Below are 144,179 nucleotides of genomic sequence, written 5' to 3' on the forward strand. Positions count from 1 at the left end.
TTAAGTTTTTGGACAAAATTACTAAGAATTCTAAGTCTGGTTGCTGAAGTCCTTATTCACCAGAGGAGCGGTATGGACAGCAGAACTGAAGGCTCTATAACCATTGCACAGATATGACTTGTCATATATTTATGCATTTTTAACCCACTGTCCTCAGGAACTGACTCTGGCAGCATTGGCAAGGAAAGGTTTTTACTGGAAAGTGTTCACTGCAGGAAAATTGTTTCTCAACTCTCCATTGTTTCTCTGCTGCCACTACCATTGTCACCATTATTCAGCTCTTTCATTACACAACTGAATTTCCTTTCCCAATATCTGGAGGTGGTAATCAGGCAGTCATCTGTTTTTGTATAGTAGATTCTCTGACACCCAAGGAGATGATTATTGGATCAATCACAATACCAGAATATTTTAATTTACATCCCTTGGATTCACTAAGCATGTTCATTTTGGATGTGAGTGGCAGGAAAACTATCTTTCAGTGTCCACTTCTTTCAACTCCCTAAGGAGCTGACAAAAGTAACACTGAACCTCCAGCAGGAATTGTTCAGATTCATATTTTGAAAAGTCAGTTTCATTCTAGAGAAAAAGACTCTGAGATGTGGCATGGACAAATTGAAGTAAATTCTCAGATTACTTTTGATTTTATTATTGAAATGCATTTGTAATATCAGCTGCATAAAAATCAGGAAGTATGTTGAGAGGTTGTTCATAACAGTTCAATCTTTTATGAGGAACTGCACATTCATAATTTGGGGCTACCTAAAAAGCAAAAAATGAGTCCCTGCACACAGTCTGGCTGCTCTCCACTAAGCAGCCCTAGAGTTTCATCTGTGAGAAACTGGAACCAATTGAACATTCTGCTTATGCAATCTATGTTATTTAATGAGCTACTAACTCTGGAGTTATTTGATCTTTGACAGTTTAGGGGTGGGGATGGGAGGTAAAGTCGCATTCTCACTGGCAAAATCCACATTAATTTCAGAGTTTTTAACTGAGAGAAATGTGGGTCAAGACTATTGTACAGCAACACATTCACTAAATTGTGTAAGATTGCTGCTCCAGTTCTTACAGTAAAAACAAGTAAAGTTATATGAATTCAATTTTTAAATTGAATTTTTAAAAATTCAGCCTTTCACATTCTGAAATAGTCTGGAAAGGCTTGAAACCAAAACCTATACCTGAAATTGTGAAGTGTAAAATAAGTTTCCATGGACAAGACTTAATGAACAAGAGAACTTTCAGTTTTACTCCTTTAAAAGCCTTCAGGTCTGTTTGTCTGGCTTTTTCAGCACAAAATGAAAAAAATTCTGCTCATCTCGCCTTGAAACTGTTCCAGTGAGCTCAGGAGCAAGGCCAGAGGGGAACAGAATGTGTGCAGCTCTAGAATTACAGTTGTGAATTAGTCTTGCAGTTGTGAATTAAACTAGAAATATGTTATAAGAATACTTATATGCTATACTAAATACATATATTTGTATGCATTTTTTATGGACACCAATATTAATGACTGCAAAACTGGATTTATTTTTTCCTTAGCTCTGGGGTAAAACTCTTTCTGTAGACTCAGTAAATATATCTGTAAGAGTAATATTAATCTAGAACAGCTACAGCCATACAATGAGCTCACATCATGTCCCTGAGTGTTCAGCTGCCCAGCTGTCAGCATGCCCTGTCTGTAGGTTTGTGTTAGTGCAGCCCCCAGAACATCCACACCTCCTCCTTTGCTACCTAAGATGTATTACTGTTGTATAAATCAGTCAAAAGTATAAACTATGTTTATTAAAAAATCACTTTACATTTATCATGGTATGTAGTGGATGCTTTGAATGGAAGTTATATGAAACAAACAAAATTTGTCTCATCGGGTTATCTAGTTACATAGCAATCTGGGATAATTCATTGCAAGCAGAAAAGCAACATAATGGGGAAAGTTTTCTGTTTATTGGAAAAAAATCAAATTAGCAGCTTCAGAAATAGCCCTGAGTCAGACAGCTAGCTCTATTATTATGTTACTTAGAAGCTAATGTATTATGAACAAGTGCCAAATATTTCTGTGTAATGCAGAAGAGATTAAATGGAAGCTTCTATTTTTGAGATCCACTTTGTAGCATACATGTAATCAACAGAAAGTCCTAGATAACAACCAGTACACAGATAGCCCTGCTAATTATGAATAATTATGTAAATGGTTATAATCTCAGAATAGTATTATCTAAGGGATTAATACATACCAATCAACAGAAAAGTTTTGAAAATGAGTTTACCAAAAGTCAGTTATAAGCTTGTTTTTAAATGATGATGTAGGAGCATAACTCAGCTGTGTAGTTTTGTTTAAAGTCACATTCCTAGCCTGAGGAAGGAGGAAACTCCCTGAGAGGGCTGGACTGCACAAGTACATCAGATTTTGAATCTTCTCAGCTACCTTGCACAGTATTTAGTTGTCAGAGATGACAAAAGTTGTGAGTTTCTGAATATGCTTCTGTGCAATTCTTGGCCAGCTCAGTCTGGTTTTATACTTTCTGTATTATTTCTTTGCTGGAAAGGTCAGTGTGTAGGGTTGCAGAGTTGGATATGGTAAGAGTAGTTTCTTCAGTTAATGTACTGCAGTGGCAGCTCCAAAACGACTGTTCATGCAAATATTCTCATTTCTGAGACAAATGCCAAAAGTGATTTCAAAGATCTCTCTGTTCTAGGAAAGTTCAGATCTAGTTGACACTGTGCATAGCATTGTCAGCACGGGGGTTCAAACTGATCTGCTTTATTTTGAAAGAGGATTTAGGATGCAGTTCTTACTGTTTAGAAATGTTCAGGACTCAACAGAAGTGTCTAGAATAAGTTGCACAGGAATGGGTTTATTTAAAAAATTCTCATCCAGAGCAAGTAGATGGCCTAGTTTTGAGTGAGAAAAAGCTGCAGCAAGTGTTGATTCTCTCAAAACTGACCTCCTGTCTTTCTAATTCTGTGCTTGTGGAGCCCTGAAAGAAGACATCAGGGAATTTACAGTTTTAGCACGGATTTACAAGCTCTGAATATATTTGTGTTCTCTGGACAGCTATTCATTGTTCAGCTTTGGGTGTGTAAAAATGTTGCTGAATTTGCAGGTGATGGTTTAAGCTTTTGTGGGCAGCAGTAGTCACTACCTTGCAGAGTGCCAAGAGCCCACTCAAGTCCCGAGCCCTCTCCTGCAGCTGCACATGGCTCTGTGTGTGGAAGAGGATCCCGCCCTGCCAAGCTCTCTAATGAAAATCAGAACGGGCTGTGGCCACCGCAGGATGCAATAATTAGGGCCCTGGGAGAAGGAGGGATACACTTCACAGCTTCCCAGCAGAGCAGCAAGAGTGGTGGCACATTGCTGATTTGAAGAGAACCCCGAAGGCAATTACTGCTGCCTCATTAAAAGGATTAAAAACACCTTCTCTTAAGACTTAAAACCTTTTCTATGTTGACTCTGCAGGCTTTCTGAAAGTGGTTGAACAAGAAATCAAGTAGTGTTTTGGTTTAGCTTTTGTAAGAGTACTATTTTCAAAGGCCTTCTAAATCAGAACAAAACCTGTTTTTTCAATAGGTATTGTTGTTAATTCTAAAGTAAAATGTCCAGAGACACCTTGTTCCTATTGGCTATCAAATGTTTGCATGGTATTAAAAAAAAAAAAAAAAGACAAAAACTAGTAAGCTGGAGCGAGTTCAATTGCAAAGCCTTTGAAAGAATCTTTTTGCAAGATGTATTAAATTTACTGGAAATTTTTTTCCCTTATGCTACCAAACAAGTTATTCTTCATGACTTAAATTCTGAAACTTACTTTCACTTGGATCAATTCAGTTTTGGTTTTAATGATGAAGTAGCTTCAGTTTAGCTCCAAGTTTTGAAATTCAAAATACAATATATTAAATGATGTGGTAGTAGCAAATACAATATGATAATTAGGCTGTTGCTAAACATTTTGATAGATGAAAGTTGTGTACTTTTCCTTCTACTACACAGTCTTGGTGTTAGGTATGTTTTCCCTCAATATGCAGTTTCACCATTTTCCCATTTGCGTAATCACTACCTCATTTGAATGAAACTTCAAAATTGCATAATTCTGTCTCATAATTCTGTAAAAGCCAACATTCATTTGAATTTGAAATTCGTACTAGATGGTTGGATAAAGTTTATATTTATAAACAGTTCTGTCCATGAGTAGGAAATCCTCATGTGGTCACTGTGGGGATGAGATTTTGGAGTATTTCAGGAGTGTGCCAGCATTTATCCACAGCAGCCTAGTGGGAGCTAAGTGGTGTGTGATAGGGAAAGACCATGCCTTGAAGGAGCCTGAGAGCTAACACAAAATTAATGCTGTGAGAAGTGGTAACAGGCAGAACAGGAGGTTCTGAGGAAAGTTCAAGTTTCCTCACTGAAAAATGATGCACAGAAAATTTTTATAGCCATTTCAAGTGTTTAGGGAAATAGGGTGTTATTTACTGCCCCAAGTTTAGGGGGATTTTTTGCTTCCTCTCTGAACGGAGAGTATGTAGTGTATGTTTTTCTTGAGCTATTCTCACACTGTACCTACATATTTCCCCTTTGTTTGGGGCCCCAGGAAGTGTGTGTGTCTCCCAGGAAGGCCCTATGCCCATCCCAGCACATCTGCAAGAGGGTGTGCTGGTCCTTTTTGTGCACTAATAGTATCTGACATGGAATCCTCCAGGGGATTCCCGATGGGTGACATGCTCCCTTAGCTGCCCTGTTATCTTAACACAGTGACTGAGCCTTATCACTGCTGTCACTGAGCAGCTACTGCCTGCCAGGCCAAGCAGGACCGTCTGGGAGAAAGAACTCTGCAGAAACATTCCAGTGATTTGATTAGAGACTTGCAGGGACCCTACAGCAATGTTCTGTGTTCAGGCAGTGAAGCACTCATTGTGTATGGGTGTTTGCATCTGAACTTGTTTCCTCTTCTTTTAAACACACTTTGTTATTTTAAGTTCAAACTGGTTGTGACATTGATTCCTCTCTGGTGGCAGCTCTGCTCTTTACCAACAGGAAATATGTTTCTTGTGTGGTTGTTATTCACCAGCATGATTTCCTTCTCAAGAGGACTGTACACACTAAACATATTCTCTAGATGTGTCTTCTGTCATCAGTCCTGTGCTTGAATTGTTCTTTATCGTGTCTTATGTAACTGATGGGACTTTTCAGATTGTTTCTGAGCCAAGTTTAGAACTCCATATATTGTGGAAGCCACACTTGGTGAAATATGGCTTTCTCCAGTGGTAATGCTTGGCTAAGTAGTGTTACTCTTACATGGATTAAATTTACATAACATCTTGTCTTCCAAGGTTTTTTCATTCATTTGGTGACAAGGCACAGTAGTTAATAGATCAAACCACAGCTACACTGAGGATGGAATTTCAGTCTCTCAAATGCTAAGACAACAGCTGTGCTCCCATGGGACAATGTAGATCACATAGCCCTGGATAAAGTTTTTTTCATTTAAGTGGTTTTGGCTAGAAATATGCTTCCAAGGCTGATTAAACCCAGGCACTGAACATCTTTGGGAACTCTTGCAAATTATCTTAAATGCAAAAACTCTTCTTACTGTTGGAATTACATCTGGATACCAGCTTCAGTCCAAGAAAACCCAGACAGTACCAAATAATTATTTTGAGGAGGAAAAAATTATATTTTTAAAGTAAAGGTGTCTCAAACATTTGGTTTCTCAAGACAGACATATGGCAAAGATTTTTATGGAATATGCTGTGGACTTTAGTAATCCCAACATAGAAAATATTCTGACATTGCCATGGTAGAGAAAAGCAGAGAAAATATGCTCAGAGGTCCTAAGAAAATCACATCTGTTTGGTTGTTTCAGGACCTGATCCAGCAAAGATTGCAAACCATTCTGGAAATCAGAACTTTGGGTTTTACAGCCAAATTAATCTGATATTCTTAGTTTTTATCTAAGCCTAGGGGTCCTAGTGGTAGAGCTGATTTTCTGGTGGTATCAGCATTTTCATATTTAATTAGTGTGCAAGTGTGTGCCTAAATCTGCCATCGTTTTTTTAACATGAATTCTTTGCTTTCTCCCCCTAGTTTCTGTGTGGTAATGAAAACACTGCTAGATGGTCTAACCTCCAGTTATTTTTCCTTAGTGACAGCTGGAAAATATGCTCTCCAAGAAGTACTAGGCATAACAATAACCCCAAAAGAGCTCCAGCTAAAAGGAATGTAGAAGTTTACAGCTCCAAGCATGTTTTCAAGTACAATCTAAGTAGGAGGCTACCAACTTGCTTTTTTTGTGAAGTAAATTTCCATAGCAGGAGGAGGATGTCTGAGCAGATTGAAAATGTCTGAAAATATGTAAAAGAAAATACAGGCTACAGAGAGAAAGAAAATAGACTGGTTTTAGGTCTGTCCAAGCAAACTAAGGCAGACCAGGCCATAGATTCAGGGACTGGCCCTTGATGATCCTTGCTGCTTAATTGTTGTGGCCTGAGCCCAGAGTGAAGGGATGGCTGGGAATTCCATTTTTTCCTACTTGGACAGATAAGAACCTCTGAAGTCGCCAGGAATTTTGTTTAATTTCTGTTCCTTAAAGATTAATTTAAAATTACTGGGTCATTTACTGTTCTTATTTTGTTTACAGGCTACAAGTGCTTATCTAAACTGAAAAGCTAAAATAAGCCCTCTTCTCTTGTCTCCCTCAGGATTAAAGGCACCAAGAATTAATGGCCAGGATAAGATATTTTGCTCTAAAAGATTAAGCTCTTTTTCCTACTAAAGCACCTGTATAAATGCAGACAAATCCAGAATCAACAGACAATATAAATGTTATATGATGTGACTCAGCAAAAGTACAGGTATCAGATCATAGGTGAATACTTTAATTCTGGCTACTTTTTGTCTGTCATGTAAACAAGTGTCATTATTAGCAAAGTCAGAAATTGTCTGCTTTTCCCTTTTTTACTGTTTCAGTAAAAAAGTATTTTATTTATATTTTCAGTTCAGTTGTGAGTAGCTGTAAAAATTATTCATGTGTGAAAGTGTGGGTATGTGTATGCTACAATCCTGTTACTTTTATTCTGTAGCACTGGCAGACCTTAAGTATAGTCAGTACCTTGTTCCTTTGCAACTCAGTCCATTATCTAAGTTCCAAAGTGAAACATTTCAAAGAGGTTATAAATTATTCTCTGGGACTAAATATGAATGAAAATTATTTAAACACTGAGGTTTGGCATGGATGCCTTTTGCTCTAAGCACTCTTCCTTTGATTGCATTTCAATGTGAAGCTATTGGGGAAAAAATTATAGGACAGATTCTGTTACTTTATTTAAAAGATACAGCATTTGAAACCAGATTTGATAATTTAGAAGCAAGCAATAGCTGAAATTTGAAAGGAGTGGTGTTATCTGATTCTGACTACAGTTTTGCAACAGATCTAAAATAACTAGAAGCTTTCATGGAAATACATTGGGAACCTGAGTACATAACCCCCTTAAACTAATGGGCTAGGGTCCTCAAGGGAGGAGGGGGGGTCTGGAAGAGTGAACTGTAATCCAGTTTTTATAGATTTGTGTACTGCAGCTCTCTCTGTAGTGTCAGAATTCCTTCCTGGAAGCTGCTGCTTTTCTGTCAGCCAGAGAGTGGCACAAGTCTGGCTTCAAAATAAAATGTGTGCCTAAATCTTGCTCCCCCAATGGAATAAAGGTGGAATATTTTGAGCAACACCACCCATGAGTATAGAGGAGGGAAGAATCCTCTCTGTGACATCTCTTCCATATATTAGTACAACACTGGACATTTTTGTACTGACATGCTCAGTATCTGATTTCAGTAACCGATATGAAATTCAAGTAGAAGAGAAGGGAGCAGCCATCTGTGTGTCTATGGGCCAGCAGGCTTGTCAGCCTCTTACCCTGGAGAGTTCTGAGGGAAGTCCTTGGTAGCAAACCCAAAAACAAGACTAGAAACCCTCCCTCTTTCATCATTGCCTGTTTTAGCTTAAGTGCTGCTGCAAAGGAGATCGAGGAATTTGGATTCCTCACGTACTTTCAGGTTACAAAATTAATTTGATACCTTCTCCTGCCTTTGACACCAGATAGGGTCTGAAAAGGGCTTCACCATCTGTGTTTGTGTTGGCTTGGTTTTTGCATGTCTGGTGAGTTAGTCCCACAAGTATTTCTCTGTGGATAGTACTTAAGATCCTTAGCTGATGCATTTTTGCATGTTCCATTGTGTTTTCACGTGGCAAATGCACTGAAAGCCTTTAGCAAGTCCCAGATATTTCCATCCCTTGTTTTAGGGAAGCATCAAACAGGATGGCAAAACTCTCCAGTCTATTTGACTTTGCTGAGCATTCTTTGAACTTAGTAGTAACTCCTCACAGCATTTGTGGACAGATAAAGATGCTCTAGAAGCATCTGTGCCCTACATGGAATTTCAGATTTCTATCTCTATATTGCATTTTAACTTTTAACAGACATGTAACATAAACAGTTTTCCTGGTTACAAAACTACTTTCTCCTGAAGTCTCTGGGACATGCTTCTACTCTGATAAAGCCACCTTTTACCCCTTTTATGTGGTAAACATGCCTGGCAAATGGGGAGGCAGGAGATTCATTGCATGCAAAATGGTTGCAATGACTGAGAGAAGGGAGATGAGTTTTGTCAGAGAGAAGTTTTGAGGAAGCAAGAAATTTGTGCATGGGATCTTAGTAGTGAAGGAGTTTTCTTCACTAAACACCCAGTGGCACTTCAGGGTGAGACTTCTGTCTAGGAGAGTAATGGATATTCTCAGCCTTCAAGGACAAGAACCAGGCAGATACAAGTTGGTAAGTGCATTTAAGAAATGGAAATAAAAAAATATAAATATTTAATATACATTTTTAATCACCAAAATACGTTCTAGTACTAAAATGGACAATAAGTTTACTTTCTGCATGTTTCAAGTTCCTAAGGACATAAATTTAGAAGGAAGGATTCAGGTGGGAATCTCACACTACTTTGCTGTATGCTTGAATATATCGAAAATTAATATAGTTTCCTGACCTGCTGTTGAGTTCTCACAGGTCAACTTCATACTGATTTCTATGAAATCTAGAAGTTAGATTTGTATGTGTACAAGCTGCAGACATAAATAAACTCTGTTTGTTTAGACAGCATCAAGTGGCTTTCCCAAGAAATGTAAAGATGAAATGTCTTTCCAGGAATTTCCTGTTAAATAGTAGCCTCTCTATGAATTCAAACTTTCAGAGCTGGTACCCTGTTGAATAGGGCTATATTGTTATGGGGACAAAACTGTGGGCAACTGAAGTAGCTTTAAAATGTAAATGTAACTTTTCTTTGAGAAATCTCTCTCTCAAAGATATCAGATTTATGTGTTGCAAAAATACAACTACAACAATTAAGTTACATTTATGGGAGGGAAAGGAAAAATAAAATTGGAACCATATGTTTAGAACTAAGTTATTACTTCTTTCACAAATGGTTTGTTGTACAGCTTTTTCAGAATTGTCCTAGATAAGTATTTTGTTGATGACAAGTTGGAATTAAATTAGGATAATACACCCTGCGTTATTAAAAAAAGAAGTAAAATAAACAAAAGTATCCTTCTGGCTAAAGGTTAGTTGTCACCTTAAAGAATTTTAGGTTTAGGTTATTAAAGCACTCAATAATGATTGGCTGCCCCTGGGAGATATTTGTAATATTTTATTCCATGTAAACATATGGATTCAATTTAGTCAAAGAACATTGTGAGTGAAAGCTGACCTCTCTCCAATGCACTGCAATAGGTGTCTGGAGGTTTGAATACTTCGTTTGCATTACTCTTATGAGATAAAAATTACCATCAATCCAACTAATTGAGATCCAGTAAGCGCCCTTTAATACTAAGAATCATAAGAAAAAATTGAAAATTAAATTCAAGTTCACGTGCAGAATGCTGCTTCAGTGTCATAATCATAGGATTTGCAAGAGAGATATACAAAACCTTTTCAGGAATCACTTTGCAAAGATACGGCAATAAAATAATTTCTAATTCAGAGTAGTGGAAGCTTTCACTATGAATTGACTTTTGGGTTTTGCCATTTGATATCAAAACAGAAATATATTAAGTTGCTTTGCTACCCATTCATAAATGTCTGATTTATTTTCTTCAAGAGTAAATGAATTTGGACATTTATGACCAAGCCAAGAAAGTACCAACAATCTCCTTTTGAGGTACCAAATACCACCTCAAACATCAACACTGTCATGAATCCATGAAGGAAAACATCCCTTGATAATCATAACATTTATGGTTTTATCTATGAGCATCAGTAACCATGAAGGATATCAATATTGTTGATTAGTTAGTGAACAAATTTGATTCCTGAGATATAGCTGTAATTTCAAAGTGATGTCCCTTCTTGATTGAATTTAAGTTTCATGGTCAAGCAATATTTATTTGGCAATAAGAGGCTGTTTCCATGTGTAATAAAAGCCTTTGGGGCAGCAAGGAGGTGGGTGGGGAGAGCTTGAACTGAGTATATGCACTCCAGTCTGCATTCACCTACTCTGGCTTTCAGCATAAATTTTCTATCCTGACTCCTTGCAATTTTGCAGTACTTGGTGTTAAGGAAATCAAATAATTGCATTTCAATTTGTAGAATTACCACATGCCAGTATCTTACAAGTTATAAAGATTAACTCAGTAAATTTTCCACTTGTGGAAAGTGTTACCTCAGGTTTGATTAAGCACTGTTACATCCTTGTAAGGTGTGCAGTTCCTCCTGTGCAGCTGCTTCAGCTTGGGGCACAAATCCTGCAGGCTCTTGCCTACTTGCCCTGGGTTTTTGAACTGCATTTTTGACATTAATCAGTTGTCAAAACATAAATGTCCATTGTCATTGTGATGATTCGGGATATTTCACTTCTACTCTGGCTTCCCATTTAGAAGGCACAGATACTCTATATGTTCTCTGTTAGACCAAAATATTTTTTTAATAATTTGAAGCAGTATATGTTTCACAATCTTTCTAAATACTAAATGCTATAGGTGTGGTCCTAAGGCCCTATCTCAGAGAGCCAGAGGGATCCTATAAGATCAGCTGATGGATCAGGCCAACCACTGACATATTTGCTCAGATGTGCTGTCTGACTTTCACTTCAAAATTCCAACATTAGGGGAATTGTAGAATATTTGCTAACTGGCAAGAAAGAGAAAATATAAAAATGCTCAGAAATCAAACAGTAAATATTAATGCAAAGGGCTCCATATTGGGGTTTTTACAATGTCCTTAAAAATTTTATGATATAGCAATATGGATGTGCAGAACATGTGTACAATATCCACTCCTTGTGCATCAACTGTCTGAATATCCCTTACTGTGAGTCTTATGAGGGGTTTTCCTTGAGATTTTGATTACAAAAGTTATCAGTCCAGATTCTGAAGCATAGAAATACATTCACTTTTTGACCGTCCCTCTGCAATTTTCCATGGCTTGATAGAAAACACAGCCATCAAAGCAAGTGGAAAGGTTGTTCTTGGCCTCCTTCCCAGTTTGTAGTAGGTGAAGGTCCATGAAACTTTCCTATCCAGATCCTTGGGGGAGATGTGGGTGCATACATGGACTATATAAACCATAATAAATCACTTACTTTAAACATAGTTGGTCCTTTTTCTTGGCATCTAAATGACTGAGATTGTGCTGTATTTATTTTGTCTCTTCCTAAATGTTGTATTGAAAAGGAACAGATTCTTCCCTGCCCATTTCCTCCTATGAATTCATTTCAGTATTTTTATTTCTAAGCCTTTTTCAGGTTATTCAGAGGTATAATGGGCTGTTTCCAAAGTAGTGTAACCATTTTTTCACTGATTTTCCCGTTATATGGCATAGAAGATGTACCAATCATATTGATCAGCATCCATAGCAGAAGTCTGGGGTATAACATATGCCACTAACATTTTATTCCCCAAAAGTTAAGGGTAGAAAATAAGAATGCAAACAAGCACTAAATATAAGCTAAAGGAAACAACACCAACTGCTATAATAGTGAGATTTGAATGTGACAACTGCCTGACAATACCATGGCAGAAAACTCTGCAACCTTATTGGTGACAAAATCAGGGAGCTGGTTGTTCTTGAACCACTGCACAAAATGGTGGAAATTACAACCTTTCTGATGTTTCCTTAAGGTCAAATGGAAAAAGAGCAAACGGTCAGAGATTCTTTGCAAGTCAAGTCATTTCCAGCTATAGTCTTGCTTCCCTGTATTTTGTAAAGGTACTCGAATTCCTCAGTTCAGGGGATTGCCCGAGTCATGCAAGTACTTGTTATGGAAAGACAACACTTCTGTTTACAGTGCTTTGACTTTCAACAAAGGTCAGTTGCTTCTACCAAGCTGTACCTTTTCATACAAAGAGTTTGCAAGAGTTCTGTGAGTTTTGTGACTGTAAACTTGTAATCTTGGTGCTCTGCCAAAGGCTGGGAATCTTATATGTGATCTTAAACTCTGTGCAGAACCTTGCAAAAATCAAACATAAAGAATTTTGTTGCCCACAGATAGACTGAGGAGCTCACTGGATTAGTTCTCACTTCCTTCTCACTACACAAGCCACTGTCATTTTCAGGTCTTATGGAACTTCCTAATTGTTGCACTCCCTCCCTGACAGTGAATAAAACAGTATTTAGCACATGATGTCTGAATAGCTCAGTGTCTAATTTCAAATGTTTTTCACTGCCATTTTTGTGCCTCGGTTTTTTCAGCAGCTTAAATGAGGTCAAAGACTTTGTGGCTTTTGTACAATGCAGGCTAATATATCTGAGTAATCTAGTCATCAATTTGATAAGGGATTTAGGAGAGGTCTTCAGTCCCCATTTTATCTCCAGGTGTCCACTGGTTAAAAAAAACAACCCAAAACAAAGAAACCCACAAAACTGTTTGAAAGCTCTATTTCTGCCTGAGTGCTCATTTTAGCAGGCTCCTGATTTATTTATTGTGTTTGACCTGGCTGGCTGCTGGAGCTATGGAGATGCTCCGAGTGCTGTAGGAAATCAACTGGAGAAAATGTCAGGCATTCTGCTCATCTCAGACAGATGCAGGTGCAGGATTACACAGGGATCTGTGCAGTGTTTTCTTGGGATGGAGCAGTGTTTGCTCCAGCCACTTGCTCATGTGAGGCTGGTGCCTCTGTTGGCACGTGCCTCTTTAGAACTGTGCTTTGCCAGGTTTGCTGGGAGCAGGGGAAAGTTTGGTTCACTTGTTTTTTGTCAATATTAACCCAGAGAAACCTGATCTTTGCACCAACTTTCTTTTGGAAGCACAGAATCCTCGATTATCCTCTATCCTCTTATGTATTTTTGAGGTGACGTAATCCCTGTGCTGTTATTTTTCTATAAATGAGTAGCACTTTGAAAGAATCATGGTTTCTAAAAGTGGGTTAAGGTATCACTTTAAGATCTTTGCAAGATCTCTCTGTTTGGAGGTTTAAATTTAGAAACCTGTGCTGTCATTAAAAAAAAAAAAAAAAAAAAGTTGCTTTTCATCTGCTTTCCCTCTGGCTCCCAGGAGCCAGTCTCGATGTAGCAGACACTGCATTGCTATTTCCTTTTCAAATCTAGGGCAGCTAAGCTGTGACACTTTTCAAAGTCCCAATGTCCTTGTTAATATTTCTTTGTGCTGTGAGTGAAGGTAAAGATTACGCAGGAAGTGTCCTAGTTTCCAGTTCCTAATTCCAGCAGAAAAACTTTAGAAAACAGAAGTTTGACAGCTTCTGGTATTGATATATATTAAATGATGTATATTGTGGTGTGTAAAAGCTTTGTGCAATACAGAGCAGATGAAATGCAAAAGTATGACAGTTTATGATCCACTTTTAAAATATTTTATGGCTACCTTTGAAGGAGTTTCAAATCTTTACAGTTGTTTAGCTGAGATGCAACTCTGGTATGGGAGCACTTCTTAATGGCTCTCTAGCACCAGAAAGACATTTTCATACTGGAGTTAATTCAGGAAAAGGCTACTGAGATAACCAGGGGATTGAAGTACATGGTACACAAGGAGAGGCTGAGAAAATTTGGTTATTTGAGCCAGGAGGAAGTTCTTTTCATCTGTTTTATAGGAAAAGTGCAGAGAGTGAATCTTCCCAGGGGTGCAGAGCTATAGGATGAGAGACAAAGCATGTAAACTGCATCACAGTACGTTTCAGTTACACAGGAAATGTTTTCATTGTGAAAATGCTCAAACACTGGAACAAATAACCAGAGAAGTCATGGGATATTTGTCCTTGGAGAACTGGACAGGATAAAGCCCAGTTCCACCAGATCTAATTGCACCTGCTTTGAAAAGGGAATTGGGCCCAAGCTGTTTTCTTTCTATGACTGAGCAAAGCATTTGGTGCAGGTTTTGTCATATAAGGCAGCATATCTTTCATATAAAAGCTTAAATATTTTTAGAGTTGCTGTGAAAAGGGACCAGCTCTGGCCACACTTTCTTGTCCTCTGCTTTCTCTGTACTAATGCAGAATTAACAGAAATTGGACAAATAATACAGGAACAATTGACAGGCTAATACCATAATGCCTCTGCAAAGGGTTTGACCTGGCCAGCAGAGCGTGTTAAAACCCTATTTGTGTGTGACTTTTGGTCCATGGTGAGGAATAGTGGGGTCATCAGTGGCAGTGTTTTGAATTCAGCAGAGGAAAGCCCCAATGAGATTTGAGTTTTTAACCACCAATGATAGGAATGTGTGCCTCACACAGAAATTCTACTTTCAGCTGTTTTATATTACCCCGTAAAAATTGCTCAGAAATATAAATATGCACATACACACTTCTTTTGCTAAATTTAATCTCAACACTGTTTTAAACTGTGTCTGCAGCAGAGACTTAATTCAAAAAAAAAGAAAGTGAATACAAAGGAAATTAAATTCTACATTCTGATCCCTGTGCTCCTAGTTTTATCCACTCACCAGTCAAAATCAGTTATTTCCTCTACTGCTGTGAGAAGCAAAGCTGGGATACTGATGGTCCTTCCCCACTGACTGCATTATGTTTTCAACTCATGCTAGAGGGGAAAAGATTTTGTGAGAGTCTATACCATTATAGCTTTTGCTTTCTGAAATGAAAGATTAATGGCTCCTACTTCCTTCCTATAAAGCACTCCTTTTAATTCTTCTCTGGTATAAGAATTTTCTTCACCTTTTCTACCACTTGGCAGTAGGCAAAGTTTTGCATAGTATCTGTAAGACTTCTGGAGAATCAGAAAATCACACTAAAGTTTATTTGAAGAAAACTGAGTGGCTTCTGTAAGAATGATTGATTATGCATAGTGGGGACACTTCTGCTATGGGACAAATACTGTTTTCCTACATGTTCACTGACCTTGGTGGGACTGCCAGTGTGGCACTGAATTCCTTAGGTGAAGACATGACTGAATATTGATGTCATGCATAAGTGCTGTATATATAAAAGGCTAGATTTTAACACCTGTACTGTAATTATTCTCTGTCCTTATCTGTGAAACTTAGGAAGTCAGTATGGAGTATAAACAAAAGGAGGAAGAAAGGGTTATCATTTCTGAGTAAAGCAGGTATTTAGAAGATGGCAGTAGTATTAAAAATGAGAGTACAAGTAATATATCCCTTTGAAGGGGTAGCATCTATTTGGCATGCTGCAGGTTTTTGGTTTTAAAACTAACATCTCTCAGAGTACTGGCAGCTAGGGAAAAAGACTGGGAACTAATCAGGCAGTCGTGGGGGGTTTGTCTTTCTTCAGCACAATTTCAAAATAGAGATGAACACATCACTGAGTTCCATAAACCAAATACCCCTCCATGCAATCCTAGTAAATCAGCAGAATTGCATCATGATCTAGTTACCTCTGCAATTTGGACTACATGACATTGAGTTCAAGGTGCTCATATATCAGGGGAATAGATATGTCACCCTTGGAAGATACTGGCATGTCAACTAGTTTGCTTCAGGGTCATAAGTTGACGTGGAACACTATTTGGAAGGCCTTCCTTTGGGAAACTCCCTCCTGAGTATGTGAGTTCAAAAGGAAATATTAATAAATGCATATACTAGAGAGGGCAGGACATATTCTGCAGCTCTGCAAAATGAGAACTAAAGGGAGATCTATCAGTTCCTGAGAAAGGATGTATTGGGAAGAACCCTAATGTTATCTGGCATTTTTTAGGCATCATGTAACTACCCCTTCTTTGAAGCAAACTGTACTGATATTCTGGAACAAAGACTGAGGAGAAGGAATGCTGAAATAAACAGTTTTATAGTTCTGAAGGTAAAATGTACAGATAAGATGGTAAGTGGGATGGACAGAGCTTTTGCTGTGATTTGGGACAATTTAGCTTATAGCATGATGCAGCTTGGGGGTGTGGCCATCTGACACACAAGAGATCCCAATGCCAGGTTCTCTCTGTTCCTACCCTATGTTGCTGTTGAAAGCAAAGTGGAGGAAGAAAGCAAGTGGAGTTCCACCATCTTTTAACCAGTCTGTTCCTTAGGGTCAACCAAACCAATGGGTGAGACTGCTGTGTGTGACCTCTCCCTGATACATAAAGTGGAATTGCAATTCCTGTGCAAACTTCCATCCCTGTGCATCTGCATAACATTTCTGTGTGTCCTTGGGCTTTGACCCACCCATACTTTGCATACTGACCTTTTACACAAGCTGAGTATAAAGAAATTAAAGTAGGCTGTGCATTCAGCTTTTCTAGCCCTAGCATGGGTCAAGATCAGTTTAATGGCTGCAGCATGCTAAGATCAGGTTCTCTGAGGGGAGTGCAAGGCCAGCAGGGGAAAAACGGTGGAAAACATAACACAGCAATTGAAGCAGAGTTGGCATATATATTTCAAGAGAAATTCAAGGTGCTCTGGCAACATCTGGAAGTTCTAAAATGCCTGAAAAATAAATCTAAGTAAACTCCAGGCTTTAAGCTTCCTCTGCAGTGGCTTGTAGAGGTACAGTGTGTTAAAGATAGCAAGCATTCTCATCATTCTCATTTTTATCCTGTGTGTATCACATTATACAGCTGTCTGCAGTTGGTGATATGAGTAGAATATATTGAATACATTTATTTATGAAGCATTTTATGTTAACATGTTCAATCTCATCACTAACTTTTAGTTTATATTGCCTTCATATTTGCTAGAAAGCATTTAATATCCAGATTGATAAATATTGCTCTTCTTAAATCCTGATTCACAACACAATATCTTGATGGTGTAATAACCTAGATTAGGACCGGATATTTACTCTGCTGCTCTTTACAGTTAAATGAGTTTGAGGAGATCCTACCCTCTTTCACCTGCTGCTTAAATTGTCAGCTTTCTCACCACTGTCCAGTTTCTTGCAAAGCAGTGAGGGTCGGATGTTTTTGTATTGTATTTGTGACAGTAAGTGATCAGATGGCACAACTGCTTAAACTCCAATCCAGTCCAGAGGCTGGACTTGTTTGGTTTCAATGTGCATGGAGTGTATGTTTGCTGGTAATCATTGTCATACCACTGAAATATCCAATATTAGTTGTACTAAGCATAGAACTATAGCTAATATAACTTGCAAATTACTATACAGTGTAACAGCTCAGCCTTTCTTAATGACCTAGCCTTGCCAGGGCTAAATCGTCACTAATGATGTAATTTTTGCTAATGAAGCTTCAAAAACACCTAGCCAAATAGTGCAAGATCTTACATAAATAATAGGGAATAATCTGAGGTAGCTAGCAGTTCATTTTGGTGTGGCAGGAGCTTGATGGAGTGCTGACAAATGGGTTGCAAAATTGACAGGCAATGTTTCCAGAAAATGTAAAGTGGTGACATTGTTTTCCATTGTGGATTTGACTCAGAAGATTGGAACTTGACTTCTGGCCTTCATATCCAACACTTGTTGGCAGCAGATCACTGTGTAAATAAACCTATTTAGTTATTTTATTATGTGGTTAGTTTCCCAGATCATGTCAAAGTACACAAAATACATTTTAAAATTAAATTACCTTTTATCTTAAACATTTTTACGGTTATTATTTTTATATTCTTCAGTTTGACATGTAAAATGTGGAAATATGCTTTTGATATTGTTGAATTTGGATTAAACAAAGCCTTGTACTTTCTGTGGGAAACAATGGGAAAGGTTATCTGTATCATAACACAGCTGAATATTTCTGCTTTGTACGATGCTGTGAGATTAGGTGTTCCTGCATGGCAGACTTGAATCTATCCTGGCTTACAGTTTGAACCCTTGACACCCCCTGCCCCTTGAGAAAAGAATGATGGAAAAATACAGGAGACAGGAAAATCAGCACTATGAGAAGTGATTCAGAGATTTTGATGAGAGATGGGCAAGTTCACTTGTAGGCATTTTTTGTACTCTGGATTGTAATACAAGCATTGGCAATCATAAATTTCTAGTATAGAGCAATGTATTAATTACAGGATATGGGATGTTCACATATTACTTGACTACTGAGAGAGAGAAGGATGTTGATTATAAAAAATCAATACAGATGATTAAATAAAGAAGATATCAAGGAATATAACGCTCACAAAGTCTTTGTCAGGATAGATGTTGCCCTCAAGCTCCCTTGAAGGCTTTAGAGAGGATATCTTTTGTTCCTGTTTGGGAAAACTTTGACTTATATTTAAAGATTTATGTTATGGTCATGGTGTGTGGGAATAATGTGTTGGTATGACACACATGTTCTTTGAAACATCACGGAGCTGCTATCCAAGAAATTACTCATTTGTATTGTGAGCTGTTCCATTGCTCCACAATGGAATCAGAAAGCTCTGGATCTGTTAAAATGGAGAATCTATTCATTAGACTGGGGAATGATTATACTTACCAAAATCTTATCTTCCTGTGTGAGCTATATAAAAACATTCCCTCCATTCCCCATGTGATTAATTTGCAGTTGTGCTGTGTATTTTATGTCTCTAATAATGAAATTATTTCAGATCTTACTGTGGATGAAATTAGATTGTGGTCACTGGAAAGGAGACCACATTCAGGTTATATGAAGTCCAAAACCTTATTATTTAATAGTTTGTAAGTTCTTCAGTTGTGTTTTTAAGGGTGTTCCTTTCCTGTTTAAATTATGCCCTGGGCAAGAGGTGCAGATGTTTCACTGCTCTTCCTCAAGAGATTAATCTAATACAGATTTGCATCACCTTGAACACAGGTCTTAGATCAGGCATTCTCTCTATTCTGTCCTGTACCATGTCTTGCTTCAGTTTAGAAAGTCCCTTCTGACCATGTAGATTCTCATACCCAATTCTCCAAACTGGAACTTGCCATGTTAAGGTTAGTCAGGTAAAGTGAATACCTGGATGTTGATGATAAATTTCAATTCCTGCTGTGATGTCCAGATATATGTGTTAATGGTCCTTTCTATTTCTTTACAAGTTCTCTTTGTTTCCCTTCTATTTATTCAGGCTCTTCAGTAAAATGCTGAGGGAAAGAGAAGAAAAATAGAATGGATTATGCAGTAACTGAGCAAGTTAATTCATAGCCACTTAAATGCATAGCTTTAAATTATATTATTCCCTTTCTTATCCTTTATTTCATTCCTGTAGAGAATTAAATGTATGTGCATAGTTAATCGATTAAATTACAGGTAGCAATCTCTTTCTAGCTGAAAAATTCAAAGGCTTGAGCAATTAGTCTGCCTGTTAGGCTCAAATCACTGAAGCTATGGAGACACTAACACAGACTTTGTTAGAAATTCTCCTGAAAATGGAAGAGGTTTGAAGCAGTCACCTCACCCATGTTTTGTGAAGGAATATAATACAATGCAATTTTTCCTGAGGACTGTCAACAAGTACCAGGGGAGTTCCTTGAAGATCTGATGCCTGGCATATTGTACCTGCATTGATGGAGGACAAACAGGGTCAGTGCCCAAAAGTACTGAGGAAAATTGAAAAATAGCTTAAAACTTTCAGCTCTCCTCTACCAATTATTGAAACCTATGGGAGATTTTTCAGGAATTTTAGTTCGGAATGCTGGCAGATATGTACAAAAGAATTAGGGCAGCAGTTTCCACTCCCTCCATGAAATTGTAAATAGAATGCAGAATATCCATGCAGCTTTTTCTCTACCAATGCACTACCATGAGAGGGACAAAACTATTAATTTTAAATGCACTGTATTATTTAGCCTGGGAGATCCAGCTGGCTATAGCTCAGCTCTTCATGCTCAGTCCCCAAATCTTTCTGCTCATCCAGTACGTAGACAGTGAGGGGCTGTGCTCCCACAGCACAAACTGGATACAAATCTTTCCATAATTCTAATAGCATGGGAATTTGGGATCTGTCATAAGTTGCATAATCTTTTATAAATTACATACATTCTTCATGCATGTAACTGTTTATACAGAAGCATGAGGCATATGAGGGTCTGCTTCTTTGGAAGATGAAACTCAGGCTAAGACACTCAGGGAATGGCAAGGCCTCACAGTTTCTTCATGAGGTCAGAGATACACCAGAAATAATATCCTAATCTTTTCCCAAACCAGAGAGAGATCTTCCTGCTAAAATGGGTCTTTCTTAAGGAAGGTCTCTCAGACACCAAGCATGAAAATTACTCCTTTTCAGCAGAGTAATGCAACAAAAGCAGCAGATACTCTTCTGTGCCTCTGGATAGGAAGTAATGAAGAGGAAATGGTAGAACCCAGAGGAAACAGAAGCCTTATCTTAGTAAAAAACACCAGTTAGTTTTCTGTGTAAGAGGTGTTATATGGCTGATGTGGGCACCTCATGAAAAATGGAGAGTGTGTAAGTGAATCTGTGTGTAAGCCAGTGGTGATGCCGGGGGATTCTTCTATTTGAACTTGTACCTGTCAAATGTGAAATGTTTTTCAAAATCACACTGAAGATTGATTCTTAGTACTATAATTCAGGACTTCTCAAGAAATATAGTAGGTCAGGAAGAAAAAAAACAAAACAAAACTTGTATTTCTAAGATTCTGTATCTGTGCTTCATAGTAAATGAACACATGTGAACACTCTGATACCTCCTTCTGCTGATGCCTATCTTGCTAAAATTGGGATTTTCTTCCTAGACAGTGACTTGGAGAGCATGATCCCTTTCTTAGATCATCTGCTTCTGTTCTGCATATTGCACCAAGCAAACAAATCATGCTCCTTCTCACATCCATTCACAGCCCCTCTGTTAATATCTGTCAACTCTCAGTGGTCCTGAATAGTTAAATCCTTTTCCCAATAACCTCAAAACAGTAGGATTGATGCCTTTTTAGTTCCTTAACTGAAATGTTCATGTTTTCCTTATGCCTCTCCTCATGCTTCGAATGAGAGCTTTTGCAAACCTACAAAACTGCTGGGGTTTTTTTGTCATACCTACAAAACAAAAGATGAATATCAGGATGTCACATAGGATGTGCTACTTGCTATATTGCTTGCTTTTGTGGTCCTGTCACTTTCTTTTGTCTGTGTTTTCTTTTCACTCTCCCATCTTATACAAAAGTATGTGTGGGACAGAGTGTCCTCCTACCTTAATATTCATTGAACAACAGGCACACTGAAGCCCTAGCTTGTGATTACAATTCATAGGCATGGTGTATTTAAAAAACAAAGTAAAAACCCCAAACAAAACAAATAAACACATTAAACAACTTATATAATTTAGGCTGGTGCAAAACTGGAATTGATACTGTTAAGGCTATATAAAGAGATGTATGATTAAAGACATCTGAAAATCCAATTGCATGTTTTTACCTAATACATTTTCATGTCTTTTAATTTAAAAAAGCATCCAGTTGCAGTTGGTATAGTAGAAAGAATTAAATTCAGTCTCCCATCACAAAAATTGAGCTGTGTGGCCTTAGTATGTACATCTTAGTCAGAGGGTTTGCTTGTAAATAACTTCTGTGATATCAGAAGGGCAAGTATCCATCAGCATTCTAATGTCCTGGTTGCTCAAAAGGGTTACTCCATGAATTATGGTCATGAGGAGTTGGATTTTTTATAGTCCTTTTGCAGGTACTGCAAGGAGTGCAAATCAAACATATCAGTCCTTTTTTTATGCACAAGTGAAGACAAAAATTGCAATTGGGAAGTGCAGTGGCTATTCCAGCTTCCCCCAGGCCAACACAGAATCTGCTGATGGAAATAGAGACATAGGATTTCATGTCATATTTTGCTTTTCTTGTTAGTTATCTGAATTTGGGGTATCCTAGAATATGGAAGATTGGTAATGTTTTATTAAATATGTGCAAAAGGAGATGCATCAGAGATTCCCATGTTATGCTTGTCTAGATGAAACTTGGTTTTTTAGACTGCTTAAATAGTGTAATGCATACATTACTCATAGTTTATGGTGTAGATAACATAATCCTTTTGATGTAGGAGATAACATCTGTCAGATGTCCAAAACAGCAAATGATATTTTTTTAGCCTTATAACTTGTCTGTATGAGTAATAATGTGTATTACACCACTTGGTCTAAGCTAGTCTCTGCTGGTGAACCAAAAAAACCCCATCATACAAGAACTAATTTAAAAGGCAGAGAAACCAGCATTTCTTTGCCTACTGGCTGAAATTAGTTAGTTGTTTAGTGTTTTAACTACATTAAGTCAGATCACATCTTTACATCTTGATGTCACTGCAACAGCAGTTCAAAACTCAAGATAAAATCCTGAAAAACTGGGAATGGCTTAGAGAAGGGTCTCAGACCAAGAATTGGTTGTATTTTCCTCCATCAGTACAAGAGATGCAATTGCTAACCTCCGTGCTAATTTGTATTGATAATGTGCAGAGACTTACCTCCTTCCTAGGATACAGTCCTGTCACACTGTTACCTCTTCTCAGTAAATGGATTTTGGGGACACTATTTTAAATATGGTTATGGGCTTGACACACACAAGTTCAGGCTGCTGGGACCATGTATTTAATGGTACTGACATAAACAGGTACCTCCCCACCACCCTATTCCTATTTGTGTTGGTTTTAGTTTATACTGTATAAAACCATGTTGGAAAAGGTTTTGCATAGTAAGAAGAGTTTTGTTACGGTTTCACTGAACAGTGTGTTATAACAAAGTTACAGAACTAGAAAGCTACAAAGATAAATGAAATTTAAAATAGTTTGTGAGGATTTATGATAAGCATGTACACAGTTCAGAAGGCCTCTGGCACTAATAAGCCCCAGTGTCTATCCTCTAACTAGATTAAATTCATTTCCATTAGAATTCAGCAGATGCAGCAGACAGGGGTTGTTTTTCATTCCCAAGGGGTGCCTTCTCCTTGATGGAAACTCCAGATACCCTTTTCCTTTTCAATGTCTGATTGGCAGACAGCAATTGGGAAAGTGACAATAAAACTGAGAGCTTATGGTAAACACCAGTTAAAAAAGGAGGAAAAAGTTGAAGTGGACATGACTTAAAGTAGTTTTTTAATAGAATTCACAACTAAAAAGAAAGATTTGAAACTGTGAAAAACACAATGCCCAATTAAAAATTTTGAATCTGCGTAGTGGAATAAAACAACTGCAAAGAAAGCAGCCATTGTAAAAGGATACTAAATTGTCAAAATCAAATCAGAAAGGAGGAGAGGTTGTAGATTCAGTAATTGGAATCAAGTAGTTCATTCCTCTTTTCCAGGAATATGCTGAAATTTCTCTCTGCCTCAAAAAAACCTCTACAACAAAACCCCAAAACTTTGGGTGCAGCCATGTAGGAACTCTACAGTCAACAGCGATAAGAAATTTGATCAGGTAAAACAGTTGGATTTTCTGAATGAACTCTAACTCCTTGCTAAAAGCAGTTTTACAGATGCTTTGATGTGCAGCTGGAGAAGATTCTGCTGTGGTTAGTTACCAGGATAGGTCAGATTCCAGACCTTCCCATTGTAATACTCTCCAAAGAACCATTTCTTGGAAGCTCATGGATGAAGTTTATTCATTGTGAAAATTATTGTATTTAAAGCAATGGCTGAAGGGACATTTTGTTGAAACTATTGGAGTCACTTTGTTGGAGATTTGTCCCTGAATAGTGTAGTTTAGAATATATACAGAGAGAATTTATTTTATTGCCATTTATTTTATGGCAGTACATTTCCCTATCATTCATCCAAACTTTCTGAATGTGTAGGATGGTCAACAGCAAGAAGAGCTCTGCAGCAAGAAATCCCATGTCCTGGGGCTTAAGCTCTTCTAAACAAACCAGGGATTTTTGCACTAGCACTCTTTCAGAATTTTTAAGGAAGCATATGTTACAATAATAAAATAAGAAATAGGAAGATTGAGACTGCAGATCTCTGCTTGATATGACACAGCTTCAGTGGCATATTATTCAAATGAAGAAGATGGTGTTAGTGCAGGTTTCCCAGGTACTGTATACAAGGCTAAGCAGGCAGACAGGGCTGTAGCATTTTATCATGTCTTCAAGTGCCTCCCTGGGGTGTGCCTGCTGGAATCCAATCCTGTCTGCAGGATCCCTGTGGTAACAAATGCACTGTGCAGTGCTTCTCCTTATCCCCACTGGGCCAGCCAGGACAAAATTTGCACCGTAATTATGGAAAAGGATGTGTGCTTCGCTGTGCAGATGTTCAAATTATGTACTTGCTTTCTTCCATTTAGAGAGAAATAAACTTTTTAGCAGTATCACAGTGAACACAGGCACGGATTGCAAAGGATTTCTGTTTAATATCTTATTGAATGTTGTTACCATGTCACCAAAAATACTTTGGAAGATGATATCTTTATGCAGCTGACAAGCTATAAATTTTCTCTCAGGCAGCTCTGCAAATGTGTGATCTTCCCAAGAGCTTTTCATTTTAAGCAAATGTGAAAAATAATCAAAAGAAGTATGGATTTATTTATAACTACCAAAGAGATTTTAATTCAATTTTGGGCTTACTTTGGTATAAATACCTAATCTTTAATGAATCAAGTCTAATAAATTTACAAAAGCTTTTCACCTTAGCCAGGGAACTGTCCTTCCCATACAACTGAGACAAAAAAAAAAAACCCAAAACAAACCAAAAAAACCCCTAAACCTCAAACCAACAAGGAATAACAGGAATTAAAACCCCAATATTTTCAGTAGGGAACACTATGGTGACATTATTGATGGTTAGTGTCACCATTCTAATTAGGATGCTGAACCTTTTCTTGTCATATTACATTTTTTAATCATGTTGTTGCAAAACAGACTGTTTTAATTATTTTTCCCTTTTTCTTACAACACTGTTAAAATAGCCTTGTTTAATAAAAAGAAGCCTGTACCTCAAAATCTTTCATGTGCAGCATCAGCAATCTATAGGGAGGCTGGAAACAGAGGTGCCACAATGGTAAATGATATGATGGAAGGAAAAAAGATGTGTACAATACGAATTAGGCATTTATATCAAAGAACATTATAATGCCTCGAGCTTTCTCTGTACTCAGGTGTGAAAAACAGAATGTTATCTCTTGTAATTTTCCCCCTTCTCTGGTAAATCAGAAGTGTCAGGGATAATGCATGTAATCAGATTTGAGACCAACAGCTTTGTCAGAGCTTCAACCACTCCAATTTTACAATCCTTACTACACTCTGTGGTGCCTGCTTGGAGTATCTCCCAGTAAAATTAATAGGAATGTTGAATGATAAAGGATACCTGACAATAAATATCCTTATTTTGCACTATTCCTAAAACACCTAACGTAAGGTGTTATATTTATACAACATATGATTTGCTGATGTATTTCTGGTGCTAAGTCTTCATTGACATTGATAATGTTTATAAAACCTATTTTAAACAGAAACAAGAATGGGAATAAAGTTGACCCTTACTGTACTGTATGATCTTGCTGCATTTGTACTTTGGTGACCATAAGAATTCTGCTGAAAAATTGCTAGCAACAGGAAAATTCAAAACTCTCCAATCACCCATCAGTGAAAGCTGAATGCAAACCTTTCTCCTTTGTCCAGCTTCCCCATGGTGGTGCTCCCATTCTTACTGATTCATGCAGAAAATGAAAACCAGGAGACTTTTTGTCTCTGTTTGTATGGATAGAGGAAGAAATGAGGAAAAAAAAGAGTGGAAGCATGACCATTTTCTTTGGAGGTGTTCTCAAAATGCTCCTTTTCTGGCAAATGTTTTGCCTGTGCTCAGTCACGGGCCTGAGTACAGTCAATGAGTAAAGGCTGAAGAGGAGAACAATGAAACATTTATGTGTGCTGAGAGAGCTGGAACCAGTAGGAGCTGGTAGACGTGGCAGGATCTGAGCAAGGTGTTAATCATGTGCCTTGGGAGGCTGGTTGCAAGTACAGAAATGGGGATTAGTGTGTGTTTTCTCATCAGAAAACTTGAAGAGAAGCCATCAGCCTCTGTCAGAGGTATTTCACAAAAGCAAAAATGGGATTTGGAAGCAAGGAAAGTGATGCCACTTTCTTTTTCTCTCCAGTATGTTTATGGCATATTTAATAAACAGGCTTATGACAAAGACATACCTAAATCCTATACAGGTCTCTCATTTTAGGAAGGCTTAAAATGTTGGCTCTTAGCCTGAGCAATGAACAACAGTATAATGAAACAACCTTTAACCATTTAGAGAAAAACTACCTTTTATGTGCTTGGTATGGGACTATACCTCAGCAAATTAACTTATTTATGCCAGCTACAGGTGTTTCCATACACTGTTTGCTGTTTGTTTCTGTATTAAACTAAAGATGTGTTGAGTCTGGACTTTTTATATAATGTTTGTATAATGTTTAGCTTGCACCTGATTATTTGCATATAGAGATCATCTGTCAAAGTAATTAACATGTGGTAATAGTCCCAGATTTAAAAAAAAACACAGCAAAAAATATCCACCAAACAAAACAACCTGCTTAATGGATGACTTATTACTTTCTATTGTTTCTAATTACATATGACTGGCTAGTATTGTTGTTCTTCATGGCATGATGCAAGACTAATTTCTTCCATCCAGCCATAACCTCCTAAGAATCTTACCAAAAGAAAATCCTCAAAAAAACCCTGTTCAGTCTTACAGACATGGAAATTTCAAAAATGGAAAAGTTATTACATATGTTTTTCACTATTTTAAAATCTTTTTTTTTTTTATGGTGTATTTGGCCTAATGAATTAACCTGTAGTTATGGACTGATTTCAACATAGTATCATGTGACCACAGAATTTCTCCAATGCTATTTAGTGCTATATAATTACACATCTGATTTTTTACTCAGAAGAATTTAAATGAAAACTGCGTATTTACATAGTAAGACCTGGATTATTCAGATTTTAATTGGTTTTAAAGGCTTTTAAATTTAGTTATCTGGAATCTAAAATAGGTCAGGGCTGATTGGAATTTTATTTTGTCTAATGACTGGCTATGGATTTTTGCAAAATAACTTGATGGTCTTCAGCCTCTCCTTAGATTCTTACTGATCTTCAGGAGGGCTGGCTCTTTCTGTGGCTAAGAGTGTACTCCTGCTGCCTTGAAAGTGAGAGCTTGTTTTAAAACAATATTTAGATTTATTATGTCAGCCATACTGGCACACAGTCACTTGCTTCCCTTTAAAACTAAGGTAGTAATTGCCTAGAAATAAGTTGAGCAGAAATATTTCTGTGGAGCTCAATGACCTTAGCTTGTATGTCAGGACCATCAAATCCAACAAGTCTAACATAACATGAGCTTCCAAATGAAACGTTTATTATTTAAAATACTAAGATTGTGATTCTATTTGCCTTCTGAAACTTTAGGTCTTCTCAAAGTTCTGTTTGTTCCCTATTTTAGGGGAAACCAAATTCAAGGGAATTGCTTGAATACTGCAGATGTTAAAGGCAGCCTTGCTGGAAAAAATCCCCAAGACTTTTGTCACGTGAAGTATTTATCAATAAAAGTAATGGTGACAATCCTGTGCATGCCCAAGGCTGTGCAGGTCAAGAGTGGGATATCACACATTTCAGAGATGATCATTACCTTCCTACAAACTAGGTTTAGTTCAACAGTTTATACCAAAATTGCTTTTTTTGTGGAGTTCTTGTTAGCTCAGCATTTTATTACTATGCAAAATGTGTAGATCAAGCACACGTGTGAAACAGGTATTGATGTTTCTCCGTAAAAATAAGTTTCTTTTTTAATTAACTGTTTTAAGTAGCCATGCTTTCTTATGCAAGTTTGTTCTTTCACTTTCTTGCTGCCAGAAGGTCCCTAAATAAGCTGTTTGGGAATACTGATGTTTAACAGCCAGGGCAGTGAAGAATATAAATTAATATTCCCAAATTCATCCCACAGAATGAAGAGATCAGAAGAGATTTTAGATGTCCTTTTGTAATATGTGTAATCACTAATTTTTAATTAGTGTATTGTTACCTTTGGGTACTTCAATTAGGCAAGTCTCAAAAATAAGTGTGTTTTGTTGGACACTCTGTACTCAGTTTTCTTAATGGCTCCAATGTTCTTATTTTGACATATAATAAAAAAGTAGTTAGAATAGGACACTGGGTAAAAATGAATTCATTACTTTTAGAGACTTTGAAAAGCTGTAAGTAGAAAAATCACTTAAGCATGTGTATTTTTCCTCGCTTCAGTGTTGTTACAGACAAGCTTAGAAATGAGTTTATGTTTGGGTGCTTTGCTTAGGGTGTAGGCATTTAGCTCCCAGGACTGAGTGTTACTCTGACTGATGAGAAGCAGTGTTTCTGCCTAAGAAATCAAATCCAGAAACAAAATTTATCCTCTGATAATCATGTTTCATCTCAAGAGAAAGCTGCTATGTGTTGCTCATACTTTCTTCATTCGTGAAACAAAATTGGATTCAATATAAGCATAAAATAATCACCAATGACTTTTCACATAAAAAGTCATGTATCCTATAATAATGTATGAACTTAGTAAAATACTGCAGTAACTTGCATATAAGTAGTGTGAACCAGTTTATCCCTTTTACTAAATGGATGTGAAATAATGGAGCTTTTAAGAATGAGGATACTGTCTGAAATTTAAAGGAGAGAAATAGTATTTTATTAGGTAAAATGAAATTAAGATTTACAGACATTATTGTCAAATAAGGAAACACAGTAAGGCCATTCAACTGTGGGACAACATACCCCTATAACTCCAAGGATAGTAGCATTATATACTTCCACACTGACAGTAAATGTTTACATTTCTAGTAAACAATGCACACAAAAGTAATGTCAATAAATTAGAGAACTTCATGTTAAAACCACTGACTTCAGTTTGAAATTATTCTATTAACAGATGCTGCTAATTTAATGGCTTCCCCATTGGCAGCCTTTATTACTCAGCATTTAGAAGGGTCTCAGATGGAGTGCTCTGCCCAGTTGCCAGACCTATGGTCAAAAATAATGCAAGAAGTAATTACAGAGTATGCAGAGAACAAAACCAAGAATGATCAGAGGCCTTGCAGTGGTGATCTATAGATGGAAAGGAATTGATGTAATGGACTGAAGAGGAAAGTATACAAAAACAGGGAAGTTAAAAAAAGTGTTTCAGTGTTCATAGAAATGTTTCAAGAATGAGCTGAAATTATAATGAGAGATTTGAATAATATCTTTATATTTAATAGGAGAACCAATGTAATGGTAAGGACAGACAAACATCAGAAGAGGTTTAAACATTTCTGCTGTTGAGGACTTTTATGAGCTGCTTAAACAAACACCTGGTAGGAACAACAAAGGCATAGCTGATCCTACCTTGCAGCAGGAACATGGAGTAGATGATGCATCTTTGAGCCCTTTTAGGCCTCATTTCCTACAGTGATGAAGCTGTACCACCTTGCCACGGGGTCTGTTCCAGCCATCCCTCACTACTAACTCATGATCCTGTAGGCTAACAACGCCCCAGTTTGAGGGAGGAATGAGTCTCAAAGACTCTGAAGTTCCTGGAACTTCCTTGCAAAACATAATGATGCATAGTGGAGGAAAACTGAGATAAGTGGTGGTGCTGCTGGTGACTCTGGTGTGCTGGAAGAGCTGGAAGCTGTGAGCTGGGCGAGGGAGCAGTGGGATAAGCCCAGCAGCTGTGTTCCCTCTGCAGTCACAGGCAGAAGTGAGCTGTGGAGCCACCGGGGGCTGAGGCAGGTGGGAGAGCTGGAGGATTGCAGGGGGAATGAACGTGGCAATGAATTGGGAGGTTCCTGTGGCAAGGTCAGAGAAGAAAATCCCTTTAGAAACAGTTTGATTACTTTCACTGCTCAATAAACTAGTTTTACTCAGGGAAAAGCAAGTGTTTGTTTGTATGCTGTTGTTGAATAGTGGCCAACCAGCAATGCATCGATCTGATACAGGACTGTGAGACTGCCAACTTGTCTTTTTTTAGCAAAAGTGTGTTTCCAGGATCAAAGTGTTAACCACAGAGATACTTTGTACAAAACCACACAGATTACCGGAACTGATAAGTATCCTGGTTCTCATCTCTAAAAATACAAACTGCTACTATTATAGCTGCTTTTTTCCTTGTTCTCTATGGTACCTTTTTTCGAAGCTTCCACTGGTGAATAGACCTCCATATGTTTAAAAATACATCAAATGATTAGCCCTACTCTGTACTAAAATTGAAGGTGAGGAAAAAAACTTTAATATTGAAAATATGTTGCTTCAGGATTGTGTCCTTTCTATCCAGGACAAGAATATTTTACTTAATCATATCTCTTTAAGTATTCAATGTCAGCCCAACTATGAGTTGGCAGTCATGGCCATGTGTATCACCCGTCATGAATTCTTGAAGCAAAAGTCTTAATAACCACTGCATCACTACAAGGTGTGCAGGGAGAAATTGTGTGCAAAGAAGTTAAGCTCCTGTAGTTGGCCATCCTTTTGACAATAAATAAATGATATTATCTATACTCGGGAGGATTCTTAAAGAGTGCATTTGGTACATATTGCACTGCATGACTATAGTGATGTATTTCTGAGAATCTGCCTTAAAATTAATCACAAAATTCTCTGAATAGGAGACTTGGCAGATTCAACATAGGAATGTAATACAAAAAGAAGTGCTTTACTGGTCATCAAAAGGAATGAGGAGGATTTTGAGAACCATCTGGATAATCAATTAAACTGGCCAAGAAAATGTTTCAGTCATTCAAAAAATGGAAAAAAGATAGCAAATACATATTTTTAAATATTTTACTGAAAACAAAATAAACAGTGTCTCTCCTCTGGCAAACCTCTGAATAGCTTCAGTAGATGAGCATGGTCCTAATCCAACAAAGCAGATGCAAGCACAATGGTAATTACATTTATTTCATCCAATTTATGTGCTGAAAGTTACATTTGTATTTAGGGCATTGCTGCATGGGGACCTAACCTGAATTAGGCGAAGTCTTTGAATACAGAGACTGGAGGAGGGGTTTTTAGCAGTCCATTAGAACCATCAGAATGCCCCGGTGCTGGACGTTCCCGGTCTCTCTGCGAGAGGCCCCTTTCATTTTTTAGAACACAATCCCGAGCCCTCGTGACAGTCCCCGCGTGGCGCCAGGCGCGGAGCGTGCGGATGCCGCGCGGCCCGACCCTCGCTGCCGGCGCAGGGGCGCTCCCGCCCGGGCACGGCGGGGCTCGGGGCTGAGAGGGGCTGAGAGGGGCCGGCGCGGCCGCGGGGCGGCCCAGGTGAGAGCGGGGCTCCGCGCCGGGCCGGGCCGGGCTCGGCAGCGCTCGGGGCTCCGCGCCGGGCCGGGCTCCGCGCCGGGCCGGGCTCGGCAGCGCTCGGGGCAGCGCGCAGCGCAGCGCGGCCTTTGTTCCCGGCCGCGCGCGGGGCGGCGCGGTGCGCGTGCGCGGGAGGGGGGGCGCTGGCGGGAGCGCGCCCGTGGAGCGCGCGCGCGCGGAGGCGGCGGCAGGATCGCTCGGGCGCAGCCGGCGCGTGCCCGCGGCGCGGGGAGCGAGCGAGGGAGGCGGGGAGCGCGCGGTGGGCTCAGGCCGCGCACGGAGCGTCTCGGCCGGAGCGGCGCAGCGCAGTCGGCCCGCACGGAGCCGCCATCGGGGGAGCCAAGGCCGCCTCAGCGGGTCCCGCCCTGCCCGGCGCCCACAGGTGAGCGCCGTGGGGAGCGCGAGGGGAGGCGGGAGCGGCTCGCCCGGCGCGGCCCTCAGCCCCCGCCGGGGCTCCGCCGCCGCCCGCCGGAGGCCCCGACGCGGTGGCGGGGCGGCCTCGGGACAAGGCCCCGGCGCGGCCTAAGCGCGGCCCGGGCGGGCGGTGCTGTGCGGCGGCCGCGGCTCGGGGGAGCGGGGCGCGGCGGGGCCTGCGGGGAGCGGCGGCCCGAGCCCTTCCGCCGGGCCATTGTGTGCAGGCGGAGGCGGCGGCACGGCCCGGCCCGGGGCCTGCGCCGCCCGGCCCGGGGCTGCCCCTTTGTGGGCTCGGCCTCGGCCCCGCCGCGCTTTGTGCTCGGGGAGCGCCGCGGGCTCGGCGCGGCCGGGGAGGCGGCCCGGCCCCGCGGGAACGGCTGCCGGGGTAAATGGGCCGCTGGGCGCCCCTCGCTGACATTACCGGGTGGGCTGCTGGCTCTTACCTGATCCGGTGAGAGCAAAGAGGGAAGGAGATTTTTGCCCGTCCTGCGGCTTCCCCTTAAAGATTAAAGAGCTGGGGACCTTCGTGCTTTCCCCTTCTCCACGGTTTTAAAAGGACAACAGCGTTTGTGGTGAAAGGCAAGGCATCTTAAGTATTTCTTCAGGAGAAGAACCAAGTTTCTTTTCCAGTGGTGAGCTGGTGGCACTTTTATTTTGTGCTTATATTAATGCAGTATTTCTCCAGTATTTTCCTTGTGCCCTCCTTTTCAACCAGTCTGGGTGAATATTGCCTTGTTTCTGTAATGAGCAGGCTACTTACAGTCTAAATAGATATATAAAATGATTTAATTTGTTTAACGTGGCACTTGAGTGTCTGTTAGGTAGCTCATAGCTAATTGGACTAGGTCATGAAGGACATGGGATATTCCACACTCAGGACATAGTTTCAGTTGTGTGTTTAACTCCCTTCTCAAGTCAGACTAGCACGGTGCATTCCAGAGGGGGAGGGAAAATGGAAGGGACTTCTCAACCCTGATTTAATCAAGCTGGTCTTCTAGAAGACTTGAGTTATTGGAGTGCCGATACACTAATACAGAGGTTTTTAGGGTAAAGCTTGGATCTCTGGACTATTAATTCGTTGCAGAGAATAACCTTGAGGAGTATACCTAAAGTAAAAATTGAGTGCTAGAAATTATATTCATTTCAATGGAAATTAATGTTATTAAACAGCCTTTGCACTTTTCACAGCAGTGAAAAATCATAGATGAAAGCACAAGAATTAGACTTATCCATCACTGATACAATTTTAGAAATCTGTTGTGACCCAAGAATTCTGAACCTGATGAAATGATGGACATTTTTGACCTAAAAGTGCATGTCCAGATGAAGTAGCTTAACTGTTAATGTACCATTTCTGTTAATAAGGTTTTAATGCCATAGTCCAGTTAGACTATAGTAGAGGAGTTAGCCCAGAAATTCAGTGGCTCCAGCTAAGTAGGTGTGAACTAAGGAAAGTAAATACTTTAAGCAGCATGAGTACTTTTCATAGTTAGATTTGAGTAGAGTTGCTGCTTTTTGCTTAGTGTGACTTGAGAAAGAAATCCTGCTCAAATGTCAGACACCCGCCTCTAATGTGGAAAAGAGGAGCATGAGCATGTTCATGTGAGAAGCAACTCTTTGGTCTGAAAATTCAAAGAAATCAAGTAGTAGTTTTATGAACTATGGTCTTCAGATGCAACATTCTAGAAGACTATGCATACAACTGCTATTAGAAATATGGTGTTCTTAATTTTGAGTTAGAATCACTTTGCTTTATTTTTCTTCTGTAGTAGTGCTTTTAGTCTTGTAACTGTCAGCTTTAAAAGGTGGACTGAGTTTTGCCAGATGGATTATTAGTGTCTTTTTTGCTTTAATGATTGTCTTATTTTCAGGAGCTAAACTGAAGCAGGATAGTCAGGGTAAATGAATGATATTTGAAATTCTTGACACACATATAAAGAACTCATTTCTGCAGTTGTAGTGCCGAGTATGCACTGTGCTTGCAGCTGCTGGCTGTGGTTACCTGAATTCCTGCTCCGTGCTGTTGGTGCTACCTGCTGCAGGAAGCAGCAGCACTGAAGTGAGGATGCTGGCAGGCTCTAGTTCATCTCAGCCATCACGTGCTGCCTGAAGCTCAGGATCTCAGCTCCGGAGTTTTCAGTCTTAAATGTCATGAACATTGTAGATGTAGATGATTTCTGCTGGATTTTTTTGCTTTTCTGTTTCTTTGGTTTTTGGAGGGAAATCAGCATTTTAAAAAGTGAAAGCTATTTGTAATTAAAAAAGAAAGTATGAAATTTTGGGGGGTTTTTTTGTTTTTTTTTTTTTTAACTTTGACAAAATACACAACAAAGACAAGTTGTTGCCTTAATAAAATGTTTTCATTAATAAGAATTTTTCACTAGTAAAAAAATTTGTTGTAAGTAGGTTACTCTTTTTCAAAGTGTATGCACTGTTCCTTTCCTAAATGTTCAATGTCATGATAAAAATGTAATTTTGATGTGCGTTTTCTGTGTACAGTATCGCATTGTGGGCTAGAAATTGGGAGATATGCATAAATACTGTTACCATGAGTTGTGACTTCAGGTTTACCTGAGGTTTTGCTGTTAGCACTTAAATGCATTGTAAGCAAAAACCTTCCTAAGTCAGTGACTTGGGTTTCTTTGATATGCTAGGGTATGTTCAGCTATTAACTTTACAATGGAGTAAAGGAAGACAAAAGCCAGCGTTAATGCCCCATTTAATAGTCTATAAGTTTTGTGCCCCTAGAGAAAGAGATTCTAATTCTGATCCAAACTGCATACCATGCTTCTGTAATGGCCAGGACAGCTATTATAATATGTGACAGTATAAAATGATGATTCTTTGTGTTATCATAGGAATAATGAGAGATTTGGTTACTAATTCCACAGTATTTTAATCAGATAAAGTGCTAGATAATTACAGCTAACCAAATGGTCCACTTCTGATTTTAACTTGTTATCCTTTATAGAAGCTGAATATGAAAAGTGAGGTTGGCTATGTTTTCAGGGAGGAAGTAAAATGTTACTTAAATGATAAAATCTGTATTTGTCCTCTTGCACCTGGAAAATTAATTATAAAATCACCATGGATATATTCCAGGGCAGTTGATATAAGAACAGTAAATTGCTCTATAGACGGTTGCTGACCTTTTCCCTTTTGGTCTGCCTTATCCAGAAACATGTTTTTATCTTTTCTTGTAACAATTCATGACCTTGCTGGACATGAAGAAAAACAGGGAGAGTGTAATGATAACTTTGGCTGCTTAAAAAATTACTCATCCACTCCTTAAAAGTGAAAGAGAAGTTCTTTGAAGTGTGGTTTGTGTGGCTGGGGTGGTTTAACCCCAGCTGGCAGCTCAGTACCACACAGACTCTCTCTCTCACTTTCCCACCTGCGGGATCAAGGAGAGAATTGCATGAGTAAAAGCAAAAAAATCCTCTTGGATTGAGGTAAAGACAGGTAAGGGAAGAGCTGCACACACAAGCAAAGCAAATCAAGGAATTCTTTCCCCCCTTCCCATGAGCAAGGCAGGTGTTCAGCCATCCCCAGCAAAGCAGGGCTCCATCGTGCTTGGTGGTTACTTGGGGAGACAAATGCCATCACTCCAAACATCTCCCCTTCCTCTTCTTCCCCCCAGCTTTATGTGCTGAGTGTGATGCCAGGTGGTCTGGAATGTCCCTCTGGTCAGCTGGGGTCACCTGTGCTGGCTGTGTCCCCTCCCAAGGTGTGCAGCCCCAGCCTCCCCACTGCTGGGTGGTGTGAGAAGCAGGAAAGGCCTTGACTCTGTGCAAGCACTGCTCAGCAATAGCAAAACCATCTGTATTTATCAGCACTGCTTCCAGCACAAACCCAAAACACAGCCCTGGCCCAGACACTGCAAAGAAATGAACTCTACCCAAAGCAAAATCAGCACAGTGGCATGAAGTCTTTGAATATTTTAAGGTTCTTTTGTAGAATTCTTTCACGTAATACTGAACAGAGCAAAAAGTAATTTAGTCTTTGAAGAAAGACCACAGTCACTTTTCAAGGGTGTTTTTTTTTAATGCTGTCAAGGAGGATCATTTAAAATGTCACACTTTCAGAATTACTTTCAAATACATCTTCAGATGAAGTGTGTTGAAGGTATCTTGTTCTTTAAATTTTGCTAGTGTATGGATTGTGCAAAGGTTTTAACTGGAGTTAGGAGCTTTTTAAAGCAATTTGGTGTTAAACTGCAGGAAAGAAAGCTTGAAAATAAATTGCATAAAATTTTTAGAATTGGCATCTAGCTTAGAAATGTACATGTATTAAAAGGCTTATTTTTGTTTCTGTTTGCTCTGTAGTTATACGTCTTATATATTTTACAAGGGGATGACAACTGCAACACAAGGTTTCTGTTTTGTAAATCTTGGTATAAGTTGCTTCATACTGAAGTGTAATTTAGGTATTAGTTTGAAGTGAGGTTTTAATTTTTTTTTCCTATGATTTTTTTCAAAAGTTAGTGTTTTTCCTAGAATATGCAGTTAGTTGTGTTAAGGAGAAGCAATAGAAAATGTAGCAGCACACAAGCTGTGGCACATCCAAGGTGCAGTTTCTGCTGGGCTGCAGCGTTAACTGGCAGTGTAGCCGCCTCCATGGGACTGTGAAAGGGAGCGGTTCCAGTCCCAAGTTCAGCTGCAGGCTGCCCGCCTGTGAGGAGGGGGAGGTGTTGCTGGTGCCCTTCCAGGGCAGGCGGCACCGTGGGACCAGGAGCTCAGCCCTGCCGCGGGGGGTGTCACCCTCTGACACCGCGGGTCCCTGCCCGGCCGGGCTCAGCGCTGACAAACGATGGCTGGGCCTCCACTGCCCCTTGGCTTTGTGCTTCCTGGGCTGCCAGGGGAAGAGCTCAGGTGAAAGACTGCTCTTGTTGAATACATTACCTTAAAGAGAAAGAAGACAGTGGGTAAAAATCAGGCAGCACAGTCACTCCGTTTGCTTGGTGGTAGCCTGGTTTTTTTATTGTGGAAATGGTGAAATTACACTCCAGCATCCTCTGTGTGGAGCCTGTATCTGGTGGGTCATTCTTTGTGCCATAGATAAGCCATTTTCTTGTAGTGCTGTGTGAAAGCTCTTAAGAAATATTGTAACTGAGCAGTTTTCTTAGAAGTGCTATTAAAATATTTAAGAACCTTTAAAACATGGCATGTTGCTACTTTGAAAGGTAGTGGCTGTAACTCCTTTCTGTAAAAATGGACTCTTTTTTTCTTTTTTTTCTTTTTTTTTTTTTTTTTTTTTGAAACCTCATTACCTTCTGTCATTTTTTGTTTTGGTTTGTTTTGTTTTGTTTTTTTTTTTTACCAACATGGGTCTGCTACAGTTTTATTTATTAGTCTTCTTGAATTACCTAATATTCTTTTGGTAATCATGTGGTAAACATGCTTTGATATGCATTTTTGTGTTGATACCTGTTTGGCTCCACTTTAAGGCATAAAAGAGAAACTTCTCCTGTTTAAAGCTGATCACTTGTGCCTGTATTTGACCCTTAAGTCTTGCTCCTTTCTGTCTACAAGGTTCATGTGTAATTGTCATCTTGCAAAAGTTGTGAAAATGCTCTGCTCAACTGATATTTTGGTTTCTGAAGGACTGTTTATTTTGAAATATATATGCACATGTATTTATAGAAAAGTCTTTAGAGTCACAAAACTACTTTCATTTACAGGAATATTTCCCCTTTTTGTACATGAAGGTATCAACACAGTTGGGAGTTAATTTGTATAGGGTTCATCTCTCTGTGGCCGATATCTGTGTGATTGCACAAGTGCACTAAGGATGTAATTTGGAGACTGGTTGCACAGGTGTGACTGGGGAATCATTTGGCTGGCAGATGTTGATGGTGTACTATGAAATTTGAGTGTGGGTTTTTGCTGGGTCAAGTCGAATTTTACAGATAAAAAAGTACATATTCTGTAATAGAAGCTGAGATGGACATTCTTCCAAAGCAGCACCTGTAAAGTAGTAATTTTAAGAGCACTTTTTGTGCATATTAAAACCAGCTGCTGACCTGAACACTTTTGTTTTAAAATCAGGTGTTCTATTTAAGCAAAAGTTGTTCCTTGTACAGTCATAAGTCTTCCATGGATGTACAGGGGCCCATTTACTAATGGAGTTGAGTGTAGGAAAAAAGAGGATTTCACTGAAAACTGTCCTTTAACGTGCATATGAGGAAGTAGACTTAAGGTTGCCTATAAAACTTTAAAATTTTTATTTCCCATTTTTGAATGCTTGATCCTCCACCCCAATCTATTTTTTAATACTTGTGTAAAAGAAAAGGGCTAAAAAGCACTGAATTTTACAACTGTGCTTTAGACAGTGATTCACAGCTAAGACCTGGTGTTCAAGATTCAGCACTGCAACAGACTCAAGTTTTGATTTTGAATATGTAACAGAAGAGAGGACAATATTTTGCAGAGAAAGACAGTGATAGATCTTGAATTTAGAAAGTGCAGATAAAGAGAACATGAAGTAACAGAAAAATGTCTACTCCTGTCATTTCCAAACCATTCATAGTATCTTGTGTTTTAATTTCTGATTCAGACTCAGCCTTGACTTCAGAGTGATTATGAGAGAATTTTAATTTTGTATGCCATGAAGCAATTCCCAAACAATACAAATAAGTGAAATAGTGTGTACATTTTACTTGGCATTTGAGATGTACCTGATCAGAATTTAATGGCAGTAAAAGAACATGTAATTCTCTTGCCCAAGAGCTTTTTTTTTTTCTCCTGAATTTAAATAACTTGCTTGAAAATCTGGGCACTGGAGCTTCACAAAAAAGGCTGAGGGAATTTTTTCTGATAATACAAGGATCCCTCTAAAGAAAGGTTACTTTACTTCTCCTAAACTCAGGAGGCCCTTCATATTAGATACAATAGAACTAGTGAGAAGGGTGTTGCCAATGTCTCCATAATTTGTCTCTTTGATGTACAAAATACTGGAATGAGTAGAGGGCAGTTACCCATATGTGCGCAGGAGTTCGAAAGTAAACAACGATTGAAGTCTGATGATTGCAGACTGTAAAAAAGGAGATGTTAAATAATTTAGCAGTGTCTTTTAGTGTGTAATGATATTCAGTTATTACTAACCTGGAGTAAATTTGAATAGGGTCGAACAGGGTTAACTTGGTATCCTTATCAAGTAATTTCATTCCTTTTTGCATTAATGGTGAGACTCACAGCTACTCGTGGTAGTTAAAAACCTGTAAAAGGCAGAAGTATTTGCCTGTGGTGACTCAGAAGCTCGTGACAAAACAGGAACTAGATCTCCCCTGCCACAGACTTGTGCTCTGCACCACTGATCCTGGGTTTGGTTGGCTGTTTTTTTGAAGGTTTGAGGAATGCTCAGTGTTTTCATGCAGCATGGTGGGCTGTGACGTCAGCAGCCCCACCCGTCTCTGGTGTGTGCTCAGGTTGGACACTTTCTGGAGACTGCTCTTATTTCTGAGTTAAAGCTACATTTTAAACCTCGGGGTTGGATGAGAAGCTGTAAAACTGTTGCTCTCTGCTGCATTGTAACCAGGCTTGGCTGCAGAGTTGACAGGAGCCGAGGCATGCAGAAAACGGGTGTTCAAAGAAGTGAAGTACTGAAAAGTGTGGAATCATCAGAAATGCAGAAATCCCATTGCAATTTTGTACTTGTCTTCCATTGCTTAGAGTCTAAGTTCAGTGATTTCTGCTTTCTGCCTGCAGTATATCAACAGAATACAAAACCCTGTGGCTCACCTTAGCTTGCCATGGCTTTCCATTTGAATTAGTATGCAGAGTAGGAAAATTTTATTTCCAAAATTCAGAAATGTTCTAAGAATACAGACTCGATCCTTTACTTTTACTTGTTGTCTGTTTTATTCTCTTTGTGGTGTGTGTCTTGGATAAAATAAATACATTTTTGGACATTCTTGCAAAAGTTCTTGCTTTTGAAGATTAAATTAATTTCTAAAAAAACAGATTTGTAAAAATTCTCACTCCGATTGACTAGAGATTGTGTGTAGTTTAGTACTAGAGGGTCTGAAAAATTAGTAATTTCTGAAGTGTTAGCCTTCCAGTGCCACTCGAGTGTGTTCTGTGATGCTGGATGTATTTATGTAGGATCCATACCTGACATATCTTGTGACATCAAGGTCTGTACTCTGGAATAAGTATCTTGATTCTCTCAGCCCTCCCTACATATCTGCCCTCCTGAGTTTAGATTGCCATACTTTACACAGGCTCCACTGTCATCAGGACTCTATACAGGAATACAGAACAAGTGAAGAAATGATTATTTAAAATGGAAGTATGTACAAACATAAGCAATGAAGAAGATGGAGACATCTTTATAAAAGCAGTCAATGTGCATCATCCTGTCCTGACTTCCTGCAGAGGGGCTTTCTGTGTCACGGGTCAGACTCCCATAGGGCAGTCTGTATTTGTAGGTCTCCTTGATCAGGTCTGGTTATTTTGATGGTCTGCTCCCTTCTACTGTTAAGTTATGCAGGAAAAATACTGAGCATTAAGTAGGCCTTGAATTTGTATTGGAATAGTTATCACAGAAAGACTTAGTAAGTGAAGACACATCAAAGTACAGGTACTTCTTTTAGCTGAGCCTTACTGAATTAAGGTAGGTGCTTCCACGCCACACCCTCCTCCCTGTGTCTGCCACAGACACTGGAATGGTGATGCAATATTGAGTGGCAATTACAGCATGCACTGAAGAGTATAGGGTTTGCAAAATCAGACTGAGGAAAGAAACACAGTCCTCAAATTGTCACACGTGGTAGGATTTGCTGTTAATGTTTACAGAGGGGGTTGATTCTTTTTTCTCTTTTTTCCCTTTTTAAAAAAATCTAATAGAGTGTAATTGTATACAGAGCCTATCTATGATGCTTATAGAACAATTGAGTGCTTCCTGTTTAGAGACTTCTGAATGGCAGTATGTGTTACAGCATGAAAAATACCTTGCTTTTCTCTCCTGCTCTTACTAGTTCATTCTGTAACTGATCCTTCTGTGTGCCTGACTTACTTTTTATTGCAGCACTGTATGTCCAGAACTTTTAAAAATGTAGCTGTCTCCCTGTGTTTATAGATATTACTGGGCTGAATTGTAGAAGGATGATTCTGATATAGCTCAATTCAGTGTGCTCTGTGCATGGTGAACAGAAACTAGATACTACTGAAAATAAAATAAAAATCTTTCATATGCTACTTAGTTTCCATAGAGTTATCTGTATTTTCATATGAAGTTTTCATTATTTTCTTCGATTCTGTGGGTTCTGCCATCTTAATTTCAAGACTGGTGCAGATACCACAGCAGGCTGCAGACAGGCATGCTCCCTTGGGTTTCTCAAGGTTCTTGGGGCAAAGGTGGCAGGTTGGGTCCATCCCATGGTTTATGGTGCTGCAGGGTCTGTGTGGGGGCAGCTCTGGGTGTCCTGTGGCAAGGAGGGCTCTGGCCATTTGCTGCCTGCTGATCCTGGCACTGGGGATGACAGAGCTGGGGAAGGAGGGAAGAGAAGCTCTTGTCAGACAGCACCACCAGGTGCAGTGCAGGGTGTGCAGGATAAAGCCTGGAGCAGTGCTTCTCTTTCACAATCTTCACACCTCTCTTCTAGGTGGGATTTGGCAGTGTCAAAGCAAGACAAGTTATTTGCTTGTTTTTAAAAAGGAAAAATATGGTCAAGTCCAATGTGGGAGTGTCCATGATCTTTTTAATGCAAGTGTTTAGTTTTTATTTGTATTTAAAGAGTGGCTTTTCCCTGTATTTTTGTTTAGCTGCATATAGTTTCACTACCTAGTTTGCGGCTTAACTCCCTTTTATTACATTAGATTAACAAATATCAATAATTTTTATTTTGTTGCTTGTACCAATTCATTTAATGTATTACTGCATTTTCCTTTTTCACAATGGTATTTGATTAGTTAATTTTAATATAGCTTAAATTTTCAGGAATTTCTTTGATAGTTCCTGCAGCTTTTGCTTTCTGACCTCCTCCCTTTCCTTCCAAGCTCAAAAAACAGGAGAGATAAATGTTCTGTTTTGCTTTATGAATTGTGAATTTACAAGGAAAACTGTTTTTTTTATTTAATTCTACATGAAAAGTGTGAAAGCTGTCATCTTCTCCACCTATAGAGTACAGAGTGAGTGGTCCATATTCAGGTTTTGGCTATTGATCAGACATTTTTAGTTTTCCTTCAGAATGAAATTTGGGGGTTTATCAGGTTTTTCTCGCAGAGTTTTGTTTTTCAGCTTGCCTTCCTGGAAAAGGCTGGAGTCTCATAGCAGCATGGGCTCCTGTGTTCTGTGCAATGGTGGATGTGCTTGAAGCTCTGCTTGACTGGAGAACAGGTTATTCACTTGTTGGGATTGATGAAGTTCTCTGTTGCATTTAAAATTGAACACTTCACTCATAGTAGTTGGTTAATAATGTGATTTTGATGTGGTCATTGTATGACTTCGACAAGACACTGTTCCCTCCTAATCTTACCTTATAAAGTTGTTGGAAAGAAAATCTTCAACAGCTAGGGAAAAATCTCTCCTGGGCTAAAGTTGAGTATTCCAGCATATCTCCACAGGGGAAATAGTGAGTGACAGCCATGAGCAGAAGTCAAACAGCACTGAGCAAAGTCAAGTTTTTGCATTTAGTTAGAAATAGATGAGTCTGATTTGGTGGGTGATTTCTGTGTTTGTGTCTGCATGTGTCACACAGGGTGTGCTGAACTCGGGGAAGCCTCGATGGGCACTGCCATGGCCATTGGGGATTGTGTGGGACACATGGGGCATGGGGGCTCATTGCAGTCGTGGCCACAAAGATAATTCCATGGTTATATAACTGTATTGGGATTTCCCTTCCTGGTGGCTGGAAAATGGGGTTGGTAGGGAATGTCTTGTGGTGCAAGAAAAAGACTACCTGCAGTTTCAGGCAGACTGGGTCACTGCAAGGTAGCAGGAAATGCTGTAATTGTGTATGAAATAGAGATGAACTGGACAGAGGACATTTTGGCAAAGGAAATCATCAAGAGTTCTCGGCTCAATTTTGTGTATTTATGTTGGTTTCATTTTATAGTATTCTGTTACATTGGATTGTTCTGGCTTTTGCTTGTTAGGCAGGAAAAGAGAAGCCCTGAGGTGTCTGAAATAACAAATAGCATAGTGAAGGGCACCAAAGAAAACAGTGTCTGGAAGGGTTGAAAAAAATCCTAATTCATTTGTCAAAACCAGAGTGTATAGAGACTAAATTGTATTATATAGCTGATTGATAATTTATGTCATGAACTGTCTTCCAAGAGTTTGAAGTAGGCCAGCAGGTCCAGAGGCTGTGTCTGAGCAGGAGTGCACGTGAGTCCAGGCCTGCATTTGATCCTAACCATGCCAGGCCCTTGGGATCCAACATCTCCCAACAGCTGGGAAAGAGAAACTGATAGACTGTAAAAGGAAAAACCTTGGGCCCTAAAAGGTCTTTTAAATAAAATTAAATTTAACATACTAGTTTATTCAAAAATATTGGCAAGCTTTTCTCTGACACATTTTATGTTTAACTAGTATTTTCAACTTTTTCAACCTTTCATTTAACTTTTGGGTTTTGACATTCTTTGGCTTGTGTCACATTGAAAAAAGTAACTTGTCAGTGTTTTTCACAACATCCTGTTCTCATTTCCAGTCCTCTCTAACTGTGTACTCTGTGTAAAAGAGTCTTAGTCTCAAATATGATTGTACAGTTGAAAAAGTTAAAAGATTTTCTATTACTTTGTTGGTGGTTATAATGTATTGAAGTGCATTTTGAATCCAAGCCCCTGAACTCAGTTTTGAAATGCTATAGAAAAAAATACTTTATTGCATCACATACAGACAATAGTGATAAATTATCACTCTTATATGAAACTTTTCCTCTTCCAACTATTAGGATGACTATACAGAACTTTTGTGTGTTTTTTCCCCCCCCAAACTAGTGTTCAGTTTCCCTTTTAAAAGCAAACTCAAATGCTAAACTCAAGTCTAATCTATTTGATATGGGTGAGGATATTAAAGCAGATTTGGTATGAGAGTAGTGGATGATGCTAAGCTGAATTTGTCAAAGGTGCCCTGTATTACAGTAAAGCACAAATGTGATTTCTAGAATGTGTCTGGAGCTAACACCTTGGTAAGGTGAGAAGCTGGAGGAGTATCAGTCCAGTCCTATTTACTGATGTTCATTCCCTGGCACATGAGGCACACCATCTTTTTCAGCTTCTTCAAACTGCTTGTGTGCCTGTGCCTCAGCAGAGCTTTTTAACCAGTGGGTTGGTTGTGTCTTCCATTCCCCCAGTATTTGTGTTCTGTGTGCGGGTTCTGTGTCCCGGGCACTGTGCTGAGCGGAACAAAGCGCATGGCAGCGGCAGCTGGAAGGTGTCCGGGGGCTGTGCGTGTGCCCTGGGGACACCCAGAGCTGTCACTCGAGAGGCTGCCTAGGCGTGTTACACGCACCTCACAGCACGCTCTTAGTTTCTCAAATGTTGCTTCTGTGCAGTTTTTCTTCAGCTTTTCTGTTCTGCTTGTAAACTTTCTTGACTCTTTCCTGGTGGGATATTGCACGTTTGTGAGTGAGACTGAAGGAAGCCTTGTATGGATTGGGCAGGGGTTTTTTATAGCAATTGGGCAGCATTTGCAGGTATTACAGTGCTGATACAAGTCTTCTTGAAAAGGATGTGGATTTCAGATAGTAGGAAAGCGTTTTTAAAGATAATTTCTTTTACTCAGATATTGTAGCCTTACTTTTTATGTGACCACAACAGTTTATTTCAGTGTTTGTTCTGCTGTCTCCACTGAAACTTGTACTTCCATGATCTTACCATCATTATAGCAGTGTTCCATAGTGTCCAGGCTTTTCTGAGCAAAGTGTGTGCATCATGCAAGCGTGTTGACTTGGTTTCCAACTGCTTTATCCTTTTAAGTGTTCTAATTTTTTAATGGTCCAAGTAGCTAAATACACCAAATTGTTCTAGTTCTGTGGTCATTTCCTCGAGATTATGCTAAATCGAATATTATTAAATGGAGAAAATTCCTGTTGAATAGACTTTACAGATCCACAGTGAAAAATGCTCATCTGAGGAATATCCTTGAAATAGGTAGGAAGAAGTGATTTTCATGTCTGGTAAGAGTTTTGAATGGAAGCTGTAGCTCTTTCCAGGCAGTTGTTTCGGGGAGCGGAGAGCTTTCTCCGTGCGCACGTGCGAGGCTCGGCCGGCCGCTGTGCGGGGCCGGATCGCGGTCCCGCGTGGGGCGGGGCCGGACTCCGGTTCCGCGGGAAGGGCGGGGCGAGCCGCGTCCTCCCCCGGCGGCAGCGGCGGGCGGGGCGGGGCGGGGCCGTCCCGGGCCGGCAGTGCCGGGGAAGCTCGGGGAACCATTTTGGGGCGCGGGGCCGGAGCGCGGCCCGCATGGGGGCGGTGGGCCCCGCCCGGGGCGGTGCCATCCGGGCGCGGCGCGGGGCCCGCCGGGGGCTTGCGGCGCGGTCACGGCCCGGCCCGCGCCCCGAGCCCGCCTGTGCTGCGCGGACACGCCATGAGCTCCTCCGCGCCCCATGACGGGCAGAGCTGCCTCCAGCGGGCCCTACTCCTGGAAGGGCGTCTGGTCTGCGTGCTTGCCGGGGAGTAAAACCTGCAAGGGGAAAGGTAGCGCCGTTTAAATTGCCTTCTGCGCAGTATTGAAAGCTGGGCTTGTGGGAGCCGCTGTGTCCCGCGGGAGGTGTCGGTGCCTGTGCATGTCACCTTTCCCAGAACAGTGTCGAGAATGCTTTTAGCAACAGGTCGGTGCGTTCTGTGTTACCAAGAACAGCTTTTCTTGATTTAGAACTAGGAAATCTTAAGATGCGTTTTCCCCTCTTCATTCCTACCGTTGTGTAAATGTTTTCGAGTATGTTCGGTCTTTTTGATAATTGGAGTTAAAGACCCAATACTCTTGAAAATGACAAGTTGGTGTTCCTCAGTTCGTCGCTGTTGCTTAGAAACTTGTTCCTCGTGTGTGCAAATACAGATAATGAATAACAAATATTGCATATAGGTGTTTTTACCTGTAGTAAGAGGTTTGAAACATTAAACTTTATCTCTAGTTCTGTAGTTGTTTTTGGTTTGTAATTGTATGTTTTTCATAGTTTGGTGGGTTAAATGTATTCCACTGTTAAAACTTCTACTTGTGATTAATTTCTAACTTTGAGATAGCCATAAAAGATGTATTATTCACTTTTGTGTTAACAAGAGTGAAGAAAATGTAGGCTTCGGGCAGGTTTAGGCTTGGTAGATTGCAGTTTATATCCTTAGCCAGTGTCTTTCCTTCACGCTAATCTCAGTGGTCTGGTTCAGAGGCTCTTGCTCGTTTCCATTCCGTGCTGCTGTGAGCTGTGGAAGGTGTGTGTGTGAAGGCTGCTCACAAGGAGCACTGGTAACACAGTTCTGTTCTCCAGTGCCTCCGTACCTTGGAAGGCTCAAGTGAGAAGTGCATCTGTGCACAAGGTCTTTCACAAAGTTTGTAGGTTGCTTCATTTAACTGTTGCATGGGCTCAGTGAGGTGTAATTAAAGACAGCAGAGCTCACCCAGCTCGTCAGGCTGCCCAGGGAACTGGTCTGACGCAGTGGTTTTCACCAGCATTATCTGCAGGTTACGGGGGATCCCTGCATCAGGACATGCAGGGTCAGGCAAGAGGAAACACACACAGAGTTTTCTGAAATTCATGTGTTTGCAGTGTTTGAAGGGAAATACTTCCAGAATTTTACATATGAATATGCTTGTTATTTCCAAGCTCTTCCCGAGTGAACAGTGTGATCAGCATTGGTTCTCCCCTGTCCTGGTTTGTTCTGGAGCACAGTGCATGGTGCCCCACACCTGCAGCTGCTGGGGACACAGAGCAGTGCAGCTGGCAGAGGCCTTGCTGCTCCAGTCCCCTCACTGGTGCAGCATCCCTTCCCCAGGACACATGCTTGATTTGTCACAGACATCCTAAACTTCTCAACTAAGCTGGAGTGCCTCACAGTGGGAAGGTACAGCAAAAAGACACAAACATTCTTGTCATATTTCTACAGTATCACTTATGGCCCAGCACTGAACACTGCTGCATGGGTGTTTTTCTCAAGCATGGGAATTGGGTATTTCTAGACCACCAAGCCTGAGATGGAGTAAGAGAGTTTGGTGGGTTGAGAAGATGCTGTCAGTGAGTTTGTGAGAATCATAAAATCACTGACTGAGTATCAAATCTTAGACACTCATACTTTTCTAGCTCTGGGGAGAAGTACTTCTGTAGAGGAATTTGGACTTGTTTGTCTCACATTACTTTTTGAATGTCGAGGACTAAGTAATTTTGAAGTTGGAATCTCTTAGTTCCTCTGTGTTGTGCCCTGAACAGTGCATGTCTTGCAAAAGCATGCACAGTATGCTGCTCTGAGCTGTCTGGTCCAAGTATGAGTAAGTTTGTGGGTGAAATGATGCTAAATATGGGAAGCTTGCCTATTGCCTAATATTCCCATGTCAAATAGCAAGGAGATTAAAGATGAGGTTTATTTTGAGAGCTTTATACGTACGTGACAGATCCAGAGCTGGTTGTACTCGCAGAGAGGCACTTAGGGTGGCTGAGAATTGTACTGTGTAACAGAAGCCAATTTTGGATAACATTTTATTTAACTGCCCTTTACCTACAAAGGTATGGTTTATTTCTTCAAAACTGTGTTTATTTTTTTCAGATAGTGCTAACAATTCCTTTTCCACAAGGAAGAGGAGTTAGGAGTACAGGAAAACATAACATGTTAATAAATATGGTTGGTACTCGTTCCACATCTGTGGAATGCTCGAGCAAGTTGTTTGGTCAGACAGCTGTCACCTTTCTCTGGGGACATTGGAGAGGACAGAACATCAGGGGGAGCTGCACTGAATAGGACTTCATCAAGAAGGCCTTTCCAAGGGACTGCAAATGTCTCAGTATTTACATGGTAAAATGAATTCTCAAATTTAACAAGTGAAGTTTGAATTTGTAGTCTTATTTGGGAAACTAAACAAAGTAATTGCTGTGGGGTCTTTTTTCTGGTATCCTCACAAATGGTTTGGTTAAGGAAGCTGAAGCAGTGCTTTACATGCCATGGGCCTCAGTAGCAGAGTAATGAAAATGAAGAGTCACTGTCCTATCCTGGGGAGAAAAACAGGATAGTAATTGTCTGAGCTGTGTTTTCAACTTTTTTTTTTTTTTAATTGCACTGTAAATATGATTACTGAGAAAGTCACATCCAGAAGATAGTTTTTTTTTTTTTCCCATTAAAAATGCTTCGTTTGTCATACACAGCAGCTAAGGATTGATACACACAGTGTATCACCGAGTCAACTGAACACAGAGTTGATACACACAAGTGGTCTGGATGAAGCATTTCAGAAATGCAATATTGAAAAAATAAACCAGCAATAACAAATGTTTTTATCATGTCTTTATTCCTCTGCCTTGCAGTTTCCAGTAGGTAAATGCCACTTTAGAACTTCTTCACTTGTTCATTTTCCATGTCATGCAAGTGTCTGTACCATATGTGTACAACTGATCTACACATGGCATATATGCAGTTTGTGTTACATGGGGGGGGGCTTGCTTTCGTTTGTATCTTATTGCCTCTTGAAACTTCTCTGTGGGTCAGGAAATGCAGTGTGCAGAGCAGTGAGTTGTGTTTAGATGTGACCTGTGTGTTCTCTGTTGTGTTGCAGAAATGAGCCGTCAGACCGCCACAGCACTACCCACAGGTACCTCCAAGTGCACGCCATCGCAGAGGGTGCCCGCGCTGACGGGCACCACAGCTTCCAACAATGACCTGGCCAGTCTCTTCGAGTGTCCCGTGTGCTTTGACTATGTGCTGCCACCCATCCTGCAGTGTCAGAGTGGCCATCTGGTCTGTAGCAACTGTCGCCCCAAACTCACGTGCTGCCCCACTTGCCGAGGCCCGCTGGGCTCCATCCGTAACCTGGCTATGGAGAAAGTTGCCAATTCCGTACTATTCCCGTGTAAATACGCCTCTTCCGGCTGCGAGATAACTTTGCCGCACACAGAAAAAGCAGACCACGAGGAGCTGTGTGAGTTTAGGCCTTACTCCTGTCCCTGTCCCGGTGCTTCGTGTAAATGGCAAGGCTCTCTGGATGCTGTAATGCCGCACCTGATGCATCAGCATAAGTCTATTACAACGCTGCAGGGAGAAGATATAGTGTTCCTGGCCACGGACATTAATCTTCCTGGTGCTGTTGACTGGGTTATGATGCAGTCTTGTTTTGGCTTTCATTTCATGCTAGTGTTGGAGAAACAGGAAAAATATGATGGTCACCAGCAGTTCTTTGCAATTGTACAGCTGATAGGAACACGCAAGCAAGCAGAAAACTTTGCTTATCGACTCGAGCTAAACGGGCATAGGCGGCGATTGACTTGGGAAGCTACTCCTCGATCCATTCATGAGGGAATTGCAACAGCCATTATGAATAGTGACTGTCTAGTCTTTGACACCAGCATTGCACAGCTCTTCGCAGAAAATGGCAATTTAGGCATCAACGTAACTATATCCATGTGTTGAAACGGCAATCGAACCTCTTCAGGCCAGTGTTTAAAACCATTGCATTTAATTTAGCAGAAATAGGGTAACCATCTTTGACTGTCAGACAAATTATTTGGTAGATGGAGGGTAGACATAAATGAAGGTAAATAAACGGAAAGGCTGTTAAATTACAGGAAGCAGTTGCATGTAGTAACTAATATATTTAAAATAAGTCAACAGTAAACCACTGAAAATATATATACACCCAAAATGGGCATCTTTTGTATTAAGAATTGATTCTACAGGAAATGTTGTAAAATAATTCTAAAAACTTGTTTGTAGATTGATTGTACTGTTGAAAAGGATACTGTTTCGTGTTTTTGTTTGTGTTTTTTTCCTCCCCCTTTGACTGACAAGCCATGTTGAGCGGTCTGGTCTCTGGCCGCTGCCTCCCCTCCTCCCCACCCCCCCTTTGTAAGTCACTACATAGTATTGCTGCTGTTTGTGTATATTTTTTGTGTATTTGCTAATTTTTATTAACTTCTAGTTTTTCATTAAATAAATATGACTTTCTTTTCTGTAATTCAGGTTTTTCTCTTTTTTGTATCTTTTTAAAATTAATTACAGGTGTCATCTTTTGATATGCATAATTGCTATGGTAAAACTTATATTTCTGTATGTTTGGTAAATTTTGTCTCTTTCCAGTAGTCAATTCATTGGTGATACTGTTCTTAATTGAGCTATTTGTGAATGTACTGAACACGAAAGGAGTGCTTATGTTCAAAGATGTGTCAGGAAAGACAGCTCCTTTAAAAACAGATCTAGATGTTGTTGTACTTTGAGTTACCTTCTAACAAAAATGAACAATTACTAAGAATGTTCCGAATTAAAAAAAAAAAAAAAAACAGTAATTCACATTACAAATTTAGAGATGCTTAGAAAATTGATTGCATCCTTGTATTTGTTGGTTTGCAGTACAAAGAAGGTATTGTATTACACAATATTTGTAATTATAAAAGCAGACCATTTGTCTAAAAAAAAAAAGGCAGTCGGAGTGAGATGTTTTCAGTCTTTATATTTGTCATTAAAAGATTACCTGGCAAATGGAAAAAACACAGCCAACTTCTGCTTTTTGCTTTAGCTCAAAGTTTGACACATTGATGCTCTTGCTCAGTTTCTTGTCTTCACGTCTTTTGGTTGTTACTAAAGCAACTGTCTGAATTTTGTATCTCATTTTGGTGACATGATCCACATGACAGTGCAGATAAATCTCTTCCAGGTGTGACTGACCAGCCCTAAAGGCTTTGGAAGGATATTGGGCTTTATGCAGACTGCCTGTATGTGCTAACCTGAACCACGAATGTAAATGGGATTTGTGTTACAAAACAGACACAGACATGAGCAGGGAACAGCGCTTCCACCTGGAGCAGGAAGAGAATCTTTGTCAATGCGAGTGGTAGCGGACGTGTCGGGGAGCTGCTCTGGCTATTGACTACTTTTGTAACACATTAAAATGCCGTTTATTTACTGTGCACTGGCTTAACTTTCTTACCAGAAGTTGATCTGTTAAGACGACTCTTGTTCTTACTGTTTTTGATGCATGATGAGGTAAGTAGTTCTGCAGGTAAGGAACATAAAATCCATTAAGTTGGAAAATAGTTGGCTTCATGTAGTAAAAGTTTCACTCCGAAAATTTGATACTTAAGACTGTTTGAACTGTGCACAGATGTAATTTAAAAGGTGTACCTTGTGACAGTAGATAAATGCTTCCAAAACTCCTGCAATCTAGCATTTTTTTCCTTTTGAATATACAGCCAACTGTTTGCAGTTTTCCGAATTCCGTAATTATTCTCACCTAATTAAGCTTGTCTACATTTACCTGCAGTTTGTCTGTAACAGAAAGTTGGCTAAGTACTCTTTTAGAGGAGCCCACATGTCCCTTGCTCCCTGATGCCTCCTGGCTGGGCTGAGCCATTCCTTAGCTGTGCTAAGGGACCGTGCTGGGGAATGTGTGTGGCCCCTCTGCCCTGTCCTGAGAGGCTGTGCAGGGCTGGTCAGTGCAGTGTCCCCAGGAGCACTGTCACCCCTGAACCCCTGTGCTGAGCTGCAGTGATTCGATTCAGGTGCAGTGGGCTGGAGGGCAGGGCTGTGCTCTGGAAGAGGCCTTTGCAGTGAGCTCTAGAAGCTGCCTGCTGTGCTCAGACAGGTTGGTTCATGTTTCACATGGAACAAGAGCTATAGCATAACTACTGTATGCTGACTTGCTGTCATGTAAATTAGTATTGCTCCATTTGGTGTTAAATAATTGTATAAAAACTTTACTGTCCATCATCAGATGGAATTATGAAATTACCCTTAGGCCCAGATCCTCAAAAGTATTAAAAGCCTAACGAATGTGAGGATCTGGTAAGTCAACTACACTGTTATATATGAAAAAAGGAACCATATTAGGAATCTGTACAGTTTACTACCTTATCTAAAATAAATGGTGTATTAAAGCCTGGCATTGTCTTAACACTAGCTATTTATTTTAGAAAGTGCTGTTTTACTTTGCTGTATTGGGAAGGATTATTCAAATTTGTCTCTAAAAGATGAAACACAGTAGATCTTGCATTTGTCTGCTAGCACTACCTCCATGGTTTTTCATTGCCCTTTAAAAAAAGGCCTTAAAATGTTTGACAAATGTGGATGTAAATATTTTTATTCTGTTGTGACAGTTCCTGCTAGTTCTTGTTTGCAGTAGTGTGTTAAAATTAAAGCAGGTGAATGGTTTTGTATTGCTGCCTGTTCTGTTGTTTTATCCAGAATCATTTCCAAGCTGCTGTGATTAAAGCAGGAATTGTTCAAGTGGGATAGTTACCATCTATAGCAGTTTATACTGTGGATAGAGGAAAGGAGCTACCACTGCTTTTACTTTTGATAAGCTTCAGCTACTTTGGGGTATTTTTGTGAGGGACACAAGTTTAATCTCCTGGTCCATCTAACTGTTCCTGATTAGACACTCCCAAGGGTATTGACATTCCTTCACAAGTTTTGTGCTGCTTTGGCTCACTGCTGCACGGCATTATTGTGCTCAGTGAAAGCAAAACAAAAGGCACCCAAGTGTGGCTGTAGTGTCTGCTATACTGGGTAATGCTTATGTTTGTTTAAAAAAAATCCCAGCACAGTAACAGAACCTCCTCAGATCTGGCAGCAGGGACAGGAAAAGCTGGCAGTAAATGTCTGGCATTATCTTCAGAGTGGCATTAAACCCCTCACCTTCAGGTGGAGTCTGTGGGGACAAGATTTAGGAATTGGAGTGATGTGTCAAAGTCATCCTTTAACTTTTCTGGAAACTTTTAGTAGTCCTTATTCTCTTCGAAAAAATGCAGTTTGTTTTGTCCATGTGTAAACAGACTGTGCTGGAATTCTGAGCATGTCAGTGCTCTCACAGTGCAGAGCAGTGCAGGATTATTTGGTAAAGGATTTTTCACTCCTGGTTTGATCAAAGGCAAAACAGCAGCACAGAGTTACCAGGCTGGGGTTTTACCCAGGGGGAGTTTCTTTGCACTTCTTCCCTGCACGTTTTTCATGAGTCAGAACTTGGCTTATGAGTGACTAAGAGTAGAGCTTTTGAAACATTGACACAGAAGCAGGTTTTATTTTTATAATTTTATTAGATTAAGTCTTTTGTCAAAGTTGTAAAATCATTTGCAAAATAGGTGTTGAAATTCCCACTGAATTGATAACTGAATTATCAGTGCTGTTATGTTCCAGGTAAATCAGTTTTGTTATCTATGAAAATGAAAGCAAAGCAAACTCTTCCTTTTGGTTTTTAGGCAGCTTCTAGAACAGGCAATTGTCACTGGTACAGTTTGTGTTTCATAAGCACTTTGGGGTTTGTTTCAGAACTAGTGAAAAAGAGAAGGATGTAACAACATCGAGGATTTGCTCGTGGGGCTGACCCTGGAGTAAACAATGCCAAAAGCCCAGGATCACACTCAAGTGCAGTTCTCACTGCTGTTCAAGGGGAGATAAGAGACAAAGGACAGGGAAGCTGCCAGACTTCTTTAAACCTTATACTATTCACAGTGAATAATGATTCAGGATTTTCTTGACATTGTTCAAATGAATTTAATTTCCACAGGTGAACCTCCAAGCATAGGCATTCCCAGAACCAGGTGGGCGTGCAGGGGGTAGGAGTGAAGGACATGAACTCTGTCCCTCCAAACATTACTGGGTTTTTTCATTAAGGCCTCAGGCACACTCCACCCCCTGCTGCTGCAGGGACAGCTGGGCAGATGGGAACGGATGTGTTCTTTCCCTTCTTACACTACAATTCCTATGTTTCAGTTCTAGCATTGCTTCCTGTGTTTGAAAAATGGTCTCTGCAGTGGCCTTGCTACAAACTAGAACCAAGTGCTGAAAGAACTTCCTAACTGCATTTATTAGGCCATAGTGCTTCTCTTCAGATGCCTTAAGCGTATTTTTTTAAATTTCAAAACCCTTATTTTCCCCCCAATACTGCAGCTCCTTAGCACATTATTATTCATTATTATTACAGATATTTTGTAAGTAAGTAAACTTGCACTAAATCAGTTTGCTTTTTTAACAGCCCCACCTATGAGCCTCTCCTGCTGCACACTATTCTCTCTTTAAAGATGTAGCCAGCTGCTGCCATGTACATACATAGAATTTTTTAGCCTGTCTGGCACCTTTCTCAAGCTCATGAAATGAGATTCAGGATTCTTTGCTGATAAAAAGCAGCAAATGCCTGGAAAGTGCAGTTCCAGGTTGATAACTGCAGCAGCAGCATCTTCCTTTTGATGGCAGTGACACACCCATTCAAACAATCCCGTTTAGCTCATAGTTGTACCTGATACCTAAATGTAACTGAAAGAGATCAAGGACTATGGAACTGAGAGGGGAGTAAGCTCAGCCTGCCTGCCTAAAGCTTGCTGTTCAAGTGCTCAAGCCCGGCCTTGGCCGCAAAGCCGCCGTCGAAGGCTGCGTTCAGCACCTCGTCCAGGCACGCGGCCAGCACGAAGGTCAGCTCCTGCCGCACGTGCGCCGCGATCTCCTCCAGGTCTTTCTCGTTCCTTTGAGGAATGATAATTCTCTTCAGGCCAGCTCGGTGTGCTGCCAGCACTTTGTCTTTAATTCCCCCCACCTGAGAAGGAGAAGAAATACATCTATAAAAACAGTGAACTAGTCTAATAAAATAATTATTGTAACATCACATCGGGAGTTAAATTTTGATGAAAGGTTCTGCCTCCCTCAGTCATTTAGGAAAGCAATTAAAAATGCAGTCAGAGTTGTAGCTCATCATGTGCTTAATGAGGAATATATGCTAATATGCTACAGTATTCTTTCTGCAACAGCTACAGAGAGAAAAACAGATAAGTAGTGCAGGTACAAGAGAATCCATAGAGGAAACATCATTGCTTTTCAGGAATTTCTATAACAAAAGTGGCCACTCCATTTTTTTAATATCATGTGCTGAAATCCTGCACCTGCATTAGAACATAAGAATTCTCAGATAAAGGCAGTGTTAGATTTAGGGGGAAAAGATTTCTAAGGAAGCAATGTCCCATGAAAAATAACTTGAGCTGTAGAACAAAATATGCACAGCAAAGCAAAGCTGTGCTCCAGGAGCGGAGAGGCAACCTCCTGGTTGAGTTGCTAATGAGATGTTAATGGGGGGGGGGGGAGCAGTAAATTAGTTTTTCTTTACAGCTACAGCTGTAGCTTCTTCCCCTAAACTCCTTTGTATTCCTAGAGACCTTCTTAGGGCAGAAAGTCGTGATTTTACAATGCTCTAGAGGAGAGGAAGGGCCTGTATTCCAGTACAAAGGGCAAACCCCGGGCTGCTGTGACAGGGCAGGAGTGAGCCATGGTTCCCACAGTGAGCCAGGGGCTGGCAGTGCTGCACACTCAGCAGCAAGGGCAGCCCCTGGCACAGCCCTGGAATTCAGTCTCTGATAACAGCAACATTCCGGATACCTTGGGGAAGGAGGAAAATGTGGTTTAATATTTACAGAGACCTTATCTCTGCACACAGCTTTAGCAGCAGGCACAGTGTGGTCACTGCCTGGCAGTCAGCACAGGCTGGCTGCAGGGCTAAGCTGGCTCCCACCAGAGTCACTGCAGGCTGCTCCAGAACCCAGGACAATGGCCTGGCCTGCCAGAGCCTACCATCCACCTCTGGTTCTGCCTCCTCTGCAGGAAACAAAATCCCATCCCTATGTCCAGCTTCCTCCTCCTGTCCATCATTTGGTATGAGATGATAACTCCCATAGCAACTTCAGCACCTGTGCCAGGCTCCACTGACACTTCAAATTACACTGTTTGAATACCTTCTTTGCCTTCAAGATTGGACAAAGCTTTATGGAAAAACATTTGGCTGAGCTACATACAACGACCAACACTGAAGAGAAATCTGCAAGTAAATCCATGGATTCAGGAGTAACCTGTGTGCAGTTACTGTGAGAGCTTTAAGACAACCCTACAGAGACACCAGAAGTAGTTCTGTATCAACAGTCTGAGGAAGCACATTTAGAAATCACAGTGCAGACTTTAGAGCCATCTTGCATTTTAAGACTGAGGTTTCCTTTCCAAGTAGACATTTTAATATATTTTCCCCAAAAGCCACATCAAGGCTGGATTTAGCTTGAAAGGCAAAGCAGAGGAGTGGGGCGCTCCTGCAGCAGCCTGGCCTCCACTGGCCTCTTCCAATGTAGAGTGCATTGCTGCTAAGGAATGATCCAGCAAGGCTCTGGCTCCACTCTTTTCTAAGTGGCTATAAACAGATTTTATATCCAAAACAGGGAGAATTAATACAACTTAGCTCTTTTCTCCAATGATGCTTACTGGAAGAACAAGGCCTCTTAGTGTAATTTCTCCTGTCATGGCTACATCTGAGCACACCAGCCGCCCACTGAAGAGTGAAGCAAGGCAGGTTACTATGGTAACACCAGCAGATGGTCCATCTTTTGTGACAGCTCCAGCTGGGAAGTGCAGATGGATGTCAGTGTTGTCAAGGAGATCAAAACTTCCAGAAGCTTAAGGAAAAAAAGAATGGTTTGAATGTTAAAAAACTAAACCCATTTTGTTCCTGGTCTTTATTCTAAAAGCCCACCAAGAACTAAAAGCCTTGGCACTATTTATTAACAGTAGGCTGAAAAAAACAACACAATATTGCTGAAGCCCTAGGAGAAAACAACAAGGAGAAATCCCAATGAGCTTTACTATCCAAATTCCTAGAAAAAACTGTAACATGATAACCAATAAGCTTGGCATTTGCATGTACTGGGAAACTGAAAGTAGGGATTAATGTGGAAACCAAGGAAAGTCTACATAGAATTTTTATGGCCCAAATCATCAACGTCAATGTTCAGAGAACACTCCACAGAAATTCACAATTTTGATAAAGTGAAACTCTTATTTACCTCCTTTCACCTGTAATGGAATGCAAACCAGAGAGGTAAACACACACAGGTAATGCCTGCAGCATTTCATACATTAATTCCATTTTTGTTTTTAACCTATCTAAACTTCACAAATAGTGACAGATACTGGTCAATTATTTGCCTGACCAGCAGATGATCAATCTAGAAAACACACTTCCACAAGTCCTGCAAGGTTCAGAGAAAAAAAAAATAGTTAAAATGCTCTTGTCCAGAGCTCTATTGCACTGCAATTCCACAGCTGTCATACAAACCCAACGTCCTCAAAATACTGAAACTTAAGACTACAAAAACCTTTTAACAGAACCTGCCAGAGAAAAACTATAGACTTCCATATCTGTCTCCAGCATGAAAAGACTGCTGGAAAGCTTGAGTGCAAGAATGAGTCAGAGGCAGTGTCTGCCACAACCAAGGAGAAGCACCTTGGCACCGAGGCACAACCTTCCAGGCTAGGGCAGGGAGACACAGCTCGTGTTCTGCCAGGCCACAGCAACCTCGGCTTGGCAGCAACTGGGAAAGGACTCCAGAGGCACTGCAGCTGATCTCACCTGCAGGGCAGCACTGATGGCTGCCACCCTTTGTGTGCTACACGCCCACAGCAACTGCCAGGGCTACTCAGCAGCGTGGCACCAGCAGCTGGGGGGCTGCAGCTGCCCTGCCGTGTCCCTGCCGTGTCCCCTGCAGTGTCCCTGCCGTGTCCCCTGCAGCTGCCCTGCCCTGTCCCCTGCCCTGTCCCCTGCCGTGTCCCCTGCCCTGTTCCCTGCCGTGTCCCTGCAGTGTCCCCTGCAGTGTCCCCTGCCCTGTCCCCTGCCCTGTTCCCTGCCGTGTCCCTGCAGTGTCCCTGCCCTGTTCCCTGCAGTGTCCCCTGCAGTGTCCCTGCCCTGTCCCCCGCCCTGTTCCCTGCAGTGTCCCTGCCGTGTCCCTGCAGTGTCCCTGCCGTGTCCCTGCAGTGTCCCCGCCCTGTCCCCCGCCGTGTCCCCGCCCTGTCCCCGCCCGCACCGTTGGTGAGCTGGTATCTCTTGGCGTTGCTGCGCAGCCAGCTGATGGCCAGGTGAGCCGACTCCTTCATGACGTCGCCCAGCTGTCCCGTCAGTGTGAGCTGGCCCTCCCCGTCCATGCGGCTCGCCTCCACGAACATGATCTCCCCTCCCAGCGGTGTCCAGGCCAGCCCTATGGCCACCCCGGGCTGGTTGAGGCGCTCAGACACCTGGAGGGAAACACAGGAAGCGGTTTAGGAAACGGCCATTAAAAAAAATTTGCAAAAACAATTCAATAGTTGGCTTTGAAACAACGGTACCCATCAAAACACAGAAGTTAAGCCAAGTGTCTGATCTCTTATATTTTAATTTATTATTGAATGCAGCAGTAGTTCTGGATACGTGTGAACACTGATTACACAACGAGAGCTGTGTATGGCAGCTTAGCTTAAGGCCATGGCAAACACCTGGGCGTGTCATTCTTGAAGCCTTCCTGCCCCCCAAAAACATCATAAGAGTCTTTCTCCTCAAAGGACTTCAAGTATTCATTCAATCATGAATTTTTATGTGACAACCCATCTGCTGGAGTGTGTTTGCCCTGACTGTTACTCCTGTGACAAAGTCATTTTTGCTCCCTGGTGTTCCCTACAAACCTTTCCAAAGGTGGTGGCACTGCCTGAGCTGTGGCCAGCCAAGCCCCCGATGTTGTTCCCTGCAGACATTTACAAACACTCTGGAACAACAGAAACATGAATGTGCTCCCAGGCCAGGCAGAGGGACACCTGACAGAGTCCCTTTAGAGTTACAAGCAGCCAAGCAATCAGCAGCTACACTGGCAGCCAAAGCCAAGGAAGGCACAGAGCCCCTTCTCCTGCTACTCCTGGAGCTCTCCCTGTGCACTGGCATCATCATCCTGCCATTTGCTGTCACTAGCAGGATTCAGCTAAGAAGGCTCTTTCTTTTTCTAACATTTAAGAAAATTGTACAGAACAGCGTGTTTCACTTCTATGGTATCAAAATACCTCACTAAGTATTTTCAATTTTGCAAACATCAGTTTCTCTCTCTATTACCTGTGTGTTATTAGTTACGGTAATTCACTCTGATTATTTTAGTAACTCAGGTTAACAAAGTCAGTTCATCCTGGCCACACTGAAATCCAACAATGCTGGAGCATTCCCCTTTGCACTGGAGACAGTGGTGTTCTGGCACACCATCATGGTTTCAAACATTACAGGAGTAATGAACAAAATTAACCATCCACACCTTCTCCCAGCCCAAAGCAGCCATCAACAAGAGTTGTTGATTTGGGGATTTTGTTTCAGTTTTTTTAGACTGGACTCTGGATCAACTGAAAACAGTTTAGAGTCTGAGTGCTCAGGTGCAGAACACAGCAAATGGGACAACAAATCACAACCCAAACGGTTCCTAAGACTTGTCACTTAACATAAGCTCCCTCCTCTATCCTCAGATTAGGCAAGTACTTCCTACTTTCACAAGCCAGTTGAGATCTGATAAGAGAAACTGGTTGTGTAGTAGGTGTTGATCACCTCTGGACCACTGTTCCTTGCATTACCTGGTGCCTCCAAAGCCAAGCAGCCTCTCCTGATGTCCTGGAGAGAGACTGGCCCACCCCTGCTGCACCCTCCTCAGCCGAGCCTTTACTGAGCCGCTGACAGGCACACGTGGCAAAGCCCCGGCAGCCTGCAGATCCGGCTGCACAAAAGCTCCTGGGAATCCCCAAACACAGCCAGAGCCACAGAACCCCCCAGACTCAGAGGAAAGGACACTGACTACATGAGACACCCACAGAGTGTACAGGGAGCCCCACAAGACTGAATCGCTCCTAAACCTCTGGATTGTTTCTTCTCACCAAAAGTCAGATTAATTTAAATTAGAATAAATACTTTCTTACACTTTCTAAACAACTTCAATTAAAAATAACCATGTGAATCAGCTGATGGCTGGTGATGTCTGTCAGATGATGATGTCACTGACCTACATGTGATGCCTTGAAAATTTTTGCAGATGAGACCAACCCCACTGTGATTTAGCTCTACCCTGAGTACATGAACATACTGTCAGATGCATTTTAGCTTCCTGGACACTGCAAAATTAAAGTCTTAACATTCAGCACAGTCATTTCTTTTAGAGTATTTCAGGTTATCATCTGCAGTTTTGGAGCTACACTAAGTCAGTGTAATGGACAAGAAGCTGTTAAGTCCCTGATCCACAATGGGAACATCAGAACCAGTTCAGTCACTTGCTGGCCCTTAACATGGTTGTTTTCCTTCCACAGGTTTTCCCAGCCTGACTGTACCAACTTTTTTTCTATTCTTCTGATTCATTCCCTGGCAAATCATTGCTGGCAAAGCACATTAACAGTGGCTTCCCCCTGAGGGAGAAGGATTTCCCAGAAGTATCACCACAAGACTGATAGTTCTTAGATAAAAACACCAATCTAAACCTGTGCTCTTGACAGGTTTTGCTTCTGAAAGACAATCTAATTTTTTTCCTTAATTAGCATTGTTCATGCCCCATGAAACATCTACATGTTTCATGTTATGGCATCTACACTTTAATTTCCTAGACTAGGCCATTTCCCTGACCTACAGCTTCTGTCCCTTCAACTTCACTCAGGTTATGAGGATATAAACCAATCCTGGGCCTTCCTGTGGAACCAATAATACTTTGTTACTCGAGCAGAATTAAGGGTTGAAAGGAAAAAAAAAAAAAAAAAAGGTAAAAAATTTCCCCAAAACACAAGCCAAAATCCAAGCCAAAAATACAAACAGTTAAACCCAGTGGATATGTTAGAAACCCTTTCCCCCAGAAGTGTGCTGTGCTGAAACATTTCAATAAATCTTCTGCAATTTAAATTGTCCAGATTATTCTTTCAAAGCCTCTCTGTGTGATTCATTCCAACATTTGTTCTGTAAGGAGACACATAAGATTATTTATTTGTGATAAATGAATTAATCCAGCAAGTAGGAGATGAATATTCTATCACATCTTCCTGCTGGGAGAGCTGTGCAGACAATAGCCAAGCAAGGCCCTGGAAAGGTGAGAAATGAATCCCTGTGTCAGGAATTCCCTGAAGGACAACAGATCAATAAAGTCATGCCATGTTTCCAGTTCCATTTGCTCAGCCTCACACAGGTACTGCCACAGTGGCTGCCTCCATGGTGTCTTTGTTTCAGCTGCTGATAAACAGCAAAATGCAGGCCCAGGGTGAAGCTCTCAGGTCAGAGAGGAGAGCAGAGCCAGCCTAGGACTGCAGAGCAGAACCCACAGCAGCCTGGCTCAGGCACCTGCCAGAGCAGGAACTCTGCTCCTTGAAAAAACCTTGGGGGCACTTGAGAAAATTCTAAGGAACAAGACATTAGTTGGGAAAATTCCTTAAAACAGAAGTTATGTTGTTACCTGAGTAATTTGCATGGGAAAAAACCAAAGTGTGTACTGAAAAATATTCACTCAATAAATACAGCAAATAGTACATGAAAAGAAATCCTGGGCTGCTTGGGGAATTGATCTGTGTGGATTCACTTCTACTACTACTTATGCACTAAATTTGCCTTCTAAATACAGAAATGTTAAGAAAATTTTTTATAAAAAAGTCACAAGCTTCAATCAGTCTTACTTCAGTTTACACAGGCCAGCAGGTCCATGAAATGCTTATCTGCAAATTTATGGCATTCCCACAATAAATAAACAAAAAACCCACAAAAGAAAAGCCCCACCTAGCACTCCTGTATTCGAACACTTGAAATTAAGAACCACACTTCAAAAATTTTACTTCCATTAAAATAAAAAAGTAAAAAAATAAATCACCAAAGAACCCATGTGAATGCACCCAGCCCAGAGTCACCAGGCCTGTTGGGCATTTATCTTCCTTGCCTCCCATTCTGCCACTCCCACTGTTCTCATCACCATCCTCTGTCACAATCAATGGCACTGTCTCCTTTCTGTCTCCTCCTTAACAATCTCTTCCATGACAAAATCTTCAAATCCAAAAGCCTCTGTTCAGGTCTAAAAATTGATTCATTCCTTAACAATCATTCATTTTCTCCTGCTATCACAATCACCTTGTCCCCTCTTTGTTCTTCGAATCCCACTGTTAAGTCTGGTCCTCTGATTTAGGAGAAAAGAATTTTAAGGGGACACTTCTCAGAAACAGAGAACAACTGCACTGTCACTGGTGAAATGAGAATCCCAAACTAACAAATTACTTTAACTGATGGTATTTCATAGAATGGAGCAAAATACCAATGGGAAAAAGCAAAAAATCTGAAATATGCCTACTGAGGAACAGAGCTGGAGGTGCTTGACTGATCATAAAACATTTTAATAGCTAAGAGTCACATTAACCTAAAGAATGTCTGAGAACTTCTGGTACAAACTGAAGTGTTTTTAATACCCAAAAATGCTGCCTGGCTTTAAGGAGGTATGAGGGACAGTCCTTAGCACAGCTGCTGCAGAGACAGGATTCCTGGGTTCTACTTTTGGCTTCCTTCCCAAGACCACCAAACATCCCCCAAACAAAAGCAAAATTGTTTCAAACTGAAAAAACACCACCACATTCTTCAGCACTGCTGCAGGAACCTTTGCTAACAGAAAAGTCAGGGCATTATGTTATTTACATACTCTGAATTAAAAGACAAGAAAAACTTTAGGTGCAACCACACTTTGTGAAACATAAAGAAACACAGTGCTGTTGTTGACATATTTTGAAGTTGTTAACATTTGTATAGACTCAGTCAATAGCAATAATCATATCAGCCAGACACAATGTCAAACAGAAACAAATGAGGATGTTACCTCCATGTCATACATGGGGGGCCCCAGGATATCTTTCAGAGCATGGAAGTCAATTAAAATTGGCATTTCAGGTGGCAGAGCCAGGTCAGCTGTGTCACTGATGGATTCTGCCTTGGCATCTTCTGTGACGTGTTCTTTGCAATCTAAGGGAAGAAAATCTAATTTAGGATTTGTAATGGTCTTTCCTAGACAGAGGAATTTTTTAAAAATCGTGACAGAGAAAAATAAAATACACAACAAAATGCTCAGTAAGTTCAGGAAAATGTGCTCAAACCATCACTCACAAAAATCTTGTCAAATTAAAGATAATACGCTATGAAATTTAATTATTAAGCCTAAATATGTCCTAACTGTTCATCAAAAATAAAATTAAATCTAGAGTACTGACAGAGATGCAACTCATCAGTTTAAGTGCATTTTAAACTAATTCAAATAGCAAAACACATTAGCTCATTTAAGCCTGCACTTTTCCCCAGATTTGTGCAGAAAACCAATATTTCACAGAATCACAATGGCTGTGAAGGACCTTAAAGCTGATCTTGCTTTAAGGTCTTGCAGGGACAACTTCCACCATCCCAGGTTGCTTCAGGCCCTATCCCACCTGGCCTTGGACACTTTCAAGAGATGGGGCAGCCACAGTTTCTCTGGGAACCTGTGCCAGGGCCTCCCCACCCTCCCAGGGAAGGGTGGAAGGGTTTGTTCCTGCACAGGAATCACCTGCAGTGTGGTACAACATAGATGTGCAGCTGAACAGAGCAACTGTGACAGTGCAGGAACTCTGCTCTGCTCTTGTCTGTTTACAGCTGTGCCCCAGCACAGAGCAGCTCCAGTGCAGCCCTTGCAGCACAGACTCTGATGTGACACTTCTCATGTTGATTTTTGTCTCCTATGACTTTTATGGCTTTGCTCAATCACAGAAGGGTTTGGGTTGGAAGGACCCTTAAAGATCATCAGCCCAACTCCCCACCACACATAGGGACACCTTCCACCTGCTCAGGCTGCTTAACTCACAAAACTGACATCTGTCTGTCCAACAGCCAGCTCAGAACACAACACCTACAGGTCTTGTTCAGTGGAAAACCTTCAATTTCAGTGTAATAACCTGTGGCTTTTGTCTTGAAATACTACACACACAGAGGGCTCTGTTCTTTTCTTTGTTGAAGGAGATGCTGTTAAGGTGCCATGCTCAATAACCAGCAGCAGCAAAAAATTCCTCCAAGGTCCAATTACCAGACATTTTCAGAAACACCTACAGGCATGATACACTCTTCAGGAAGGGCTATAAACTCCCAGCAGCCTGACACTTTTGAATGCAATATACTCAAGTGTCACCTAGGAGGGACCACAAAATTACAGCAATAGTTATGGGTTCAGAAGGGGGCTCTTCCCTCCCTTCACTCACAGCACAAGTGGATTTCTTACCTGTACTATGGCTTCCTTAGCAGAATTGCCTTCACATTTCTGTTTTCTCTTTCTATACAAAGTGAACTGTAATGGGAACCATGTCAATGTCAGTCTTGCCCCCAGCCTGCAGAGGAGCTGTTTGCATGACTGAGCTCAAGGGCTGACACTGCACAGTTACCAAGGGACTGGAAGCAGAGGGACAATGCAAGCAGGGAATAATTTCCCCAGAGAATCTGCTCCAGGTGCAAGAGGCTTATCAGCATTTCTCAAAAGCCCTAAGCAGTGTTTTAGTGAAACATCTGTCAGAGAAATGAAGAATGCTTGGACACCCCAACTGTTCCTGTCAGGGCAGTGCCTCCCTGCCTGGGGCTGCCCCCTGCACACAGAGTGAAGACTTTTCTTCCCACCCCAAACCCCAGCCTAACACACATCTGAAGTTTGTGATACACAGCAAGGCACACTGAGCTTCAAGACTCCTGCATCATATTTTGGACCCAAATATGGGTTGTTTACTTTCTTTGAATTCTTTCTAATTTTAGTTTGAAAAGGAGCTTTCTGGTTTTTCCTCTGCACATCAATGCATGCACAGTAACTGAAGATCCAAGGGTTCAAACAAGTACAGAAAAACACAAACCACTGATCTAGTCTATTTACTATAATGTGAAGAGGTGATCAGCAGTGCAAAAGCAATTCTCAGAATGGATAAATGAGGATGATGTCTCCTTCCACAAGATACAAACTATTCTGTTATTAATCCTGATACATAAAGACCTTTTCACAGTTAATTTTGTGACAGTGACAATTTTGTGACATCTCACTAATCAACAAAAACATTTTACATCACTATTAACATGACAGCAGCAACTCAGCTTTCATTCAGGACTCCAGTCTAACAGCTCTTATCCAACAGCCACTAATCTTCCCATTGTACAACTTGCTGCTCCATGGCTAAATCCCATTCCTTTGCTGCAAACACTGCCTTAGTCAGAGGCCTCCTGTTGTTCCAGCCTGTCTCTCTGCTTTTGTTAAACTACTATTTTTATACATAATAAATTTAAAGACATAAATACTGGCAAGTCTAGGAAACTTGACCCTGCATGCTATTCTTGCAATTCAGACTGCAATTTCAACACAATTTGATAATCTGAGATGCAATTCATATTTCAAAACAAAATTGAATTTAAAACCAGCTGCTTTTGTTCTATACCAAGATTTTACTGCCTAATAAACACAAATGTATTTATTTCACCTTGCTCTGAAAATAGCTGAAGAGAAAAACTCCTCATAAACAAATCAGGGAATTTGAGGCTGCCTGCCCCATTACAAGAATCAGAAACTTCTTTGAGTTTATTTGATCTAATGAGTAGATCCTGTTTTATCATTTGCAATAATAACAAACTCCAGACTTCTTCTAAAAATGTTAACCTAAATTCTGGCATGATCTAATTTTCTATAAAAGCATAAAATGATGTCCCAAAATGTAATTAAAAACTCTTTTTCTTTGAGGGAAAAGCCATCTTCGTTTATCATCTTTAAACAAGTGCTGACTATGAGGAATCTATAAAGACATAAGTAATTAAGGTTTCCACTAACAATGACAAATGTGTGTTCCCTACCTACCCCAGACCAACAGCCATAAACCACAGTACAAGCTAAATGACATATTTATCAAAAAACAAGACACTTAAATTCAAGTTTCCAGAAACAGAACTTCTCGTTAGGACAGCAGCTTAATCATCTTACAGTTTGAGATAACCTGGCAAAATAAACTAAAAGGTCAAAAAGTGCCCTTAGCAGAGCTCCAAACTGCACTAGAGGAACCACCTGCTGCTCTGCTATTACATGTCTGCTTACACAAAATCAGCATGCTATTGAGTTGTTTTAATGTTTAAAAATTGTAATACTAAAAATAAGCAACAACACATAGCCCTCCCCAAGTAACCAAAAATAAATTCAAAAAACAACCAACTAAAAAAAAAAAAAAAAGTCTGTTTGTAAAATTTTCCAAGCAGAATCTGCAGCGACTCAAAGATCACAATGTTCTTCAGTAATCTTTGCAAGTTCCCAAAATAAAATAAAGTCTCACATGTAAAAATGGATTTGTAAGAAAATGGACTCCTAAGAAAACATACTGACAATGAACTATTAAATATAACTAAAGATTTAATCTTAATAGACATTTCATGGCACAAAGATTTTAAAAAATAAGACTATCTTTTACAGATGTAATGGAAATGGGAGAATACAAAAGTTTAAAACTTTCTCAACGTGTAGCAATTTCTCATCTCCTCATAAAACAGATTTAAATTAAGCACTAGCAACACAAGTCTTAAACCCAAAGATTTCTAACCATACTTACTGACCAAGATAGAAAAACAGAAACCTAGTATTTTGAATCAATTTTTAACATAATACATTCTGATTTGCTGAAGAGATATAAAAAAGAACATCAGCCTGACAGACAAGGTTTCAAGTCTGTGGGCAATTAAAGGGAAAGTAACATTCTTTCTTTCTCATCTGACTTAGCAGCAGATGCTTCAGTACACAGCAGACAGAATTCTTCCACCCCTCCAAACTAAAGAAAAAAAATCCCAAAACTGCATTTAGGTAGAAAAGGATGGGAATGCTTTTGCTGTTCACATTCAAAGCCAGCCATAACATGAAACTGGCCCCTAAAAGCAACATTCCACTGTCACATCTCATGCACCAAACTTTCAGGAAGCATTTCTTTAGGAAGGGAACAATTTCCTTGGACCCTAATGCTATTTGCCCTTACTTAGATGCTTAAATTTAATGCTATGTGCATGTCTCCCCACAGCATCAGAAAAAATCTCTTTCCACAAAATAATTACATTCTATCATTTGTGACCTACAATAACAATGTGTACTTGAAGCACTCGAATGTGAAGTGCCCATGCAGGAATATTTAGATAAATTAACATGGAAAAAATAACACCTTAAAAATTAATCTGTATTCAAGCCAAACTTCTCAGAACATTTATGCCTTCTCCTACAGAGAAGTCATTCCAAGCAATTTTCAGGAATTTCAGGAAAAGGCCCACACTGCAGCCTGCAGAGCTGGGAAGCTCTCTAAAGTCAGCAGAGCTGAGCTGAGACCTGAGTACCTGCAGTAACACCTCCCTGGGACTGATGCTCAGCAGATTTCATGGGTCAGCTCACACTGACCACTTTGGTCAAGCTTGCTTTTAATTTAAAACAAATGTTTCATCCATAAGGAGTAGAACAAACTGCTCTGTATTGATGGGTTATGGAAATATTTAAGTAGGTTCAAAGTCTTGGTTTCAACATAAATACAATCCTCATTTCATCACTTTTAGTTATGAAATATTACCTGTCCTAAATCTTCCTTCGGGTCTGAACTAGACAAATTGTTTTTCATTCTGGGTTTCAACTGCTGTATCATGATATGATGCTTTAGTGCACAGTTGCTGCATTGTATTCTCAAGGCAGTTGCACAAAAATAGGAAGGACAGTTTCACATATTTATGTGACTCCTAGAATTTCTTGTAGTGTCAAAAGACTCAAGGAGTGTCTCACAAATCTTAGATAGTGTTTCAGTAAAATATCAGATAGCATTGCTGTACACAGGGATGACTCCCCAGAGATCTCTGAAAAATGCTGAAGTTCCTTGTGCAAACACAACAACTGACACAAACCAACATTCCTGCAGTCACCAACTTCTCCAGAAAGCTCAGGAGCCAGAGGAGCAAGGAGGCACTAAAAGCTGCCTGTGCATTTCTGGGAAGTGCTGAGCCCAGCCTGAGATACAGTCCCCAGCTCTGCTAGGGCAGCACCCTCCCTTCCCAGAGCCCACTGCCAAACACTGGCAAAAGCCTCATCTTTACAAAGCCTTGAAAACAGGTGCTCCCCCTGAAGTTAAAAATCTGATTTAATCAATGTAATGATAGAAAGTCTGTGATTCTACCACCTAGTGTCCTTAACTCTTACTACAACCCACCAGCCAGGGGCACTCAGCTGAATAAACACAACAGGCACCATGGTAGGATTTGGCTGTGCTCTGGATCAGGTATAAATTGTATTTTAGCAAGTAAGGCAAGCCTGCAGTCTGCAGTCTCTCCTAGTCACAAATCAAGGCATACCAATGCACTAACTGCAGAATCTCAGTCTCACATCAGCAAAACACAAATGTGGGAAGCAAAAATGACTTCTAGGTATTTTTATAGAGATAAAGAAAAAAAAATCAATAAATAATTCTAAATGTAACTATTAAGGGATGACAACTTGATTAATTAATCTTCCAGAGTCATTCATTATATGAAATAAGAATTCATCACCATGATGCACAATTGCACAAATGTCCACTAAATCAACAGGAGAAAAAATGCCAAAGAAATCAATTTAGGCTACAAATCCCATTATTTGCATCAAACTGCAAATATCTGAAGATATTTATAAGTTTTGTTTTGCACACTTAGTTATTTCTAACAGATAGAACGAAAATAAAAATATTTTCAAAAGGCTCCTACTCTCTTATATTCCCAGAAAATGAACAATGTAAAAACACACCAGGGTGTAAGCACAGTATTAGTACAAAATAAAACCAACTTTGCAGACTGCACTGTTCTCTACAAGTCTTTATAACAGCAAAATTTCACTGCAGAGATACCTGCTCCTCCCTTTTATTAATACAGCATTTTCTTGTGGACAGTTTTCACTGCAGAAGCAAAGGCAACTCTTCACAGCTCATTTGTTCCTTAACTCCAAACTGGGTCAACCAAAAACCACTTTTTCCCCTTTGGAAGCACTTGGGCTGTTATTTTCACTTAGCTTTGGTAAGCTGCAAGTCCAGAACTAATTTTAACAGTGTATAATTTTAACAGTGTAAATACCTCAGTTGCAAGCACAGCTCTAATTTTAACATGGTAAATAACTCTCTCATTGGATTGAGATGTCTAACACAACTCCTTTTTTGTTACTTGCATTAATAATAAAGTGTTTCTGCTCACAGTACCATCAGTTGTGCTCTGAACCCACCTCTCATCTATTTTACCAGAACGCTTGAAGGGCAGAACAACAACTCTTTTTACTGAGCAATTGCATTCAACCTCTGAAACACATTTTAGACACAGATACCCACTTTGAAGATATGACTTGTCAGAATTACCATCCAAAAGGTGCAGTAGCCAGGACACCTGATACTCCTGGTGTGGGTGAGCTGGGCCAGCACAGCCCAAAGGCTCAGCAGTCACATTCACAAAGAGAGCACAGAAGCATCAACAAGTCAGTGTTTGACTTCATAAAGTCCATCAGAGCACAGAAGGTAGAAAACATACACATAATATAAAAGGAAAGCACTGGTAAATATGTCTTAAAACCTCTGCCTTTTAATGAAGATGGGGTCATTTAAACTGCAGGATCGTTCACAGATTCAGTCACTGCTACTGTGAAAGCTCAATGCCTTTAAGCCAAACATTCAGAGAAACCATGCTGACCCTGCTTAAGCAAACACTGCCAAATTCAACCTTCTGATATTACAGTTTGCACAGACATTAGGGTGATCTTAGAAAACTCAATAAGGTAAAAGAAGATTTAATTTTCAGAAGGGAAATACTGAGCTAGGAAAAAAAAGCAAGGTAAAGCTGCAAGACTGTCAAGAAACAGATTGTCAGAGAAAGATTATGTAAGTTTTTACTGTGGGTAAAACTCTTCTTCAAACATCCTTCTAACTATTACCACTGCTTGTAAAAATATCCCTTATATTTCCTTCCCTGGGATTTACACTATTAAAGGGGTGGGCACTGCTGACACTTGTTTTCTGCTTGTTTTAAAGTAACAGAGAGAAGTCTCCTCATCTATTCTCCTCCAACCCAAACCAGACCTATTCCAGCTGTAGAGATGTTAGAACCTAAAGGTTTTTTCCACATCAGCTATGCCGTGGAATATTTCAGAACATCAAACCAACAAGGCCCTGTTTGGTATTTTAAGTCTGTGAGTATCCTGGAGCAAAAGCAAGCAGCCATTCTGCAGTTTTCAGTTTCCAGGATCCTCTGACATCCAGTTGTTCTCTGCCAGACTGGCAGAATTTCTTGTAACCTGAACTCATTTCAGTCTTCAAAAAACAAACTAAGGGAACACAACACTCTGCTGGATAGATTTTATTAGACTAAGGGTTATCCACATTTTAGAAGTTCAACCTGAGGTTTGGGGTTTGTCTCTTCACATTCCTAACCTACCTGACGCTGAGGGCTCCTACAGACATCTAGTGCTGCAATGTGCACTGCAGAACTCCCACAGGAAACTGCTGTGTACAGCAACACCCTCCAGCAGCATGGCTGGAACAAAAGCACAGCCATCTACACCCTCCATCATATCTTTCACCAAACACAGTGTGGATGTTCATTTTTGTAGAAGAGAACGCTCATGGGTTGGTGAAATAGGAGCAGTCACCTGTTGTGTGCTGCACCTGAACTGGATCATGGGCCTGACTCCATCCTTCCCTCTCCTATTTCCAGACTTAGAAAGAGACCTACCTTTACCAGTGAAGCAATTACCTGGGTATTTTTGCTGTTTCAGAGTTTTCTGTTTAGCCTTCTTTCAGTCTGTTTGATGACTGGGAATGACAAAACACTGTCCACATGGGAAACAAGACCAGACTAACCAAGGCTGAGAAGTTACTAAAGCTAAAAGAGACTTTGAACAAGCATGGTCTTAAAAGGCACATGAAAACAATTCTAATTTCACAGCCCTTCAAGCAGACAATTCTTGTGGAGTACAATAAAATAACCAGGTTGAGTTCTGAGCTAGAAGGAACTACAGCCATGCTTAGTGTTTTATTAAAAAGAAGAAGTGAAAGATTTGCATTAAAAAAACCTAGAAAGACATACACAAATCATAACTGCATCCCTAAGACATGCAGCAAATGCACTGAAATTCTCAGTTTGTGGCTGGTGAGGGGCTTGGAACACAAGCCCTGTGAGGAAGGACTGAAGGAGCTGGGGGTGTTCAGCCTGGAGAAAAGGAGACTCAGGGGTGACCTTATAAACTCTACACCTCTCTGAAAGGTGGCTGCAGTCAGGTAGGGTTGGTCTCATTCTCCAGGCAGCACTGACAGAACCAGAAGACACAGTCTTAAGCTGCATGGAAGGAAATAGAGGTTGGATATTAGGAAAAAGTTTTTCACAGAAAGGGTGATCAAGTACTGGAATTGTCTGCCCAGGGAGGTGGTGGAGTCACCATCCCTGGATGTGTTTTATAAAGATGGATGTGGCACTTGGTGCCATGGTTCAGTTCAGGTGTTGGGGCATGGGTTGGACTCGATGATCTTGAAGGTCTCTCCCAACCTAATGATTCTGTAATTACCAACTCAGCAGGCTGAAACTACTCACTTTAAGACATAACTCAACACTAAAACTGCACATAACAATAATGTCACACTATTTGTCATGCTTTTGAAGACAGAGTCCTTAGAGAATAATAAAATATCAGAAAAAGTTGCTAAATTAGCTTCCTAGTGACCACATCAGAAGTTCCCTTTTTAACAAAGCACGCCAAAGATACACACCTTCTCCTTCCCCCACCTCAGCACGGTCTGGCTTTGCTTCCTTGTGCTGCCCTTCTGCCACTTTCACAGCCACTGCTCTGCAGATGGCTCCCAGCTTCCGATCCAGGGCCCGCACTCCCGCCTCCCGCGTGTACCTGCGAGAGACAAGGGCTGGGCTGGGCTTTGCAACACACAGCTGCTCAATGGAAACACTCCTGACTAAACACAGACACGTCAAATGGCATGGGAAAGGTACCAAAACCTTGGGCTACTTTATGACAGAGGGAAAAAATAATTGCTTTTGATCAAAATAATTATGGTTGCTGATAAAACCGTAGACAAATTATGGAGTGGGAAGACATGACTAACACCTGGTACCAAATGTTCATGAAATGCTAAGCAATGTCCAACAGCACTAAGCTCTTCTTGGATGCATAAAAATTAAAAGGAAGAACTATTTTAAAACTTAAAATATATAGCTCACTGGAAGTTGATGAACTGGCTGTAAAAGAATATTTTATTTTAGTCTATGAACTAAAAAGAAGCACCAGACAGTAACTACACAAAACAGTCAAAACACTGGTCAAAAAATACCTCAATTAATTGAATTCAAATACACTTTTTCCATTGGAAATTAACAAGTTTCAAGTTCAAAAGATGTTCTGATCAATACATTTGCTGTCATGTCTAACAAAAACCCCAGTTCTAATGAATAGAAGGTATTTAAAAACCCTGTATTTTCACTTTTTAAACCATATTCCAAATCTAGACAAATGTAATCCTTAAGCCACATGAGGAAAAAAAAAAGGGGTAATTTTCATTTTATGTATGAAAACGACAGAAATGTAACTTGGCTCTTTACACTACATGTTGTCTGCCACCAAGGCTATGGCTTCACACACTGCAGCCACACCAACCTCAGGTGTTTCTGTTTATTCACAGGGCCTTGGCAATTGTGTCAGCACAAGTGATTGTGAGCCACACCTGGAGACCAAGAGCAAGGAACTCTCTACAGAAAGCATGTTCTGAACTGTATAAACTGATTTATAAAATAAGGTATTTAAACTGAAAACAATGAACAAATTTACCTGGTAATTATGCCTAAAGTGGTTACTTGGGGAATCTGTATTTGCTGTGGAGTCAGACCATGTAGTTCAAGCTGTTTAGGAATCAAGTGTCTATGCGCAATTTCAATTTTTTCTTCTTGTGTGTATCCTTTCAAAAAAACCCAAAAAAACAAAGTAGCATGTATTTATTAATGATCTTTTTGCTTAGACACTACAATATAATCAAATTTCTTACCTTTTACAATTCAACCTGATTGAATTTAACAAAAAGCCTCCCCAGCTATAATTTACAAGACTGTTTGGTTATGATCCTTTGTGTCTATTCATAACTTCATGTGAAGAAAACCAGAATTTTAGTGTTACAAAGACCCCTTTTTCCATCAGAATCTTAAAAATAACTATCAGACCATTAGGGTACAAATAAATCAGTGAAGGAAAATATCATTACAGAATGTATCTATGTATCTCCACAGACCTGGAACTGAATTTGCCTGAGTGCAATGCTAAATAATATTCTCCAGAGACATCCTGCCTTATCCCTTTTTTAAGGACTCTGGCTATGCACTCCAGATTCCTGGCAGGCATTCCTTAGTGAGCTGCCTTTCATTTCAGCAAAAATATCCCAAACTTGTCTAAGGACCTGCAACAGCCATGCAGTGAAGGCACTGCAGTGTTACCTGGCACCTGGATAACCTCCATTCTGTCCAGCAGGGCAGGTGGGATTGTAGCTGTAGTGTTGGCTGTAGCTATGAAAAGCACTTGGGACAGGTCAAAGGCCACGTTTAGGTAGTGATCAGTGAAACTGTGATTTTGTTCTGGATCCAAGACCTTAACAAGAGTGAACACAAAAGTGATACGATTATTCAATCAGAAGTCAATAAAATATGCACATTTTTATTATATTCCATTTGGATCTGTCAAATCTGATTTTACAATAATAAAATACATTATGGATATCACTGAATCCTGGCCTTGCATGGATTACTCTGTGACTACATGTCACATGCACAGTTCAAAAAGTCCCTTCCCCATGAGTTTTTCATGCCATTTTCTAGAGGTGCTTCAGCACTTCTTCATCCATCAAGCACCTCCCCTAAACTGCATCTCCATAACCTTTCACACATGGCAGAGTGGCCCTTCAAGGACACAAAGCAACTTTGGACAAGCAGTCCATGTTGTCCCACGGAAGAAGGAGAATTCTCCAAGTAACCCCTGACTCCAATCCTCACCTGCTGATGGCAGCTCTTCTTACTCTCACACCAGCCCATGAGATCTCTCTTGAGAGACCAAGGGGAAGAACACAATCCCAGCCTTATCTGTCACCTGCCCCATTCATTCTGCTTTTTCCAGTCTTTATTACTAAAGGAAGAAATAAAAGTTCTTATCGCCCATGACATGCCAGGCAACCTTTGACCCTTGGTGAGTCCTGGCCTTCCCAACACAGCAATTTTTTTTTGCCACAAAACAATGGAGACAAAATTGAACAAGCACTGTAGAACAAAAACACAGTCTGGCCAACCTCAAAGATTTACTGAACAAGTAGAGCTAGGGCTTCAATAACTGTGTTCAGTAACTATCACTTCTGGTACTACTCGTGTGCTAATGCATCACCTGCCTAGACTTAAGACTAGGTGATAAATATTCAATACATATGTGGAACATGAGGGTACTGAGATGCTGTCTTGTAGATTTAACTGTGCCACAAATGGGAAGTTCATAGTACACATCAATGTACTCCTGGCTTCTGTATCACCTGTGAACCACCTTTGCTTCACACCCCCTTGAAGTACAGCCACATTCCTCCTTCCCAAATGATGAATGATCAATGCTACACCAACACAAATAATTCACATGTCACAAATAATGGGACTCATGCATCTCCTGAGAAACAGCACACTGCTGTCAAAATAATTTATCTGCCTACACCCAAATGAATGTACACAACCTGAGTTATAGCCAAGAATAGTGTTGATAATTAAAAAACAACAACTGGATTTGAGGACTTTTTTGACAATTCTAAAAGAAACAATTCTGAATATTCATTACTCTTAAATTCTCCCCAGGCTTTGGAAAGTGAAAAAACCTTTTGAAAAAAATTTATAATCAGAACAAACTAGAAAAATCCTTCAAATACAGAACACCAGAAACACAGCTGACTTTTCTAAAAAGCAGAAAAAAATTGGATTTTATTTTGAAGTGCTGCACAGATTTAAGAGCAGTTACACATTCCCCTTATTAGTGAAATCTTAAGACATACTGAAGCAGATGCATCAATTCTGAACCTAGAGCTGGAACTCACTGAATGGCATTATGCACTCACTCTAAGCTATTCAAAAGCTTTTCTTACCCTCTTCAGCAAGCAGCTGCTAGCATTTACTCCCTTCTTTACCAATGAAGGCAAAGGCCTTGAAGAATCCTGACAAGCCAAGTCCACTGATGCATAATTCAGAGATGTGCCTTACCTCAGCCAGTCCCCCAGCCCAGCCCTAAACACAACAACAGGCATGCAAGCACAGCAGCTACAAACTTCTCTTCAAAACAAGCAGGTCTATACTAAATATTAGCCTCCCACTACTCCAACTGTTTTAAACAGATAATCCTAATTCAATTTATCCCTTTTAAAATACTGATAACAATATTTCCACAGAATTCCAGTCTATTGGCTGAAGTATTTGCAAGTAATTTCAAAGCTGTTGAATTCTAACAGATCAAATTAGCATTTTGACACATTTATTTACATGCATGTTTCTTTCCCCTTCTAGTCTGCAACTAGAAATCCTTATGAACCATGCTAAGTGCCAAGGTGGTGATTAGAATGTTACTTACAAAGATACAAAAAATATTGATGCTGTATTCACATGCAAAAAATACTATCCAATAAAAATAAAGAAAACTGTAATCCAAACCAATGTGGGTTATAGCTAATATTAATATCTAATTAATATCTAATATCTAATAGTGATTTATCTGAGATTTTTTAAAAGGGCTGGAGATCCTCCAGACTCATAATTCTTTGTCATGGAAACTGTTTTTTAGAATAAGATACAAACCAATGTCCTGCCTATGTATTTCAATCAGATTTTCCAAAGCAAATGGAACTGTTCTTCAGTTAGGTATCTGTATTGAAGTTCAAGTTCAAAACTCTTCCAAGATATTTAACTAATACAGAAATATGAAGTACAAAAAGAACATTCAGTGCACAAAATATCTTGGCTAATTTATGATGGATCGCTCACATGCATACAAAGGCTTCTCTGTAATAGATTTTTATTACCACAAAATCCAGAATAAATTCCATGAACACTTAATTGCTTGGCTATGCTCCTGGTCTAATTTCCCTGCATACAAATAATCACTATCAGGCACTTGGATCCATTTCTGTTTTCTTCTGTTTTTAACAGAGGTCATCTAAATTTAGACTAAAATATTCCTTTGTTAATGAACAGTAACTGGAAATAGGAAGACATTCTGTCTTGCTGAAGCAACAGCTCTGCACAAGCAGTAGATATGAACATGGATCAGGCAATTAGAAAGCACCAAGCTTTGCTCCCAAGATTACAGGGATGGCAGTTTTCTTCCTGAATATGCCCTGCTGTGGACAGCAAGAATTTAACACACCCACACATTAAGGAATAAAGGATGTGCCTTTTGTATGTAATGATGGCACTTATCAGACAAGCAGCAGCATGAACAGCAAAAGCATCAGTTAGGTGACCACTGACTATTGTTTGCTTTCCAGCATAAAAGCCACCTTGCTCACACCAGATGGACTTGCCAACCACATAAACCACAAGAAGCAGATGAAAATAAAGCTATTATGTCCAGCCATGAGCTGTCCATTAGAAGAGGTAAAGCACCTGCTTCAGGATGTTTAGCCAGCAGTAGAGGGATATAGAGATCTCGCAGGGGAGCAGCCCAGCCATGGTTAATAGAGCAATTACTTCTCCAGATGCAACTAATGGGCAATTAGCAGGGCTTACATAAACCCTGCAGCCCAGGCAGGCAGTGGGAAGTGAACCTTATGAGCCTTAGCTGGAAAAAAAATCCATGGCAGGAGCAGAGCTGAGTGTCACTGAGAATGTGTTTTTAAAAGATGGAAAACAGAAACATCTCAAAGCAGCAATGAAGTGTCCAGAATTCAAACACAACTAATTAAATATTAATTAAATTTGTTTCCCCTCACAAATGACACACTAGAAAAATACAGTTGTTCTCTACTGCAGGGCATGGAATGAAAAAAAATTATAAAACCCAGGAAAGGTTGAATAAAACTACCAATATTAATATACAGATCTAGATTTGTAATTGGAACGCTCTTTCCAAGAAATCTCAAATCATTGTGTCTGCATAGCAAACAACAGCCAGCTAAATAGAAAAAAATATTTTCAGGTATTTTTATCCATGCATTGACTAGAGCTATGACAGTTAGTTCAAGTAACTAAAAGACAAATGACAGTCGAGGTATCAGCAAACTCAGAAATAAAGAGCATTATATTTTCAGCAAAGTGTGAATAAAATCCCCCAGAGGAATAGTACAAGGAATAATGTATTTATTATGCTTCCCTGCTTGTTTTCTTTGCACCTTGAGGCCCTTCATGTGCCCTGGAAAAGCGTACTAGACACTTGAGATAAGCACAGGTAAAGGACCCTAACTGTCATTTTTAAAAGCTAAAGAAGTGAAGCCATGCTATTTTCTAGCACATTTAAATTACTACTAGTTCATGTTAACATGCAAAGATCAAAACAGAGCTCTCAAACCACAGCCTGTTCATACACTGATTTTCAAAGAACTCGTTGGCCTTGTCAAAACAGTAATTTTCCACTATCTAGCAGAAAGAAAATAATGACGTTTGTAAAAAGTCAATTGACACTTCATTTGCAGAATGTCATGCAGCATCCAGATGAGCTCATGACACCTTAATTTAAGTAGCATTTTTCATATTTAAATCACTGCATTAAGCACTGTCAGTCAAGAGAGTCATTAGAATGACTCTGTAGGCAAATACTATCTGAACCACTCTCATCCCCACCTACCAAAGCTACCACACTCCAGGTCTGACAGCTGAGATGTTTCTAGGATTATGCCCTAAGTCACTTCAGTGAAAGCGAGTCAGGTTAGCTCAAAAAATGTTACTAATGCCTCTACTTTTGACTGAAAACAGGTACAGAACCATGCCAGAAGCAGTGCAGCTACAACACTGGGAGCATGGCAGTCCCTAGGGCCAGAGAGAGCAAAAGAGAAGGCAGAGTGTGAAACTACAGCAGTACAAGGGGTCTCTAAGCACACACAATACTAAAACCATCACATGCATTAGTGCTGCATCTGCCCTGGCAGCCTCAACACTTTAGCCTGACCCAGCCCTGCTGTGCCAGCACCTCCCTCATTCTTCCCTTTGCCATTCCCTCCCTCACTCTCCCCTTTGCCACCTGTGCTGGCACAGCAAGATGGACACAGCCTTCTGCCCAAGGAAGGGCAATGCTTTGTCTCTTCCTCACACTTGAGGACGTGCTCCAGCAAACTAGAATAAAGCACTGAATAAGCACAAATTGGTGGAAGAAGGTTCTGATAACTCCTCAGTGCTGTCTGCTACATGATACAGGAAGCTTGCATCTTCTTCATGATCACTCCAGTTTTGGCCTCCTGAAAGCCCAACTAACCTAATTAATAACATCTCAACACTTGATGAGATTTACAAAATATTCCAATAGTATCTCATTCACCAGTCCTCAACTGTATCTCCAAAATGTTGTGTCTTTAAGCAAATCAACTTTGACAACTCTAAAACCTTTCTGATAAACTAACTTATATATGCTTCAAAATTAGATTCATTCACGTCTTAGTCTGAGTGCCAGAAGTTCAGAAAAAATGCACTCATGGAAAACCTGACTCTCATGGAAAGCTATCACTCATCACACCATAATCAGCCAAACACTCATCACACCATAATCAGTCAAGGAGTGGGAATCTGTGACTTACATGAAAAATCTAAGTTCAGAGAATTAATTACAGCACTAATTAAAGAAATGCTCCTAAAAGAACATGCAGCTAGTCCATATTATGCACTGGGTAAACTGCTTAGCTCCAATACAAGCTGGTGCCATAAAGAGCTGCAAAAATATATTAAAGTTGTTCCAAGAAAGAAAGGGTAAAACTTGAAGTAGTTACTGTCTAGATCCTCTACAGCTCTTTCTTAGCTAACAACATCTGATCATTAAAAATCAATGTCTTGAAGTCCCCCAAGTAAGTGATGTTTAGGGTTTAAACACTATTTAAATACAGAAAACACCCCAAATGTGTCCTTGTGTTCAAGTACAGCTCACTGAGATTTATGTCACTTAGCCACTATGCAGCAGCATCTGCATTGTGCCCAAGGAATTGACAGAAACCACCCATGTCAGAACTCAGCAGCTGATATTTGAATAATAGAGCCAGCACTGTCAGGCCTTCTTTCATCCAGTGAATCTTCCAAGTCCAGCTTAATTATTTTAAAATCCAAATGAAACAATACTTGCAGTTTAACACCTCTTACCTCAAGCAAGGCTGCTGCAGGATCCCCCTGCAAGCTCTTTGCCAGTTTATCCACCTCATCCAAGAGGAAAACAGGATTGTTCACCCCCACAGTCTTCAGCCCGTTGATGATCCTGCCAGGCATGCTGCCCACATAGGTGCGCCTGGAAAGGAATGGGGAAACAGGGTGGTGACACAGCCAGCAGGACAAGCAACATCAAAATGCCACAATGAAACTCCAGGCAAAATACAAGAACAACGACCACTGCAACAAGTCTTGCTTTTTTTGCAAAAAATTGTGCAATGCTTAATAAAAGTAAGGAATATACAACTGAGTTAATATATGCAATTATAGCAGCAGATGAAAATTTAAGTTCCACGGTGATCCAGTTGGTCTGCAAAGACAATCATTTGCACAACTTTACAGCTTGTGGACATCTTAACATGTTTCAGTACCAGCATCGTTGTACTGTAAGAACAAACAGAAACAGATTTGGGAACCTCATTAATAAAAACATTTTCATAATTATAATGCTGGGATTTTGTCATCACAACAGAGTTCGCACAGCATGTTACAAAAGAGAGCAAAATTCCAATTATGCTCAACTATCAATGTCCCCATGACAGCATGCTTTAACAAACATCCACCAAAAAGAACTGTATTTACTGTCATTTCAATATGAAATGAAAAGCTGAACACTGTAATGAAATAAAAAATGATGAGTTTGAATTTATTCAGCAAATCAGTGAAATCTCTTTTCCACAAAACACAGAGAGCACAACTACATTTTACAGATGTATATAACCCTTGTTTGCTGCATTTATCATGCCCTTTTCTGCTTGTCCCATAACTACTCAAAATACTACAATTAAGAGCATGAAATTCTAAGAATAGAGAGATGCATTAAGTGCTGAATTACAATATCTAGCTCACAACCCTCACAAAGCAGACAAGCAGAACAGTCCTGCTTTGCCATATGATCTTGCTACCATCCAAAATAAACAGGATGACATTTACAAAGATGAAACCAAAAATACCACAGGACTAATTTCAAAAAGTACTAAAGATGACTTTAAATACAAAGAAAACCCAAAAAACAACAAAAGCAGAACCCAAACCACACAGCAATGGTGTCAGTTCCATGTAACATCTAACCACTGAGCAAACAAATTGCAGTAAATGTGTTTAATTGTAGTTCTGAGAAAAATAAAAGGTTTTAAGATCTTCTAAACTGCCATCACTGCAAGAGAAATTCGGTTTGCCTGTTACCACCTTCCTGAGGCAGTTGCTAAAGACTGAAGCAGCCAGCAGGCAACAGTTCCTCACTTGAGTGCTTTTGTGTAGTCTTAATCTGCAGCAAGGGAGCGGCTGGCTCTCACAGAGGGCTGCACTGTGGAACATTCATTACAGATCAGGACTCTGCATGGGGAGCTATTACACAGCCAGCCTGCCTCCTCCTCCTCCATCTGCACACCCACAGCCTTGCCAAGACAGGGAAAGCACTCTAGAAAACGCAATCAGAAAATGAGGAGACTGAATCAGAGCTGGAGTTCACACAAGTGAATCACTTACCAGTGTAAACAAATTTATCAGTGTAGCAATTTGGGCATTTCTTTGTTTTTGGAGGGATTTGGGGTTTTTTCAGCTATGGGTTTGGGTTTTTGTTTGGTGGTGCTAATGTTATTCTTCTTTGGGTTGCTTTTACTACAAGGTGCTCACTGCACTAGAGAATAATCTTATATGCTTCAGAGACAATGCAGTCCAACTGTTTCAGTATTCTGCTTCTGTTAGTAATAATGTAACATAATTAGGTAAACATCAAAACATTGTTTGTTCTTGCTACATTATTCTCAAGTGCATGCTTGAAAACATTACACTTTTTAAATGTATGTTTGTGTTTTTAGATATACAAAATTTTACTTGGTCCTTTTGAATCCTATAAAGATTTGAGCTATCCATATTCCACTGAGTTTTAAGAAAGAGGATGGTTTATAAACTAAATGAAGGCAAAGAGATGCAAGAATCTAAATCTGTAGTTACCTCTTCATTTATTAGAGATGGACCAAAACCTATTGTATTACACTAATAATCAAATACTCGAGATCTCCAAAGTTATTAGGAAACACATCTCAACAAAAGAATCCTTGGTAAGACAGGCCCTGCAGGTGTTTACATATAAAACCAGCCAGAATATATTCAAATTACAAGCAGATATGGCCATTTATCTGTCTGGCTGTTAACCTTTGCCTTGTAAGATGTGAAACTAAATGCTACTGTTTAGGAATATTATCACTGAATGTGATGTTGATTTCATTATTTTTGCTAAGGTTGAAAGGACGTAAAACAATATCCTACATTACCTTGCTCATTTTTTGATGCAGTTTCTTTCCCTGCATAAAATCCAGAGGACAGCCAGCTTTCCCCACTCAAAACAGGAAGCACAGAGCAAGTTTCCTACTTACCTCACTTGTGTAGCAATACTTAAAAACCCAAACCCTTGAGAGCTTCAGGCAGAGAAGGTCTACAACTTAGTAATCTCTTCATATAGTTTTAGATCAGTGAAAAAGTATCTTTAAACAAAACACTAGTCCTACAATATGTCATCAGGCACTATGTATCCTAGAAAATGCAAGAAAAACAGCTGGAAAATCCAACCTTCTTGGTTCTCCCAAAGTAAACTGGGAAAGCCCAGGAAATAGATCTCTTAAAGCCATGGTAGTATTGAAAGAAACAGGACTCACTTTCTTCACAGTGATCTTGAGACAAATAGTTTTAAATAATTTTTAACTGCAGGGGTAGAAAAGGATAACAAAGTTAATATCACTGTTTATGAATATCCTTGCACAAGATCACAGCCTTTTTTTTTTTTTTTTTTGAGTTACATCCACTCAAGGGCTTTAAAACCTGTATCTGTTTTGTACTTGTCTAACAAAGCTCATTCCTGTCTAACAAAGCTCATTCCTCTCATGGGTAAAAGCTGTCAGCAGTTTGTTTTTTCTGGTGCAACAAGGCCTGTGCAGGGAACTTCTGTCAGCACAGCTGTCCTGGTGAGGAATCCCACCTCTCCTCAAATGGTGCATCTAAACAAGCCCTCAGCAAAGGCCTAAACCAGAAGTGAACTGTCCTGCCTTTTCAAACTGCAAAGCAGTGGTAATACAGGAAGGAGTGCTTCACATGAAGGTGAGAAAGAAGAGCTTCACACTTACCTCACCAGCACCACTATAAATAAATGGCACAATTACATCTTTCCTTTTCAGAAATAGAAAAACACCCAGTGGAGAAGATCACACATTTCCTGTGTGATACAAAATATCAATACTGAGGAGATTTTAGAAGCAATGAGCTTCTTGGAAAAAAAGTTTTAAGTCATCCCTCAGAGTGGTTTCTGGGTTTTCTTCTTTTTTTTTAATACAAGTAAACAACAAATGTAAACCAGTATACTTTAACATATGGTATAGATGAGTGGTAAATGCAGACAACAGCTGAAGGATGTCTGATCAAGGAGTTCTGGCTCTGCAGCAAAGAATGATTTTGTTTTGAGCTGCAGAACAATATTCACTACTCTTCACTCAGCCAGTGAAGGACTCCCAAGCTCCAGGGGCAGGCACATGATCCCCAGTGAAATGGCAAACCTGGGCAGCTCCAATGCCACATTGACACACCAGGTGGGACAGCACAATTACTGAAACACCACACCCCAGCCTACTGCTCTGCAAGAGCTCTGCTGAATCTCCCAGTCTGAACCTTTCACTGAAGTGGCCCAGGTGAATGCTATTTCAGGCTCTGCTTGCCTGCAAGCCAAGCTGTAACAGTTTATTTTGAATGTTCTAGTACACTTGGTACATTTTTTAATATGTTCAACACATCAGTAGGCACAAAAAGTACTGTTCTCCTGCAATGTTAATGGAATCCTTAACTTAAGCCCCAAAGCCTAATAAGGAGCTTTCAGGAGAAAAACAATGTCTTCTAAGGTGTAATATTAGAAAATCAGTCTGCTCAAGAGCAAAACTCAGAAAACAAGAGTCTGTGTCTCCTCCACTTCTAGACCATCCCCCTCTGACCAGATGCACAACATGGATTCACTTCATGGGGAATAACATGAAGGATTTATTCACACAAAAGGACATTACAGAGCTCTTATAAAGCTGCAGTTCCAATTTGATGAAATCTTATTCTGAGGAGGAAAACAAAACAAAATAGAATTTAAAATCCAGTATGCAACAGGTGGGTTTGATTTTAGCTACAAAAAACTGGAAAAAGCAGGTGGCTACAAAGACTCCTGGTACCAACTGCTCTAAAGTTAATTTCTAAACTATACACTTGCTTGTTGAATGGTAACCACACAATTTTCTTGCTAATTCTAGACTACATTTTCCTTTGCTGGTGAAAAATAAAGTATCTTAGCAAATATTTTCCATTGGTTAATTTCATACACTTTTTAATATTAAGTTTATAATGGTTAGCTTCTAACATGAACTAATAACTTAATAATGCTTTCAAAAATGTGTGAGAGCCACAAACACCTGACCTAAAAAGCTTTTAGAGGCTCTCCTTGTCTTTACTCTTTATAAGGTCTAAGCTCAAGATAGAAAGTTTGACTTTTGTTTATAATATCAAGTTCAAGATGTGGTTTCCCTGCTACAAACTACTTCCTCCTGCTCTGCTCTGGAAAAGCTGCTTTCCATAATGCTGAGTATTCCACAGCCTCTAGTGGCTTCACTTTGAATAGCATAAATTGTTGAGTGACATTTGAAATTGTTTTTAGGACATTCTATTTTAGGTGTATTCCACTGAGAGTAGCTGCATAGTGATTGGCAAAATTAACTGCTAGATGGCATAAAAAAGAATAACTGATATCTTTAATTCACAGTATTCACCTGCTGTTGTAAGGAGAAATTTTATTCAATTACCTGACTTAAAAGAAAACCTGACTAAAAGTCATTATTCCAGATTTTCTACACTGCATGCAGTAAGTATAAAATGTGTGCAATGGAAACAAAAATGTTGCACTGATGCTTGGCAGTTATCTGTCTCTACTGCCCACTGATTATGTTTCTAGTGTCAAGGACTGAGGAATGAACTAGACATTTAAAAGACTAATCAATAGATACATAAAGAGCCCAATATCAAGAACAGTCCTAAGGAATGTCATCCAAAAGATTTCCTTTGAAATTTGCCTGCTTATGTGCTCTTGCATAAATCTCCTTTTGAATTAGGAAAACAGTGCACAAACAAGGCCATTGCTGTCCTCTAGCAACTTTCATGTATCACTCCAAGTTTCTCCTCAGCATTTACCAGCAAAAATGGTTATGAAGGAAGGTATTGCTACCATGGTTATACTGGATAATTAAATCTTTATATCCCTCTTAAAAAGCAGAAAAATCAAGAGTTTGCATAAAACCTTCTGAAGAATTTTACTTCAAGTTCTAACATAACTGAAGATTACATCCTTTCCCTATGACAATAAAGGGAAGCAGCAGAAGGAAAGACTAAAGCTTGTACCACAACACTAAACATCCTTTCCCATTAAAATTCTCTCCCAAGTAACACCACTAAACCAAGGAAAATCAATAAATACCTACCATTGTTGCATAGAAGCAAAATCTCGGTGAAAATTTTCACTGCTGAACAGTGAAAATAATCAATACATTCTGCAGAGAAATAAACTGCAATTAAGAAAAGAAGTAGTAATTACCTGTGGCCTCGAATATCAGACTGATCACAGACTCCTCCTAAAGCAATTCTGTGGAATTCTCGACCCAAAGTCTTTGCAATTGATCTTCCCACACTGGTTTTACCAACTCCTGGGGGCCCCACAAAACAAAGAATGGGTCCCTTGAGGTTGTTTTTAAGCTGTCTCACAGCCAAGTACTCCAAAACTCTCTTCTTCAGCTTCTCCATGGCATAGTGGTCATTGTCCAGAACAATCCGAGCTGCGCGGATTTCCAGGCGATCTGGCATCAACAACAGCACAGAGATCAGCACATTCACCTTAAGAATGGAAACAATTCACCCTACAGCAGAAACAGATACCTTCATCAGGCAATCCCCCAACTCACACAACTAATTCAGACAATGCTTTTCTAAAACAAAAGTATTAAAGTTCCTCTTTAATTTCCTTCTTCAATAAGGAAATCAGACCTAAGATACGCAGATTATAGTACTGAAAGTGACAGAGTACTGATAATGATATCCAAAGCTAAAATAATTATCAGTATTTTGTATTTCTATATTCATGTGTGTTTTTATTCACTCTAGCTACAGAGTTCAAAATAGCAATCACACAGGTCACACTCACAAACTTTGCTTCAAGTAAAAACACCAAACTTCACATGACACAGCGTAATTTTAGAAGATCAAAGAGCAACTTCCACCAAAAAATCATTCTGCTAGGACGTGACTGTCAACAAACATTTTACTCATTTGGGGATTCTTTGAATAATACTGCAAAGCACATGTTAGGCAGATCTTTTTACAATTTAATGATTAAAGAAAATATTGACAAGAAGATTTGTAAAGAGCCAGAGCTCTACTTCAAACCAGCACCAATTCACCACTACAAATACCAGCAGAAGGGCAGAGATGGATATGCAAGTGTGCAAAGTCATTTTGCCCACTTAACCTACTTGAGCTAGTCAGTAAGAGATTTCTGTTGGTAGTGTTTGGTTTCCTACTCTTCCCTCACTCTCCATTTTTGCACACTGTATCTGTGTGCAAGATTATCAGCATCACCCTCTACTCACAACTCCAAAAACTATGGTACAAAGCAGACACAGACTCAGTTTTTCTACTGCACCCTAAGTTGTAATTATTAAAATTAATTACAATTGTGTTTTTTATCCTTTTTTTTCTTACCATACTTGCTTAAGACAAACCAGAATCTTCTCCAGAAAGACCAATGTTACAGAAAACTACAAAAGGGTTTCTTGTCTGACATATAAAAATATTTAGCTGCTAATTTCTTTACTATTTTTGATACATACTGGCACAAATTGTAATTAGCAACACCTTCATTTTAAATGAAACTATTCTTAATATTTTCAAATCCACATTCTTAGATATATAACTGAGCTACACAGGCTATTCAGTGTACAGCTCTCACTGAAGTCTAATGGTTTACCTGGCTTGGAGCAACTTACCAATGTTTTTACAAGACAGACCTAATTCACAGTGTCTACATGATAGTTATTTGTCCTAAAATTTATGTGCAAGAGAATCATCACTGAGAGAAGGGTTTACCTTTAGTACTCTTGTTCCATGGCAATTCTACCATCAGTTCTAAGTAATTTCTTGTCAAAGCATATTCTGGCATTGACTGAGGCATCTTCTTTAATCTGGAAATATAAGTACAGAATTCAAAAGGCCTACCAGAAATTAAATGCAATAGAAAGCCTCTACTGCACCACAAGGCAGTGACTGCTGCCTGAGGTTTAAAATAATTTCAAAAACACAATCAACATGAATATATATCAAACAGGAAGAGGTATGCAAGATTTGTTTTAAATTTTAAAAGAAACCACCATTTAAAAGCCTCTTACCTTTTTATTTCTTTAAGACAAACTTTAAGAGCTTGTTCTGACATACTGGATGTTCTAATCTTTTTTTCTAGCATGACAACATCATCATGATCTTCTTCTTCCTCCTCATCTTCTGTAATGCTTCCATGAGTGATTCTTCTATTAGGACGAATAGCTACAACCTGTTCAATGGAAACAGAGGCACAGAATTGCACCAGGTCTTGGTTTTTAAATAGGCTGTGCCCTTTTGCTTTGAATGAAAATCATGGCAAAAAACAGCTAAGGTGTACAGAAGAACTCAGAACTGCAGAAATTAACTTCAAAAACTGCTATTGGTGCTCCTTTAAAAAGCTACAGCTCTTTATGTATTTTGTGAGTTCACCATATATCCTAAAGTAGCAAACACCACAAAACAAGAACAAAACTGAAAGGAGCTATTTCTGATATTTCAAGCACTGCAGCCCATTGTATTACACAGAATAAATTCATTCTTAACAAAATGGGTAAATCTCTCTTTTTTCATTTCTCAATGACTTCCCAGTTACTAAACTATATAAGTGCAGTTAGATGTAGCAAAGTAAACAAGCTCCACTTTACAACACCCATTCTTTATCTGTAGTTCAAAAGCTGCCACTCATCTGTAAAAGACAGACTTTTCACTGCACAGGCCAGAAGTCACTCTGTACATACCATGCACATGAACTGACTCTTCAGAGGAATCTGAGTATTCACTTAATGTCACAAAGTGCTCAGATAAAAAAAAAAATTAAATTTAAAAAAATTTCAATACAGCCTAGGCAGTTTTAAGACAAATATTTTGTCTTTTGTGCATCTACACAGCCAAAGTTGCCAGCTGGGTGTTCTCTGCAGCTCCAGACTATGATCACACACTATGGCTATACATTAAAAATGCACAGATTAATATAATGCATTCATTAGCCTATTTAAGAAGTACATCTTAGTATTTATTTAGAACATTTTAGTATCCCAAATTTAAAGATCCATACCCTTTTATCATCATCCTGTTTGGACTTTCTTGTTTTCTGAAGCAGCTTCAGGCCTTCAATCTGTCTAACAAGCAATGGTATGGTCATCTTGAACCGTTCTTCCAGCCTAACAGCATCTAAAATCTAAGAGCAAGGAGCTGTAAGCAAGTTGTAAGCAACAAGTTCACACTGATGAATCCTCACTCTGGGGGAAGAGAACATGGAGGTACTGCTACTGTCTTTTGACCAGAGGTATAGATTAGATGGATTTAGGAAAACAGGGAGCAAGAAAAGCAAGGAGAATACAGTACACAAAATCTAGCCTCAAGGGTCTGGATGCCTGAGCTACAAAGCACTTCAAACTAGAAAAAAATTATTTTATCCTGTCTAGCTTTAAAACATCTTAATAATTTAGTTGCATTTTCTGTGGCAAACATCTATTCATGTTCTATTTTTCAATTACTTGGCCTCAGGAAAGAGATGCCCCTGTTAAGAAAGTTACAGCATCATCTCCTTGGGTAATCTAGGCACACCTTGTGCCTTAGGGTTTTTGTTCAGAAACTTTTTTATTTTGTCTTTTTAATATTTTGCACACAATTCCATTTTCATATTAAATTAAGTTAATATGTGGAAATGGGTAGAATTCTGCTCCTCTGTATTTCCACAGCTTCCACCAGCTGCTCTCATTTTAGAACTTCAAATAATAAAATAACACACTAATAACTAATGTACCTTCCTCCAGCAGGATATTCAGCTATAGCACACACCTTCCCTTCAATTTACTGCATTAATTTCTACTTGTGGTGCTTTGAAAGAACCTAACACACTTTCAATTCCAGGTGTAGCATAAGCAGTTAGAGAAGGAAAGGAGCAACTTCCAAAACACAGCAAGCAAATACAGAAATCAGACAAATAAGCACCAAGCCATAAAGACCATTTTTGCATAGATTTACTTTGACATGTGGTATAAACTTAACCACTGTCTCAGTGTTTAAAGAAACCCAGACTTCAAGATATTTTAAAATGCATTTAATTCTAGTATTAAAAATATTTAAATTATCAAGTTATTAGCATTAAGGTATGTATAATAATAGTCAGCTGGGATAATTAATCAGAGTTTCAACACAATGTGAAGAAGGATTTATCATCTACATGGAAAGCCCACGCTTTACCTATTGTTTAATACAAAGAATAATTTCCAAGATTTCCCAACTAGACCTATTTACCTTAGGTGAGTTCTGCCATATGCATATATAAACACTTTAAACAACACCATCAAACCATTTTGCAAGCATTCATGCTCAGCTGTAACACAAATCCCTGTTGGCACAGCGCTATCGCTTTTCAGTCACAAGTGTAAGCAACTCCAAAATTACTGAAAAGTGACTGACTTCAAAAAGATAGTAACACCAAAGCCCACTGAAACTGCAGAAGAACACGATACCTGCAGCTTCTCCTGGTTGGTTGTTCGGATGATAGAGGTCAGGATATCTGGCAGAGCTTCTCTGGGCAGATTGTCCAGGAGACGCCGGAGCTTTGCCACTGCAGGCACGGACATATCCAGCATCTCAACCAGCTACAACACACAAGCAACAATGCCAATGGCCACTGGGTTTCTTTTGGAATTATCTCACTGGCTCTCTGATCCAAACAGGATTGTATCTTTCAGTGTGATGTATGTCTAGGTAGTTTGTTAAAAAGCTACTGAAATAAGTTGACCAAATGTTCACAGTGAGGCACTAACCCAGCATAGAGCACCAAGACTTGGAACCTTCTGCTTGTTAGAGAAGTTCAAAGGTACCACCATTGTTTGCAGCATTTTTTTTAAATACTTACATTTCCTATTTCCCCCACATACCCAGATTAAAACCTTCCCTATGACTCTTTTTCAATACATCCTTTAAATTCCAATTCATTACACTTCTATTGCATATATTTTCTTATATATCTGCAAAACTCTAGAAAAATTAATTAAATCTTTTACTAGAATGTATTTATAGTATAGCTGTATATGAAACAGCAACTTATGACAGTACCAACACAAGCAGTTTGCAGAGACTCAGCTGCAATGAGCTGTGTAGATACCCTGAAACTGGGCATAGAAACCTCAACCTGTAACAGTAACATTTATTTTGTAGCAGAAATACTGAAACTCTACTAGTAGCAGAAAAATATAGGAATTGAAGAAACAAAAGGGCAAATAGAACACAAATAAAGAGCCTAAATGTACCCACAGGTTATGTGACATACAAGAATAGAACAAATTACCTGTACTGCATACTTGTAGAATTGCTCTGACAGCTCTCCGAGCTCCTCCTCAGATTTATGGCCATTGGTGAACTGCTCAAGTCGATCTAACTGCTGTACTTCAGCAACGGGATAGGGCTTCTCCTTCAGCAGCTGCAGGATCTGGAACCGGCACAGGCCTGTCACCAGCAACGTGTAATGGGGCTTGGGCCAGTTGCTACCGACCACCTGAACTGCCAAGGCAGCAGTGCCAATCCTAAAAACAGATCAAATCCTTGTATTATCTGTCACCTTCCACAGAACATTTTGTGTGCTCCTTATCAGAAGCAACCAAGCTAGAGTTTGCAAGACTCTACTGGATCATAGCTCCTATCGTGAAATTAAATCAAATTATCCAATCCCCTTTGTAACACAGATTACAAACCCAAACCCTAAACCCTGAACACAAATGAGTTAACTGAAAAAACTAAGACACTGTAATACAGTCATGCAATTTAGAAACATATGTAATTTCTTCATAACAATGGATCTGGCTGTGGACAAGTACACTGACATTTCTGTTTAAGCAATATACACTGGGAAACAGGAGTGTTTGTAAATGACAGTTCTCCACTGACATTCCCGGCCTTCTACTGAATCAATGTTTTAGTATCTATGTAAGCATGTACAACAGAAGTTCTTTTCTTGCAACATCTTGCCAAGTCCACTGATATGATAAAGTTCAGGGAGCAATGGTTACCTCATGTTAGTTTCACCAGACAGAAACACAATGTGTTTCCATTCCATGTGAACTAAGTCAATATCCGTGTTACCTATTAGCTGAAAAATGCTATGCTAACAGCTGCGACAGCCCTAGACCTGCGTTCTTTCGTCTCATTTTGCGGGTCCTTAGCCTGTTCTCAACGTTCCCCTGCGGCCACCCCGTCGCGCAGCTGCCCGGGCCGTGGTGCGCGCAGGCTGCTCGGAGCCACAGGCGCCTCCGGGGCGGCGAGGCCGGGCCGCGCTCCGGGGCCCGCGGAGAGCCGGGCCGAGCCGCACCTGTGCAGGTTGGGCAGGTCATCGCAGTCGGAGGTGGGGTCGCTGGTGTTGGGGATGACACCGATGATGGTGCTCCGCAGCGAGGTGCCCTTCAGCAGCCGGCTGCGCACGAGCTGCATGTTGCGCGGCGAGTCCACGCTGGTGCGCATGGTGGAGCCGGGCAGCAGCACGCTCTCGTGCGTGAGCAGCAGCGGCAGCCGGGTGGGGATCTGGATAGCGCTGCCCGCCGCCATGGCTGCCGTGCCGCTCGCCCTGCCCCGCGCCCCTCAGGCCGGCCCCGCCGCCATGGCAGCCCGGCCCCTCGCGCGCCGCGGCCCCGCCCCCTACGGGCGCCGGTAGGGACGGGCCGCGCGCCGCCCGCTGCGCCCCCTGGCGGCGGCGGCCGCGCTGCCCCCGGCCGGGGCCCGGCCCCAATCGGCCGCGAATGGGCCGCGAATGGGCCGCGAATCGCCCCCGCCGCGCCGAGGCGCTCCCGCCGCTCCTGCTGCCGCTGCCGGCGCCTCTCGGGTCCGGTGTCCTTGCAAACACCGCGCCGGGCCGGTTCCCCGCCAGTCCCCCCGGGGCCGCTGCCCGCCGGCAGGTGTCAGGCTAGCACTGGCAATGGGCGCGGGCTGTGCGCTGCATCCAGCGCCAAGGGCTCCGACACTGCAGAGGAGGCGTGTAACAAATCGTCTGGGACGGTTAGGAGGTGAAATCCCTTTTTTTGTTGGCTTTTACACAAATTCTGCTTTCGTGCATCCGTGCAGGAGACGCTCAGCACCCTGTTTCAGAGTCACAGAACCGTTCGGGTTGGAAGGAGTTCTGGAGATCTCCCAGTCCCACCCGCTGATTCACCTGGCGCAGGTGGCAAAGGAACGCGCCCAGGTGGGTTTGAAAGGTCTCCAGAGAGGGAGAATCCACGCCCTCCCCAGAGGCATTCCAGGGCTCTGCCCCCCTCCATGGGAAGCAGCAGTTCCTCCTGTTGAGGGAGCAGGTGTGGCCAGGTGTGGCCAGGTGTGGCCAGGTGAGGGCAGGTGTGGCCAGGTGAGGGCAGGTGTGGCCAGGTGTGGGCAGGTGTGGCCAGGTGTGGGCAGGTGAGGGCAGGTGAGGGCAGGTGTGGCCAGGTGTGGGCAGATGTGGCCAGGTGTGGCCAGGTGTGGCCAGGTGTGGCCAGGTGAGGCCAGGTGAGGGCAGGTGTGGCCAGGTGTGGGCAGGTGTGGGCAGGTGAGGGCAGGTGTGGGCAGGTGAGGGCAGGTGTGGCCAGGTGTGGGCAGGTGTGGCCAGGTGGGGGCAGGTGTGGCCAGGTGTGGCCAGGTGAGGGCAGGTGTGGGCAGGTGTGGGCAGGTGTGGGCAGGTGAGGGCAGGTGTGGCCAGGTGTGGGCAGGTGTGGCCAGGTGTGGCCAGGTGAGGGCAGGTGAGGGCAGGTGTGGCCAGGTGAGGGCAGGTGAGGGCAGGTGTGGGCAGGTGAGGGCAGGTGTGGTCAGGTGTGGCCAGGTGAGGGCAGGTGAGGGCAGGTGTGGGCAGGTGAGGGCAGGTGTGGCCAGGTGTGGCCAGGTGTGGCCAGGTGAGGGCAGGTGAGGGCAGGTGTGGCCAGGTGAGGGCAGGTGAGGGCAGGTGTGGGCAGGTGAGGGCAGTGTCCTCCCACGTGCTCCCGGGAGCCCCGCAGCGGAGGGAGGAGCTCCGGGAGCCGGCAGCTCCCCGAGGACAGCGAGGAGCACAGCCCATCTGCTGCTGCCCGTTCCCAGACCGTTCCCAGCCTGGCTGCCTGGGAATTCCACTTCCACAGGGATGTTCAGCAGCTCTGGAGGTACCAGCCAGGGCACAGCTCACTGGGACAGCGAGCCAAAACTGCCTGCCCAGCTGAAAGGACTCCAAGCACTGAGGCCCTATAGAGAGTTCAGATGAAAAAGTGGAAAGTTCAGACGAAAAAGTCCAGTTTAATTTTTTCCCCATTGGTGAAACGAGGTGCAATATCAAAATTGCATAATACAGTGAACTACATTAGCCAATCTCTTGTTAATCACTGACTTGCATGATTCTGTTGGACAAAGGTAATCCTGTACAGAGGGGAAATCACAGTAGCAGCAAACTGACAGTTTGAAATGCAAGAGGATAGCTGCAGTAAAAGCCTTGCTTAATGGTGGGGTTTATTGAAACCTTCATCTGTTGATTTACTGGAAAATACAAGGTCATAGGATATATGGAAATACCAACAGGATATTTAAATGCAGGAAGTTAATACAGCTGAGAAAAACATCTTCTAAAGCTACCACTTCAGGTACCTTAGAAAGAAGCTGGAATTTAATATACTATTCAACCTGACATTTAGAAAACATTAATGTAAAAGGGCACAATAACACATGTGGAAAGTGTTTTGTGAATTTCCCAATGTTAAATATAATTACTCTGTAAACATATGTTCAACACTTCCAAATGTTTAAGCATCTCTAACTATATTTGTTTGGAATGTGAACACAAAACTAAACCTAAAGGTTAAATATTTGCTCATCACACTTATTGAGTAATTTTCTCAGTTTGAGTATTTGGATTAAAAAGAATCTAGAAATAGCACCATGTTTATTCTGCAGACTACCATTTTTTACTTCCTTCAGAGATGACTGGAATCTGTGGTCATTAACAATAGTTTTTTAATTAATTCTAGAGCTGTATAAAAAAACTCAATGATTATAATTCCTTTAAAATTACTTTCTATTTCTCCTGAAAAACTCTTAATACCCAGGGCCATGTTTTACTTTGTATTCTAAGCAATACTACAGGGTCACATCCTGATTATGATATCTAGGTAGTACTGGATCCCCCAAATTGTATTTTGCTTAAATACAAGCAAATCACATATGAGCAACAGACTTTCAGAATGCTTTTCTAGACTAGCTGAACATTTCTTGACACCTGGAGAAGCAGTGTAGCAGTTAAGTATTAAGATGTGCCTCCAGCCTGGGGAATTTAAGATTAAAAGGGGCTCTTGCCACATGGTCTGACTCCTCTAACTCTCACCAGCAACTTCTGCATCAAGTCCATAGTTTTTGACTTACACTCTATCTCAAAGGCATTCAGCCTTGGTTATAAGTGACTGCAAGACATCATCTGCCACCTCTATGGGTGTGCTGTTCAGTAGTTAATTACCTGGTAAAAATTTGCAGCTTGCAAATCTTGGCTTCCAGAGACTGGCTGCTGTTGTATCCAACAGATTGAAGAGTTCCTATTATAATAAAAATAATTTCTCAGTGACCATGACCAGTGCTCCATGATTGAGTCACGGCTTAACTTTGAGCTTCTCTTTCTCATTTTTTTAGATAAAGCCTCATCCTCCTTAAAATGTGGGTACCTATAACTCATCTTGCAAATGTCATATAAAGGGGGCAATACCCTCTTTGTGTTTCCATTCAATATTCCCCTCCTGTGAAATCGAGTGTGATGTTTGTTTGCCACAGCCCCACTTCACACAGCTCAGGTGCTCCTGCTTTGGTCTGGGTGCAGCACAAGCCTGGCTGAGGGAGATGTGTCAGTGCAATGGGGTAAAGACAGGGACCACTCTGCCAGATGGTGTAGTGCACCTGTGCTTCCCAGTTCATAAATCTGTGTCCCTGCTTCCTCTCTCTGCAGCTGGACTGCCACAACAACTTGACCCCACAGAATTTTCATTGATAGAACAGCTGGGCACTGTTTTAGGTCCCAGCTGAGCATGTAAGTAGTAGTGGTATTCATTTCATGTGCTTCAGAGACTGTCAGGATAGCCATGCTCTTCCTGAGCTCCTTGGGAGATCCTACTAATGATTTTGCAATAATGATCTTCTCAAGACCTATTTCTTTAAAAAGAATTGCAATTCATGAGTATCTATATTTTATGCCTGTAAAACTCTTGTAACTTTTTCCTGTCTCCTCACCTCTGCATTATTTCTTCTGTTTATACAAATGTGAGAGAGCTCAGTATTTCCAAAAACCAAGACCAAGCTACCTCACAATGAAGGCTTGACGTTAATATGTTTGAGATTAAAGCTCAGTAATTTTCTTCTAAGATGTGCACACACTTTTCTTCTGCCCCCTCACTGGCACTCTTTAAAGCTCTCAAGCCCTCCTGCAGCTATTTTATAAAACATGATTCTCAGTCTGCTATCAGACCTTCCCTTTCTCATATTGCTTTGTTTCATACTTAAAGATTGTTTGATGCAGTGATGTTCTTAAGGAACTACTTCTCTCCAGTCTCAACTGCTATGTCTATAAATCAAAGAGAAAAAAATTTTCCCATTTTCTTTTCAAATTCCCTCTCTACTGTTTGAAACTTAAGAGGTCTCTTAACAATTACATAATCTGTCTCCAAATCCAACAGAACACTTTTTCTTAAAGATGGTGTAAAAAAATATTTTGAATTGCTTCAAAGTCTGTTTCTATACATCAGGTAATATGAGACATCCAATAAGGAATATACAAACCTGGTACAATATGAAGAATTAACTGTCAGGATTTTGCAATGCATGTTATGATAAAACATATATTTTGTGTCTTCTGAGAGATGATATGGATGTGTGGTCTGTGCACAGATGGATTTAATAATCTGTCTGTTCATTAGATTATTTTCCTCAATAATTTTCCTCCAACCCAGATGCTTCCTACCATCTTGACCTGCATCACAAATACTTCAAAAATATTTAAAATACCATAATTAGGAAGGAGATTTATGTAAGGCTTTTGAAAGGATGTAATAATATAACTTAACTGCTATTTAAAGTGCATTTGTTTTAATGTCCAATTTTTCTACTCAGTGTAAGGTTGCAGTGGAAATTTTAAAATCTGTTTTCTTATTGTAGTCTTTGCTGTCATTGGTATCCTCAATCACTCTTCCTTCACACAAAAGCATTTGGTTTTTTTCAGATCCTGATTGATTAAAAAGCTCCCAGTTGGTTATGTAAGAACAGCACATGGAACACACACCAGGAGTTGCTGGCAGCACATTACTGACTAACAGAGTGAGAGACCTTTCAGACATTTCTGAAGCTCTGTGTAGGATTCTTTATGGCAACTGTAAAATGTGTTTTAGGAGTAAGTGCTAACAGACCTCACCAGAGCAGCTGAACTTCAAGGCTTAATCTTTTATTCAAAAGTATGAGTGAACTCCAAGAAAGGGACAGGGGGAGGTACACAGGAAAAGGAATTCAAAATTACTGTTAAAATTTGAAATTTGAGCTGGAATAGCACAGGGCAGAGAGAGTTCTTGCCTGCCTTGCCTAACCAGACATCATTTTCATGCCAGATATACCCATATCACAAAAGAATAAGGATTCAGAGGAACTTTTAAAGGACAGAAAATATCCATGGGAAATTGAAGAAATGCCATCAGTAGAGCTGTGCTGATGAGGATACAGCTGAAGGAATTGAAAGAGAATTTCACTCACACTTAGTTTTGCTGCACACAATACCACACTACCTGGAAAATATATTTTTTTTTTCTTTAATCTGCATACTGCCAAATCAGCCTTTTTCGAGAGCTGCAAGTAAGAGATAAAAGTATGTTTCCTTAGTATAATGCAACTGAATGAAAGAGCTAAAAGGCTACATCTGAGGATCAGATAATCAGATGTATTTGGTAAGCTTTTGTAAGCCTAACCCTCCTTTTTTTAAAAAAAATTGCCACCAAAGAAGAGAAATGTGGAAAATAATGGAGGTTTTTGCATTACTGAAATAAATACTCTCCCAAGTCAAACTCCATCATATTTGTAGTCAATATTTTAGTGAAGCAACAGTTTGAAGGAGCTACAGAATCACTTTTTTTTGGTCCCACTTACCCAAGGGAGCATTTTCTTACCCATTGTTCAAATGAAATTTGCTGACTGCCACCTAAAAATGCATGCAAATGTTCTGAAGTAATTTTAGGGTTTGACCTCACAGTAAGTCCACACAGACTGTGGGACAGGGCCTAGAATTGTTCCATAGTGATAAGCACAGTAAAGTTTGGGAATGAACAGTTTTGCTTTTTCTCCTTAGCAACTGGATAGACTGCCTGGTCTGAATTTAGTTACTATTCTGTGTTTCCAACAGTTTGAGAGGATATTAACTGCACACTGCAGGTCAATCAATTCAAGAATGTTTTCCTACCTGATCCCTTTCAAATGATTCTCTACATGAACCATGACCTACTCTGCTTTCAGTTACTCAACCAAATTTTATCAATGTTATTCAGTCGTTCAGAGGTGAAACCCTTAAAAATTAAAGTTAATAGAAGCAATTACCTATCTCTGAATTAGCAAAATAATCCTTCTCATTCTTTGCTGTTGTACCTGCACTCTGACATTTGGTAGGAGCTGTGCTACACAGACACCCAATCATTCAGTGTCAGCTTTGACTATGATACAAACTGAATGAAGTCATTAGCCAAAATGCTACCCATCATTTCATCTTCGAAAATACTTTTAAGCTGCCAAATATTATAAATATTGTTCCAGCCACCACATTGATTTAAACCCACTGAGTAATCATAACTGTGTACTCCCTGAGGATGTTCCAGGAAATTATATACTAGAACCAATTTCCTCTCTAATACAGTTGTGGAAATTCAGGTCAGGTAGCCACTGACCTCATTGTCTGAAATTCTGAAATCTTCACAGCACAAACATATTGTGTACCTGGCAACAACACTGCTATCTCATGCTGATTCCTCTAATGTGTGTAAATTAAGTTAAACCCACCTTATTTTTCAGAGAAATTACTGTATTAGCTAAGCATCCATATTTTTCCCCTGTTGGCCCTCTTGTAGATTATGATAGAGAAAATACAAACCATGGCAAATATAGGTTTGTTTTTACCTATTGCCTCTCTCATGTTCTTCATAAAACTTTCATGTGTGCAAACTTATTTTCAGTACATATTATACAAACTAAAAAACCTCACCAGTTCCAAAAAGTCCTTGAAGTCTTGCTAAAAACTGCTGTAAATAAAAATACAGAGAAAAGAAAGATAGGATTCTTAGACATTATAAAATATATAATAAATAGCCGAGAATGTTTTGCGATTTACAAATATGAGGTTTACTAAATCACTCTGATGTGCTTAATTTTCTTAACCTGGACAGATATTGTTGCTTCATGGTGAAGCATGAAGGGTCCAGCACACTTCAGAACTGGACTCAGTAATGCGTCTTCCATTTAATTAGCAGTTTCTCTGGTACTATCCAGCAAGACATGTTACCAAAATTACTTCTGTCTCTAATTCAATCACTCATTTTGGGATTATTTCTCCAGGATAGGAAGAAGAAAACACAATCCTGAATGCATGCCAGAATGGACTACAAATTAAGAGATGAAAAAACAACCTTGTTTCCCCCACCTCTGCATAAATCTTGACATTTTACTCCACTTTGTTCTCCTCCCAGTCCTTTCCTTTTATGGCCTCTTTTGTCAGAGAGACAAACAATCTCTATTGATTTATCTAGTCACCTCTGAAAACATTAATATTGATAGAGTGAAAACATGTCAAGCAAGTTCCTTTCCACATAAGAAATTTTTCCCTGAATTATGGAAATGCAGAAGATGAGAAATAGAAATGCTGACCTTCTCATGTTTCTTTATAAGCTGGTTAGTAAGGGAGGAGAAAAATTGACATTTTCTGTCAATTGCACTGGAGAAAGCCCAGTAGGTTCGATTCTGGCATGCAAATATGAATGGCTTTGTTCTTACCCTTTCATTCAGTCCAGGGCAGATGAAATGGCTGTGCCATGCACATTCCAGAGGAATCTGTGCCATTGCTGCAAGGGGCAGAGCACTGAGAACTCCCACCCAGCACTGCCTGCTCTGCAGCTGCCACTGATAACCAAAACTCTGTCACTAAATAAAAATGTCAAATTAGGGACTTCTGGTTAGCTTTTTTAAATTAAGACACAGGTTAATATCTCTTTTTGCTACAACCTCTTCTTTGTTGGTTGGGGTTTTCCTTTACAAAATGTTTAGAATTTATATTTGAATTTTTAAAAGAAGCTTCCACATAGAAACTGATTGAAAGCTTGACTGTTTTAGTGCAAATTCAGGGAGTATTCTCTTTAGCCTCATCTGTTTCAGCTTAAATATTTATAAATAATACCTATACTAGATTAATAAATATGGTTGTAATATGAATAAAAATGTCCAACAGTAGGTGGCACATGTATTATGTGCAGTGTGAGTATTTCACCATCTTTTTCTCATTTAATCCCACAATGGTTTTAAAAACACTTACAGCATAATCAGTGAAAAGCAAATACTTGACATAATTTAAGGGGATAATTATTTTTAATTCTAAATTGCCACATTTAGGAAGAACAGAAGAAAGTGCAAGCAAGCTTTTCAGGAAATATCAGGCTATACAAAATTATCTGGTAAAACGTGGTGAAAGCAGATACATTACAAATACATAATTTAAAAATTAACAGAACTTACATGTTTTGATTCTTGCCTCATTTTTGGTTTGATCAGCTATTTCAAATAGGTAGCTGTACTATGCTGGAGAGGAAGGAAGGAAGGAAGGAAGGAAGGAAGGAAGGAAGGAAGGAAGGAAGGAAGGAAGGAAGGAAGGAAGGAAGGAAGGAAGGAAGGAAGGAAGGAAGGAAGGAAGGAAGGAAGGAGGAAGGAAGGAAGGAAGGAAGGAAGGAAGGAAGGAAGGAAGGAAGGAAGGAAGGAAGGAAGGAAGGAAGGAAGGAAGGAAGGAAGGAAGGAAGGAAGGAAGGAAGGAAGGAAGGAAGGGAAGGAAGGAAGGAAGGAAGGAGGAAGGAAGGAAGGAAGGAAGGAAGGAAGGAAGGAAGGAAGGAAGGAAGGAAGGAGGAAGGAAGGAAGGAAGGAAGGAAGGAAGGAAGGAAGGAAGGAAGGAAGGAAGGAAGGAAGGAAGGAAGGAAGGAAGGAAGGAAGGAAGGAAGGAAGGAAGGAAGGAAGGAAGGAAGGAAGGAAGGAAGGAAGGAAGGAAGGAAGGAAGGAAGGAAGGAAGGAAGGAAGGAAGGAAGGAAGGAAGGAAGGAAGGAAGGAAGGAAGGAAGGAAGGAAGGAAGGAAGGAAGGAAGGAAGGAAGGAAGGAAGGAAGGAAGGTTCTAATGCTAGAACTATATGAGTTCTTTATACTTTTCTTCAGAACAGTGATTTAGTCAAAACAGTCTGACAGATTTGAATATTTGAAAATCAGTTAAATATGTGAAAATTATAACACTTCAAAATAAATAGGGTAAAAGTAAACAGCACAGGCATTAATAATCTGACTTTTCCCTATCCTACCATAATTTACATGTAAATAAATATCAATTTTGCAATTAAATTCCAAGAGTAGTAAGTATAATCAGGTAGGGTTTTTTGCCCTTCCCAGTGATGATTAGGTTTAAAGTATAACATTCCTTCACTATGTTCTAAACTGCTCAAAGACCAAGTTCCAGGGCCAGCAGCCTTTGAATTGGGGAGTAAGCTTAGCTTTGAGCAGAATAATTCTTAGATCTTGTGCTATAATTATCATTCTCTAAGCCAGAAATTTGCTGCAGAAATGTTATCAGTGGTTTCAATATAGCTCAACAAATCTCTTTCAAGGAGAAAGAATGATGTGACTTGAACGTGAATATAGCAGTCTGGAACACATAATTGGCTGCTGGACCATTACCATAACAATTATATATGGCACAACATTAACTAGGAGGAAATGTCTGGATATGTGCTCTCAGAGTCACCAGCACTAGATCTTCTTCAATAAATATTTAATATTTTAATTTTAATTATGATTTACTATTTGATTTAATATTTAATTAATATAATTAATATTTATGAAGACTGGAAAGATCTGTATTGTGCCTTGATCAAATATGCAGGTGATCTAAAACTCTGTGGAGGAAAAGGATATGGCACCTGATGCAACTGAATTATGGTGACAAGGAATCACTAGGAACCAGTGGGATTTCTGCAGTGTTTCTAAATATAGGTGTGTGTATGTCTAGATCATGAACTCCCTGTCTGTATGCATGTACACATACCTACATACCATATGCATGCACAATTTAACTGTTAAAATACAGGTGTGGCACAAGCTGACCCTAATGACAGTTTAAAGACTCTTGAGCAGAGAATTCTGCCTAAACAAATGAGGTAATGTAAGGGAAATAAAAAGACTGGGAGCTTAGTTCCAAAGCACTAAAAAAAAAAATAAAAATATCACTGATTCCAGTTAGAATCTAACAATCCTGACACTGAAGGGATGTTTTTAGGCATAGTAAGGGTAAAGCAAAACACAGAAAGGTAAGAGAGACAGGAAATAAAGACATCCTAGCTGAGCAGCAGGACAAAAAAAAGGATGTAACTTTTTTGGGTTTTTTTGTCCAGTAAGTATCAAGTAGCACAATATTAATTGGAAGAAACAAAAAGCAGACTTTTCACAAGTTTCAGACTTCAGGCAGAGGCCTGATGAGTCCCTAGAACAAAACTAGACTAAAATGTAAATAGTACTAGTTTGTCTTCAACCTAGACCTCAGAAAACTAAAACAACCTAACCACGGAGAGTTAATAAAGATCTTGTAACACAGTAACAATAGGAATTACAATACCAAGCAACCAACCACTCATGTAACACAGCTAAAATATATCTATATGTATGTATGTATGTACACATGTACTGCAAAATGGGCACACAGAGATTTATGGTATGACTGCACAAATAGTGTAGAGCCAAACGTCTGCAAGCAGTAAAATCTGCACAAAAGACACAGCAGGCAGGAAAGATGTCCAGGGAAACCAAATTTATCCTGCAGAAAAAGCAGAAAGTGTCTCATCAAACCAAAGTGGTCTTGCAGAGTAAGGAAGAAATATGCCTGGCAAAAGCCAGAATTCCAAGAAAAACAAAGTAAAAAGAACTATGAAAAGATGCTGTGGAAAACATGAAGCACTTAAGGACAGAAAAACAATTGCAGGGGGCAAAAAAAAAAAAAAAAAAAGAAAAAGCCTCCTTCAGTTCCATCTTTTCTTGCTGAAGAGCTCTCACCTCTGAGCACCCTGATTTCTGCAAGGGAGCCCATCATGGACCATCAGTGCTGACTATATAGGATCGGGCCATGGGCTTTATTCCTGGTATTTTATGGGACAGTTAAGGAGTCATGCACTGGATATGTGTTAATAACAACTGACAGCAATTAACCACTGGCCATGTGCATTGTATTGTTACTAGATATCAATGTAATGAATTGTTGCTTTGAAATTGGTCTTATTTATTGGCACTATAAAGATTCCCTTTATCATGGCCTCTAATCCCCTAAATACATGCAAAGATGCAAGGTATATACACACAGATGCAGATATGCTGTTGGAACATTTTCTGTATTTATCTCCAAAGATAACATTTTGTCATGATTGGAAAAATCTCAGGGAGCTTGTCACAATGTTTAAATAGGTACTTTGAAGTTTTTAAAGCTGCTTGTAAAGTTTTTTCAGTTTTTGCTCCAAAGAACAATCTGAACAAGGACAAGAAACTCTGGAAAGGGAATCTTAACAGAATGACTAATTCAGCATCACATAAGTCAGATGGACAAGTAAGAGCTCTGTTCTTCAGAAATATGAACCTAATTTAAAAATGGTGACTCCTGCTCCCACCATAGCAAACTAAGTTGCATCCGTAACTGAAAAATTAAATGCAGAAACAAACAGATGAAATGTCATTAGCTACAATATAATGAAACAGTGTCTTTAGTTTGCTTTTTTTTTTTTAAGTGGGTCAGTGTGTGGCCAAGATGATATTTTGCCCCAAACTGAGCCGAGTCAAACTCACAGAATATGACATTTCTGCCTTGTTGAAGGGTAACAGGAGTAGATGTCCTAATGCTCCATGCATGTCCTGTAGCAGGATGAGGAGGACAGATTATAAGTAGCAAATGCCAGTTTTCATCAAAAAGGGGGGTTTCTGCTGGTTCAGAAACAGCAGGCACTGGCAGGAAGGGCTTTGTTCACAGCCCCTGAATGTGACCTTAATTTCCCATCAATGTTGTGTTCAAGTTGTTTTTCATGCTCCTAAAAAATTCATGTTAATCCCTGTCTGGAAGTGTCAAAATATCTTTATATGCTTCAGAACACATTCATTTTTACAGTTAACATTTTTAAGGCCAGTCTGACAACCATAAAAAGAACTTAGTGAATACTTAATAATATCTTCTGTTTTCCCTTGAGCTGGCTGTTAATTCAATTGATTAATCTCATCTGCCACATATTATTGGCTTTCACCCTTAATGATGAAAGGATACAGTCATAGCTGATAGCTGCAAGAGTTTTATGCTGTCCCCATTGTTTAACTTATTCTCCAAAAAGAAAAAATAATTGGGAAGCACAAAATATATTTAACATATAAAGGGTAAGTAGAAGTTGTGCATTATATTGTACAGAAAAACAGAGAAACAAACATAAAAGTAAAAAAGGTTTGCTTCAATCCTCCTCAAACAGTATACAAGAAGATCTAGTCTGTACTCATAATGAAAAAGGCTATGAAATATTCTTCTCCAGATGCATCAATCTGCATGTCTCGCCAGCCAAATCAGCATATGGTCCTTACCAAAATGCAGCAGAAGCTGCAAATGATTTTGTGCAACCTGAATCTGATCCAAAAGTTCTGCTCATGATTGGCATGAATATTTAGGAATACTGTAATGTTTATTTATAACCTTTAAATTCATGTTCATTGCAGCACGGGGTCAGATGCTCAGAACTTTATAGTATCAAGTCCAAAGCTGTTTCTAGTGCTAGAAGCAGACATTCATTTCAGTATTAGCACTCTGTGACTTCACTCCAGGACTTGGGGAAAAAAAATAATTTCAACTGCTGTCTCGGTTTAATTTAAGAGACGGACACTCCAAAATAGATTAGCTTCTCTTTAGTTATATCCACTCTCTTTTCACCAATGAGGACAGATGAATGCAAGTAGATAGAAGTGAAAAATAACAGTTAAAAAAATATATATACAAAACAGCAGCAGGCAAAAAATCGCTGATAATCAGTAGTTACAAAGTTGCTGAAATTTGCCAGACTCCCCAGGATCAAGGAGAAACAAAAACAGCGGCAAACAGCTCCCCAAGATGGCGCCTGCGTGTGGGGAGACAGAGGGAAAATGGCGGACAAGGGCCACTGGGCTCAGCCTTTCCCCAGAGCACAAAACCGGGGAGGCAGGAGCTCAGGGAGCAGCTGTGCTGGCAGATGGGACTCTGGCACTGCCTGGGAGCTGCGGCCCCTCAGTGTGAGCCTCCCCACGTCCCTCCAGTGCCCATGGCGGTGTCCATGAGTGGGGTCAGTGCCGCTCTCGCCGCCCTCTCCTGCCACACGCTGACTCCATCGCTGTGCCGTGGCCGCTCCTGAGCCATTGTGGTGCTGGGGGGAAGAAGCGGCCTGCCCAAGCCCCAGAAATGGCCCCAGCTGGCCATGGCCCCGCAGTGCCCACAGGCCGTGTGAAATGCACCCTGAGACGCCCTGGCTTGGGCAATGAGCTTCTGGGGCTGCTGCTGCCGCTCAAGCCAAGCCCAAAGCCAGGCCCTGGCAGAGAGAAGCAGAGATGTGAGCGCCTTGTGCTGCCACAGCTCTGCCGGCACGAGAGCAAGGTGGGACAGCACAGCCTCAGGACCTTAAAGAGCATCTAAATAATATCACAAGGTGTGGCTCTGTGAAAATGTGCTCTGTGTGTTACTTCTGAAGATGTCTTCAAATAAACTGGTTGGCAGTGCGATAAATAAATTTTATTTCTTGATTTGTTTCCTAAAAAACGGCCTTGCACCATTTGGGTAGTGGAAAAAAATTCCATCGAGTATTTCACTTTTGAAACGATGGAAATATATTTATTTATAGATTCCAACATCTTTAAAAAGTACAGCTTGCAAACATTGAACTAAACAAAGGTTTAATTGAGTAAAGTAGTATGGACATTACAAAGAACAAGACTTTTAATGGATATCATAGCAGATTTAGTTAGCATTACTTTTGCTACTTTATTAGCTCTAAGTTCTACATCCTATTTATGAACAATTTTACTAACATATTCTATACTTAAAATGAAAACTTCTGAAACATCTAAAAGACAATCTGGATTTGGAAAGGTAAAATACACAGCCTAACAATGAATACTACTCTATTCCCTGGCTGAGCCCTGTGCACATTTAGTTAGCATTACATTTGCTACTTTAATAGCTCTACATCCTATTTATGAACAATTTAATATTCTTATACTCTATTATTTAAAAGAAAAATTCTTAAGCATCTAAAATACACTCTGGTTTTGGGAAGGTAAAAACATACAGCTTGAGAATGAATACTGGTGTATTCCCTGGATGCAGCTCTGTCCAAAAGTTTCTTGTGGGAAGGGCTTGGCAGATGCATAGATCATCCCTTTCATCCCATCCTCCTTTGAATTCTGCATGTCCTTCCACTCAAGACACAGATCTGGAGACCTGATTTGATCCAGCTTGTCACCATAGTCTGCTATGCCATGCATCCTCTTCCTCTTCCATCTCTTCCCTCTGGCACTGCTGGAGTTCTCCGCAGGCTGAGCTGTTGTAGCCAGAGCTGCCCTGCTGGGCAGCCAGTAGAAGCCAGAGCAAGAGGAGCATCCCTGCAGAGGCCCAGAACCACCAGCGCTGGCAGGGCAAGAGCAACAGGCTCCCCTGGGCAGCTCCTGGCCCCTGTGCTCCATCTCCAGCAGCCAGGCCATCTCCTGCCTGCGCTGCTCCTCGTGCTGCTGTAGGAGCTCCTCAGTGACCTTCACGTTCTGGTTATCTGCCCGCAGCATCAACTGGAGGATGCCCAGCACCACCAGGCCTGGGGTGCAGGAGGAGAAGGGGATCAGCGTGGCTGGGAGGGAGAATGGCTCCCGGGGTAGTGGGGCAGGACATGCAGGGCCCTGGGAATGGGTGGAGAGGGAGCTCGAGAGGAAGCTCAGTGAGCGCTGAGGGAATGGGGCCACATCCCTGCAGCCCTGGGATGGCACCTGCTCTGTCCACAGAGCACCCACGGCCCCTGCACCCTCACCCCAGCCCCAAAGCCCCCCATGGCCACCACTCCTGCTGCCCCAGGCCTTGTCCAGCAGAGCCTTACCCTGCCTGCTGCACCCACCGCTGCCTCGAGAAGCAGTGAGAGCCAAGGCTACCGGCCCGCTGTTCCTGGAGCACCCGGTGACACTGTTCCATGGCTTGGCTCCGTCGTGTCAGTGGCCATGGAGCCCAACGGCACCGCCTGGCCGTGGCCATTGTCCCCAGCTCTGTGCCAGGCAAGGCACGCAGCACATGAAATTCACCACCCACATGAAATGAGCCATCCACATGAAATCAACTATCCACATGAAATGAGCCATGCACATGAAATCAATCATCCACATGAAATCTGCCATCCACATGAAATCCCCCATCCACATGAAATGAGCCATCAACATGAAATGAGCCATCCACATGAAATCTGCCATCCACATGAAATCCCCCATCCACATGAAATGAGCCATCCACATGAAATGAACCATCCACGTGAAATCCGCTGTCTACATGAGATCTACCATCCACATGAAATCTGCTGTCCACATGAAATGAGCTATCCACATGAAATCTGCCATCCACATGAAATCAACCATCCACATGAAATCAATCATCCACATGAAATCTGCCATCCACATGAAATCCCCCATCCACATGAAATGAGCCATCAACATGAAATGAGCCATCCACATGAAATCTGCTGTCCACATGAAATCCCCCATCCACATGAAATCTGCTGTCCACATGAAATGAGCCATCCACATGAAATCTGCCATCCACATGAAATCAACCATCCACATGAAATGAGCCATCAACATGAAATCCCCCATCCACATGCAATCCCCCATCCACCCTGAGAATTTGGGACTCATCTTTTAGTCCAGTGCCCTTATTACTGCTGGCTCTAACAATTCATAAGATGTAGGATAAAATCCCAAGAAAATTCTAGAACATACAACAGAACTTTGTGTGCAAACAATCCCTTCGTATTTCAGTAATTCTGTATATATATCCATATATATTTATATATATCCATATTGATATCTCTTAGGAATGTATAATATATTTTATAAATATATAAAAATATATTTGTATTACTAATCAAGCAGTGATTAGCATGCAGCTCTTTCATTAAACAAGCCATTTTTATTTTTAAAGCTTTTTTCTCCATGTTCCTTTACTTGCATACAGCAATGATTATAAAAAGGGAAGCTTGACTATTTCTTAGTGAGCAACAGTGTACTGAAAGAAAAAATAAAATGTGATAGAAGTCACAGGAACAAATGAATATTCAGTGGTTAAACAAGCATATATGCTTGGAAAAATAAGCATAAAAGGAGATATCACAAATATTACTTTTATAAGTGTGGCACAAGGTTTGTAATATTTCTACTTTGTAACACTCATGTCCAATTATCTTTGTTTATGTTAATTTTTTTCTCAGATATTTTAGTATAAAGGAAATATTTTAACAAGAATTTTACAGCTTGATTACAGATGAAGATGGCTAAATTCACAACTGAATTTCAATGAACAGAAATTTCATTAACTGATAAGTGTACCCAAATAAAGAATGAGATTTTAACATGCATTAAATTGATTACAATATACTATTGGGAAACAGCTTTTGAAACAACCACCTAAGGCATAGAAAATTGTGATTCCAATAGTGAACACAATTGTAATTGTGGGGTTTTTTCCAACATCAGTTCACAGAAACAAGATGAATTAATGTAGTTTCTGAAACATTTTATAAAGAAGGATCTTTATATATTCCTCCTCTAAGGTCTCTCTCCTAATAAAAGACAAAGAGAACAAAACATCAGAAATAATCTCAAGAGTATAGTATTTTTTGCTCTATCCCAGTGGAACAAAAGTCCTCTGTCAGAGATCTGGAGATTCAGGCACTACAGATTTCTTTTCACAGTTCCATTCCTCTGAATTTAGTTTTTCTAAACCACTGGGGGCTTTTTACAATCTGTTACAGTTTTGTTCCTAGCAAAAATGAAACCAAATAAAACTAAAAAGAAACCCAAGCCAAAACACCGATCTCAGTTTTGCTAATGCTTTCTCAGTGAGTGCTTTTCCCTGTTACCTGGTACTTGATTCACATCCAGTTCAAATGTCCCAAGCACCTAAACTCATTATACTCATATTTCCAACCATTTTAAAATCCTGACTCTGACTCAACAACCATGATAGACAATGAAATGATAAACAGTCTCAAAATCACATGGTTCTTCAGAGACTTTGAATTTTGTAACTCTGATCTTGGAGCATGCTAAAGGTCACATGTGCTGGCCAAAGACTTTAATATTTGTACCATTATTTTCTTTCTGATTTTCAGACAGTTACAAAAACCCCAAGCCTGCTTCTTTTCCTTAATCTAGTCAAGTCTGTTAATAATTCTACTCACAACTTCTTTGCTGTTAAAGATATGTGGACCTTTATGAAAAACTGAGATGTTTCTTTAAGTTGCACGAATTTAACTCAATCTTTTATCATAAATTATTCCCTTATTCTCCAAGTAACTTAATGTAGTTTTTAAAACTCACTCCAATTCCCCCAATAAGCATCAATCTTGAAATGTAGATAGATAGATAGATAGATAGATAGATAGATAGATAGATAGATAGATAGATAGATGAGAAACACATTCTTATAGAAAATATAGAACTGGCAACCATGCCCATGTTGGCTTAAGATAACTAGCAAAGGTAAAAGTCTCTGTGAAAATGGAATGAAAAAGGCAAATAATCCACCTGATAAATGTATAACCTCACTGTTAGGGCAAACTGGCCTATTATATGGAAAAAATTCTGTACAATGTCTATACTAAGTAAAAGCTTATGTCAAGTCAATAACTTGTTGGTTTGTAAGTGCTCAAAATTTCAGAGTGCTTCTTGTCTAAAATGTAGGCTAGAAAGTGTAACAATTTACTTCTTCTCATACAAATCTGTAATTTTAGAACTAAAGAGAATAGCACAGGTCTCACAGTAGGAAACAGCTGCAATTTTACAAAGAACACATAAAAGCAAGAGGAAGGACTGAATCTTAGTCATAGAGCTGTATGCTTCACAGCACACATACTACAATTAACAAAAATGCATGAAATTTTATTTAAATGGTGAAATATAAGAAATACTAAACTCTTACTTTCAGATACAATTATGTGGTCTATATACAGCCTGCAGTTAGGTATGGAAATTCTTCCTCATGGAGCTACAGCAGAAGTATTACAATTCATACTAAAATGCATCCAAGTATGCTGCCATTTTAGAAAAAGGGAGAAAAAAATAAAAGATAAATACTGGATTTTAAATTGCTTATAATTCTTTAAGGGAAGAGAATCAAAAACTGCATTGTAGGAGCAATCTTATTGTAGCAAATTTATTAATAAAATTAGGCCTAAGAAGAAAAGTCTTCAAATACAGCCACCTACTTTGTGTCTCAGTCTCTTTTACACACTTCTGTTTCTCAGAGCAGCACATGTTCAGTTGTACTCAAGTCTGTTTCAGACATGGTTTGTAGCCTGTCAGAATCCTGCCATGGTAGGGGGCCTAAGGATCCAACACATCCTTGGCTGTATCCATGTGCTCTCCCAAGCACAATCATCTTTGGCATATACTTTTCTTATACTGGTGGATTTGCCTCTAATAACCTGAAATAAACTGTGCAAATAAACTGTATGTACTCTTTTTAGAGGTCCTACTGCTTATAAATAGCTCTTTTAATATTATTCTTCTACAACTAATAAAGTTACATCACATCCTGTCAGATTTAGCAATCATGCTGGTAAAACAATGAAATAGAGAGAGGTTCACTGAGCATCTTCATAAAGGAAATTGTCTTCAACATGCTCAGGAGAATGATTGTATTCCCTTTTGCCATTTCAATGTGGTGACTGCCTGAGTGTCATTTATAGTCCATTAACAAGGGCCAGTGTCTCAGCTGGGGTAGACTGAAGTGAATGAAGCTATATTATATTATAGCTGCTAAACATCTGTTACTGGCTGTTACAGTCAGTAATTTCCAAATGGTGAATTAAGTACAGAAATTTGCTTTTTTTTCTTCTGATCATGCATTTAAGAGCAAACATTCTGAAATGTTTTGAAATTAGGCATATTTTTTTAAGTGACTAATCCCTGATCTGCATTAAGGGATTCAAAATGCAAATGAAAAATTATGCTATGACTGATTAAACTAATCCAGCTACTCCAGAGGCATGCATTTCAAATTATATAGTTGCTCCTAATAATCAGAGCAAATGCTAATGTGATCAGTCATGAAAGTGATACAATCAGAGCACCCTGGTACACAGCTACTTTGTTCCCCTTAAGATTTCATCCTTCTCTTGCAAAAAACTTGGAATGAGAATGACCCACTTCCAAACTGCACAAGAGGAGACCTCTCTATGCCAGTTTATAATAGATCAGTTATTCCCTGACCTGACCTGTGCTGAGAGAGTTCCTTTCTCTTTCTTTCTAGAGAAGTAGATGTCAGAAGGATACACTTAAACAGAAGGTTTACATATTTATATCCCTCTCAACTCACACTGAAGCTCACATACTAATTTCTCCAAGTGTACATTCTGGCTAAACAGTTGGTAACTACAACTTTTATTTCAGATTTAGGAAGGATAGCCTTCAGAAAGATTTGGGATCAAATGTTGTGCTGTAGCCCAAAAAATTGGTAAATCTGGGGGGCAGCTGAAATCATAAAGGACCTTTCTACCCATTTTCCATCTGGCCCTTTTACTACCTGCTGATAATCTCTGAAAAGTCCTGATTGGCTTAACCATTTTAAAAATAAAAGAAATCTCATGTGATTCAGCTGAATCAGATAAAGAACAATATGCAGAATTTTAGTAAATATGCAGCACTTTGCCTCAGCAATAGCCATTTTGTAGAATGCTTTGAAGTAATTTTGAATGCAAGTTACTAATGCCCACAAGATTGAATGCTACTTTTTCTTTCTTCCTTCTCTTTAGCAGCGTTAAACAGCCACAGTCCTTTATCTTTTTTCAGAATTCCCTACATTGATATGTCTTTCTCTGTTAAAAACTGTAATTTTGGTGAGTATTGGACTGGAGATGAAGCAGCTGAAGTAGCAAATGACATTAAATTGAAGTCTAAATTTGCTGCAAATTTTCTTAAGTTTCGGGATAATGTCTATGAGGTTATGCTTCGCTCTGTGAGGGAATAATTTCTTATAATATTAGCAAAATCAGCAAAGATCAGCTGACAGGTGCCAATGCTCTTTTATGAAGATGTGAAACAAGCAACTGCAACACTAACAACAAAAAAAAGAAACAAAGGCACAGAGTAAAGCTTCACAAAATTTGTGCAGGATTTAATGGTTATGCTCCATAGAATGCTGAAACTATATCAGGTAAGTAAATCCTCATCTGATTATGAACACAGCCTTATAATCATGGATCAGTTGTAATTATGCTGTAACACAGTGTTTTGTCTGTCTATCCTCCAATTTGTGTAGTTCACTCTTCCCCCTGGATAGATGAAAGAGGTCTGGTGATCAGAAAAAAGGAATCATCTTTGTGCTTGCTGTTTATGCCAATAGAGATATTTATTGGTTTGATGAACCCCTACCAGCAGTTAATGAACATGTTGGAAAGCTTATTTTGGAACAAGGCATAAAAGCTGCCTTTAAATAAAAAATAAAAATAAATAAATACTGTTGTCAATGTATCAACTACAGCAGGTAAATAGGGGTCTTTTTCTTTCCCTTATGAATACTGTTGTATAAAATATGCATATGTATTTTCACAGAATAGTAACAATTCTCAAAAAATGTATGCAAACGAGTATTAGAGGGACACCACTTTCAGAAATAGAACAGAAAACAACACATCTAAAGATTTCTGTAGTGCAGGTAGAAGAGAGGGAGTAGCAGGTAAATACAAAACATTTTGAGTTTTCAAGGGAAGAGAGATTTTTGTGACAAATCCACTATGAAGATCAGTACCAAAATAATATTAACATTAAAAAACTGATTTTAACTTCACATTTATTGCCTATTGAAATGAACAGAGCTTATGAGTTGTCAGTCTCATCTCAATAAAAGACCAATCTACATGGCTTCACATTTGTTTTTTTGATTTTGAGTCTTTTCATGGCCTTTGTTTGTTTGCCAAGAGCAAGTGCCTTTCAGAAAGTAAAAAATTTATCCCTAAAAAAAATTAGCTGAAGTACAAATGTCCAAGTACCCAATTGTTTTGAAAGGTAAAGCACTAAATAAAAAGAACATTTCCCCCTTTTTTTGTGGGTTGTTTTGTTGGTTTTTTGTTGGCTTTTTTTTTTTTTTTTGGCAAGCTAACTAATTGTTTTGGATCACCAAGGTAAAATAAGGACTCCAACTGAGAGCTAATATTTATCAGTTATATCACCTGTTTGTGTTCTGCCCACTGATCATTGCAGAACAGTCTAAACAAAAGGTTAATCTGTCTGTCTTCACTTTGAATTTCTTTTAACTCAAACATTAGTTTGACCTGATTCCTGTTTTGCCCCAACACAATCCTGGAATCTGATATTCCTACAGTTTCAATAAACAGGCAGAAGCACACTCACACTTCATTGCCTCCCATGAGGCAATGAAAAAACCCTCACAAGTCTTCATGAGATCAAAAATATTTTAGCATTCCATCAATGACACAGGTTGTGGGATTGAGTTTAGCTATTTGAAGGCCATATTAAGCAATCCCTTAACTAACTGTAGTTTCTGAGTATTTAGTAATCCATGAAATCTGCAGATTTCTTCCCCTTGAACTTGTCCAATCTGCCTTTGGAACTATGTAGAGCATAGACAGTAAATTCTTGAGATTTACTGCCTATGCTGTAAAGAGAACTCATCACCTTTGGCTCAGAAAGGTTTTGGGCATCACAATTATCACTGACCATCTAATTCCTACCCATCTTCTATAGCTTGTTCTCATCTTTTCAGATCTCTATTACATCATCCCATAGCAATTTCCTTTATAGCTTAAAGGGTCATTTCAAGATGACAATTCACATTTTAATCTATAAAAATTCTGCCCTGCCAGTTCAATTCAGAAAAAGAAAGGGGGAGGCAGAGGGGAAAGTGGATCTATAACTACTTTTCCATGGAACAATATTTGGCTTTTGCATCTCCTCCTATTGACATTTTGTTTTGTCAAGGATGAGAAGGGGGAAAATGGAATATCAATGCACTTCTGTATGCAGACCTACTCATCATTCTAAGTAAGAACATATAATTTATTATAATTTGTAAGTCAGTCAATAACTGCTACAAAATGGAAGGAGTACTTACCATACAGCAGCATTTAGCAAATGCAAGGACTGTGTATAAGTACATTTGACAAAAAGTTCCTGCGAAATAACTAACACAAAGGCACTTTTATGTGGTTATTGTGCTAAAATATGTTTAATATTGGCTGGCATTAGCACAAAAATGACCACATCTAATTCTACAAAGCATTTGGTATTGCAGCTCCTGTCATGGGCCTGTTGGAACTGATCCAGAAGGGTCAAAAAACAGTTCAGAGGGATGGAATACCTATGGGGAAGAGTTGGGAAAATTGGGGCCTGCAGAAGAGAAGGCTCCAGGGAGACTTTATTGTATCCTTGCAGGACTTGAAGGGAGCCTATAGAAGATGGGGACAGACATTTTAGCACTGCCTGTAGCAACAGGACAAGGGGCAATGGTATTGCACTAAAGGAGGGTAAATCCAGACTAAATGTAAGGAAAGGGTTTTTTCATGATTGTAAAAGACAGGCACAGGTTGCCCAGAGAGGTGGTAGGTGCCCTATGCCTTGAAACATTCAGGTTGAGTGGAGCTCTGAGCAACCTGATCTAGTTGAAGACATCCCTACTGATTTCAGAAGAGTTGGATTGGATGAGTTTTAAATGTCCCTTCCAACCCTAAACTACTCCATGATTCTATATAACTTGACAAATGCACAGGGGGCATGTGAAACTAAATGAAAGGAGGGAAGAGATGTAGCAACAAGACTGGCAACTGCAGACATCTATATTATGGACACCTGAGGCAGATTATATTAACTACAGCTTTTTACATCAGGTTTACTATTATAACACAAAAAGCACCACCTATAAAAGCTCTTACTCAGCTAATCTTCATAAAATGTCTAAAAGTCTCTAACAGGGTGCCTCAGTGAAGCCATCACTCCGTGTAACCTCAGCCTGTAACAGCCTCTCTTCTCTGCTTTCACTTATGTTGATATTTGTGTACAAGCCACAGAGTTAAGTGGAGTAGTAGATTTTACTGTGAAATCATCAAATCTTTGATATCCTGACTCTTACGCTTTTCTTTATTTTTCCTTACTTATGAAGGAATTTCTTCTTTATGAAGAAATTTATTTTCCTTTCAAAAGCATTACTTAAGAAGTGCTTTATAAATGCCTATATTGTAAAAGCTGCAATAAAATTGTTTGCTTCTCCTATAATTTTTCAAACTCTACCATGTGATTCTGCTCTTTCCCCTTATCCACAGATTTTACAGAGTCCAACGAGTTTCTCTGATGCAATTCCCACTGGCAGCCTAATGAACCATTTCTGCTAATAATACACATGAATTGGATGTGAGCCTTCCATCTCACACTGAGATTTTTTTGCAGCAGTTTGAAATCTTCTTTATTCTAGACAATATCGCTCTTGTTTTTCTAATTGCTGTTGCTATCATAGATATCAGTTTGGGGTTTTTTTTATTCCGCTTAGGTAGGTTTAAATACTATTCCTTCAAGATATTTTTAGTGGTTTGCATTGTCCTTTTTGTTTGACCTACAGACATATACAGTGCATGCTTTTGATTTTTGGCCTTAAGCTTTTACAAAAGAATTGAAGATTATCAGAGGCTGAGAACCAAGTATCTTATATAGTGAGCACATTCAGCATGGTAAGCTGTCAATTATTCCTTTTTTGTACAAAGGGCTCTGGTTAAACCATTTTTCTGATGCAGTCAAGTCTCTCCATGTGTGCAGAGTGTGATTACAGAGGTTGGTGTCCAGCACTGCTGCCAGTTCATCCAGGGTCCTGCAGCCATCCACAAAGATCCAGAAATAGGCCAGGTTAGAAGGGATGGCAGACTTCAGTAGCTGGAAATTCACTGCTGTAGCACATGGTAGAGGGCACCCAGCAATGCAGGAATTTAGAAAATTCTAAGATCCTTTCCCCATTCAATCATCACTCCAGAGAACACAGATGTCCTGTTTTGAAGACTGTATTCTTGATTAGATGTGCTGCTATTCTTCAAGTGTCTGTCCCCTTCTGACAATACCTATTAAAGCATTTTCACTCTTTCTCTTGTATGTTTTTCCACACTTCAATATTCCCAAAATAGCACAACTGAAAGGATAGAAAAATAATGTAAGCGAGGTTCTGCAAGGGAAAAGATCTTGCATTATTTTATTTGTGTATTATGAGTACTGAAACATGACAGGAGATTATGAATACAAAAAAGATATTAGTAACATTCTTCTATGCTAAAAGCTTCAGGGAGGATGTGGGGATAAAGGAGACTGAAGTAGCAAGTGCAGACAGAGTTTTCAACTGACCTGAGATAACCTCAGGGGAACCAATTCAAGTGCTGGTAGCTATTCCCTCAAACAGGTTTCTGGAGGCATCCTAAGATAGATGTGTTAAAACTTCAAGTTGTAAGGCTGTCCTAACTCTCTACAAGCCAAACCCACATAAAATTGTCACTCTGCTCAGGAAATACAGGGACTACCTTCTTGTAGGCTTGTGAGACTGCAGGGTATTTTAAAATTTAATTTTTCTTTAAACTGAAAGCAGAACTTAGATGATAAGGAAAATCAAACAGATCAGAAAACATACAGAGTTCTGCATACCTGGGCAAAATTATACAGCATAAATAAGCAGAGAGCTGTCACTGCAACATTTCAGTTCAGATCACCTGCATGAGACAGTGTCATTCACAAATTATCAGCTATGGTTTACAGCCAGGGGTTTTACTGGCACATACAGTTAGTACATTGCATTTCTACTGTTTCACTTTTTTCCTGAGAACCATCCAAGAACAAACAAGAATGAAAACCAGCAGATCTCCAGTGCTGTCTCACACAGACTCCTCTGTGCAAGGTCTCACTGTAATTCATGCTTATGAGAAAAGACAATTCTATCAATCAGTAAGACAAATACAGCTGAACATGCTTTATTTCATTTTTGCCCTTATTTAGATAGGCAATGCTGCCTTAAAGTTCTGTTGATTGTGGATACTCTAGGCTGATAACCCCACTCAAGAGAGTGATAAAACAGTTTTTCCATCAGTGTTACCATGCTACCAAGCTGCAACAATCCTGGAGCTTTTTATATTTCAAAAACGAGCAGTCACAGGAATGCTACCTATTTCCACTACAGACCTTCAATAGAATTTAACACCATGAAATCCAATCTCCCTTTGCCAATTTTTAAACATAGCATGTACTGTTACCTTTGAGTTTTAAGCAACCTTTAGAAACCTTTCAAAGAGATAAGGTTCAGTGATTCATTAGAGAGTTCAGCTGCTGCTAACATGTATCCTCACAAGAGCTCTCTCAAGGTTTGACCAGACCCAGCATGCAGAGGAGTCAAGAATTCACTGCAGTTCACTGGTACCCAGTGATCCATCAGGCCAATTAAAACAGGCTGATCCAGCAGGATTCCAAACAGGGAGATATCAACATAGTCAGGGTATGCTGTGCAGACCAGAGGTGCTCTCATTGTCAGACAGAAATTGTAAATGGGATGGTTCACAGCAGTTTGATTCTCAGAAACACACAATTGCAGCAAGACAGGATTGTTCTCCTTAAACTTAAAATCTCCACAAGTCTTTGACTAGCCTTTTGTCTAATCTGTAAACAGAGATATGCATATAAAACTACATGCATAATTTTCTTTTCTACATTTGAACTGAATTTAGTTTCAGTTTCCATTCTTGCAGTGAATTTCTTTCACTGAGTTTACTGAAGGAATTTTACATATCAATCTGCCAGACTTAGTAAACAACAGGTAATATTACCATATTAAATGTTAGCCCTTTATATTCAGTAAATAAAGAAAAAACCAAGTATGTCCCAAGAAAATGCTTCTTGAAGTGATAAACATTCAATTGGAAACACAGTGAATCTTTCTGTACCTTGGAAAAGGATGCTTGTGGTTCAACACAGTTATGCATGTAGCTGGTCTATGTGCCACTATCACTGAATATGGATTTCTTCTCAAATTAATGCCTTTCTATAACATATCGAACTTGCTTGTAATATCTTCTTAAAATGAGCTTGGAAGTATTTCACTAAAGACAAAGCATAGGCTGTATTTTCTTTCTGCATCTGTATCCTATTTTATACAGTATGTCCCAAATCTGATTACTTAATTTGAGTGCTGGTAAAAAAATCAACAAAAATCCCAAAAAACTTTGGGTGTTTAGGATGCATAAACATAACTCAATTTTTTTTAGAATGCATGAGAAAAAATGAATCTCAGTTTGCTTTATTTCATAAAAGGAATTAAAATGGCTTTCTTCATAGTAAGTAGAAGTTACTATTGTTACTATTATAATAGTGTTACTATTGTCTTATCATCATTGTACAGTCTCAGGTTAGAGCCTTAGTTGGGAGGCATGTCCAGATTTTGGGGATTTTTTTTCTTAAATAGTGTGTCAGCCTTAAAAAATTTCAAATCCTAATAAGACTCTAACATGCAATAAGTATTTTTTTCCATCAGCCTTTTTCAACTCAGTTTTATTTATGTTTAAAATTCAAATATCTACTAAAAAGGAACTCAGAGAAATAAACTCACTTTAGTAGCATTTACTATTTGACTGTTAGTGTTGCTACTATATATATTTAGTTCTAAAATTCAAACTAAATGTTCTGTTTATTGCCTTTTAATAACTACATGGTATGTTCTTAAAGCAAGAAGGGAGGCCAGGAAAACACAAGAGCTCACATCAAACTGAAAAATATTTTTCTAGCTACTGCAGATCTGCAGTCTCCACAGGCAGTTCTAATAGCCTGGAAATTGCCCTGGGCTCTATTGTTAAATTCTGTTGTTGATGAGCTTTTGTATTGCTTCATTCTTAAGCAGCCTTTTATTTAGATTAGTCACTTTTCTTTCCTCAGCAGAGCTATTACAGTTAAAATGAAGAAAAGGTGATTTTCCAACAATTATATCAGATTTTTTTTTTTCTCCTTAAATTACAGCTGTCTTCTCCAGGTGTGTGTGAAAACAGGAACTGAAAGAAACAAACAAAATCTACTTCACTTGAGAGATAATGGATTATGTCTTGCTAAGATCTAACTGTAAATATGGCAGCAAGACTCCAATATACACAGACACTTGAAATTCTATTTAAAAGTGATAGCAGTGTTAAAGGCACTGTGCATGAATTACATAATAGACTTTTCCCCACTATTTCTGAGACATATTCCTGACACACCAAAACACTGAGGCACTGAACTCTCCTAAAGGCTGGCCAAGCCAAGTAGAAAATACATTTAAAGATTATCAAATGAATTACAGAGAAAACAGTTCTAGGATTCTGCTAGTTACATATAAAAACGTAGGATTTTCTTCAGAGTCGTTATGGTTCCCAAAATGTTAATATTTAGACACTGGGAGAGCAGGTCCTTTTATCCCCCAGTAGGTTCTGTAAGCATATGAGTGAAGAAAAGAAAGAAAATATTAATGAGAATATTATATTGTAGAAGTAAAGTGCATGGTTATGATTATTTGAAAATAATCGGTTGCAATCTGACTTTACTACCTTGCATTTTGCCTTTTTAAAGGTTATCTCTTTGTCTTTCAGCTACAATTTAGATACTCTCAGCATTTGTAGAGATGATCAGATCTGGTAAGCACTTGAAACAACTTCTATGAAAGATACAGAAGGTACTTTCAGGTTTCAGTCTGTTTTGTTTTCTGATAAAAGTACTAAAATGAATTATGGTATATAATTATCATGAAGGCTGTCACAGCAATACTAAATGATTGCTCTCACTAGTGCCAGTGTGCTGCAACTAGAACTTGCCTTCCTCCTCTCACTTTTGTGTGGTACAATACAGCCAGAGATACCTGAGACAACTGTAAAATCAGACAAATGCACAGTGGAGCACAGTCAGTATAAAGAATATAAGAGAAGTATTGCTTTTTATTTTGGACCACCCTGCAGATGGAAACCTGTAAGCAGCTACTGAAAATGGAGGGGCACAGCAGCTACTCTGCATGGCAGGAACACTGCCTTAAAATTCAGAACTAATTGAAATTAATGTAGTTGAGTAAGATATTTGACTACTGTAATTATCTGAAACTTCAAATCAAATTCCAAATCAATGTTGCATATAATTCCACTAGGTTAATGACATTAAGAGGTGTGAAGTGTTGCATTACTGGTCATACCTCATATATACTATTTTTCTTATTCTGTGTTAATTATGTAGAATCAAAATTATACTGTGCATGCTGCTTAAATACAGAAATTATTTAATCAAAGTGAAACTCACTGCTGATAGCTCAAAATTCAATTATTGCTTCCAGATGCCAATATTTGCCCAGTTTCCTTTACAGAAGGAATCCATGGATTACCAGCCAAGCCCCATCAGCTGCACAGACAGTGATAGTCAGGCTCTGAGCAGCTACCAGGAGAGTTCACAGGAGGACCAGGTTTAGCAAAGGCTCTCTAGGGTTTCTCATTTATTTGCAGGACATTTGTTCACCCAAACTGGCACACACAGACCAGCAAAGCCTCCAACTATCCTCCTTTCATGCAGCTGTGCAGCCTTTAAACTCCATGCAAACAGAACCATTATTACATTTCTTCTGCTGACTTTTGCTTATCCTCCCTCAGGGCTACTCAGACCCTTTTCAAGTTTTGAGCCTGAGCAGACAGCTGAAAGAGGATCAGGGAGGCCTTCTCCACTGAAAAGCTGGAATCTTCTGACATTTAGTACTTCAGCCCAAAACACAGCTTTTCCCACTGGGGTTGGCTGGCAAACACTGCTGAGTGCAACCAGCTCCAGGAAACAACCAGTGGCTCATTTTCTCACTTAGCAGCCCCATTTCCAGCTTCAGAGCAAATCTGTGTTGCTGGATACTGAGCAGCAGGTGGTGTGCAAGAAATGGAGATTTTAATTTTATTTTTTATTTAAGATTTAATAATTTCTAATTTTGTTTCTGAACTATAATAAGGCTGTAGAGACAATCTTTTTAGGTGTCCAATATACCTTCTAAATCTCAAAAGCCAGAAGTATTATTTTAATACAGAAGCTCAACAAAATGAACATTCATCAATTAAATCCCCAAATATGTGAACATAAATGCTCCTGCTGCCTGTATATAGACTGAAGACACCAGACTGCACACAGAGAGTAAAATATTACTGACAGGACTTGCATTTATAGGCTTGAGTCCCACTCACACCAAAGAGCTCTTTACCAATTTTTGTAACAACAGCTGGACCAGTTTTCTGCCTTAGTTTATGTATGTCTAGATTTTGACAAGTTGCACAGACCAGAATTATTTAATTCCATCTCCAAATATCCAGAATGCAGAGTCCTTTGCTCTCCCATGGATGATCATTCTCCACATTTCAGATTCTATGCAATTCCTGGGGACAGAGATTCTTAACAGCTAAATCTGAGGCAATGTCTCATGACAAAACACTGGCGCAGCCACTCTGAACACCCAAGCCTCTCCTACTGTTCACAGTGTTCTTTTGTTTTCCTCTGCTTACAATCAAAATGGACAACTTCACCTGTTCCATACTCCCAATAATGCAAAGCCTTCTAGCAATGAGCCATTAAAAAATCTGCTCCAATTAATTTTGAAGGCAAGTTTGTTGCCTTGTCCCTGACTCCCTCAAGATCTCAGACATGTAAAAGTCAGCTACTATTTGCTCTGTGTTTGTAATCAATGTTGTACTACAAACACAAAGGGGCTGGAACAGTGTGAAGCTTTTTCTTTTACAAATAAACAAACACCTATTCCTTTATGAGTTAGAGAATCTTCCATTCACTAACCTCACTTGACCAGAACAATTGGCATAAAAATGACACGACTGTGTTTAGCTCCATTTGAATAAATGTGAACAATGTCAGTGTTAAATTAAGTGTAGATCAAGAGCTATGTTCCACTATTCAAAATGTAAATTCCCTCCAAAAGAGCTATAAATAAGCAGTTACTGCTTTACACTGCACAAAAATGTAACTGGGCAAACCTTGAGAACCACAGAGCCAATGTCAAAGAGCCTCGACAAATCAATTGGGCTGAAGATGGAAATAGATTTGTAGATTCAGATATGCTCATTTTTTCCTTATTAATACTCCTTCCTTAGCAAATTAAATTTCAGAGAGGCATCTAATGCAGTCCCCAAACCCTGTCTTGATTCTAATTTTTCACAAGTGTCCAGATTTTCCAAATTGCTCATACCTATGTTAATGTATATACAGCTGGGAAGAATTGGGAGAAAAATCCGTCTGTTCCAGCTTTAACATTTAAAAGAAGCTGAACTTTCACAACTCATCAGCTGCCATTGTGACAGTCAATGCCAGTATTTAAGAGCTCAGAACATTATTTTTCTGAGGGTTATTTAAAAAAAAAAAAAAAAAAAAAAAGAGAAGGAAGCCTATTCTTAGTCCTGTATCCTACTGAAGTGCTAGAAGCTTCCAAACAGAATAAAATGCCCTTGCTTTTTGCTTTTGCAAGTAGTTACACTATAATCTACAGGGCTCTCTCTACAACCTTAAGTAGGGCAAAAGCTATGCCATCTAAGATAAAAGTAGAAAACAAAGGAATAGGATATGAATAACATTTTCTAGTTCTTTCTCCAGTATAACTATCTAAATTCATCCCAAGTTAATGGGAGATACACAGTGATTAAATCCCAGTGCAGAAACTATGTGCAACAGCTCAAAGATGTTTCCTTTCAATGCAAAGAAGGATAATATCCAGAGAGACAGACAAACCCCTGGATTTTAATGTCATTGTAGCTGAATGAGAGAAAGAAATTACTTCAGGTTTGGAATGAATACTGGTTTCTAGTCAGAAACATAGCTGCTGTATAAATAATATTTAATATTTAAACATAAGATCTTCTCCTTTTTTCTGCATAAAATAGTTATAAATCTTAAACAACATTCCACATCCTGCTGAGTATCTGCAACTTTTTTTTATTTTTTAGTCTCACAGACTTCAAAGTGCTTCCCAGCTGCATCAGGTCTGCTCCCACTGAGATTTTGAGCTGAAGATTCCATGAGACTTATTTTGGTGTTTGCAATCAAATTGCATATAAGGTACTTCAGCAGAAAATATTATGTAAATTACTGTAGCATTTAACTGAGTCATAGTAATTGTGCAGTCATTGCTATGGAATTATGCTGTGCATGATCAGAAAGTATCTATCTCCTACTCACTAAACACCCAGACCCTGCTCCTTTTCCAGGGCTGGATATTTTTCAGCCACTGGGTGCTGCTCTCGTTAGAGGAAACAGAACCATGAAAAGAAAACTCAGTGATCATTTCATGACATGAATGTGTAGTTCCACTTTTCAAAGAACTTTACCCCAGGCTTAGCACAAAGGTTGTTCCACTGGTTTCTTTCAGTCTGGGCTGTGACAAATCTTCCTTGAGATGTTAAGAATGATAACAGGAAAACTGATTATACTTGAACACTTTCTTGCTTTCTTACATTGCAACATGTAAAACTAGGCTAAAAATCTTTATATTGAATTTACATATATTAAAGGAATCAGCAATTTCTTATATTTTTACCCCCCAAAATTTGCTTGATCAGTATTTTCATAGATTATATAACTTCATTAAAAAAAAAATAGTAAGTACTGTAGTTTCTTATCTCCTACCAGTTTCAATTTTTATGTAAATTTAATGGAAGTCTTGTAATGTCATTGCAGGTTTTTCATTTTCTCATCACAAAATCTTTCCTGCTAGAATTCAGTGTACATAGAAAGAATTGTTTCCTTGCTAAATCAGAAGAATTAAGGAATGTATAGAAAAATGACAGATTTAATAATCTGCAGAGAGCATAGGTAATGCAACATTTGGTTCTGGGCTAAAACCACTGTATAATGAGAAAAGAAACAGACAAATGTCTCTTATTGTCTTCTTGATATGGCCAGATAAATTGAATTCTCTCTTTGGAAGAGGAATCTTCACACACTTACCCCACACAAAAAGTACAGTATAGACCCAGAGAAGCTTTTTTTTTTTTCCTATATGCAATTATCAGCCAGCATTCATATCTCAAAAATCAAACTTCAAGCTTGACATTAAGAGGAAAATCACCTAACCCAATAATCACTTCAGAAAAAGCATTTACCTCTTATTTAAAGAAAAAACAAAAACAAAACCAAACAACTTTAATAGAACATGTAAAATAAACCTAGGACTGTGTCCTGGACCCAAAATACACTATTTCTGTTTTTCATGAACACAAATAATATTATACCTCTGTGGATTAGTGAGACTTCTGTTTAAAGACAAAACTAAGCTCTACCATTACAGATCTAAATTACTAGTCATAACAAATCTGAGAGCCAAATGGGGCTGCATCAGTAAAAACATACATGTACACATAAATTCATGAATCCCTATAATTATGTGTACACCTATAAATAGGTAGATCACATGCATCAGAACAGACACATCAGCTATATGAACTAAGGAGAGAATTTTAATTTCACAGCCTCTGTGTTGGAAGTAAGTATTCCTTGGGGCTCAGACTGCATATTACTATGTCTACCTTTTGTGTGGAAAAACAAACCAAAAGTACACTATAAAAAGAGGAAATTCCTATTAATATTTGGTTAATAGCATTCTGAATCCAGATCACAATACAGTCATCTGTAGGCTGTTCCATCTCCTCTAAATCTACTCTTCCTTTGAACAAAATGGAAGAATTTGTTTCTTGACTGAGGTGACTCTGCATGGCAGGTCTTGGCAACAGCAAGGGGACTATTCCTGCCCAAAGAGCTACAGTCTAAACCAGCAGAGAAACGATAGATAAAATAAAACCCAGAGTTAAAGTAACTGGCCAAAAATCACGTTACAGTTTAGCAATCAAACTCTTTGGCAATACTTTATTTCAGTGTTTTTCTACTGCTTGTTGCCCCACCTTGCATTTTTCCAGGAGTTAAACACCCAGATATTTTTTGCTGATTATGTAGATATATCCACACTGTAATACTCTAGGATAACAGAGTTGGAAATACAGTAACTTTTCCCACTGCCACTCAACGTAAAACCATACTGTGGTTTGTTTACTCCAGAAGAGTTTGTGCATATCACCAGGGAAAGCCTGAGTTTGGGGTTTAGGAGTAGAAAATATCAGATTGCAGCCAACCAAACATAAGGAGTAAATAGAAATAACAGTAACAGGAGGAGCAGTAAATGAGGACACTGTGTAATTCATTGTGCATGGAAACCACATTCAGTGTCCTTGTTACTCCATAGAAGCAAAGGGAGGAGTCGGGGCAAATCCAGGACACAGCAAGGAGTTTTCAGATACACTGTTTCCAGATTTTTGTCTCATTTCAAGCTGCTAAAATGAATTAACATTTGGTAACGCCCGAGCAGCTCTTTGATATACAACAGAAGTAAAACATCTCTCTAATTCACTTTTGATTGATGTTGCTGAGCCTATGGGAATAGGAACCATACAGCTGTGGTTGCAGACAGCTTTATTACTTTATTTATCCCTGTTCATTATGTTGAAGTGACAGAGAGAAAACGGGAAAGAGCTGTTTGGGATTCCTTTTAAGTGTTTCCTTCCCTAACCTCTACATCCCCCCCTGCAAAGGACTCCTCAGAGGGGTCTGTCCTGATCTCATATCCATACAGTCATAAACCTGTTTAAGAGCATGGCAGTAAAACAAATGAGCATGCCAAAGCTCTGATGGGGAAAAGCCTCACTCTTCTCCTGGCTGCTTCACCAAATACAGAACAATGTGAAGTCTGAGATTCAATCCCATCACCTCCTTGGGGCTTTTGTTTGTTTACTTAAAAAATACCAGAACTCAAGAAGAATGGCTTCCTTAACATTTCTTTTACTCTACCCTCAAGCCCTTGGGCCCATCTTATTTGAAGGAAGTTCATTCTACACTGAATTTTTGAAAGAACCAATTGCTGCTTTCTGGATTCTCTATGTAAAATAATGCAAGGTCACAACTTTTGCCACGACTGGCCTCATGCATTTTACAGACTTCATCAGTGTCCCCAGTTGAATTGGTCTGTATTTCCCAGTCACCAGTTCGTGCCACCTGAGCTTTATGAGCTGGATTCAAATACATGGTCTGATTTGACTTTAGGGAATTTTTTGTTGTTGTTGTTTTTGAGTGCAAGAACATGAGAGAAATTGAAGCAACAGTAAGTTGATTCAGTAACTAATCATGAGCTCTTCAAATGCTCAGTAACAAATAAGAAAGTCTGGAAACATCACTGGAATTGATCTGAAACTGCTGATGTCAACTTGTAAGTCAAGATTTTCACCTCACCTATCCACATTTTCTAATATTTGCCTATTATGATTACACACAAAAAGCATGGAAGAACACGGGCAGCAGAGGCACAGAAGACTTTTTTGAATAGTGATACCATTCATAGATATGAGTGAAGTAATTTCATCCAAATCTAGGTGGCTCTGATTATGAAATTAAATGTTACATGCTATCATAAAGCCTTCCTAAATAGTACTCTAACAATTTAATATTTGTACATCTAAGATCCATAAATCCTACAATTTCAGAATTTTCTTTACTCTCTGCTCTTTTGTGCAAATTACAAGAACTAGGAAACATTCAGAGCATTAAGCATTCATTTTGTATTTCTTAAATGTAGTATTAGTTCTTCAGCCAGGCTGTGTCTGTAGCAGTCCATGAAACATAAAAAGGTGGTTTTCTTGTGCTTCACTGGTGAAATAAAAGGTCAGGCAAAGAGGAAGAAAGGTGTTTTACACTTCTTTCTTGCAAAATAGACAAGCACACAAACAGAAGACAATCTCATGATTGTTTCCCACAGGTTGAAGCATTGGAAGATGCAGATCATCAGCAGCTGAGCTTTTTTTCAGCAGGTACATCTACAAATGTAGATGTACCACCTTGGGGTGGTGAGGGTGTGGACATGAGAATCTCTGTGCCCTGCACATTAATACCAGATGAATTTATTATGACCATGTTATGTCAGTGCAAACAGTGCCTCCCAAATGAATTAGTGCTGCCAAGGATAACTCAAAATGTCCAGTCAACTCCAATGCTGTTCATTTCAGATGGGAAGGGCCCATCTGCATTCCTGAATACTGTTTTTAATTCAAGTTAAATTATATACTCAGACTTTCTTGTTATAATGATTTCTTCCTTTTAAATTACTTTGACCTCCATAAAGTCTGTGCACATCTCAGGAAGCTGACTAGCTGGAGGCAGCAGTAAGAGCATCGTTTGGAAAATGTAAAAAGGCAAGCAATTTAAAGATGCTTTGCCTAATCTCCCATTCCCTATTGAAAAGATCCAAGAAGTTACCAATAAGCCTGAGATTAGTTTCAAGTGAAGTGTCCCAAATCACTCCTGCCAGTGGAATTGCTTGGTTACTTTTCTTAATCACATAAAGAAAATTCAAATCCCCCCAGACTTTTCTCACAATCATCCTGAATCATAGAAAAATTATTTACCAATATATAGCTCATTGCATTTTTGGAGATAACTTTAAATTCACTTCTCAAAATTCTACATAAAATTGAAAACATCACATTAAAACTCTACTGGATAATTCTATTTCAAACACCAATTTGTTTTGAGGTTAGGAATAGTTAAGCTAAATCATGAGCTTTCCAATGTGTTCCCAGATCTCTTGTCCCTACTGCATTTGCCAGGCCATATTGCATTAAAGTCTGTGTCTGTGACTCTTTGGAAGGTAAAGCTCTGCTTAGTAGTAGGATTTATAGCTGAATCCAGTTTGAGGTAAATCAAACTACACAGTGCTTCATTTTTAAACCAGCCATGCAAAGTAATGAGGCACCACAATCCATTTCACAACCTGAGACAGGCAAAGAGTAAGCAGAGAATCACAGAATTATTAAGGTTGGAAAAGACCTCCAAAGTCACTGAGCCCAGCAGTTAACCTAGCACCACCATGTTCACCACTAAACCAAATCCCCAAATGCCACATCCACATCTTCTGAACATTTCCAAGGGTGGTGATTCAGCCACTTCCCTGGGCAGCCTCCTCCATTCTACAAACAAGTAGAGAGAGCTGCTTTGTAATATGTTCAAAGTATGAGGCTCAAACATGCTCAAAGATAAATAAATCTTTGAATATTTGTATTTCTGTTTATTCCTGATGTTCATTTACAGCTTAGAAATATAGTATCATTCAAAAAATATTCGAAACACTTTATTGAGCATGTGTGTCTGTGTTTCCTGCTGAATTTAACATCACAGCAGGCTAAGAATTATAGTAAAAGAATAAAACATGCTTTTCCAGGATTAGTTCTATAGACTGTACCTGCCCAGCTCAAGGGAATTCACACTCAGTGTAATGGTACAATTAATGATCCCCCTGAAAGCCCCCTACAAGTGCAGCTGGACTAACCATGGGCATGGGTTGGACTCAATGATCTTGGAGGTCTCTTCCAGCCTAGTCATTCTGTGATTCTATAACCTGCAGCCATAGAAATTTCTGATACCTGCAACAGACAGCTGAAATCACTACCTACTACTCAACATCTGCCTCCTTCTGTTGATGGAATGGTAGGTGGTACCAGAATCCAGGCTTTGAAGAACAAAAAAGGTGGCCTAGCTCTTTCTTCAAGGCAGGTCCCAAATTAGACTCATTAAAGCAACTACCTGACAGAAATACATCATAAATACTCACTGGCTTTAATTTGCATAAGGCTGCCATCTACATACTTCATACACTGCTTGAATAGCTTTCTTTGGTCTTCAGGGAACACAAACCCAAGAGGTAAAAACAGCAGAGCCCACAGCACAGCCATTCATTGGCAACATTCCTGAAACACATCAGAGAAATGAGAAAAACCCAAGTCCAGATTTTGCCTTGGAGTGTGTGCACAAACTTCCTATAAAGCCATTAAAAGTTAGATGCAAGCAAGCAGAAATAACTAAGAGATATTATAATTAAGAATTCATATTCCATTTTTTATCACTGAAGCATCATCTTAATTGGCAGAATCCCAGAGCTCCTACCCAGGGAACACCAATCTCTCTGTCTCTGGTGCAGTGTCCTCTCATCCAGAGTCACTGCATAATAGGATAGAGCAAATTAAAAAAACAGAACAATACTATTTCAATCTGCCTTTGCACATGTCCACAGGCATTCTGGAGAGTGAAGGAAAATACCTGGGACCGAGTTTCTTGTGTTTAGATATATTGAATTATCAGAGGGGCCTTCTGTGGCTCTAAAAATTGAGAGGATGAAGTAGACTTTCCATCCCCATTTCATCTCCACCACCTTATCTGCCAGGTCCTGTGCCAGAAATTTCTGTCTTCTTCCTCTATCCCTGTCTTGTCCCTCAACAAGGAGCTCTGCATCCCCAGTGCAGCAACACAAATACACAAGGCACAGGAATGTTAATGGTCTGTGCTCAGAAAACCCTACAGCCTTTTCATGTCATAGAAAAAGGCAGGACAATTGAAATAATGTGAAGAGATGGACAGGTAAAGAACATGGAGAGCAACTCAGTGGAGAACATGTACAATTTAAAACATGGCCCTCTGCCATTAGTCTTCACTTTTAAATGTTGTGGGGGGTGGAAATGAAGGACAATATACAAGCTACTACTTGTGTGAACCTGAAAAGCTGTAAAGGACAAAACTGAATCCAAGTTTGTTTGCTAAACAAAGGCCTGACTGAATTTTCTGGTTATTTGCAGAAAAAAAAATGACACATCTGCATGTGAGTATTTCAACACATTGGCTGATAAATAACTATTTCTTCAGTTCTGTGTTCAAAAAGAAGAATGACAGATTACTCTGAAAATAAGATGTGGTCCCCACATGGAGTAAAAGGAGGGAAAGGATGAATCACAATCATGAAATAGGATCCTACAGTGACAGTCAAAGAGTTTTTAGCTGTGTTCTTGAAAAGGAGAGGCATGAAAGCAGTGAAACCATTAACAATGACTTCTACATACCCACTGCAAAGCCAGTATAGATGAAAAGTTAACAGGGAGGCACACGTAACTTGATTTAAAATGCAGTTCCAGGAAATAGACTTTTGTAAAAAAATAGCTTTTTAGAAGTACTGAAGATAATAGGAGCTGTAGGTGGATTCACAATATTATGTTCAAACATATTTCTGAAAAGTTTAAGATGAATTATAAAAAGTTATCTTAAACATCAAAGACCTTTCAAAGCAAAAAGAAGGAAAAAGTTAATTTTCAGTGAACTTCTCAAAGTAGATCACTAACAATGGATGAGAGTGTTAACAACTGAAGAATTTGTTAATGATCTGAATTTTTCCATTTTGAATTGGAATTATTAAAAAGTCATTGATAAAGAAGTTAATTTCTTTAGTGTCATTCCTAATTTCTATATGTCAAAATTGCATCTCTTGAAGGACACCACTCATCAATAAAACTGAATATTCAACAGTATGTTGTACATAAGGAGGACTGGAGTTCACCATCTAGATCTTAACAAACAATGGAAATGTCCCATAACTTACATTTAACACCCACCAGTCAGCTACTTCTGGAAAATACATGACAAGCTTTACTGATTATATCAATAAAAACAGACATTCCCAGCTTTCAATCATGCAAAACTGACATCTCTAAGTTTAGTGTAGGAGTTAAGGAAGCAAGGTCAGAATAGGAAAACACATTTTACTTATGGAAATAATATGTTCTGCTCTAAAACACTAGAGTCTAAAATTCAAAATTACCAATAGAGTTCTTTTTCCTGAACTTAACAGCAGCAAGAAAATTGCATGAAGTTTCTTATCTTTTTACTGAAATGTTTGACATCAAACATCAACTCAATGAGTAAGAGATCTCAACTCAAAATTAGTTTCATTCATTGTATTTTTGCCTACATTGCTCTTCCTGTCTAATTTTTCTTTCCTTTCTTTGCATCTCCTAGTGTTTTTTTAACACCTACTGTTTATACCCTCCACCCATTTCTCCTGTTATCTCCTTCACTTTGTTTCAGTTTATCTTTCCCCCCAATACAGATACCCCTCTTGTGTGGTACCCAGTGTTGCAACTCTACTGCTGATCACAAACAATATATTTTGGCCCAAACATATGATGCACATATCTCTTGTGGCAGATAAAAAAAAAATGTAGTGGATATGTCTTAATACAAGCAGTCAAAATTAAAAAAAAAATCTACATGATTCCTTGACAATAGAAAGGAGAATGTTTTCTACATTTTAAGCAATGGAAGTTGAGGATAATTTAATTCCTTTTAGCCTTTAGCAACCTAGATTTCTAAAGTCCAAAGTGTATTTGTGTGTCTTTTGATGAGGAGGATTTAACTGCAAAGGACTTGGGTTTGACTATTAGACATATTTAAAACTAGAATTCTGTGAATGAATCTTTTGTCCAAGATTTTTACTATTTCTTGAGATTTTTCCCTTTAACAGCTATACACCTTGCCTTTATGAAAAACAATGCATCAGAAAAAATATCAAAAAAATTCAGAAGCTCTTGCTCTCAAGCATTGGTTCACATGTACATTTATTTCATTTTTATATATTCTTAAAAATTAATATTATTATAAGCTTTGATATTTTGCTTTCCTTCATGATGGGACTGATCATGTCCTTATCCAAAGCAGGGGCCTGTAATTAGGTGGTCTTTAAAAGTTCCTGCCAACCATCCTATGACTGAGTAAACAAAACAAGGATACTTGATTTAATATGACATGGCTGGACAGATCTAATATTTTTTCAAGAGCAAAACTAACATTTAGTGTGGTAAAGAAATCCTAAGTAAGATGCCAAGATAAATAAGATGCTAAGAAAGTATCTTACTGTTTTCCTTGTCTAAGTACATTTCAATACCTGGTGAAATCCTACTACCTGGTGAATTCCTGTTGCAGCTGTTCTCAAGCTGGACAACAGAATAACAGATGAACATATAAAATGTTTAAGTCTCAAAAGCTGAGACTTTTCTCATAGGAGTAGTTGAGGTCAAATAAAAACTCTGAGTGTGCATTAATTACTTGGAAATAAAGCAAATACCAGTCAGAGAAAATTGTACATATCAAAAGCAATAAAAAACGCAAAACTAGCAAATACTTCATCAGCCACTGGCAATACATTTAATGTAGGCAACAGTGGAAATTTATGGAACATCTATTGCACCTGATTTCACCTTATAGACTACACAATTTCCATCAATTTAGGCTGCAGATAAATTCTGAGGATGAGATTTTTCAGAATGTTGCATGCCATTTTAAGAACCAACCATAAATAACACCTATTTGAATAAAACACTGCTATTACACGAAAATATTCTGCCAGTTTTCCAGTCACTATAATTTTAAATGAAAAGAACAAGCTAGAATTAAAATTAAACAAACCAAACCAAACAAACAAACAAGCCTTCACCCAATTCATGATTCTGTTCATGCTCAGGAAAAAAGAGCTCCATGAAAGTCAAGTCAATCACATATAAATCAGAAAAAAATTGAAAGCAAATAATGACATTTTATATGGCAGTTAAACACACACATTGCCTCTGTAATAGTGAATTGTTTCAGATAAAAGGCATGGAAGGAGGAGAAGGTCAAACTGTCAATAGGTCCAGCATGTATTGGCTGACAAAACTGTAAACATTTATGAATTCACAAGAAAATTAATTATTTGGAAAAGAGCAGAAGGACCCAAGTCTATTGCTATTCAAGCCCAGGACAGTGGGAGCAGATCAGAGTAAGAGAAGGGAATGCAGCATTTTCACCCAGCCAGGTCCTAAGCCCCAGCTCAGCAAGGCTTCATATAAAACTCAGGAGCAGCATTCCCTAAGGATGGCTGCACAGTTCCATTTGCACCTGGATAGCTTGAAGGTCAGACAGAGCAACCAGCACCTGCCTTCAAATATCACACACACACTTTGGTTAACATAACTCATCATGGTTAGGTCTGCAGTCAAACTAGAATAAGTTGATAGCCAAACTCTAGCCTTAACTCTAGTCTGGCCTAGGAAAAAATTTCCCTAGATGCTTAATAATAGTCAGGCCTCTTAATATTGAATGTTTTATATTATAGTGATTGTCTTCATGGGAAAACAGCTATTTCAGAAACAGACTAAATTAGAATAAAAGATGTAAGTTAAAAAATAGGTTACCTACAAAGTGTTTGCTCTTCCAATTAGCAACCCCCCTCCCACACACACTGATTTCTTTGCTGTAGGCTGGAATAGGACATGCTTGATTCATTATCATGGGACTTAAAAATCAGGTTTGTATTCAATAATCCCTAAAAGAGTAAGAGAGAAGGAAACAGAGTCTTAACAGGCTAACTAAACAGGAATACACATCCTTTATTCTGGCATAAGAAATTACATCTACAATTTATCATGAAAAAAATCCATTAAGAATACCCCACAGCTAGAAAAAAAAAATCAAGCTGGTGCTAGCTTTTGATTACAGAGGAACAGAGCAGCTGTTCATAGAAGGAAAACAGAATACTTTGTTATTCTGTTCTTTTTCATTCTGACAATAACATAGCTACATTTTCACCTCCAGACTGGCAAATTTCAAAATCAACAAGCAGGTCAGTAATTACCTTTGTCTAATCTTCTTTTAAATTTAACAGAAAAGCCTACTGAGATTCTGCCCAGTCATCTCAAATCTCATTTGTCCTTGTTCCATTGTATTTGATCCATTCAAATGTCACATTTTTGTCTTCAAAGTCCACAGTGAACACTTTAAATAGGGTCTTTGAGCAAAACCATCCAAGATGTCTATACTGGTTTCATTCTTGCCCTTCCTTCCTAAAACCACAGGAATTGTCTTAAGAGGAAAACAGAAGCATGTATCTTAGCTTTCCAAACCAGCCACTTTCCTCTATTTAATTTTTTCATTTCTTTACTTTTCAATATTGTGAAATCTGATTTTCCCAAATCAAATAATTAGCAATGACTGGAGGTTTGGTGGGGAGCACTCAAGAGAAAAGCACTCCTAGATGTTAATAAAGACTACAGTTAGGGTCTCCACAGATGTTCTTGTTATAAATTCCCACCTTTTCCCAGAGAACTCAGCTCTTCTAATGTTGCACTGTTCTCCATATTCATATCCCCTCTCAGATTTGCTGTGTGCCACATCCTCAGCTTCTCCTGTTAGTTTCACCCCTTGTTTTCACAAATCTCTTACCTTCTTCCATGCACACTGGCTTAGCCAGAATATTTTTGGAGATAGTTTACTTCATTGTTATTAAATTCTTTTCAGTGTGCAGACCCCTAAATATTTACTGACAGAAAGCTGGTTCCCAGAAAGTGAAACAAAGACTGAGAGGAATATGTTTTGTCACATTTTGAAACAGAACAGTCCTTCTTCTGTGCTCTCTAAACACACACTGAAATCTCCTATTTCTTCAAGAATAGGAGCAGTAAAAAGTGTTCCTGGCTTGGTCAGCACTTGCTGGGTTAATTTTTTAACCTTTTTTTCCTTTGGTTTCTTCTCTACAAAAAGCAGAGGCAGTACAGCACTCACAGCTCTCATGGTTATTATAAAAATGAAGTTTAAAATGTTCTGTGCCTTTTACATTAAAGGTGCTAATGAGATGAAAAGTGCAATCATCATCTCAGGCCCAGCCTGTTGCACTTAAGCTGTTCATCCTTTGATTACACAAAGCTTTATCAATGAAGTTTATCTCTGGCTGTGGCAGCTGAGAGGGAGTGGCACATGCAGAGAAGCACACTGCACATCAAGTGTCTGATTTTTAAAATGCATGTCTAATTTTCCCAGGCCAAAGTCTTCCCATGAACTACTATTCAGCTGCCTGAATAACACATACAAATGAGACAGGACTGCAAGTCTATTTTAAAATCAGGTGTTACATGCAGCACATATAAAAACCTTCCCAACTTAGATTCTATAGCTGTCAAACCACAGCTTCAGTTACTCTCAATACAACAATATGAATGTACCCAGCTGAAATATGAAACTGTCTGGAAATTTTTCTCTAATGATCAAATGATCAATGAGAACAGGCTACTGCTCTTGCCTTGATTGTTCTCTCTCTGTGTGTCACATTTTTGCCATGACTGAATTCCAGGACACGTTCTCTGGCATGCAGCCCCTTGTCTGCATTCAATTTCAACCCACTCATAGCCAGATTATTTTAGATGATTATCATAGAATGGTGTGGGTTGGAAAGAACTTTAAAGGTCATCTAATTCAAATCCCTCTGCCAGGAGCAGGGACACTTGAAACAATTTATCCCAAAACTCCAGTACAGATCACTTATTTGGGCTGTTATACTCAATTTCTTATTCTGTTAATAATATTCCTTGTCATGAAGTCATGTAGCCTATCTGTCCCATGAAAAGCCTGAGTTCTCTACCTTTGTTTTCCCATGTCACTCATTCCTAATTTGTAACTCTAGAAAACTCTGATATTCTACAAAATTTTCCTTACAGTGGGTACATGGGAGAAACATTTTCTATTGCTAGGTCTGACCTGAATTTTTGGGACACTTGCTGTCATTTATTTTATATGTACTTCAACTTATTAACATAAAATAAAAATAAAAGAACATAATATGCTTTAATATTTATGCATGTCAGAATCTGTTAATGCTCTTGTAATTTCTTTCTGTAAATCTCTAAAAAGACAACCTGTTAGACCAGAACTTTTTTAAACTAAACTTTCCTTACTGCTTTTTTTCTAACATAAAATGTAAGGACAGTTACTGATCCAACATGAGTGTGACATCTTTTTTTTCTTTTCAGATATAAAGGATCACCAATTGAGACAGTATCCTTAAACAAACCAGCCCAAACGGAACTGGCACATAATTATGATGGTTGTATGACCTTTTGTGAATTGCTCTAAAACCCTCTCTATGATTCTTTTACAAACTGATCTTATGCTTGTCAGTCACAGCCAAAATGTGAGTAGGATCAGTGCAGTCCTGCAGTCACTGAGAGAAATGACCTCATACTCTGTGACAGATTATCAGTAGACTGCCACATAAAAGATTAATGAAAAAATGTAAATATAGAATAAGCAGTTGCCAAAACTGCAAAGGAATAAGTAGATGATCTTAAGTGGCCAAACCCAAAACCTTAGTAGAGAAGGCAAAAATATCAGGATCACGTGGCTTAACATTAAACAGTGATGATCTTCCAATCTTCACACTTTCATTAATCTACAGACATTAATCTGCATCATCCACAGAAAAGGCATGCACTCCCATTACAAAGGTAAAGAGTTACTTTCATGTGCAAGAAGAACTTTCATGTTTACAGTTCCAGAACTGCCCACTAAATGTGGGCAACATTCCTTTCACAGTCAATACATAACTGCTTAAGATGATCAATGCTCACTAAAAATCAGCACCTCTGGATTTACTTCAGTTAAACAGTGGCTGTTTATTGCAACATTCATAACATATATTTGGTGGGGCTTCAGTTTCATTTTGCTTTTTCAAATATAAAACATACAAAGCTTCTCCCTAACTGTTCTACCATGGAATGCCTGCATTTCCCACAGGCAGAGTATGCTTTAGCATTTCATTAGATGGACAACACTGAACTTATTTTAAAATAGGCAAGCAGTGTCATAGCTCATTTGCTCTGATGCAATTGTGAGAAGATAGAGCCTGTATGCTCAACCACAGGGAACATTTGGCATAAAAACACACAGCAGGAACAATGTCTTTTATATAACTAAGCACAATGGTCTGGCAGGAGGGGGTTTTCATGCTGTAGGCAAATGGCAACCTACTCCCCTTTTGTTTCTTGCATTGAAGCCTTGGCTGAAATTCAGGAGATGTGGCATTTAGAGAGTTTTAGGAGTTTTTATTGAAACAGTCATGCAATACATGATAGCAAAAACACCCTACATGAGATGGCATAAACTTAAACCAGCACCAGCAGTGCTCAGAATTGTGCTGAGTTACTTTGAGCAAATCCATAGGGAAGCAATATCCACATAGACCCAAAAAACAGTAGCAGAGTAACAAGGGAAACATTTGAATTTGACAAATTTTACTTGGGTTTTGAGTGACATCTGTAATAACATGCATAGCATTTTCCCCTCCTGTTTTTCCTATCACTCTTCATTGTTTTCATGATCATATTGTGATAAGTTGTGCAGAACTGACACCATCATGCAACAAAATCATGTGTCTGAAAGGTCCTTGCCCCCTAAAAGTTTCACACGTACAATAGGAGACTGCACACAAGTGAAATTCCCTAGTATACAACATTCCAGCAAACCAGGTTTGATGAGAAACTTTCCTTGGCTGCCATCACAGCAGGTTCCCTTGAAGTATCTCAACTTCTTTGAACCTTTAATAGAACCATGACAGACTTCTGACAGAGCTCCAACAACTTTGTCCTGGAACTGGATAATTTGGGAAGGTGCAGAGTCCACTTTCTGTGGGTAGACACAGACAGGAGACTGTGGCCCCTAATCACCTCCAAGATCACTAGAGCTACTGGGCTATACTGCTATAATAATAATAATAATAATAATAATAATAATAATAATAATAATAATAATAATAATAACAATACTAATAATAATAATAATAATGTATTGAATCAAACAGTGTGTTTTCCAGGGCTACAAGTCTTCTTTTCTGGACCATGAGCAGGACCAATTCCTAAAATATAGCAGGAAATCTCTCTCCAGAGCAGTATGTAGGATTTGGTTTATTTGGTTTTGTTTTTTTTTTTTTTTTTTGTTAGCTTGTAAGGTAATTAAGTGTGGGGGAAAACCCTGTTTTAAATCATATACAATGACATCTTTTGTAAAGTGTCTCTTCTATATACTAGACATTTGCTGTCTATCACATGATAAGAATATTGGTCTGCAATTTTTGCTGTTCTAGAAACATCAAAAAGCATTTTGTTACCTAGAAACACACTAACCAAGCTGTAATTTGCTGCATTACTTACCTGAATGCTTATCTTTTTTTTTTTTTTTTCATGTTTCTTGATCATTGGGACAATCACATCTCTAAATAGTCTATGAAAATACACATATATAATGCATGATTATATATGTAAGAATATATAAAATAAGCATATATAGGATTCATGTAAACTAATAATACCTCTTTCACTGTGTCATGGTGCAGAAATATTTCACAATAAACTATCACCAAACTCCTCAGTGCAACTGGCTTTGAACCTCATGAAATACCTTTGCTCTGCCTCAAACATTTGTTTTTTAAACCAATCAATGTATGGGTTAGCTCGTTGATTCTGAAATGAACAGAGTGTTTGTTCAGAGGGGAAAAAACAGTCAGTGGGGGATTTTCAGAAAGGAAGCATTACAAGAGTTTTGTAAACAGATATAAAAGTACAGCTTGAGGTAAGACTTTATACAGCCACAGCAATAATAATGCTCTAAAAGGAAGCAAAACAAGATTTAGAGATACTGTGAATATAGATTTTAGAGCAAAGAAAATACAGACAAAAATGGAAGGAAGCCTTATGAAATGCAGCAATGCTAGGAACCCCAGAGGTCACACATTATAAGAGAGCCACGGGATCTGTGTGAATGGCAGGAGGAAATGAGAGTGAGCAGTGATGACAGCTGTGAGTCAGTAATGCCTTTAGCCACAAGGGTAATGTGGGCACATGCAGGGAAGGCATTTTTAATCAATAGCACCAAGATCTTGGAAACAGTTATCTGATCCCAGGCCAGGGAAACATTAACAAGGTTCTCAAAATAAGCAGAAGGCGTGTTATTCAGTCAAAAATCTAAAATACACATTTTCTGAAACACAGGTTCTTTTCACTTCCCTGTAATACCCAAGAATTTTCCTGCCTTACAAAAATTTATGGATGAAACCTTGATAGCTCATACAAAGCTGTGGGAAATCTGTATTGGTTAATAGTCAGCAAGAACAGAAGAGTATATGCTTTTATTCCCCTCTTCACATATGCATGTGTAAAGATCTATCCACAACAAGTGTCTGGCTCCTGCAACTCCAAATATCTTCAGCTGTTCTCTGAAATCCACGTTGGGACATTAAAACCTCCAAGACTCCAGTCTTCATTACTGTCTTAACAAAATATTTATTGCTTGTGGATTATTTCTCAGCCCTGTCTTGTTAAGCAAGAATGGAGAGTACTTTATCAAATCCACACTTAGGTATTCATTGTCTTTTCTTGTTCTTTCAAGGCTTGTTTTGTACCTTACCTGCATTTAGATATCCCTGTACACATATGGCTTTGTAAATCAGAGAAATCTGAGACAGCACAAAGATCTTCCTTTGCCTAAATGATCCAGTAAGTGGGGACAAAGACCCCTCACACCCAAAAGATTTCACAACAGACAAATAGATAAAGGAAAACTTTGAAGCAATAGCATGTGTTTTAATAACTGTGTTTTGCTTAAATTTTTTCATTATTGGTAGAGAGAAGTTACAAAATAAAACACAATTGTCTCTGGAGTGAAGAAAATATCTTCCCCTGGACATACCAAATCAGTACAAATGTGTTTTCTTAGAATCTTTAAGGTCAGAGGGGCCCTTAGTATGGGATCTAAGTCCAACATTCATCTTGAAACAGGGGAAGCATTGTGTTCTGTGTGTAAACAGGTCAGAAAAATTCCCAAGACAGAGATTCCACAACCTTTCAGGGCAACATGTTCCCACCTCCCCCAGTCTCTAACCTTCTCAATATCCACTGTTTGGCAAATCTAAAGAGAAGAGCCTTGCAATGACATCTGCCAGTCCTCTCAGTTCTTTCAAACACATCCCTTTGGTCCCAAGGACACATGTAGCTCAAGGTTTCTCAAGAAATCCCCATTGAGTCCCAGATGTGTTACTAAATTTGTCAGGGAAAAGTAGTCCTGGGTGATACAGTGACTTGATGGAGCACAGAATCACATTAAAAATTAATTTTTTCTCACTAAAATATAAAAAACCTATTGAGCAGAGGGAGAAACCTTTTAGCCCCTTTGTAGCTAGCAAAACAGCATCCCATCAACAGGGTGTCAAAAAAACAGGACATGAGTTATTTCAGCAAGGCAGAAACTTATACATCTATCTGTAAATTCAAGACTAGATGCATTTGTAAAGCATCTTTAGGCTGATATTTCTAACACTAGGTGTTGATTTTGAAGATCAAGTTTGTTCTTAATAAATACTATTATTTGGAGATAGTGCTTAAAGCCCACAATGATGGAACATTGCAGATGAACTTACTTTAACTGTAGCTAAACAACAGTAAAGAAAGGATAGCCCTAAGAATAGTACTAAGTTCAGTATTTAATAAAACACAAAATAACAGAAAGTAGATACTGAGAAGCACTGATAATGATGATGATGATGATGATCCACATAAGTTATGGCAGGTTTATATAAACATAATTGCAGACAAATGCAACTGTCAAATGAGAGTCCATTGATTTCAGTATCCCTTCAAATGTTATCAGCCCAATAAAGCTGGATCCATTCTCAGTATCCAAAGTCTGTAAAATATCCCATATATTATGGCATTTCTTTTGTGCAGCAGGATGTATTTTGTCTACTGAAAGAATAAAACCAGTATCCATATCCACTTACTTGGATACATTCATTTCAGAGATCAACCAGCCATGAAAAGCTTCATCTATCATTTTTGCCTAAAAAAATACAGGATTAAATAGAAAAAGTTTAGGGTTTGCACCTCTGATTTGAGTATTACAAGATGTACTTATATATATAAAAACATTTACAAATTCTCTAAATGACCTTATTATTTTGCCTGTCCTGGTCTGTCTTATTATAACCTCTCCAAAATACTGCAAAATGAAGGCTTTCACAAAAGCCATGCTAAAAGCATTGCTGACACCAGACTCCAGGATGAAGAGGTGAAGAAAACTCCCCAGAGTGCATCTTACACTGAATTACTTTTCTTTAGCAACACCACCCAGAAAAGAAACTCTAAGGGGTGTAAGCAGGGGATGGAATGCATAGGCCTAAATTTGGATGACAAGGGTTAGACTTGTCCTCACACAGTTTTAGAACAAAGTTTCAGTTAAGGTAGAACCCGAGACAGAGGTTATTGATCTTGTTATTAGCATGTATCACTAAAACCCATTACACAGGCTCAGGTGCCTCCATGTGTTAAATTTTAATGCAGTTAGCTTTGCTATAAACTATATCTGGCAGTAGGCAAACAGCCTCTCTTTGTGGCAGCCATGGTCTGTTTTGTTTTGTTAATATAAAAATAGTTGAAACTATTTATTATCATTTTCAGACAACAATTTGCATCCACGCATTACGTGTTCAAATTCACTTTTCTGAAGGCAGTGAGAAGTCAATGTCAACAGCAGAGATCCTGACTGAATTTCTACATCAGCCAATACTTCTGAAAAATAACCCATCCAGAACCACAAGTTGATATTTGTCTTACAGCTATAACTTAAAATAGTGCCTTTAAATTAAAGCTGACACAAAAGCAAAAGAACCCACAGAGAAACCAACCCCCAAAACATGAGCACTGGGAGTGACAGCATCAACAGCTGTCAAGGCCTCATGGAGTAAAGATGTCTGCAGATCTGTTGGCAAAATGGAAATTACTGTGAAAATATTACCAATCCACATATCTCAGAGAGGCAATACATCTTTGACTTTTGCTCTTGAGTGCTTCCTCAGAAAAAGAAAGCATTCAAAAAATGGAAATACCATGCAGCACAAATGTTAGATTTTATTTTTTCATGTTGTAACTGCCTCCAAGACCAGTAATTGATGTGACCCACAGTATCAAATGCTGTAAAAGCCCACAGCAAGATGTACCCCTTTTAAGAATTTCCTTACTAGTCCACATGGAAAACAGAGATATAAAAAGGGAAAGAAAAGAAGAAAAGACTGTAACATAAGCTTAAGGGGTAGAAGGTCTCCAATTGCCATGTTAGTGCTGCAGGTCACTGCTCACTTAGTATGCTGATGTACTTCATATTTTCAATGGAGCTCTGATGAAAGGATGCTGAAATGGAAAGAAAACACAAGACAATGATTTGATGGACAAAAAAGCTTGACCATGAACAAAGAACTAAAGCTCCTGCTAAACTGGCACTTGAGAAGCTGTTCTGATTTTCTCACTCTTCCCTTTCCAATGTGCTCTGAGGTGATTGCAGAGCCTGCAGCACTTCCACAGGGAAGACTGAAACCTCCTGCCCAGCCTCTGAGCACAATAACAGCACACAGGGGCAGGCTGCAAAGCCAGTGAAGAACTCCAGTGGGGGACCAGAGTGCTTGTGTAAAAGCATAAAAGACTGTGCAGATAAGGCAAAACTGAGGGCTACAAAAACCATACCTGTCACCTGTTCAGCTTTGCAAAGCTCTTTTGGTACCCAAAAATAACATTTAATGCAGCTAACTTTTTTTTTTTTTTTTTTTTTTTTAACAGCTATTCACTTTTTCTTCTCTTTTTCCACACATTTCTTCCCTTTCAGCAAGTCCACCATGTCAGTATGCCTAGGTGTCCTCAAGAGGCATTTTCAGTGGGAAAGGCCAAGCAATAACATGTGAAAGGGAAAAGATCTTGGTGTATTACAAGTACAAACAAAGCAAAATAGCACTCTCAAGTGATGAAGCTGAACCAAATAAATTCCTGGGGTTTACCACATTCACTTACATGCACAGTAACTCATCTCTAACATCACTTTGGATTTTTCAGGAGATTCCTAGAGGCTGACCTATGAGACACTGTATGGGAAAAATGAAGCTGTCTTGGACCTTTAAGAAATCAAATGTCAGTAATTGATGTAAAGAAGGAATCTCCAGATAGCAAGCACTACAGTAAAACTACAATAAAACAATTTAGAATGTAAGAAGTCTTACAGATGGCATGAAGATAATTTTGACTTGTAATCCAACATAGCATAAAACTAAATTAGATCTGTGGGACTTGGAAATTATAGTTCCATATGGCTGCTGTTACACTGAACCACAAGAGATTACTACCAAGTTTGTCAAGCTACTTAAAATAAAAATTTATTTTCTAAACAAGTAGGTTATAATAATTCTTCAGGAAAGAGCCCAGTAAAGAAGTTGAAATCAAATGTTTAACATTTGTTGTGTTACTAAGAATATATGATTGACATTTTTATAAGCCAACATCAATAAAAGATTATGTAGAAACTGATTAAAACATTGGAATAACATAAAATGGGTGTTGTGCATCAGCACTGCATAAACAGGGACAAAGGAGAAAAGATGCTAAAATTAGCATGCAAAGGCTTTCACGTGTTCTGTGTACCAACAAACTGTGGGTACCTGTTCCCCCACAAAACATTCTATGCTTAAGCATGTGATGATTTTTCCATGACAGGAATTACTATCAGATCTATTTAGTAATAAAAACATTTAACATTGCTTTTCCTTGATCAATAAACAGGCCCTAAAAAACCCAAAAGCCACAAAAGGGGAGATGATTTCAGGATGTCTGTGTTGCCCAAGTCTTGTGGAAGAGAAGAAGAGACCTGAGCAGAGACTTCTGACAGCACTGGCACATAGAAAAGATTGCAGACAACTGCAATCTCTAGGAGATTCAAGTAGATGACAGGGCTATAAAGTCTGCTGTGAGAACAGCAGATGGAAAACTGTTATATTTTTTAAAGTGCATTCTACAGTATGTGTTAAATGGAAGCAGCAGGTCACCAACAAGATGTGCAAACAAAACCCAGCCAAGTGATTCGATCTGACCTAGAAAGTAAAAATTCACAGTAAATTTGTCACATTTGAGTGCCATGTGCTGAATCAGCAGTAGAATTTCCTACTTCCTTTCTTTCCTTTCTCTCCTCCTCTAAATAGACCATATTCTAGCTGTTTTTACTGTCTAAATGACCCCATATCTTCACCAGTAAATCTTATTTATTTGATACATCCAGCCATCTCTAGCAATTTATCACCAGTAACTTTGGTTTTTCTTCTTTTTAAATTTCTTTTTTTACAAGATTGAAGCATATTAAAAAATGCTTTGTATGCCCAGTCTCACCCAAACATTTTAAAAATGCAGCTACACAAACTCTGTAAAGGAGGTGCCAGAAGTTAATTGTCTTGGCTTCCCATGTTGCCAAACAAAAGTGGCATTAAATAACACATTTTCTCTCAATAGTCTGCTGTCATCTTGCTTTTTTAATGACAGGCTGAAGTAACATGAATAGCATGATGAGGTCTAAAATACACAGTAGCCATAAAACACCACCTTGATGATTTACTACAGCATTTTCAGACATTTGGGTGTATTTACACAAAGAGTAACTAAAAATTCACCTGTATCAAGCCAACAGCTTGAAAAACACATGGAAGACACGAGTAAGCAATTGTAGAATGCAACTCCTCAGCACTGAGGAACACAATCCTCCAGTCAGACAACCTGAATATGCATTCAGAAGAGCAGTCATAATTATGTCAAGAAAAACAAGGGAGAGTCCTATAAATTATTCACCACCAGCTATTTCCCCAGGCAGCCCTCATGTTTCACACCTCTTTCCTTTCACCAGAGGGAGCTGATATGCAACTCTGAGACCATCTGTACAGCCAAAGAGAGGTCTGAAGATGCTTTCAGGTCTAATATGCAGTAAAAGAGGAAAATACTCCCACAACACTATTTTGGCTCTTCATTTGGCTTGTCAATCTCCCCAGACTCCTGCAGCATTCTAGAGAGGAAGCCTGAATCAGGTTTTCAATCACCATTCAGATCCTCTCTGTCTTCTATGATGGCTATAAAGCAAGTCTGTGGAAGCTACCTGGCTAACTTAAAACCAAACAGCTGGAAAGCAGAAAAGCTTTCCCAAACATCCACCCAAGACACGTAAAGAGCAACTACCACTTCAAGTGATAGCATTTAATTATGGACAGTGAAAGATTGTGCATGAAGATCTGTTCAGATGCTGTGAAAACACAGCAGGGATACTGAAGAACAAGACAACTGAAGATACACAAATGTGACAATAAATTTGCTTTAGTATTACAAATCTAGACACATCCTGAGCACTTTGTATTTGGTGTC

The 144,179-nt window shown here is 39.5% G+C and overlaps 2 protein-coding genes across 3 annotated transcripts; one reads left to right on the top strand and one right to left on the bottom strand.

The window, feature by feature from the left end:
- The first annotated feature begins 31,725 nt into the window (after positions 1 to 31,725).
- On the top strand, positions 31,726 to 50,097 carry SIAH1 (siah E3 ubiquitin protein ligase 1). 2 transcript variants are annotated; one of them, XM_079315850.1, is made up of 2 exons: positions 31,726 to 31,975; positions 48,703 to 50,097. In XM_079315850.1, exon 2 carries the CDS (start codon positions 48,705 to 48,707, stop codon positions 49,551 to 49,553), a length of 849 nt encoding a protein of 282 aa, XP_079171976.1. In that variant the 5' UTR covers positions 31,726 to 31,975; positions 48,703 to 48,704; the 3' UTR covers positions 49,554 to 50,097. The 2 variants fall into 2 exon arrangements, with proteins under 2 accessions (XP_079171976.1, XP_079171975.1); XM_079315849.1 differs by lacking the exon at positions 31,726 to 31,975 and adding an exon at positions 45,321 to 45,644.
- A 1,201-nt stretch (positions 50,098 to 51,298) lies between these two features.
- LONP2 (lon peptidase 2, peroxisomal) lies at positions 51,299 to 91,359 on the bottom strand. Its single transcript, XM_079315846.1, has 15 exons — positions 91,043 to 91,359; positions 90,026 to 90,260; positions 89,202 to 89,333; positions 87,779 to 87,901; positions 86,793 to 86,953; positions 86,494 to 86,588; positions 84,950 to 85,208; positions 79,276 to 79,417; positions 73,423 to 73,573; positions 72,767 to 72,893; positions 71,700 to 71,833; positions 62,753 to 62,895; positions 57,959 to 58,166; positions 56,364 to 56,554; positions 51,299 to 54,663 (listed from the first exon to the last, which is right to left on the bottom strand). The coding sequence occupies exons 1-15, from the start codon at positions 91,273 to 91,275 to the stop codon at positions 54,442 to 54,444; spliced, it is 2,556 nt and encodes an 851-aa protein (XP_079171972.1). The 5' UTR covers positions 91,276 to 91,359; the 3' UTR covers positions 51,299 to 54,441.
- Positions 91,360 to 144,179: the final 52,820 nt, after the last annotated feature.

This window comes from Erithacus rubecula (assembly GCF_903797595.1).
Source record: "Erithacus rubecula genome assembly, chromosome: 12".
In the NCBI taxonomy this organism is placed as follows: domain Eukaryota; kingdom Metazoa; phylum Chordata; class Aves; order Passeriformes; family Muscicapidae; genus Erithacus; species Erithacus rubecula.

Excerpts from the sequence above, each read along its gene's own strand:
- SIAH1 (XM_079315849.1), top strand. The coding sequence starts at position 45,554 with ATGACGGGCAGAGCTGCCTCCAGCGGGCCCTACTCCTGGAAGGGCGTC. Across the intron at positions 45,645-48,702 it reads TAAAACCTGCAAGGGGAAAG|AAATGAGCCGTCAGACCGCC; the intron begins GTAGCGCCGTTT and ends GTTGTGTTGCAG.
- LONP2 (XM_079315846.1), bottom strand. The coding sequence starts at position 91,275 with ATGGCGGCGGGCAGCGCTATCCAGATCCCCACCCGGCTGCCGCTGCTG. Across the intron at positions 86,589-86,792 it reads TGTCTTAAAGAAATAAAAAG|ATTAAAGAAGATGCCTCAGT; the intron begins GTAAGAGGCTTT and ends TTATATTTCCAG. Across the intron at positions 62,896-71,699 it reads TGAGGTGGGGGAAGGAGAAG|ATTGCAAAGAACACGTCACA; the intron begins GTGTGTATCTTT and ends TTCTTCCCTTAG.